The sequence below is a fragment of the Heptranchias perlo genome, chromosome 30 (assembly GCF_035084215.1).
Source record: "Heptranchias perlo isolate sHepPer1 chromosome 30, sHepPer1.hap1, whole genome shotgun sequence".
NCBI lineage: Eukaryota > Metazoa > Chordata > Chondrichthyes > Hexanchiformes > Hexanchidae > Heptranchias > Heptranchias perlo.
Window position 1 is genome coordinate 12,225,295 of NC_090354.1, and position 144,179 is coordinate 12,369,473.

At 41.6% G+C, this 144,179-nt stretch overlaps 4 protein-coding genes across 6 annotated transcripts; 1 reads left to right on the forward strand and 3 right to left on the reverse strand.

Annotated features, from left to right (window-relative positions):
* Positions 1-25,142: 25,142 nt before the first annotated feature.
* aarsd1 (alanyl-tRNA synthetase domain containing 1) lies at positions 25,143-47,821 on the reverse strand. Its single transcript, XM_067968917.1, has 12 exons — positions 47,678-47,821; positions 45,839-45,967; positions 43,536-43,695; positions 42,477-42,534; positions 40,204-40,360; positions 36,046-36,162; positions 34,937-35,067; positions 34,053-34,119; positions 31,296-31,387; positions 27,563-27,617; positions 26,678-26,772; positions 25,143-25,700 (listed from the first exon to the last, which is right to left on the reverse strand). Exons 1-12 carry the CDS (start codon positions 47,714-47,716, stop codon positions 25,562-25,564), a joined length of 1,239 nt encoding a protein of 412 aa, XP_067825018.1. The 5' UTR covers positions 47,717-47,821; the 3' UTR covers positions 25,143-25,561.
* A 7,864-nt stretch (positions 47,822-55,685) lies between these two features.
* On the reverse strand, positions 55,686-79,177 carry ptges3l (prostaglandin E synthase 3 like). The gene is made up of 8 exons (XM_067968918.1): positions 78,974-79,177; positions 67,128-67,241; positions 66,187-66,253; positions 63,986-64,084; positions 62,644-62,730; positions 59,735-59,788; positions 57,494-57,518; positions 55,686-55,988 (listed from the first exon to the last, which is right to left on the reverse strand). Exons 1-8 carry the CDS (start codon positions 79,000-79,002, stop codon positions 55,981-55,983), a joined length of 483 nt encoding a protein of 160 aa, XP_067825019.1. The 5' UTR covers positions 79,003-79,177; the 3' UTR covers positions 55,686-55,980.
* Positions 79,178-85,957: 6,780 nt separating this feature from the next.
* On the reverse strand, positions 85,958-118,057 carry LOC137299921 (ceramide synthase 6-like). 2 transcript variants are annotated; one of them, XM_067968919.1, is made up of 11 exons: positions 118,037-118,057; positions 116,981-117,179; positions 110,285-110,390; positions 108,875-109,005; positions 107,124-107,181; positions 106,046-106,096; positions 104,316-104,408; positions 99,576-99,704; positions 95,495-95,601; positions 89,968-90,124; positions 85,958-86,389 (listed from the first exon to the last, which is right to left on the reverse strand). In XM_067968919.1, the coding sequence occupies exons 2-11, from the start codon at positions 117,169-117,171 to the stop codon at positions 86,303-86,305; spliced, it is 1,110 nt and encodes a 369-aa protein (XP_067825020.1). In that variant the 5' UTR covers positions 117,172-117,179; positions 118,037-118,057; the 3' UTR covers positions 85,958-86,302. The 2 variants fall into 2 exon arrangements, with proteins under 2 accessions (XP_067825020.1, XP_067825021.1); XM_067968920.1 differs by lacking the exon at positions 118,037-118,057 and having other exon boundaries at positions 116,921-116,994.
* Positions 118,058-121,949: 3,892 nt separating this feature from the next.
* rundc1 (RUN domain containing 1) lies at positions 121,950-140,407 on the forward strand. 2 transcript variants are annotated; one of them, XM_067968921.1, is made up of 5 exons: positions 121,950-122,400; positions 126,867-127,025; positions 129,878-130,076; positions 132,512-132,622; positions 133,311-140,407. In XM_067968921.1, exons 1-5 carry the CDS (start codon positions 122,029-122,031, stop codon positions 134,168-134,170), a joined length of 1,701 nt encoding a protein of 566 aa, XP_067825022.1. In that variant the 5' UTR covers positions 121,950-122,028; the 3' UTR covers positions 134,171-140,407. The 2 variants fall into 2 exon arrangements, with proteins under 2 accessions (XP_067825022.1, XP_067825023.1); XM_067968922.1 differs by having other exon boundaries at positions 132,512-132,574.
* The last annotated feature ends 3,772 nt before the right edge of the window (positions 140,408-144,179 follow it).

Here is a 144,179-nt window from a genome sequence, read left to right on the forward strand (position 1 = left end):
ACAGATACTGTATGTGGATTTAACTGAATTCACTGAATATTTTTGAAAACCTACTATTCAGGGATTTGCACTGTTTTCCATACATTCATCTTATCTCCAATAAAGAACCACTGACTGCACAAAAAACATTAAGCAGTTTAAAGTACTTTTATTTGAGATGGAAAGTTACTCATTAAAACGCTGTCCTCCGCTTTTTCCTACTTATCAGGTCATTAATTAAACGAACTTTGGTATGCCTTAGAGTTCCCACATGTATCTCAATGTGATCAGCTTTTAGCCAATGTTAATTTATGCAATAATAATGATTTTTAATGATTTAAGTATTTTGCTAAATAGTTTGTTTTTGTGTCACAAATCAGCAATAATGGCACCTTACATGTTTAAGCAGGAGTATTGGAGGAGATATTGGGGTGTGTACAAGCTTCAGATTGTTAGCTAAACTCCTGTTTTCACACAGCATAGTGCACATTTGGCAAAGCGTGTGTATTTACTGCAATGTTCAGTCAGTCCTCTAATTCTAACACATTGCAGAAATGGAAGGATAAACCACAAAGTAAGTGCACTTAGGCTGGAGTTACATGCCACATGAACCAGTGTGAGGAGGAGGTCGGACACCTCATGTTCTAGCATGCTCAGTAGTCTCCTGACTTATATTACCACTTTTACACTGAGGTGCAGCCAAAACCACTTCACTCATGTGAAAGTGGCAATATACTGCAGTCTTAGAGTTTTACCTCTACAAACTGATAGCGACAGTCAGCTGAAAGTATCTCAGGCACCTTCATGGGTTAAAGATCTGACTTACTAGTTAGCTGTATATCCCGATTTGGCACATGGATCCCACTTCAGCGAGTTCTGTATTTATGCTTTGGGAGGGAGAGCATCCAATCAGCGTAATTCAATGTAATTCATTTCCATCACAATGACGCCACGCACAAGTCACGCAATGACATTTTTGTGATGCAACGATGTATTTGATGTGAGCTGCATCATTGCTTCCAAATTAGCAAACTGGTGGGGAGGGGTTTCCGTAAAGATTCTGGCCCTTTAGGTTAACCAGTACATCACCTTGGCTAGTTTTGCAATCTTTTTTCCAGAACATGCTTTCTGTAATAGAGCTAATCAATTATGATCACTGGTATTTCAAAAGACTGAGTAGCCTTTTATTCAAATTAACTTCTTATGTTAGGAGTTTTAGGGTTTCTAGAATGCCAATGAGGACAATTTTAATCTAACACGCATGTCCGGAAACTGACGTAATCGGGTTCAGCGTTGGTTTTACATCCCGTCCGATTTTACCCTCCATTCCCGGAGATTAATATTAGACGAGGTGTAAAACCAGTGTTCCATCTGATCCCGTGGGTTTCCCGCACAATGGGGTGATTTTAAAACAGAGCCGGGAAGGGGGGCGGGGGGTCAAGTTGAGGTCGGGAAACACATAAGTACAGGTTTCCCGGACGCCCTTACGATCTTGACATAAAGACGTCTTTTATTTTTTTGTCAGTTTCCCATCTGACTGACCGGCTAATTGACAGGCTGGTTTCTGTCGGATGGGAGACCAGCCAGGGAGAGGACATCTTCAGGTAAGTCTGCAGGTAAGTCTTTGTATGGATTGGAGGGAGGCATGGGGCGGCATGGGTGGACACAGGTGGGCACGGGGGCATCAGTGGGTAAGGGGCATCAGTGGACATAGGAGGCATGGGTGGGCATAGGCGGGTGCGGGGGTCACGAGTCATGGGGGTGTCGGGATCGGGGGTCAGTCATGGGGGGTGTCGGGATCGGGGGTCATTGCATGGGTCCACGATCGTTGAGGGGGAGGGTCGGGGTCGGAGGATCACTGATGCCCCCGTGCCCACCTGTGTCCACCCATGCCGCCCCATGCCTCCCTCCAATCCATACAAACACTTACCTGCAGACTTACCTGAAGATGTCCTCTCCCTGGCTGGTCTCCCAGCTGACAGAGACCAGCCTGTCAATTAGCCGGTCAGTCAGATGGGAAACTGACAAAAAAATAAAAGACGTCTTTATGTCAAGATCGTAAGGGCGTCCGGGAAACCTGTACTTATGCGTTTCCCGACCTCAACTTGACCCCCCGCCCCCTTCCCGGCTCTGTTTTAAAATCACCCCATTGTGCGGGAAACCCACGGGATCAGATGGAACACTGGTTTTACACCTCGTCTAATATTAATCTCCGATCTGAGTTTGTACCAGGCCTACAAAAGTGCGTACACCAAGGTTCTCTGCTGATGCACTGGAGGCCTTGGTGCAAGAGGTGGACATCAGGAGGGGCATCCTATATCCACGGTGTGGGGTGGGCATGAAGCCCTCCAGACATATACCTGAAAGGCAGTGGGAGGCAGCGGGGGATGAAGTCAATGCCAGGCGCACAGTATCATGAACATGGATGCAGTGCAGGAAGATGTTCAATGCTTTGACATGAGCGGTCAAGGTGAGTGAGGTCAACTGTCAAGAGGCGTAAAACAGAAGGCCCGGGAATCCCAGCCTCCTGAGGCTGAAATTGGGAATTAGTCAAAAATGGAGGCCTGAAAGTTCGTTGAAAGGTTTTAAGGTCCGACCCACTTCCTAGGAGCGAGTTGGTCGCCCGCCCCTCGTCCTGCCCCAGTAAAAACCGGAAATGGGCGAGTTGGGGGCGCGTCTGAAATGGTGGCAATTTTCAATGCCCCCCCGGCCCCAAACCCACCCATTTTTAAATTTGAAAATTGAACCCAATGAGTTAGGTTAAAATTACCCCCAATTTTTGCAAGCTATATTAATACTTAATTACACAGGTGCTTTTGGGTTGCAAAATGGATTAGGTCCCTTTATCTTGTTTATAGTAGAGCGGACTTTATTTCACAAACTGTCTGATTTTACTGCTGTTAGGGCATTAACGGTTACTGACTAACCGGAGCAAATAGAAATTGATTAACAGGAAATGCAACCTTGTAAAAAGAAACAAATTTATAAATTACAGACAACATCCAAACTATCATAAGTTTTAGTAGCGCTTCTGGATTACAGGGGTGAAAAAATCATCGCTGTTGTCACTATTCAATTCAGTTTGGAGATAGTTTTCTAGCGTTCAGACTACCACTAAAGGTGCCTGAGGGAATTGATCTGGATTTACATGCATTTAATAAAATGTGCGACACTGTTCCCATCGGTGATTCTGTACCATCTGGTATATTACTGAGGAAAATCATAGTTTTGAACCTTGCTTTGTGTTGACTAAGCTGAGGTGACATTGGGGGATTACAGTTGGCTTCAGTGTCCTGGGCTAGAAAGGGGAAAAATTGGCTAGGGTTCCTTTTACTGATCACTGTACCAATAACCGCCTTTTGAAGTAAATGTGTAGTAGATGGGTGCGGACAGGATCAGGCGAATGTGTGATGCTCTCGCCCCCACCCCCTCCCCAGCAGTTATGGTTGAATTTTTAAAAAACTAAAATAAACCAATGTAAAACATGAAGTGAAATGATCTGGACTGGGTAGAGCACTGCCCTTTCAGTTTTGGAATCTGGATTCCAATCCCACTGAGATGGATGGAATGAAGACTCCTCTTGGTGCTGTTCATTGTGGTTTAGCATGAAATGAGTTCAAATAGCTTCATTTTTGAGTTTCTTTAAACCTATCAATAATTTTATCAAAAAGTCCATTTATTTTCCTTTTTCTATTCACATCTTTGGCTACATTTATTGACAGTAGGAATTTCAATGCTTCGCTCCATTTCCAGCGAGCATGAATCCAATGCAAAAGTGCCAACAATTTAGCACTAAACAGACAATCCCATTCAGATAGGCCTCAAAGGTTTCACAAATGACGTACAAGGACAATTCCAAGACTTAAAATAAAAGCTGAGATAAATCAGAAAACAGCGAGTAGGTGGCACCAAGCTTAGGTTCTAAAAATCAGATGATTGCAGAAGGGAGGAATGACTGAGCGAGTTTCACAGTTTTGAGATCCTGGAAAAGAATGAGGTGGATAGGAAGTCATTGCATCGAGTCTTGATTCCAACACAGTGAAGATGCAGGGAGAAGGGAGATAATGTAGCATAGAGAATTTACATCTTAGGAGGAACAAGAGAGGAAAGTTAAGAGAAGCACTGACCATAGTAATATTGATAAATTGGAGAGTGAAAAGAAAGTTTGTAATGGATAGAGAGAAGTTAAAGGCTTCAGGTGAGAGGGAATTGCCTAAAAGGCAACAAGGTTTTTCCTGTATCCAGGCGGTTGCGTGAGAAAGGCATCAGAAGAACCTCCCCAGACAGATAAAGCAGAATGGGAAGTTACTTTAATTGGAAAAAAGAGGATGGTGGTGGTTTTATGTGTGATGGGGAGAGGGGAGGGGAGGGGTGAGAGGAGGGTTAACATAATCCAAGGTTTTTAAAATGCTGAGAAGCATAAATTCTGTCATTGGAATCAGGCTATTGCCTTCGATTCTGAACACAGATTGAGGTTCAAAATTAACATGCGTCATGCAAGACTAAAGATGAGAATTTTTCCAAGATTACATAGAACAGACTCACAGTAACTGTAGCTGTGCTGATTATGCCAGTTATATCTGACCAGACGCAGGGTGTTTAAAGCAATTCTCCTGGACTTTACTAAATTCATTCTTCGGCTTTACTTTCCATCTGTCTTCACTGCCGGTCAGACTTGTGAAGCAAACAGTGGTGCCATGTTTTGCATCCCAAAACGCACAACTTCACTGTCATTTGTTGCTCCACCATGCAGCTTAACTGAGAAATGCTAAAGTTTAACTCAACTAAAGCATGCCAGTTTAAGTGCCAGGTGACACTGGGATTCCATTTTAACCTTCTTGTTGGGAGTTCAATGACTAACCACTTGCGCTAATGGCCGGTTGTTATTTTTTCTTTTCCTTTTCAGGCTTTTTTTTAACATGTCGAGATGCATTAAAAAAAAATGATTGCCTTCAAATTGTGCTGTCTTATTAGCAACAAAGGCATTACTCCATAAAATGACTAGTGCTTTTGTTGAAATAGAGGAATTTCATACAAACATGTTAACATTTTTGTCATATCGCACAACACGACCTTAAGGCTTGTGTTACTAAAACAGATTGTGTTGTGGGTGATAACAGGTTGCCCAAACAATAGGACATTATTGCCTTGCCAAGTTGTTTACAGTTTCTGTTTTGAATCCCCCCTATAAATCCGTAAATTATTTGTTCATTATTTCAATATTAGGTCCTTCAAATCTTTCAAGTAAGCGATTGCTAACTCTTCCAGGCACACTCTGACCTTTTTAAAAGTGTTACAGAACAAGGAATGAACAATAGTAGCTCCATGCACAAATTGTTTCACAATAGGTTACAGGCTGCTAGCTGATCATTCTGTAGCTGCCCCTCTTTGCACATCAGAATGCCATTCATTGATTAAAGATTTACAAGGAAAATAGTTCTTAAAGTGGAATGACACAGGTATCGAAAATAACAATGACCTTCCTGATTGTTAGTTGTTTGTGGCATTGTCATACAAATAAGTTTTTAATGCAATTCAAAGAACAGTTAATTTTATTGAATACTCACTTTAACCGTTTCAATCTTCATGAAGTGCCATGATGATGGACGTCTCGGCACTCTACACCAGTATCCCCCCACGATGACGGCATCGCTGCGACAGCATCAATACTCAACACCAACAACAGCCAATCTCCAGAGGCCATCCTACAACTCATCCGCTTCATCCTGGATCACAATGTCTTCACCTTCAATAACCAGTTCTTTACCCAAACACACGGAACAGCCATGGGGACCAAATTCGCACCCCAATACGCCAACATTTTCATGCACAAGTTCGAGCAGGACTTCTTCACTGCACAGGACCTCCAACCAACACTATACACCAGATACATCGACGACATTTTCTTTCTATGGACCCACGGTGAGGAATCACTAAAGAGACTACACGATAACATCAAAAAGTTCCATCCCACCATCAAGCTCACCATGGACTACTCCTCAGAATCAGTTTCTTTCTTGGACACACGAATCTCCATCAAAGACGGGCACCTCAGCACCTCACTCTACGCCCACTGACAACCTCACGATGCTCCACTTTTCCAGCTTCCACCCTAACCACGTCAAAGAGGCCATCCCCTATGGACAGGCCCTGCGAATACACAGGGTCTGCTCAGATGAGGAGGAACGTGATGGACACCCACAGACGCTGAAAGACGCCCTAGTAAGAACGGGATATGACGCTCGACTCATCGATCGACAGTTCCGACGGGCCACAGCGAAAAATCGCGTAGACCTCCTCAGAAGACTAACACGGGACGCAACCAACAGAGTACCCTTCGTTGTCCAGTACTTCCCCGGAGCGGAAAAACTACGCCATGTTCTCCGCAGCCTTCAACATGTCATCAACGACGACGAACACCTCGCTATGGCCATCCCCACACCTCCACTACTCGCCTTCAAACAGCCACCCAACCTCAAACAAACCATCGTTCGCAGCAAATTACCCAGCCTTCAGGAGAACAGCGTCAACGACGCCACACAACCCTGCCATGGTAACCTCTGCAAGACATGCCAGATCATCGACACAGATACCACCATCACACGAGAGGACACCACCCACCAGGTGCACGGTTCATACTCCTGTGACTCGGCCAACGTTGTCTACCTCATACGTTGCAGGAAAGGATGCCCCAGAGCATGGTACATTGGCGAGACCATGCAGACACTGCGACAACGGATGAACGGACACCGCACAACAATCGCCAGACACGAGGGTTCCCTCCCAGTCGTGGAACACTTCAGCAGTCAAGGACATTCAGCCACCGACCTTCGGGTAAGCGTACTCCAAGGCGGCCTTCGAGACACACGACAACGCAAAATCATCGAGCAAAAATTGATAGCCAAGTTCCGCACCCATGAGGACGGCCTCAACCGGGATCTTGGGTTCATGTCACGCTACACGTAACCCCACCAGCGAACAAATGTTATCTGTTTTTAATATAACGGGTCATTTGCTGTCTTCCTTCTGGATGTCTCTATGTCTCTGCCTATCTCTCTTTTTTTTTTGGGGGGGTTTGTATATTCGGTGGCCTTGTAGGTGACACCTCTCTGTCTGCTCACTGTGATTGCCTTGGCAACGGGCAGTAATCACCAGGCATTGTTCTGTGATTTATAAATGCGTAGGATTCGAAGATTTCATTTCCACAACATTCACCTGAGGAAGGAGGAAGCCTCCGAAAGCTTGTGAAATTTAAAATAAATTTGTTGGACTATAACTTGGTGTTGTAAAATTGTTTACAATTCATGAAGTGCGACAGAGCTTCGAACAAAATGCTCCACAACTACACCGACCTATCTATGGTTTTCCCACCTTCTAAGTGCAATCAACCACATCTTTTAGCATTTTTATAAATTTTGACAAAATAATAAGCAAAACCAAACTTCAAACAATTTTGACCAAACTAGCTCTTTCTTTCTCCCACCCCGGCATATTTTTCACCATGCATATAAAGGATTGTAAGAAAAGGCCCACACTTTCCAACAGACTATGAATTTATATTTTCTCAGGTTGCAGTTAAATGGTCACTTTTGTATTATAGAATCACAGAAAATAGGAGCAAGAGTAGGCCATTCGGCCCTTCGGGCCTGCTCCACCATTCAAAATGATCATGGCTGATCGTCTAACTCAGTACCCTGTTCTCACTTTTTCCCCATATCCCTTGATCCCTTTAGCATTAAGAAATATCTCTATCTCCTTCTTGAATATATTAATGCAAAACAGATTAGGATAAGCATTAACACAAAAAAGTAGCACTATATTTCAGTTGCCAGGTTCTTGTCAGACAGCAGTAAAGCTGAGATGTGTGAGAAACCCCCTCCCAAAGATGGCGTTTCATAGCATTTTGAGTTGGCACAGGCTGCAGCTATTTCCAGCTGGTGTAAAGCTGCATTTCAGAAGTGCTCAGCCAGTCCATTAATCCCCAGGGGAATTTCTCACCCAGTCTCTTGAACATTAAAAATTAGCTGTCCACGCACACAGGGCTACATTATCGCTGGGCCAGGGTTCTGGTCAGACTCAAGTCAGCATACACTATAACCAGAGGGTCTGCTGACTGCACATCGCACTGGTGGATACTGGTCTCAATATAATTGCAGCTATAACTCTGTCCATTTATTTAATCTCCTGAGAAAGACCGAAGGAAAACATCTAAGATAATAATGTGAAATTCCTTACAGGCCTGGAAGATGACTAAATCTCACATGCATGTATTAATCAAAATTTCCCTCTCATGGTACAAAATAAGAGCATGTTAACATTTCACCGACAATGAATGATTTTCCCATACTCAGCTTTTCTTATCTTGTACAGATTGTTTATTTGAAATTCACGGACTTCAGTACGTGAAGTTAATGTGTGACAAGCAAAAAATGTGTAGGGCTAAATAACAATGGGGGGAAAACCTACACAAACCTGTTAAACCTCATATAATATCAGACCTTGTATATACTTTCCTTCTATAGAATGAATCTAACATCTGCATAAGTCTTTACAGGAACACTTGCAGTGATTCTGGGTTTCATGCCTGAATAAATTTGGAGCCAGTGCAATATCAACTAACCATACATTCTGTTCTGAGGCACCCATCGCTGCCTCCTTATGAACAGTGATCCCATTTGCACCATCCTCCTCTTTTCCCGACCTTCCTACCTAGCATATCTACTGGGAGCTAACCCCATCAACCTCCTTCCCATCCCACTCACTCCACCTGCCACTTCTCTCTATCATAGAATCATAGGAATTTATGGTACAGAAGAAGGCCATTCAGACCATTATGTCTGTGCCAGCTCTAGAATGTCTGTTCAAGGCCATTGCCATCCACGATCATACTGACATCCTGGCTTTGACTGAAACTTGGCTCATGGGTAGCAATGCTTTGCATGTTCTCAAAGCCTCTCCACCTGGCTCTACATTGCACCAACTGTCCCGCCCAAACCTCTGAGGTGGTGGTGGGGTCGTTAACTTTTCCCCTTGCTCCTCTAGCATCTTCTCCTCCGTGAGCACATCACCCTGTTCCACCCCTCTTGCCTTTCCTTTAATGACAAAGGTAGAGAATGAGACTGACTATCTCTTCTATGACCTCCTTTGGGAAACTAACAAATGGTGGCAGTGTTTCTGTTCAGTTCAAACTTGGGTTGGCAATCTCCTGCAAGCTAGATGGGAGCTTCCTTTGTACTTGTGTTGTTTTAGCACACTCTCTGTGAAGTGTGTTTGGGATGTTTTTCTCAATTAAAGGTGCTATATAAAATACAAGTTGTTGTTGTTAAATTATTCCATTTTCCCTTACCTGTCAGTCACCATTGTCAGATGTGAGTTATCATCTTTTAGATATGCTCTCACCTTGAAGATTGCCTACATAGCAAAATACACAGTTCACAGTGTATGTGACGTCCTCTACTGCTCAGTCACTAGTAACCTCAGGCAGCTGGTGTGCTTTAGAAATGGAGGTAACGATCAATTAGATGTCGTTACAATCCTGAAAGCACCCATCAAATGGCACAATTCACCATTATTTGATCTGTATCCAAATGTCCTTTCGTTGGTATTTTGAAAGGAATATCAAGCACAAGGTTTGGCTGTGTGATAGGGCTAATTCGAACGGTCTCAAGCAAGAAATTGCTACCTTAAGCTATTAACTAACATCCTGCCACTAGTCAAAGGATTTAGAGTTTAAGGAGGTATCTTCTGTAGTACAGCACTACATCATATCCTTGGAGCCATGCACTGGAATTAGCTCACAGCTGTAATTTAGTGAACAATATGCAAAAAGTAGAAATACTGTGGCAAATGGGGAAGGCAGACAACCAAAAGAAAAGTGAAACACATCTCCATGTTAAATCTCAATATGAAAAGACTCTATCAACTGGTCGACGAAGATACAAGTCTAACATCAACTCCAAATGACCTGATTCTGAGACTGACTCCAAGGGCTAATCAAAGATAATCAATGGCCTGATCTTTGAGTTTCCATGAAAAATACATCATCTTTCCAGTACTTAAGAAAATAAAAATCTTTACATGGGGAAGTTGGCCTTGAAATTTGGACAGGCCTCTTCATGTCATCACATGATATTACAGTACAGAGGGCTCAGCTTGCCACTGCTTATTGCTTTCACCAAAGTAGCGAGGAGTGCTGGGACCCAATAGGCAGTAGTAAAATGCCATGATGTAATGTCCCAGCCTCAGCAATTTCATTAAGAAGTCAAGAACCACAGGAAATAAGAAGAAAAACTTGCCTATTGAACAAATGTAATGTCACACATCCATGGCAGTGATCACAGGCCTGCTATATGGCCAGAACACACAGGTAGTTTCAAGCATTAACTTATAGGAAGTGCTTTGTCTAGTAGAAGTACCATTGGCACCAGTCAGGACTCTGCTAATGCCACTTTCAGCTGACCACTAAGAGGTGTGTGACAGTCGCCCAAATTGGCTGATTCTCCATTCTTCTATTCTTTTCTTCTGATAAAGAGCCAAGTTTGCCCTCAGCGCAGCCTCTGATGCCACCACTGAGTTCAATATCTCGCCATGTGGTAAATGATGAGTGTGAATCTACATTGAACCTAAAGTATAAAACAGACTGCCTTCCCTAAAAGTTATTTTATAGCATGTTAAATTTAACTGATCCAGCAAACTATCTACTGTATATAATACTTAATACTCTGAGGGCTAAAAATATTTTTAGGAGGAGGTAAAGTTTGAATTTTGAATTTTGAATTCTACTAACCACCAGAGCGATATAACATGAGGCGGGGGAGGGGGGGAGAATATATTTCCATCTGTTTGATTCTATGGTCACAGAAGATCATTAAAAAATCCAGCAAACTCACTGGAAGATATGTTGAAGTCTGGCAGTGTTGGGTGTTTACAAAGCAGGAAGACCAAGGCTGTTGATATAGCTGGAGATTAATTTGTGCACATAGTACAAAAGTTACTCATTAACTCAGCCACTTGGTGCATTTTTCTGTGTTTTCTTGTATTTTTTATGTCAACAGCAAGGTCAGGGAGGGTTTCAGAATTGATGTCATGTGGCAGTTACCTGAACAAGGTCACCAGCTTCTCTGCAGGTCCCACATACACAACTTGTTCTAGGAGTCATTCCTCCTCTATAGTTACAAATCTGTTTAAAAAATACACCAACATTATTTGGTCTGTCACATCCACTGATAGGAAATTTATACAGAGCACTGTCTTCATGAAGAAAAGTGTTTGGTAAACTCTTTCTCCACCTGTATGTGGTATTATTGCCACAAAGATGATACTTGATGGTGGATGTGGTCAGTACGGGCATACTATGGACTTTTAATGAGGAACGTGACAAATTCCTAAGGGACTGATGATATTAGCACAACCTGCTTTTCATGTTCACATGACTCTCTTGCAAATAAAAAAAGACTTCACAAACAAGTTTTCATGGAGACAATGCCTCTTTAAAAGTTTGATTGAATATTAGATAGAAGAAAGTTTTTGCCTGCCTGGTTTCGAACAAAATGCACTTTTGCACACACACTCATCCGCCAGGCTGCAACAAATTAGTCCTCGACGCCAACCTAACAATTCAACATTACAGCATTCTGTTATTTTCCTTTTTTTCAGCTGTTCAATATTTTATTAACTGTATCAGATATTTTTTGTGGATTTCCTACAAGCCGTTTACATGATGGAGTGAAAGTATGGCAATGTTAAAATTCTTACTTTGGTTTTGGTGAGGTTTATGGAAGAATTCCCAAGTGGCATCAATGGAAATGAAACTAGTTCCTCTCGGATAGCTTCCCAGTTGCCAATACAACCTGTCTTTTACAGCACAGAAGGAGACTAGTTCTTTGCTAGAATAAAGCATATACATTGTGAAAATCAGGACATGGAGTAAATCAAATGACAAAGTGGGTGGGGGTGGAATCAATTAACCATTTGGAGAGGTAAAAGGGACAATAGGACAGAAATCAGAGAAAGAGCAGCGAGCTCACAAACCGAGATGAGACTTGACTGAGAACAGCGACAAAACAGAAACGATAAAACAGCGTTTAGTGTCTTTCAGTTACTCTTCCATATTCCATGAATCATTGTGGTGAAACAGCATATGTTCTATCACTCTTTGGTACCGAGGGTTGATGCACCAATGCAATTATCTTTTCTTGTGTCTAACCAAGAACTGCAACTTAATCCCAAAACATTTCTCACACAGTCCCCCTCTCCCATACACATAAGGTTGATAAGCAAAAATCTGTTTCGTTTGTATTGCAGTTGAGCTAAGTTTACTTCAGCCCACAGAGAATGCAGGGAAAAAAAGATTAAAAGCTTCAGTTTTTCATTTTTGAGCCAATAAAATTTCAGAAATGCAATGCTGGCAAGTGACTGTCTTATCAATCACATGGCTATCAATTTAGTGGAGTTCCCTTCAGTGCTATATCATCAACTCTGTTGGAATTCTTCCAGATTGTTCCCCATTGATGTCATCAGCACTTACCTTCCAAGTACAAAAAGTATTCCAAACATTTACAGAAACAGACACCAAAAGCAAAGAATGAAACAGATTCCCACTGCTGCTGCTCCCTCGAAGTTGGATTTCCACTATTTCTGTACAGTTGTTGCCATCTGGTGATTCATTCAGCACATTCATTGGTGATTCTTTTTTTAAAAAAAACCTCTCATTGTTGCTGGTTTTCTCTTACTGTTCAGGAAGTCCATCAATAAACTAAACTGTTGATCATGTGAGGCTGATTTTTCAGTAAAATAATAGGGTCAGTATATTAATTACATCAACATAGAATCTGATGCATACACACCATCTTGTATAATGAATTGAATGATGAATATCAGTGTTCCAGTTCCAAATGGGAAAAATGGGAAAAATGAAAATTAGAAACCAATATTGTCACATTATTGTGGACATCTGAAGCACATTCGACACTAAAGTAAAGGGGTTGGAGTGCAAGAGTAAGGAAGTCTTACTACAATTGTACAGGGCTTTGGTGAGACCTCACCTGCAGTACTGTGTACAGTTTTGGTCTCCTTATCTAAGGAAGGATACACTTGCCTTAGAGGCAGTGCAACAAAGGATCTCTAGATTGATTCCTGGGATGAGAGAGTTGTCCGATGTGGAGAGATTGAGTGGAATGGGCCTATATTCTCTGGAGTTTAGAAGAATGAGAGGTGATCTCATTGGAACATACAAGATTCTGAGGGGGCTTGACAGGGTAGATGCTGAGAGGTTGTTTCTCCTGGCTAGAGAGTCTTGTAAATGGGGACATAGTCACAGGATAAGGGGTCGGCCATTTAAGACTGAGATGAGGAGGAATTTCTTCACTGAGAGGGTGAATCTTTGGAATTCTCTACCCCAGAGGCTTGTGGATGCTGAGTCATTGAACATGTTCAAGACTGAGACAGATAGATTTTTGGACTGTAGGATATGGGGATATGGGGATCGGGCAGGAAAGTGGAGTTGAGGTCCAAGATCAGCCATGATCTTAGTGAATGGCAGAGCAGGCTTGAGGGGCTGCATGGCCTACTCCTGCTCCTATTTCTTATGTTCTTATGTTTGATCGCTGTTTTTAAATAAACTATCAGATACACATCCACCACTTTTGTTTATGGTAGATAACATTACATTTGAATGCAAAATATTGCAACACTATTTATAGGAGCCCAATATGTGGCTAAAGTTTATCATTGGTTCTGCTTTTAAAAATCAAATTACAACAAATTTTGATTAGCATCAAAATCCTTTGGGTTTGCTTCCTTTCTCTGCACCAAAGTTCTATTGTTTTTTTAACAATTATTTTTGTTTAAGTTGAAAACTGAGATCAGATATCAGAGGAACTGACGGAGAGGAGTTGCTGAGCTAGACAGTGCAACAGAGCAAAAATGGACATAGTTGAAATGAGAAGACCTCAGAAGCATCACTGGGCTCATTGCTCCATCTCTACTGAGAGATCCCTCACACTGCCAGGCTCGGTAACTCTTCAATGCCAGTTGTGCTGAAAATATCATCAGCACTCGAGACAATCGATTCCACGGTGTTCTCTTTGCTCATCTGTAAAAGCCTGTAAAAATGGATTAATACCAAAGTTACTTGGACAAGAAGGAAACTCCCCCATGGAAATTCACGCCCAGTGTCTTATTACATCTCTTGAGGAATATCTCAAAATGTTCACCTACAATGAATAACTGTGGAGTGCAGTAGCTGTTGTTATTGAGGCAAATGCAGCAAAGTTCCACGACCAACGTGTTATGTAACCAATTAAACTGTCTTTTTGGTGGAGTTGGTTGAAGAAGGAATGTTGGTTTTGGCATGGGAGAATTCCCTGTTCTTCTTCAAATAGTGCCATGGTATCTTTGATGTCCACCCGAACCACTGGAGCAGCCGGATGGGGATTTGGTTTAATATCTCATCCAAACAATTCCCCCACAATTCAGCGCTTTCTCAATACTGCACTGTAGAGTGCACCAGGTTATGTTTTCGAGTCCTGAAATGAGGCTCAAGCTACAACCTTCTGATCGTGAGATGACAGCACTACCAACCGAGTCAAGCGGAACAAAAGAGTGCAAAATAACATGTTAATGATAATTGGAGTTCTACATAACTCTTTCATTTTTTAAGAGTACTACTGACAGTGAAAACATTTGTTTCAAAACCCAAGTTGTGTGACAGTTTTGGCTTGTCTGCTTCACAACACATTCTTCGGTTCTTTGTACTGTAATAGCCTGATCCCAACTTGCTTGGGCTTCCTTCCCAGTAAACAGTGAAGCAAATACTTTCCGTTAAGTAATTGACAGCCCTAAACAAGAAACCAGCAAGGCCTCACAATCGGTCCTGATGAAGGGTCACTCAAAACATTAGCCTGTCGCTCTTTCTTGTTGCTGATCTGCTCTGCACTGCCAATATTTTATTTTTAAAGCCTTAGTCCAAGGGAAGAGAAACCTCCCAACAGGCTGTATTTTTGCCCAATATGTTAAAATCTGGTTCTTACTACATTCTAAATTATGTATGTCAACATTTCAAAAAGCAGTTTAGTTGAGTCTGCCCCACACACCAACCCAGTCAATGGAGCTCCCTGCCCCGTTAACACTGGGAAATACAATTATGCAATCTAAGAGTCTTCTCTTTAATGTCCCCTCACTCCAGTGGGTAGTGGCTGGCCATAATCCTGGAGGTTTCATCACATGACCTCCCACCTCCAACTGCCCCACTCAGTCAAACAGCCTTTTTCCCCCATCTCCAATATTTTTAAAACTAATAAATGAAAGTGGTCAAAGAACATTAAATAAGATGACATTTTTAACGCCCCTATGCTTTTTCTCACGGATTGCTCGCAGCAGTATCCTGAAGATTAATCTTTAATTCCTGGAGACTCCAGGACAATCCTGAAGGGTTGGCAACCCTATTTGTGGGAAAGCGTCTGTCTTCTGCTTGCTGTCTACCTGAGAAGGCCCCTACCATACAGTAGGATTGCAGGCATTATTCTGAATGCTACCAGTCCATGGGACAATTCACTGCTGCTCCAAATCACTGCATCACAGCACAACAAAAAGAATACTATTTATTAAGCATCTCTAACAGAAATATTGTATATGGACAAGTATGCACAACACAAAGTTGAGTCCAGCTATTGTAAGGGTTAAAAACCTCTATTAGATTAAGTGGCTAATTCCAAAAACAAAAATAAATTTGTTTTGTGTTATTCCTACCTTCTGAGGAAATGCAGTTCAGTTTGTTATCTTGAACTCACATTCCTGATAACAACTTGTCCATGCAGCATACTTTCAAAGCAGCAAACTATTAACCTAAGTAGTAAAAACAGAACATGCTGAAAGCACTCAGCAGGTCAGGCAGCATCTGTGGGGAGAGAAACAGAGTTCACATGTCAGGGCGATGACCTTTCATCAGAACTGGCAGATGTTAGAGATTAACAACTTTTAAGAAAGTGCAGAGCCAGGGAAAATGGGGCAGGGAAAGAACAAAAAGGAAAGGTCTGTGATAGGGTAGAGGGTAGGAGTGATCAAATGACAAAAGTGATGATGTTTTTTTTTTATTCATTCATGGGATGTGGGCGTCGCTGGTAAGGCCAGCATTTATTGCCCATCCCTAATTGCCCTTGAGAAGGTGGTGGTGAGCCGCCTTCTTGAACCGCTGCAGTCCGTGTGGTGAAGGTTCTCCCATAGTACTGTTAGGTTAGGGGTTCCAGGATTTTAACCCAGCGATGATGAAGGAACGGCGATATATTTCCAAGTCAGGATGGTGTGTGACTTGGAGGGGAACGTGCAGGTGGTGTTGTTCCCATGCGCCCGCTGCCCTTGTCCTACTAGGTGGTAGAGGGTTTGGGAGGTGCTGTCAAAGAAGCCTTGGCAAGTTGCTGCAGTGCATCTTGTAGATGGTACACACTGTAGCCATGGTACGCCGGTGGTGGAGGGAGTGAATGTTTAAGGTGGTGGATGAGGTGCCAATCAAGCAGGCTGCTTTGTCCTGGATGGTGTCGAGCTTCTTGAGTGTTGTTGGAGCTGCACTCATCCAGGCAAGTGGAGAGTATTCCATCACACTCCTGACTTGTGTTTTGTAGATGATGGAAAGGCTTTGGGAGTCAGGAGGTGAGGCACTTGCCGCAGAATATCCAGCCTCTGTAGCCACAGTATTTATGTGGCTGGTCCAGTTAAGTTCCCGCTCAATGGTGACCACCAGGATGTTAATGGTGGGGGATTTGGCGATGGTAATGCCGTTGAATGTCAAGGGGAGGTGGTTAGACTCTCTCTTGTTGGAGATGGTCATTGCCTGGCACTTGTCTGGTGCAAATATTACTTGCCACGTATCAACCCAAGTCTGGATGTTGTCCAGGTCGTGCTGCATGCGGGCACGGACTGCTTCATTATCTGAGGGTTGCGAATGGAACTGAACACTGCAATCAGCAAACATCCCTACCTCTGACTTTATGATGGAGGGAAGGTCATTGACGAAGCAGCTGAAGATGGCTGGGCCTAGGACACTGCCCTGAGGAACTCCTGCAGCGATGCCCTGGGGCTGAAATAATTGGCCTCCAACAACCACTACCATCTTCCTTTGTGCTAGGTATGACTCCAGCCACTGGAAAGTTTCCTCCCTGATTCCCATTGACTTCAATTTTACTAGGGCTCCTTGATGCCACACTCGGTCAAATGCTGCCTTGATGTCAAGGACAGTCACTTTTACATCACCCCTGGAATTCAGCTCTTATGTCCATGCTTGGACCAAGGCTGTAATAAAGCCTGGAGCCAAGTGGTCCTGGCGGTACCCAAACTGAGCATCGAGAGCATGTTAAGAACATAAGAACATAAGAAATTGGAGCAGGAGTAGGCCAATCGGCCCCTCGAGCCTGCTCCGCCATTCAATAAGATCATGGCTGATCTGATCCCAACCACAAATCTAAAGAACACAAGAAGTCGGAGCAGGACCCGGCCACATAGCCCCTGGGCCCTCTCCGCCACCCACAGGGCATTGACCGATCCGAACTCAGCTTCATGTCCAATTTCCTGCCCGCTCCCCATGTTATTGGTGAGTGAGTGCCGCTTGATAGCACTGTCAACGACACCTTCCGTCACTTTGCTGATGATTGAGAATAGACTGATGGGGCGGTAATTGGCCGGATTGGATTTGTCCTGCTTTTTGTGGACAGGACATACCTGGGCAATTTTCCACTTTATCGGGTAGATGGCAGTGTTGTAGCTGTACTGGAACAGCTTGGCTAGAGGCGCGGCTAGTTCTGGAGTACAAGTCTTCAGCACTACAGCCAGGATGTTGTCGGGGCCCATAGCCTTTGCTGTATTCAGTGCACTCAGCCATTTCTTGATATTACGTGGAGTGAATCCAATTGGCTGAAGACTGGCTTCTGTGATGGTGGGGATCTTGGGAGGAGGCCGAAATGGATCATCCACTCGGCACTTCTGGCTGAAGATGGTTGCAAACGCTTCAGCCTTGTCTTTTGCACTCATGTGCTGGGCTCTGCCATCATTGAGGATGGGGATATTCACGGAGCCTCCTTCTCCCGTTAGTTGTTTAATTGTCCACCACCATTCATGGACTGGATGTGGCAGGACTGCAGAGCTTTGATCTGATCCGTTGGTTGTGGGATCGCTTAGCTCTGTCTATAGCATGCTGCTTTCGCTGTTTAGCATGTATGTAGTCCTGTGTTGTAGCTTCACCAGGTTGGCACCTCATTTATAGGTATACCTGGTGCTGCTCCTGGCATACTTTTCTACACTCCTCATGTGTAGCTGAATCTGAGACACATAGTGGTAGAAATATTTGAAATAACTGAAAATTCTGAAAGTACTCAGGATGAAACGGAAGAGGCAGGTTGACATTTCAGATAGCGATCCTTTGTCAGAAACTGAAACTTTAACCTGTTCTTTCTTTTTCAGATTTGTAAACAATTTTACAACACCAAGTTATAGTCCTCCTTCCTCCTTCCTCAGGTGAATGTTGTGGAAATGAGGATTTCATTTCCACAACATTCACCTGAGGAAGGAGGAAGCCTCCGAAAGCTTGTGAATTTAAAATAAAATTGCTGGACTATAACTTGGTGTTGTAAAATTGTTTACAATTGTCAACCCCAGTCCATCACCGGCATCTCCACATCATTCTTTTTCAGATGCCGACATGCTGTATATTTCTTGCACTTTCAGTTTTTATTTCAGAATTCCAGCATTCATAGTATTTCTTTTTGTCTGCAATTTTTTTTGGTACAAACACAATAGTAGATCACTGTAAGAATTAGTTCTTTGATAAAGTTGCAATTTCTCCAGGGTCATGAGATGTAAACCTCCATACTAAAAATCACGGCTTGGCTGGAGCATGCAGACTGCACGTGCTTAAAGTGCATGCATATTCCGCATGCTTACGGACTGATCACAGCATGTTGTGTTGTCATCTGTTACACAGTACAGGGCTTGATCATTAAGTGATTAGACAAGCTGAACTTGCACAATTAACTGTAGTGAATGATTATACAGGAAATGGTGACGCTGTTGAGATTGTTTCCATACTAGATCGTTCTTTCCAATTTCTTTGCTCTAAATTAGTGTTACTTCAGTTTTTATCTTACGATATGTACAATATGCCACACATCCTACATGTTTCTTCTCCATGCATTCTCACTTTGTTGCAATCACGAATCATTACAAAGTCTCCTACTCCAATTCACTCTTTCAGGAGTTCCTCAGGGCAGTGTCCTAGGCCCAACCATCTTCAGCTGCTTCATCAATGACCTTCCCTCCATCATAAGGTTAGAAATGGGGACGTTCGCTGATGATTGCACAATGTTCAGTTCCAAACGCAACCCCTCAAATAATGAAGCAGTCCGAGCCCGCATGCAGCAAGACCTGGACAACATCCAGGCTTGGGCTGATAAGTGGCAAGTAACATTCGCGCCAGACAATGACCACCTCCCCTTGACATTCAACGGCATTACCATCGCCGAATCTCCCACCATCAACATCCTAGGGGTCACCATTAACCAGAAACTTAACTGGACCAGCCATATAAATACTGTGGCTACGAGAGCAGGTCAGAGGCTGGGTATTCTGTGGCGAGTGACTCACCTCCTGACTCCCCAAAACCTTTCCACCATCTACAAGGCACAAGTCAGGAGTATGATGGAATACTCTCCACTTGCCTGGATGAGTGCAGCTCCAACAACACTCAAGAAGCTCGACACCATCCAGGACAAAGCAGCCCGCTTGTTTGGCACCCCATCCACCACCCTAAACATTCACTCCCTTCACCACCGGTGCACAGTGGCTGCAGTGTGTACCATCCACAGGATGCACTGCAGCAACTCGCCAAGGCTTCTTCAACAGCACCTCCCAAACCCGCGACCTCTACCATTTAGAAGGACAAGAGCAGCAGGTACATGGGAACACCACCACCTGCACGTTCCCCTCCAAGTCACACACCATCCCGACTTGGAAATATATCACCGTTCCTTCATTGTCGCTGGGTCAAAATCCTGGAACTCCCTACTTAACAGCACTGTGGGAGAACTTTCACCACACGGACTGCAGCGGTTCAAGAAGGCGGCTCACCACCACCTTCTCAAGGGCAATTAGGGATGGGCAATAAATGCCGGCCTCGCCAGCGATGCCCACATGAGGTCATGAAAGGCGCCATATAAATACAAATCTTTTCTTTCACCGCAACAAAGAAAATTTTGCACCATCAATACCATCCTGCGTTTTAGTTCACTCATGAGAAACACTACAGTCTTTATAAACCCTATCAGTATTCAAGAATTCTGAATCTTTCACACCTTAAAAAAAACTCAACAATACATAGTAATCAATTCAATAACCTCCACATCTTCATTTTGGTCAAGTTCTGTGATTATGTGTGTAATGTATATATTTTGCAAAGTAAACACATTGATTGACACTATGTCAATAGGGCATTCAAATATAAATGCAAACAGTGCATAATTGAGCCCTGACAACAGGTCCTCCCTCAGCTGGGGAATGGTGTATGCTAGGGTGGTGGGGAAGCTGTAAGGAGAAAAATAAACCAAAAGTTGGGTGGAACGTTAAAGGAATTCTGGAGGTGGATTGCCTCCTGGACGGAGAATTTCAAAGGCAAGAGAACAATGCAATTTAATACCAGCCAGTACTTTTTTGAAGAATGCAAATGTAAATCACTCATTTAACATATCTCTGCTGCTTCCTTTGGAAAATGTAAATGAAACCAATGGCACTACCTCACCCAGCTGACCGAATCCCTCCAGAGTACAGTTTAACAGCATAATGGGATTGCTGCCACCTACAGTTGAAAGGAATTACTGCCCACACAAGCTGTGCATCAATCAACAGTTTTCTTTTGAGAGAATAAATAGACTGCAAAGTAGCACAGGCTATAGTAGAGTTCTGAGGAAGGATGCTACCAGAGTTCTAAACCTGCTGTTCATAGGAGCAAGCCTTTGGCTTAGTTGGTAGCATTCCTGCCTCTGGGTCAGGAGGTGCAGTGTTCGAACCCTGCTCCACAGTCCCAGCAAGTGGAGATGGGAGTTTTGGCTCTGAATTCTGGGTTAATGCCCAGTGGGATACTCGTGCTGGGTGTGGACTAGCTGCCCCTCGCTGTATGGGTTGTGGGAGCCCATTTAAACCCTCTGGCTGCATAGGACTAACCATCCTATCAGCTGGTGTAAAGATGTTTACGACCATTCGCACTGCAACTTGTTAAGATTAATCTTATGCTATCTAAATTTTACATGGAAAAGATGGTAGGATCCAGTTATAATCACTGTTTAAAATTAGCCCGATAGCTGGATGTAAAGCGCTAAATGCAATTTCAGTAGAAGTAATTTCAGTAGAGGTCGCTTGGGTTTAAGACTTCTGTCTTAAGTAAGATTAGTTAAATCCCAAATGTTACTATTAATACAGGTCTTCCTATTCGGTGCTTGCCAAAGTCAATAAAAGCAAGTGGCTTCAATGAGTTACACCATTAAAATGAAATAAAACAATCTTCCACCTCATCTGCTAGCTTGTCACAGAATGACTTGTGTACCATTTGGTGACCAACAGCAGACTGTACACTACTGACCAATTTAGAGGCAAAGGACACAACTGTATGCATTTCTCTGTGCTGAAGTAATCCTCAAACACATTTTGCTGAGCTTGTGCTGGTACTATAATATCTCATTTAATATTTCAATATAAAGCTCAGCACCAGCTTCCCCGATGGCTTAGTGGGTAACTGCACCACATGGTGTGATACAGTCATACAGACCAGAAGGTCCAGGGATCAATTCGCAGTCTGTGTTGAATTAGCTAATCTCAGCTTCAGAGCCCCTGGGCTATGTCAGACTGGGCGGGAGTGCAAATCAGCCAGGACTCCCACCTCTTAATGCTATAGTGTCCCTTGTTGGAGAGAGCATATGTAAATGTTAGGTTAAATCATGGTTGTAATGTTTAACGTGGTCAAATAGCTCACACACAAATGGTTATTTCAGCATTCAGAAGCCTGCTGGAATTGGACTTCAGCAAGAGTTAGAGCTGTCAGAAGAGGAAAAAACTGGCACAAAAAAACCCAGCAAAATGCCAAGCAGATAAAGTGAATGTGCAGCAGATGCAAAGACCATCACTTTCAGAGCAGTGTTACACACACATGTCTCAGATTTCTGCAGATGTTTGGTAGGGTCTTTCTCCTCCTTCACCCCTCCCCAGTTTAAATCATAAGATAGGAAGGCCATTCAGTCCATCCTACCTCTTATGAAAGAGCCTGCAGTTTTCCCATTACAGCTGCTGCTTAAAATGATTTCATAGTTTTTACCTCCGTTACTTACTCAGAAGCCTAACCCAAGTGCCATTTATGTTTTGTGTGAGAAACAGCTTCCCGCCATCAATCCTAAGTTTGCTTTTTGGTAATATGAACCTGCACCCCTACTGACACAATTTAATTTGAAGAATGGTTCTGGACTTGCCTTTTCTAATCCATTTACTATCTCCTATAAGCTGACCTCTAAGTTGCCTCTTTCAAGACTGAAAAGGCCTCCTTTTTCCAGTGTCAAACCGACTCCTCTGATGTCGGGGATCAGGCTTGTGGAAATGCCTCCAGGATTAGAATGTCTGACTGCCCACGCGTCATACGGGCATATTTTAAATTGTAACCTAATGAAGATAATGGATCGGCTCACTAGTTCTAGACGTGATGCATTATTAGCAAAATCTTCCAGAACTTAAGGCAACAGCCCAATCCAATAGCTGGGCCAGGCTGGTCCACAGAACTCAACAGCACTACTGAAGATTGACCGGTGAAGCTTATTAATGAGACCTTGAGGGATAGGTCTATCTCTGGGAGCTGGGATTTCACCTACTCTGGTCCAGATAAACCTGAAAACCAAAGTCCTAACAGTTAGAGTGGACCTGTCAAGCAGTAAGTAGTTTACGAATGTTTCAAGCTGGTACGGTAGGCCATTTTAGCTGATTCAATTCCAGCAGTACCCCCTTGTAAGGTGCCAACCTGTACCTAACTTCTCTGGACTTAAGTAAGTGGGACGTACCCCCCAGGGAGAGTGCGCACTTTATATCTGAAAAACAAACTCTACCTATGAAATTTTCTCAGTAGCTTGGTTTGGAGACTCTTAAACATGACAAATGGTTTTCTATGTCAATTGACTGACCAAAAAAACATTGCAGTTGATTCCCAAGTCACAGTCATTGCTACTCTTCTCCACCAAGCAGGACTGCAAAACGAACTCCATCAAGCAAAAATTCCTTATCCAATTTTCCCTCTCACCCTAAGGGTTTGCTCAGACCCTCCTAACAGCAATATAACTAACAAGCTGAATCCCTCCATCTATGGTGCCAGACATTGGTAGTCCAAGATGCTGCCAGCACTGTCTGTCTACTGTTTTACTATGGAATTAAAACCCTCTCCTTAAAGTTTTTCAAATGTGTTGTTTTTTCTTACAATCTATTGCCAAGAGAACAAATCTTACTATTCAAGTGCTTGAATGCAAATACCAGTTGTTTGCCCCAGGATATATGACCCAATGCTCTAATTGAACATCAGAAAGCAGCAAATTCTATGCAGCATTGACTTTTAAACCGCTTTGTGGAGATGTTATTTGTCAAAGAATTGCAGTCCAGCTAGACTCACTATAAAGTGATTTTCTCGATCTCAAGCCAAAACATCGTGCATTGATTAGAGCAGAAAAAGCAGCTTGACTTGGTGCCAGGTCTGAAAATGTCAAAGGAACAATGGAACTGTAAATCTACAGGAAGCTGTTTTAGACAGTGAGTGCACTGAAAATATTTTTAATCTGGACTATAAAAAGAGCATGAAAAGCTCTTCAACATGAAACAGGCTATTCATCCCAACCAGTCTATGTGTGCGCTTACTCTCCACGCAAGGAAGAGTCCTAATCACATTTGCCTGCCTTGTTCCCATATCTCTTTATCCTTTTTCCTTCATCCATCTATCCAATCTAATCTTGAATGTTGACATAGTTTCTGCCTCAACCACTAACCTTCGAAGTGAATTCCAAAGCCTCACAACTCTCTATTGTAAAGAAGTTTCTCCTGCTCTGTGTTCTAAATCTCTTACATTTAATCTTGTATCTATGACCCCTCAATTTCTGGAAACAGTCTGCTGCTACCTACCTTGTCCCATGCCTTCATAACTTTAAATACTTCTATCTATGTTGTTCTAACAAATAAAGCCCCATGCTTTACTATAAAGTTACCTGAAGGCTTGTGGATACACTATCAGCAATATGTACTGATGTGGAGATGCCGGAGATGGACTGGGGTTGCCGGTGATGGACTGGGAGGAAGCCTCCGAAAGCTTGTAGATTTCAAATAAAAATCGTTGGACTATAACTTGGTGTTGTAAAATTGTTAGCAATATGTACTATCTGTGGTAATCTGAAGAGCTGTGTTTATGCAGCATGTTTAAGCCCAATTCTCCAAATAATTTTACTACAAGCATTGCCAACAATTGCTATGATATTCTGAACTTTAGTGCACATCTATATACCTGTTAAATGGGTATATTTTGTGTACAGTATATTGTCAGTGATCTTTCTATAAACCGCTCAAGAATATTTTTGTGTTATTGGTCCACTGGGTGCTAAATTGAAAGAAACATTGCAAAACAGCAGGACAGACTGAGATGTTACACTGAGTACCGATGCTGCTGCCTCTACGCAGGAGTCCTGACACTCTGTCTCTCTCCACCCACTGAAGCATTGATGGTCTGTTCGTCCCTTTCCCCTCGTTGATTGCCTGAGTTAATCTTCCCTGCCTGCTCATGGGGAAGTCTAAAGCTGGTAAAGCAACTAGTTGGTATCACCGTCAACACACATTCTGCTCATCAGTCCTTTAATTGTGTTCCTGTTTAAATTAGAATTCTAAATGTTTAGAAATACTAATGTGAGCAGCAATTAATGGTAGCAATAAAAAAGTGTTGGACTTGGAATTATAGTTTGGCAGTAGTTAACATATAACAAATAACGACATGCAGAATTATTGGGTGAAACATGCTAAACTATAATACCAATTCTTATTTCAGTGAGTATATTTTTAAAATTTATGCAAAATAGTGAACACAATTCCCTTACATTTACAACTGAAAAACATTCCAACTTCACTTTTAGTGACAGAAATGTTGTATTTATTGTGCTGCAAGCCAAGTACAGAATAGTATAACACTTTGTTTAATGGGGAATTCACATTCTAACTGTAGCATTGATGCAAAGCAGCTTCACTTCACATTTAAAACCTCAGTGACAGTGTAAATGCAGCCTGAATCTGGAGTCAGGGCCCGGCCCGGCCCGACACGACACTACGTCGCAATGAGAGCCCCTGGAGGAGGTAATCTCAGTCCACTTCCCTTCAGAGTCAGTTTGGACCTTGATACCAAAATCACACTCCCAAGTTTAGTTGTGGAGTGTAAATGTACCATAAGACTAAATTTAAATGAACACTTTGCATATGGGTAAGAGGACAAATTTTTCAGACAAGGTAAAGGTACTGTACATGTAGATTTACATCAGTTTTTGTTGTATGTTCATTCCTCTTTTGTGTCCAGTGCGCTCACGTATTGCTGCAGGAGCGCTTCCACCTCTGGCCGTTTGCTCATCTTGTTTGCTTTACCCTGATAACGTCCCCGTTTTCCAGCACCTTTTCCATCAAGGATTTGAGCAACCCTGCATTCAAAAACCAAACCAAAACATCCATTAAATAGTCAGCTGGTGAATTACTTTCTCCTGCCAAGTCTATTGAAACTGTGCTATTTTCTAGTAACTGCTTTTGCTGAATAAACAGTATGTGTTGCATCTCTGATTTCACTACTTATTACGACAGACAGTGTCTGATGACATTTTTGGTTTGCATTAACAATCTTTCCCTACCTTCCCTCAGCTCCATTCCCTTTCTCACAGTTGCTAACCTGATTGGATGAGGCAGAAATTCAACCCTCTTCCCAGGAGTTGGGTATCTACTATAATGGAACGTCACTTTCTATCTTCCAACCCTTAAAAGGAGAATTAGAATTCTCATACTAAAGTAACGCAGCAGAGAACTGACAAACCTCATTCACATTTCTTATCAGTAACTGCCAACTTTGTGTGGAATTGAAACCCAGGCCACAAAAAGAAAGCAACTTTTTTTTTTAACAGTAGCACCTTAGATGGTAGAAATGGGATTATTCTATTAAAAACATAATTAGATGTCCTCTATTGTTTCCTTGGTTCTCACTAACCCCCCAGCTTCCTGCACCTAGGAGGATGAACCAGCAAAATCCACTACAACCATAACATCAGCATTGTTACATACTTAGTCAAAAGTACGTTGCGGGGGAAAAAGGAGTAAGTCAGATTTCTGCTCTATGAAGGGAGATACTACTATTACCAAGTTTCCGACCTCCAAACCAGGGAGGATTTGATAGAAGTCATTATGAGTATTGGATTTGAGTGTTAAGACCGACTAGTGCTGAAATCTAAATGCCCATAGTGTCACAGTAGTGACAGTTACAGAATGTTCACTCTGAAGAGACTTAAAGTATAATTACATAGACTATCAATACTGTGAGAAAAAATACACTTCTAAAATATACGGTGCAATAAAGTAGCCATTTCGCAAGTTGCCTCAACAGAGTTACAAAAACCAGGCAATATAATCTTACTTTGATCCTATTGCTTCAACAGCATCCACTTGACCTGCTAACAGGAATAATCCTGCTCCTTTCTCATCACCAACTGTTAGGAACAGAAGCACTACCTGAGGATGAAACACAATAAACAGCAGCTGATCTTTAAGGTGTTTTACATTTTTTTGTGTTTACCAAAGTGATATGCATCATTACTGGGGAATGTAACTATGCTCTGCTTTTGCATTTGACCGAACAGTCAGAGGTCAGATAGGTTTAGTACAGATTGGATTAGATGAAAAGTTCCGCAAGTTTGATCCAACAATGCTCTATGATCTCAACTACACAAGAGTAGCACTAGTTTCCAAACCAGCTATCCTGTGGCCTTACTGAATGCGACTGCCAATTTAGTACCAATTATTGACAAATTACTGCTAGTTTTGGGCTGTAGACTTGTGAAAATAACAAACGAATCGAGACCGCCAAACTCATTTCACTCCTGACCCTTGATGCCATTAGAAGAGGGGTACAATGAACTAGATTAGCACTTGTCACACAGGAAACTGTAGACCACTAGTTAACAAGACCCAGAAGGAACGACTCCACAGTAGCAAGAGAGCGAGAACACCCACATTCGGGTAGGGTGGGAATTATTCATTGAAGAAGAGTAAAAGAAATTGCAGAGGATTTGAATGGGTAGAAACACAATAAGAAAGAAAGGGGCAAAAACAAAACAAACTGGCTGAGAGCCCAGCAATACAATATGAAGAGAATGGTAAACATTAGTGGGAGTAAGAGACAGGTAATGAACCAGGATGACGGACTAATGAAAACATCAGTAAGAATCTGTTGAATGAACAAAAATGGATTTCATAATCTCCATTTTACATTGACTTAGTTAATAAAGATAGCCCACCTTACCTCAGCACTAATTTCATTTGCTATACTGTTCATAAATTCATTGTCGCCATCTTTTCTGAAACAAGATGAATAGAAATATGCATAACATTAAAAGGTCAATTCATAATACATAATATATTTCCCATGGAAAACAATGGCAGTATGAGAAGATGGACAGCTGGCCACACTTATTGTAAATACTGTAGTACTCCCACTAAGTTTTATTAAACTTTCTGTGTGTGTGAATTTTTGTGCTCACCAAATTTAGGGATGTTAGTGCTGGGAACAAAACATTACATCAGGCACCAATATCAGTGTCAAACACTCCTGGTCAGGTACAGCACACAAAGTAAAGCTCTGTCTACACCACACTAACAATGTGTATCTACCCCAACCTCAGAACAGGACACCCAGTATGACTTTTCCATTTTCCACACCAGTCATCTTGGGAGATTTCACCTATGCGTTATGTGAAATGAAATTGTAAACACATTTCTAAAGAAAGGGTTGTTATATGTAATAGAGTGGAAATCCCCCTTCTACAACTTCTCTGAGTGACTCAGTTAATTTAGTGCCAAATTAGGGAAATTGTGCGCTATGGGCCCATGCTCACTAAGAACTAGATTGAAGCTATTCAAACTCATTTAACACCGGACCCTCAGAGCTAACAGACAGAAGGACTTCTAGTCCATCAACAAACCTGCTTGCAAAGTATTTAGTTAAAAATCTCTTAATAAATTTTATTAGGAAAAAAACTTCAATATAATGTAGAATTTGTGAAACCTCTCTGTGATCCTGTCGGAGTGCTCTGTACTCAATTTTTAAATCCATAATTCCACAGACTGTAATAACCAGTTAAGAAACAAGTTTCAGTTCCTGACTTGCTGACGTACTCAAGATCCTCCAGACGTATGCCACTCACAACTTACTTATAACGAAACAAACGTTAACTCTGTTTCTCTCTCCACAGATGCTGCCTGACTTGCTGATTGTTTCCAGCTTTTTCTGTTTTTATAACTTATATAACAAACCTAGTTTCATTTGTTCAATGCCTGAGCCCACAACGCAGAATTACATTAATGAGCACTTGACAAAAAGGGATTTAAGAGGTTCAGACAAAAATCCTGAAAAAGAGAGGAAGGGAAGGCAAAAGAAAGGGAAGACTGAAAAGAGGGTGAATTGAAAGAAGGAAAAAAGGAGGAAAGTTTTTTTTTACAAAACAATCTATGCTACTTAGTTATGCCCTCCCATCTTGCCTACCATTTGAGTCATATGGAGAGAGATAGAGATAGAGGTAGAGGTAGAAAGACTTGCATTTATATAATGCTTTACACATCAGGGCATCCCAAAGTGCTTTACATCCAATGAAGTATTTTTGAAGTGTAGCCACTGTTGTAATGTAGAAAACACGGCAGCCAGTTTGCACATAGCAAGATCCCACAAACAGCAATATGATAATGACCAGATAATCTGTTTTAGTAATATTGGTTGAGGGATAAACGTTGACCAGAAAACCAGGGAGAACTCCCCTGCTGTTCTTCGAAATAGTGGCATGGGATCTTTTACGTCAACCTAAGAGGGCAAATGGGGCCTCGGTTTAACGAAAAACAGCACTCACTCAGTACTGCACTGGAATGTTAACCTAGATTTTGTGCTCAAGTCTCTGGAATGGGCCTTGAACCCATGACCTTCTGACTCAGAGGCGCAAGTGCTACCCACTGAGCCACGGCTGACACACAGTTTAAGCCGAACATAGTTGGTGTGAAAGTTTACCCAACTCCACCCCACAAATTGCCTTAAGGAAACCCTGCTTATTTAAATACAAGAAGCAATCAGTGAGCCAGGCCACAGATTCAGACCTCCAGCCAGCCGACCACAAAATCCAGCTAACTGGACCTTTGCCCAGACCTCCAGCCAATCAGCCAGTCAGGCCCTAAATCTGACTTCAAACCAACCAGCCAGCTGAGCTCTGGACATTCCTTGATGTCCATCAGGCCCTGGACTCTCAACAACCATCTTTAAGCTTGGACTCACTTCAACCACAACCAGACCACAGATTCTTTTCCTCTCTCCACCACCAGGCTCAGATTTCCTCAACCACCACCTGTCCATTTTGCTTTGATCACCAGCAGGCCGTAGACTTTTGAGCACCTGCGATGCACTCTATCACAGAATTGCATTTTCATGCATAAATCACCCAGTTTGTACGCGTAGCCCATAGCCATTTCAGTGTCCACTGTGTGCACACTTTGGCTGCCACCCTGGAATTGTTTCTTCTTCAATTTTCTTGTTGACTGCTCTGTTCCCTCCTCCTCTTCTTATGCCACGGCTTATTTTCTTGAATCCTGTTATCACTCACTTCCTACTCTCGTCCTACTGCCTCATACCTCAATCCACTCATCATTCCTTCTCTGCTGACCTCTTCTACCTCTGTCACCATAGGATTGAGTCCTTCCTTGATAGAACCATGGTTTCCTTTTGCTCTGCTCTTGGCATCCTCTGCCACACCCTTCAGTCCCTGCTGCTGGCTCTACCAAAGCAGAAATCTCCTCTGCCCCATTCTTCTTTCTCAAGCCTGTCCGCCAGAGCATCTCAACCTCCCCAGTATGCTCAATGTTCCCCTCTCTTCTGCCCTGACCCTCCTTCCACAGGACTCCTATTACCCATCCACTCTATATCAGCCTTCAAAATGCATGCTTTCATCATCCACAATATTATCGTAGAGGAGTCCACGAAAAGCTTTTGCTGAAATTTGGCTCGCAGATAGTGACTCCTTTCCTCTTACTAAGGTCATCCTGCCCTGCTATATATTCCACCACATCACTCAGCCTAAACTTTCATTGCCAAGTCACATCTTGAACTTTATTCTTCTGACACATTCTCCTTCTTCAGCACCTAAGCTGCCACCAGCCTTTCCATTTCTCCTTTAAAATCCTTCTTATCTACTACCTTTCCTAAGCTCCCTGGAAACATTCTAACCAATATTTCTTCGCTACTCTTCTCACTTAGCGTTATATTAAATGACTCCTCAATCTCTGATTTTAACCTTCACTTCCCTTACTCCCTCTCTGCACTCCTGTCGTTCACTCAACATTACCCTCCATGTAAAGTTCTCCATCCACGCCCACTCCTTGCACTTATCGTCTCAAGAGGTCTGCTTGAGATCGTACCACCTCTGGAGATCACCACATTCAGCAAAACCATCTCTGATCACTTTCTCATTTCCCTTAACATCTATGTTCCTTGCCTCCTTCAACCCCCTCTACAATTACCCTCTGCCCCTGGAAAAAGTATCCGTAACTCCCAACTTCCTCTCCTCTGGCCTTCCACCCTTCTGCCAACCTGTTCAACAACTCCCTTGCCTCTGCCTTCAATGCTCTCCAAATCCCACACTATCTCTAATTGCTACCATTCCTGAATCTGACTTGTTTCCCAAAAGGCAGCCTGGCAACTATTTCCACTTTTGATGTTATTTCAAAATGATCTAACAAAGTGCAAAAATACTCCCTATTTGCACAGCATGTAAACTCTGCCTTCCCCACACCTGCATCCTCCAATTGCAAGTAAGGATGTGCATGTTATGTGACCTGCATCCCTTTTAGTACATGGTACATGGCATACTAAAAAAAAAGCAAGATTGTGACCTGCATAAGCTGCCATTGTATTCAATGAAAGAACTCATGAGCTGCGTTCTAAACAACAATCATCTTTACTGTATATGCAAACAATATTGGCAGAATATCAAGTTACTCACCTATGCAAGACAAATATCTTGCCCTTGTTTGGATCACTCTTAAAGCTTTTTGCTGTCAACAGAGCCAAATCCCTGAGCAAGTTTAGATTGTTCTTTAGAGCACAGAGAGAAAAAAAAATATTGTGTGAAAGTTCCTCCCAAGGTTTGAATTTCTCCCAACAAAATAAAATAGATATATACAGCAGTGGTGACAGCTTTAGAAAGTCCAATCTAAAACCCTAAATATGATTTTAGGGTAGATTTACAAATTCATGCACCTGGTGCAGTCACATGTGCAGGGAGCGTACGTTGGGATTTCCGCAGCAGAAGACAGCAGGCCTCTTGATATACCTGTCCATTAATTGTAAATGGCTGCAAAATCCTGAAGGTCCTATTGACCTCTGCTCCCAAATTCCCAATATACTCTCAGCATGTGAATCTCACACCAGGAGTATGAATTTGTTAAATCTTAAGCATATGTGTTAAAATTGTTTGTAACAGAACAGAAAAAGGTGGAAATGATGGCATAAACTTTAATAATCATTCATCATTTGCAAATCAATCAGTCGCCCGTAACTCTGCTACCAAAGATTTAGTGTTTGAAAACAAAATGTATGACACTTCCACAGAAATGGATGGAAATGGGATATTGTTTGCAGTTGAAACAGAAGGGCTCAGATGTGACGTTAACAAGGGCAAAGGCAATGTTTTCACAGAACAATACATCTTTCCAAGCAACAGGGTGGTTGTAGAGGGTTGTTTTTCAAACTGGATGCCTGTGTCCAGCGGTGTGCCTCAGGGATCGGTGCTGGGTCCGCTGTTATTTGTTATTTATATTAATGATTTGGATGAGAATTTAGGAGGCATGGTTAGTAAGTTTGCAGATGACACCAAGATTGGTGGCATTGTGGACAGTGAAGAAGGTTATCTAGGATTGCAACGGGATCTTGATCAATTGGGCCAGTGGGCCGATGAATGGCAGATGGAGTTTAATTTAGATAAATGTGAGGTGATGCATTTTGGTAGATCGAATCGGGCCAGGACCTACTCCGTTAATGGTAGGGCGTTGGGGAGAGTTATAGAACAAAGAGATCTAGGAGTACAGATTCATAGCTCCTTGAAAGTGGAGTCACAGGTGGATAGGGTGGTGAAGAAGGCATTCGGCATGCTTGGTTTCATTGGTCAGAACATTGAATGCAGGAGTTGGGATGTCTTGTTGAAGTTGTACAGGGCATTGGTGAGGCCACACTTGGAGTACTGTGTACAGTTCTGGTCACCCTATTATAGAAAGGATATTATTAAACTAGAAAGAGTGCAGAAAAGATTTACTAGGATGCTACCGGGACTTGATGGTTTGACTTACAGGGAGAGGTTAGACAGACTGGGACTTTTTTCCCTGGAGAGTAGGAGGTTTCGGGGTGATCTTATAGAAGTCTATAAAATAATGAGGGGCATAGATAAGGTCGATAGTCAAAATCTTTTCCCAAAGGTAGGGGAGTCTATAACGAGGGGGCATAGATTTAAGGTGAGAGGGGAGAGATACAAAAGGGTCCAGAGGGGCAATTTTTTCACTCAAAGGGTGGTGAGTGTCTGGAACGAGCTGCCAGAGGCAGTAGTAGAGGCGGGTACAATTTTGTCTTTTAAAAAGCATTTGGACAGTTACATGGGTAAGATGGGTATAGAGGGATATGGGCCAAGTGCAGGCAACTGGGACTAGCTTAGTGGTATAAACTGGGCGACATGGACATGTTGGGCCGAAGGGCCTGTTTCCATGTTGTAACTTCTATAATTCCCTTTTCAATAAATCTTCTCAATCTATTCAAAACTGGTGCTAATTCAGTCATAACCAACTGAAAAAGTACATTTGGGGGAAGCTTTCTTTTGTGCACCATGAGGAACAAAATCGTAAACCCATTCATTATGTTGCAGTAACATAAGAAGCATTTCCACTCACTCAGTGAATCCCTTTACTGCTGAACTCACTGTATATGTGAAATTTGAAGTATTAGCCTGGAAGTTACTGTTGGCGATATTAGCATACAAATGCTTAAAGTGTTCATGTAATATTCTTCTGTCCACTATTTTAATGCAGGCATTAACCACTCTGCTAAAATAACAGATAAAGAAATGCTAATCTTCAGCCTGTTGTCTTTTGCAATCGGATTCTCATATAAAAAAGGACTTGCATTTATACGGCGCCTTTCACGACCTCAGGACGTCCCAAAGTGCTTTACAGCCAATGAAGTACTCTTGAAGTGTAGTCACTGTTGTAATGTAGGAAAAGCAGCAGCCAACTTGCCAACAAGAACCCACAAACAGCATTGAGGTAATGACCAGATCATCTGTTTTTGATGTTGATTGAGGGAGAAATATTGACCAGGACACCAGGAAGAACTCCAATGCTCTTCATTGAAATAGTGCCATGGGATCTTTTACGTCCACATGAGAGGGCAGACGGGGCCTCAGTTTAACATCTCCCGACAGTGCAGCTCTCCCTCGGTACTGCACTGTCAGCCGAGATTTTTGTGCTCAAGTCTCTGTACTTTACACATCTTAAAATTCTAGATGTAAACTATTCCTACAGTTCAAAAATGGATTCAATGTAATTTTCTGACAGAGCACTACTGCTAATCTCTCTTATCAGGCTATTTTTTTCTCCCCAACAGGTTCCTTAAAGAACATTTGCACTGTAGTTATCTCGACATTATTTATATTATATAGTAATAAACTAATGTTCTTAATTGGCAACGTACAATCAGACTGAATTTTTGGTAATACCTTCTGTAGCAATTTGACTGACTTTTGTAGCTTGTCCACAACTTCAACATGTTCCTCTGGCCCATTCCTGTAAAATTAAGTGAACACAATTCAAAGCTCATTTATAAACAGGCATCAATCTACAGAAATTTTTTTTTAAAATCTATTCAACGTTATACATCAATATTTTGAACAGCATAAGACATTCTTGCTACATTCTGTCAAGACAGAGAAGAGTTGACCATAGTTGGATTGAATTTCTGCAGCCCCCCCCCCGCAACAGTCCTTAGAAAAAATACTACTTAAGATACTTTTGTAAAGTGGATCTTGAGCCTGTTCCAGCATTGTACTGCTTTTGTTCCAACAATTCCTGACACGCAGGTTTCCTGGGTTTTGCAGTCAATGCCAACTGCTACCTAACTTGGCAGCTTTGTAAGGACCTACGGCCTGGAAGACCCCGTTCATAAAAAAAAGTCTTCCTGACTGCTGCTGCTTGGCCAAAACATCACGGCCAGGCTGTGCATGCTTTACACGCTGCAATCCACGTTACTGGAACGTAAACACCAAAGAGCTACCCACCTAGATCGCTCTCCTGAGACCTACCCAGTGATATAAAAGCAGCTCTAGATATCCTCAGAACTTAAGACTGCCCCAGCTTTCTCACCTTCAGCAAAATGAATCAAAGCTGCTCAGCCTGGTTATCTGTCCTCATTAATAAGCCATAAGCTACAGCCATAGATTCACACCCCAATACTGTAATGTTAGTATATAAATTGTCGAGGGTTTATTAAAGTTTAACATTATTATATTTCAGAGACAATGTATTTTTATCCCATTGATGTTTAATAATTGTATTAATTTCCTTAGAAATGGGTACGATTCCATAAATAGACCAGTCCACTTACTTGAGAAGCGACGTTAGAGCCTTTTCCACTGTATAGCTTTTCTCTGCATATTTTAGTACTCTGTTCCCAGCCAGGAAAATCAAGTTTGTTTTGCTCTTCTTCCCTTTTTCTGTCCCTAAAATTTTAATGGCCTGAATAATAAACCAAGACACACAGATTATCAGGGCTACAATCAGATCCACAGCAAAAAACTATTCTGCCGATCTTCATATGTTGAAAGTATCACTGACTCTGGAGGGAGGGTGATTGAGGATTATGTAACAACGCTGTGGTGTTACGCTAAACTTAGTCATAAGCAATATGGGAAAGGCCTAAATAAATAGCTCAGCATCTAGTAAACAAAAAAAATTGTTATATATCTATAATATATTGAAAATTTTGCAATTGTCTAGTTTGTGCTCAAATTAGCTTATAGGTTTGTAGATAAAATAACATTTATTTCATTTAATATGAGGGGAAATTAAACATATTTTGAGGAGAAAAAGGATGTGTCAGAATGAGAAGCTTTGGCTCACTGGATGGCAAGTTAAATTCAAGTTATTGAGTTGTTATTCAGGCTGCCCACTCGAGGCTTGAGTGTTGAGCAATTAGTGTAGTTGGAACGTGGCATTGTCAGTATATACAGAAAATCAGTAATGATTTTAGAAAAGAACAGTGAACAAGTGATCATTGGTATTATGGGATCAGTAGTGTACTGGTCCTAAATCAGAGCCAAGTCCCAGTACATAGTTTCACAGAGCTGAGGTGCAGAAGTCACAGAAACATCAATGTGCCACTGACCACCTGTGAAGGTAAACCCCTGGTACTAAAATTTGTAGCTGGGTTACTAGGCTGTTCATGAAAGTTACATTTTCTGTTGATAAGATAGCACAACGGTAGTAAGTTGCGAATCCCTGACACTAGAACCATGCATCTTACTGTGAAGAAAATTTCTCATTACCCAGTGTGAAATTACATCAAAGTAACTGAACTTTAAAGGCACAAGCACATCCACATTAATTTGCTCCTTCCTGTCTCCAAGAAATAAAGTAAATTGCTACTCCATAATTTACTGAGAGCAAATGGAAACTTTCGGCACTGCTCTTTAATGGACGTTGACATACTCTTACCTGGAGGTGACTGAGATTCGATACGTGTGTTCCACAACACATATTTGCATCAATTCCTACAATGTCGATAATTCGGACTGGGCCCGCATGATCATCTGGTAAACCCCGACTTCTCACCTACGGAGCAAACATTTACTACTGGCAGCAATAAAAAATACCAATGAAATGTTCTGCATCATTTTTAATACAATAGATCTCCTATAGCATTGCACACTGGTATAGTGGAACTTGGAGCACAGTTTCTGATGTTTGATATGCAGCCAAAGTACGAAAGCATTTCAGTTTTTTCTGTAGTACCGAAAATTTACTGAAGCAACATTTCACATGACTGACAAAAGGTAAAAATATTATCCAACTTATTGAAACTGAAAGATACATGCCTCACAGATATTTTATAATACTATTTATCTACTACTTCACAAAACCCGCTTAAGATACAAGTAACTGTGCTCTTTCATCTTATTTACATTATAAAAAATGTTTTATCTCCCACTGTGAATTTGCAGTACTTGCTTAAGCTGCAAATAATTTGTTTATTAAAAGAGACTGTTAGCTAAAGTCGAAGCTCATGGAATTGAGGGCAAATTGACACGGTCAGGAAACTGACTGAGCGGCAGGAGACGGCAAGTAGGGATAATGGGCAGATACACCAATTGGCAGGATATGACTAGTGATGTCCCACAGTGATGTGTCCTGGGGACTCAACTATTCACTGCATTTATTAACGACTTAGATGACGGGATAGGGAGCCACATATCCAAGTTTGCTGATGACACAAAGATAGGTAGCATTGTAAGCAGTGTAGATGGAAGCATAAAATTATAGAGAGATATTAATAGATTAAGTGAATGAACAAAACTGTGGCAAATGGATTTCAATGTAGGCAAGTGAGGTCATCCACTTTGGACCTAAAAAGGATAGATTAAAGTACTTTCTAAATGGTGAAAAGCTCGAAACAGTGGAGGTCCAGAGACTTAGGGGTCCATGTACATAGATCGTTAAAATGTCAGGGACAGGTACAGTAAATAATCAAAAAGACTAATGGAATGCAGGCCTTTATATCTAAAAGGACTAGAATACAAGGGGGTAGAAGTTATGCTACAGCTATACAAAGCCCTGGTTAGTCCACATCTGGAGTACTATGTTCAGTTCTGGGTACTGCACCTTAGGAAGGATATACTGGCCTTGGAGGGAGTGCAGCATAGATTTACTAGAATGATACTTGGACTCCAAGGGTTAAATTACGAGGAGAGATTACACAAACTAGGGCTGTATTCCCTGGAATTTGGAAAATTAAGGGGTGATTTGATTGAAATTTTCAAGATATTAAGGGGAACTGATAGGGTAGATAGAGAGAATCAGATCCACTGGTTGGGGAGTCTAGGACTAGGGGATATAGCCTAAGAATTAGAGCCAGGAATTTCAGGAGTGAAGTTAGGAAACACTTCTACACAAAAAGGGTGTTAGAGGTTTGGAACTCTTCTGCAAATGACAGTTGATACTAGCTCAATTGTTAATTTTATATCTGAGATTGATAGATTTTGGTTAACCAAAGGTATTAAGGGATATGGAGTTAGGTCACAGATCAGCCATGATCTCACTGAATGGCAGAACAGGCTCGAGGGTCTAAATGGCCTACATTCCTATGTTATCCTTACCTCCTTTTTCTGTTATTTATGACTACAAAAAATTATTTTGTCTCCCCTTAACTTCCCACTGTAGATTTGTAATTCCTGCTGTAGCTATAATTGGCGCAGCACTGCCCAGGAAAGTTTTCCCCTCACTGTCCAGTCTCCAATGACGAGCACCTAGAACAGGCGGTCATTTGCCATGGTCTGGGCCTGGCTGTATTAGTGACTCCAGCCACAATATCCAAGCTCATTATCATAAACATCCCCCTCCAGCCCTGCCGCAAACACCAGTCTCCTTTAGAAATGCAAGGAAAAAAAACTCATCCCAAACTACTCCTTTAGCTTAGGACGGCTTCAGATTTATAAAACGCTGAAAAAAACTGAAAGCTTTCAACTTTTGATGTTTTCTCTCCCCATCGCTCACACATCATTGTTATTAGGTTGTTCTGTGAGAGGGTTGTCATAGTGCACTCTGGTGTATCGCAGCAACACAAGAGCAGGGTGAAAATTGCAACTCCGAAGATGCATTTCACTCACACAAATAAAATTTGTCCACAGTAACTGGGAATCCTCAACATCCAAGGCCCAGGTGAAATTTCCAGTTCGCAGTATTTGTAACATTACCATCTTCACAACACTGAGAATGATTCTGCTACAGCTGTAGCAACTGCAGCAAAACAATGTTACAGTACAGAGGCCTTCCTCTTTATAACTTCCTAGTCTCACTGCAGTAAAACCTTACTTTATTACTGACCCTTCCAGACACAAGTTAATCGAGTTACATCGAAACTGCAGCACAGAAACAGGCCATTCGGCCCAACTGGTCTATGCCGACATTTATGTGCCACACGAGCCTCCTCCCTCCCTGTTTCGTCCATCGCTATCAGGATACCCTTCGATTCCTTTCTCCCACATGTGTTTCCCCTTAAATGCATCTATGCTATTTGCCTCAACTACTCTTTGTGGTACCACGTTCCACATTCTTACCACTCTTTGGGTAAAGAAGTTTCTCCTGAATCCCCTACTGGATTTATTAACAACTATTTTATATTTATGACTTCTAGTTTTGGACGCCCCTACAAGTGGAAATTTTTCTCCACATCTACCCTTTCATTATCGTAAAGACCCCTCAGTCTTCTCCTTTCTAGAGAAAAAAAAAGAATCCCAGCCTGTTCAGCCTTTACTGATAAGTATATCCTCTCAGTTCTGGTATCATTCTTGTGAATCTTATTTGCACCCTCTCCAATGCCTCTATATCCTTTCTATAATATGGAGACCAGAACTATGTTCTATACAAGTTTAACATAACTTCTTTGCGTTTCAATCCTATCCCTCTAGAAATGAACCCCACGGCGTGATTTGCCTTTTTTACGGCCTTATTAACGCACGATGCTACATTTAATGATTTGTGCACCAGTACCTCTAGATCCCTTTGCTCCTCTATCCAAGTGAAGAACTGTATCAGAACCAGTGCTGTATCCCTAAATCTGTCATCCGACATAGTAACTAGCAACATCTCAGCAAGATGATAACAGACTCTGCTGCACAGTATCTCATGTTAGTACAAAAAAATAAACTAATCTTAAAAGAACAACCAAGCTGGAGTCAGTGAAGAGCTGTAATACAATCTTGGGTTTCAGGTGGTGTGCGTAAGTTCCTTGGACTTGGTCCCCCAGTTTAAGATGTAACCTGAGCCTGCATTACACACTCTAACGCAACCGTTAATCTAGATTTAATTGACTAAAGTTGTCTTCTGCCATTGTGCTTCTCAATAGTGAACTTTCCTTTTAGGAACGCTACTTAAATTCTAAAAGTACTGCGGATTTACACCACCTTCCTGATTCTAAATGACATGGTGCATTGAGTAGTGCAGCTCATTGTGTTTTAATGACAAATGCTATTTAATATGGGTGTGCCCTGACCAATAATAAATTCAATCATTCATTGACCATAGCTGCTCGTTATTCATTTACACTTCCAAATCGATCTAGTTTTAGTTAGTACCATATACACTGTATACACTTTAGTCACCAAGGATCTTCTCAAGAAAAGTAAATCTTCCTTAATTGTTACTGACCTGAAGCTCCTCTAAAGTAGCACTAAGCCATACAGACCAGAAGGTCGCAGGTTCAATTTCCACTCTGTGGTGAGATTGCAATTCTGAGCCAGGGCAATAATTGAGGCACTGCGGTTGGCTGCAGCATCCATGGGCTAGGCAAGGGGAAGAGAAAAATCAGCCAAGGTTTCTATTCCTGATTGTCAGCTAGTGACCTTTGTTGAAAAGTCCAGGTGAGGACAGGATTGAGCTTGGCTGTGATGCTCTAAACAATAGCCTGCCAACACTCAGTGCCTAGGCTCGCATTGCACATAAAGGATGCCACTTAGGCTAGGTACTAGCATCCCATGGAACCAAAACCCAGTTATGAGTCAGTGCACTCAGGACAGCAGGGACAAAACTGGAGGGGGTGTGGGGCAGGCAAGCTAAGTATCAATTCTGAAAACAAAATCTTTCTCGATCATCATTTACCTTTTCTACCTCTGGATCATCCACAGATACAACTCGTACATTGACAGGAATGTGCTCCCTGATTTTCTCATTTATTGCTATCTCCAGAGCTTTAACCTGCTCACCAGTCATAGAAGGCGTGTCCAGTTCAATGAAACTACGCTGCCGACCCAGCTCCCTGCAAAACAACATTAATGGTCCCAAATTACAGATCTGTTCCAGCACGGCTTCCAACATTAGAAAATGAATTACATTTTGTTGTCTTCCCCTAAGCTACTGGGGTATTTTATTTTGCTAAATAAATTTATATTACCATGGAGAACCTGGACCAGTTCTTGACTGGGGCAGAGGATGCATCATTTGGAGGTATGTGGATTAACAGATAACGAACGCATGGTCCATGTGATCTCCTGAACTGGTTTTGATCATCTGAGGGAATTGGAGAGGAATTTTCCAGATTTTTTTCCCCCCCTTATTGGCCCTGAGTTTTTCCCCATCCCAGGAGATTACATGGCTGCAGGAGTGGGAATTATATAGTCATGATGCTCCAGCTATCATGAGCGTTGGGGCAGGCTTGATGGACCAGCCTGTCTTGCCTGTCACTTTTCTTGCCTGTCATTTTCGTATGTACAATATTTGTGAACACATCGGCAAGACAAAACTCATCCTTAATCAGTAAATATTCTGGAAAACAGATGGCTGTAACATCTTCAAGGATGCAGATTAACACCATACACCATGAACGTTTAAGACAAGTCTTTTGGTTGTTGTTCATTGATAAGCCTTCCCATTTGAGATCTTATCTTCCTTTACCAAAGTCATTTTTTCCCTTACAGCCATCAGTACAGCTGACAGGTTTTACCATGCAGCTCTGTACTGCATAACAGGAAGAGCCTTTTTTGGGATGGGTGGGGAAGGGAAGGTTTTAAAAACAAGGTTACGGCATAAGGCCAGGGCTATATCAACTCAGCTGAAAGAATGAGAATATTGTAAATATTATGACAGTATCACACTTATTTCCATTTGTGATTTTGGTATTACTGTTAATTCACAATACATTGCAGAATTATATCACTTGTAGAATAGTGGGGATTCTATCCCAAAGCAAAAACCAACCCTTTTTATTTTAAATTGCAAATTTCAATAGCTTTCTCAAAGAAAAAAAAATTTCCTGGTGCTTTGAACCATGTGCTGGCTAGTTTGTGGGGAGTTTCTCTTTTAAAAAAAATACTCCAGTGAATTTGTTCTCATCAAGCTGATGAATATCAGTGGTGGGAAATGGGACAATTTCTCCTTTTGAACCTGGTGTCCACATCCAGCACTTGCAGATTGGGTATTCTGCTGGTGAGGTGAAAAGCCCTTCCAGTCTCATCTCAACCAGCACCCTAATAACCAATAGAGAGAGAAACCTTTGATCCCATCAGTCTGAGCTGGATTCAAGCCCGGAAATTTAAGGTTTGTTTTCCTAAGCCCTTCTACCACCAGCCTCTCAAAATAGAGCTCCCTTTATCTGTACCTTTGCTGCACTATGGGAGGCTGGGACAGTATTACCACTAGAAAACAGATGGGATTTTGTTTTATATCCCACAAAACATAACATTGCTCACAATTTCAGCAAGACTGGTAAACAAAAAATTCATGTTCTGAAAAGACTGACTAGGATGGTTCCAGTCCTTAGGGTACTAGGCTGTGGAAAATAGCTTGAATGATTAAAGTTATTTTTCTCAGGAGAGGGGAGGCATGATTCAGGTCCATAAATAATGAAAGGTATCAATAAGGTTGAAGTAAATAAGCTATTTAGCTTGGACATTGAGCACAAGACTGGAGGACACAATTCATAACCAAGATTGGAGAATAGAAAAAAAAAATAACCACTCCTAGAATAGTGGACATTTGAGTCAAAGTTATTGAGGAGGGAGTTGGTTCAAAAATCAACTTGACACCTTTAAAAGGGGAGCTGGATTGATATCTGTTGAAAGTGGGGGGGGGGGGGGGGGGGGGGGGAGGGAAATTGAGGTTTATAAAGATATTAACGGCATGGTTTGATTTTATCCAGGAGAGGTGGAGAGGGAACATAGTGTTCCTTAAAATAGGGGATCAACAAGTGACGTGGGAGGGCAGCCCATGATAGAATAATCAGACATTGGCTCTGGATAGAGTAGGCTTAATGGCCTTTCCTCATTAAATGAACATATGTTACATGATTATTCAACAATATAAACTGGAGGAAAAAATTAAGTATAATCAGGAAATGGTTCTGTATATATTCGCAACTTTACTTATTCTATGCTTACCATGAGGCAGTTTTGAAACCAAACATCAAATCTGCTATGGCTGTAATTAAATGTTGTCCTGAAACAAAATGCAACAAAAGATGCACATTTATTCTAAAAATAAAAAATGTGCTAATCATAATTTAATGCAAAAGTGATAAACCCAAAATTTTAAAACATTTTGGAAAGTGAAAAGCTTGTTCAGTAATCAAAAGGTATCAGGCATTTAATAATACTCAAAAAGAAACAGGCCCCAAAATCCGCAGGGTAAAAGCTTCTTGGCATAACTGCTGAGACGTGCCTGCACCAGACCTCCACTGCAGACTATGTCAAAGTTCACAGGGTCGGTGGGTGGTTCTGTGATTTCAATGCCCTTAGCAAGCTGGAGGCTACTTTAAAGAAAAAAACCTAGCTGGCCAAATCTTTAGGGGTCATAGCCATGATCCCGGCCTCCACCCTTGATGGGCCCCACAACCGTCGGTGGGTACCTAAGCCAAACAAACAGGCGGGGTCCCAAAGGTAGCTTGAGACTCGGGAACTCCAATGTTTGCAGTCTCCACCACCCCTTTACATTGACGGTGTCTTAAAGGGGTGGGCAGAGGCTCTGCCCACACAGGCCATCCCAGAAACCTCAACACAAGCCCGGACTCAGCATAGCTAGAGCCATTCCTGCAGATTCCTCCTGAAGTTATGGCAGGAGTCAGCCTGAACAGTGGCAAATTTTCAGGGTCATGCACTTTTTCATTCGGCCAAAATAATGCACATCAAAAATGCTACTTTTCTCAGTAAGTCATTTGAGCAGACAAATTTCTACATTTGTGTGTCCTAGGCAGCGCAGTGTATCTAGCAGTGGAGTGTCAGACTAGAATTGGACTGTAAATTCCCTGTTGAAGGTTCAGTATTTGATGCTTTATCACTATGGTCATTACGGATTAGTGCAAATGAACTTCTCTTTTGGGGAAAAAAGCAATCTGTGTAGCGGGGAGATGCTCCTCTCTGCTTAGAAGTGATCAAATGAAAGGTTTATTTTCGAAAGCCTAGCGCACCTAAAAGGCTGCACTGAAAGGGTTAACTGAGTACCTGAATGCTGCTGCATGTGATCAAATCGTCTTTCCCAGTCAATCTTCAGCTGAACCTTAGACAAAGGCTCCAAGGGTGACTGCACAAAGTGAATCGCCTCGGGGCCCTGTCGTGTCACTCTTATCACAGCGATGTCATTTATGAACCCACGGTCATCTGGCTTTAAGAAATAAATTGTATGAAGCTTTCAAAAAAATGTTTTCATTGTTTTCTGAGCACAAGCAAAGCTTCAATTCCACCAATAATAAAATTGAAAATGCTTCAAACACCAAATACAAGTTAAAGTTTTATCAAGCTATTCTATCTACATCATTAGAAGTTGTGTTAATACTGTAGTGAACTCTAGCATTGTCAATTGGTCCATGTGGCATCAATAAAAGGCAAAATTGGTTCATGCTAGATCAATCAGATCCTCACAACAGCTCGTGGTAGCCAGTTTTTCTGTTGCTGCTTTTATGATTACTTTTTTCCCCCTTAAATAAAATTCACCTCTACACCAGGTTCCAAACCAATTACTACCCAAGCTGAATATCTGCTCGAGAGTGGCGCCATGTCAAATTCCTGGCCCACTTAGCCTCAATATCTGACTTAGCCTCTCTGCCACTTTATTTTAAGACTTTAATTAACACTGCACGTACTGATCTGAGACTGGTCTATATTCAAGACCGCAGTAGTCATGTAGACCCTTTTAATTTTTCAGCAATTACAAAGTTAGTTCAAGGTGCCAGGAGGTGCGTATACTGTGGACATCAAAGTGATGACACAAGCACGTTTGTATGCCCATCATTCAAAGGGAATTACTAAAAGTGAAAATGAAAACACAAGGACAAACATTTACTGAACAAACAGGGTCATAGGTACAAAAAGTGTTTAAGATAATTTGTTGCTAAGCTACAACATTGAGCATTCATCCAACACCCTCTATAAGAACGTAAGAAATAGGAACAGGAGTAGGCCATACAGCCCCTTGAGCTTGCTCCGCCATTCAATAAGATCATAGCTGGTCTTCTACCTCAAGTCCACTTTCCCACCCTATCCCAATATCCCTTGATTCCCTTAGTGTCCAAAAATCTATCGATCTCAGTCTTGAATATACTCAATGACTGAGCATCCACAGCCCTCTGGGGTAGAGAATTCCAAAGATTCACAACCCTTTGAGGGAAGAAATTTTTCCTCATCACGGTCCTAAATGGCCGACCCCTTATCTTGAGACTATGACCCCTAGTTTTAGACCCTACAGCCAGGGGAAACAGTCTCTCAGCATCTACCCTGTCAAACCCTTTAAGAATTTTGTACATTTCAATGAGATCACCTTTCATTCTTTTAAACTCCAGAGAATATAGGGTCATTCTACACAATCTCTCCTCATAGGACAACCCTCTCATCCCAGGAATCAATCCAGTGAACCTTTGTTGCACCACCTCTAAGGCAAGTATGTCCTTCCTTTAGGCAAGGACACCAAAGCGGTACTCCAGGTGTTGTCTCACCAGAGCCCTATATAATTGCAGCAAGACCTCCTTACTCTTCTACTCCAACCCCTTTGCCTTCCAAACTGCTTGCTGTACCTGTATGTTAACTTTTTGTGATTCGTGTACAGGGACACCCAAACTCCTCTGACTGCCAACATTTCTTAGTCTCTCACCTTTCAAAAAATATTCTGCTTTTCTATTCTTCCTACCAAAGTGGATAATTTCACATTTCCCCACATTATACTCCATCTACCTTCTCGCCCACTCTCTTAACCCGTCTATATCCCTTTGCAGCCTCTTTGCGTCCTCCTCAGTTAACTTTCCCATCTAGCTTTGTATCATCACGCAAACATGATGAGACTGGAGTCACACTGCTGCACTGTAGACTTCAAAATGAGTTTGAGCCCTCCCCAACCGCAGGCAGGCAGGTAGCAGTAGCTCTTGCTACTTTAAAATCACTGATCTGACTCGTTAAACTGCCATTTTCACATTGTACAAAAGGTAGGCACTGCGTGACATTATCAGGGCCAGAGAGTGATCTCCTGGACTAGTTTTGATCACCTAAGTGGGGGGGTCAAAGAGGAATTTCCCAGATTTTTTCTCCCAAAATGGCCTGGGTTTTTAATCTGGTTTCTCGCCTCTCCCAGGAGAGGGAGTTGGGGGCCCAGAGTCTATATATTATGATGTACAATTTATAGTTGCACACTTGTGTGGGATAGGCTGGATGGACCAGAGAGTCTTTTTCTGTTCGTCATTGTTTGTATGTTCATATACATCACTACGCAGTCAATTCACCTTAAACCATCAGCTCTTTGAGAAACAAACCATTCTGACCTGTCCACCTCCCTCTGGAAACAGTAAGGTGTCCTCAAGGATCACGTTGAAACCTTTCAGAACTTCCTTTTTCCCATTAACAGCGACTTTTAACTCTGCTGGAATACATGATACCACCGAGGTCTCAAACTGGAATGAAAAGCATTGTGAAAATAAAACACAAACAGCAAGAAATACAGAGAAGTAACAGCGAGAGTATGTCACCATATCAGAATACGAAAACACACATTAAAAAGTTATTAATGAAATAAAAAAGGAAAAAACTGCACATGCTAGAAATCTGAAATAAATATGAAAAATTCACCATCTGTAAAAAGACAGGTTATGACATTTCGGGTGAGTACAGTTCATCGGACTATCGACTAAGAGATAAACAGGCATTTTAGTAAGGTTGGAAAAAGAGAGAGAAAAACAAGGATGAGGAGAGGGAGGCGGAGAGAACCACCAGATGCACCATTCACAGAGAGGAAGTTAATATGGTAAATGGTCTGCAAGCTGATATGAGATTGTCAGTGAGATAATACAGTAAGAACAAAAAAGTATAGAGTTCTGATGAAAGGTCATTGACCTGAAACATTAACTCTGTTTCTCTCTCTCCACAGATGTTACCTTCTACTGAATGTTTTCCAGCTTTTTCTATTTTAATTACAAAAAAAGGTGTAAATGGGCAGTGAGGGGGTGAAAAGACACAGGAGAAGTCCATGTACAGCAAAAGCATAAGTAATAAAGTAACAAAGAGGAGAAAAGCTTCAGAAGCAGCAGATCTGAAATTAAAAATAGAAAATGAAAACGAAACACGATGGGTCCACCAAACATGAAAGGAGAAAAAGAACAAGACCACAATATGGGCTCAGACCCCACCAGTACTGTGGTCTGATGAAGGTTCTATGACCCAAATATCAACCTGCCTCTTCCCCCCCCCCCCTTCAAGAGACCAACAGGTATGGCAACACTTTAAAGAGGGAGTTCCATCAGTGGCATGATGGGGGAGTTTTTCAAGTCGGCCCTAAAATGGACCTGATATTGGCAGCGCGCCCAAGGCCACAGTCGGGAGACCTGAATCATTATGTTTGGTGCAGCGGAAAATCGGCCAGTTTCTGCACAGTACCAGCCAGCCGGTACGGCCTATGGGGCCAACAAAATAAAATACACTCACGTGTATACCAGCTGCTCTAACTTGCAAAGACACATACTATGTTTCACTGGTACTGGAGAGTGAAAATAGCATCTTAGAATAAACATTTATGCTGATCTCAGTGCCCTTGAGCTAGGAAAGGAGAAACAAAAAAATCAGCTAGGGTTCCTTTACCTGACCGTTATCCAATGACCCCTGCTAGAAATGTGAGAGCATCAAGTAGGGGCAGAATCATGGTCATCTGTGAAACCCACCACAGTCAAATAGCCTACCAACACTCTCAGTCTTTCCGATGCAGAATGGCTAGATGGACAAGGTGGCATTGTTACTGGATTAGTAATCTGGAGAATGCGAGTTCAAATCCCACCATGGCAGTTTTTGAATTTAGATTTTTTTTTAAAAAAACCTGGAAATAAATAGCTAGGATCAGTAAAAGTGACAAGGTGACATCTGTGGAAACAGCCTTGGGGGAAGAGAGAGAGAAGGCGAGCAAATTACAGGAAGGAAAGACAATAACTGAGCTACTGCATGCACTTGCTGTACAAAAGGCACACGACTCCCCCCAGACCTGTGCTCTCCCATTCTAGTTAAATACTCCATGTCTCTGAAATGATTAAGATCCCCTTCCAGGTAAGAAACACGTCTTTAAATGGCCATTTACTTCCCCAGTGCTGGCCCTCTCTGGTTTGTTTCCGTATTCCTACCTCCTTCATGTAGCATTGCTTTTGACACTGAAACGCCATTGCGCCGAAGCGTTAAATTAAATATTAAAGAAAACAAATTTATAAAGTTGACACTTTCCTCCTTCACTCTGGAGCTGCTTCCTCCCGGCGCATGCGCAGATCTTAGTAGGGAGCGGCGCGTGGGACAGACGCAAACGCGCACGCGCTCCAGTGACTGGTTGCATCATTCGTTTTTGTAACATTCAGTGAGGGCAGAATACGTGGAGTTTTAACAATTGTTTTTGTGCTGTATTAAACGGGATAACTATTTTTAAAAAGTAATATATAATCCACATATGTCCTACTGGAAAAACATTATCTGTGAAATGCCCATAATGAATTAGTCAATTTTCTTTGGTTCAGTGTATTCTTCCTTATTTTTTCTTTCTTTTCCCCCTGATTTTGTATTCTGTACTTTTGTTATTCATCGATCATATTGTGCAAGACCATTTAATTTTCACCCCAATCACATTCCACCAAAACAAAAATTCTACTCAATCACATTTCAAGGAAAAATATTCTCAAGAGTTGCAGCTACCATTACAATTCCTCACCCAACTCATTGTATATTCTTAAAAATAACAATTTCGCCCTCCTACAAATATAAGCAATAAAAACTTGTATTTATATAGCAATTTTAGTGAAAAATCCCACAGCATTTCAACATCAACAACTTGCATTTATATCGCTCCTTTAATGTAGAAAAACACCCCAAGGTGCTGCACAGAAATGTAATCTGACAAAAATGGTTGCAAAGGAGGCATTAAGAGGGTGGTTTGTCAAAGAGGTGGGTTTTAAATAGGGTCTTAAAAGAAGTGAGGGAGATGGACAGGCAGATAGGTTGAGGAAGGAAATTGCAAAGAGTCAGGTTGAGGCAGCCGTAAGCTCTAGTAACAGTTATGGTGCAAAGGAAGGGTGGATGCACAAAAGGCCAGAGTCTGAAGACCAAAATGTACAAGGGGGAATGTGGGACTCAAGAAGAGCATGTGAAGAGCTTCTGGACATCAGACAGAAGCGTGCTTTTTCACGGTTTGAACCCGTGCCTCCTTGCCCTAGTGCCATTGTTTAGTTTGAAGTACAAGTCCACATTTACTTTTTCTGTACAGTTTACTATCTTATATTCCTCTTGTCTCCTCTCAAGGTTGAAAAGCTCAAGTTTCTCCAATCTTTCACCAAAAGAAAAGTACAGATGAGGGAAGCCATTCATAGCTCATCCTTCTGTAGAAACCTATGCCCCCAATCAAGCATCCAACCATCACTTGAATGAGTCCAGTGTTTGCCTCCACCACCATACTCAGTTTTAGCCATCTTGTGGGAAGAAGTACTTTCTCACATCATTTCTGAGTATGTCATTTAACATGTTGTTCCAATGTTCCCTTCTCCTGCAACTGTGATTTAACTTGAAATAATGCTTTAAATTAACCTTTTCAATTCTAATTTTTATCTTATATAAGGTCTCCTCTCATTCACCTTATTTCTAGTTTGAAGAATCCCAAGTTTTTCTATCCTCACCTCATAACTCAATTCTCTGACACTAAGGATCAGTCTTATGGTCCTCTCTGCAGCACTTCTGGAGCTTGATGTTTTTCTTCTGTATCAATGGCTAGAACTGAATGCAGTAGTCAAAGAGCAGCCTGGGCAGAACACTACACAATTTCAGCATGACAGCCTGAAACTGAATGTAATGGCTTCAGGCGCCAGGGCCCCATGTTTTCAGAGAGAAAGGCCTGGGGTTTCTTCAATGCAATATGCGTTTAGTGCGTTATGATTCTGGCAGGAAGCATCTAGCATGCTTGGAGCCTGCACAATGGCTGTATGCAAGTCTCATTAAAACCAAGAGTTGTATTTAAATTTGGAGTCCAACCCATGACTGCCTGAGCAGCTCTCCAGAGACTCAACACCCGTTAACAATGGGCATTGATGAAGGGGTCAGATGTGAAAAGTTACATTTTTCTAAAATGGGGGGCTCTCTCCTTGCAATAAGGCCAACCAGGTTCTATGTCCCTTCATTTGCTTGGCCTCCAGTGGCCAATTTTTGAAAAGGGCCTTTGTGCCTAATGGACTAAAAGAATAATGGCTGCTGACTGCCCTTAAGGGGTGCTATTTTTCCTTTAGGTATGCTCTGACCAGGGAACTGTACAGTTGCAGTGTCCTCTGACTTGTACTGATTTGATTATATAATTAAACATTCTATTTGTTTTGTTTGCTGCTCCATAGTGACTGGACAGCAAATCTACTAGCATCACTAAAAGGGTAAATTGTCTACAGAACGGAAATCAGCTTGAGAACCTGACAAGGACAATGCTGACTATCTCCTTAAGCTCTGTTATGACTGCGAAGTGGATTGTGCAGAATTTTAAAAAATCATAGCCACACAAAACATATATAAGAAACTGTATTGTTTAGGTGTCTGTAGTGACTCAGTGGTAGCAGTGTCACCTCTGAGTCAGAAGGTTGTGGGTTCAAGTCCCATTCCAGAGACTTGAGCACAAAATCTAGGCTGCCACCTCGGAGGTGCCGTCTTTCAGGTGAGACATTAAACCGAAGCCCTGTCTGCCCTTTCAGGTGGACGTAAAAGATCCCATGGCACTATTTCGAAGAAGAGCAGGGGAGTTATCCCTGGTGTCCTGGCCAATATTTATCCCTCAACCAACATCACTAAAAACAGATTATCTGGTCATCATCACATTGCTGTTTGTGGTACCTTGCTGTGTGCAAATTGGCTGCCGCGTTTCCTCTGTGACTACACTTCACAAAGTACATAATTGGTACTTTGGTACGTCCCGAGGTTGTGAAAGGCACTATATAAATGCAAGTCTTTTTTCTTTTTAAAAAATTGTATATGTTTTTTATAAACACAATACAGTTTGGAGAGGTTTTTGTTTCTTTAGTTGAAGAGTAAAATCTACAATTTTGCTTTGTGTATAGATACATGCATTAAAAAATGGATGTCTGCATTCTGCCCATTTGAGGACCTTTACATCATTTAGAAAACAAACAATATTTCCAACAGAGGCTATGTTTCAAACAAGAATGCTAGTAACTTACTTGCCTCAGTCGGTACCTTTATAGCTTGAACAATGAGTCAGCTCAGCTGTTGAATTTCTTGGCTAGGTCTCGTTAGCTCAGACCCAGGGGAATCATTATTCCTCAGGGAATGGTGCAAGGCTCAGATAGTGCACGAATCATTCCAGCTGCAACCTCAATTACATTCTACCTTAAGTGATGTACACTAATGGTTATCATTAGCACCACGCCAGGAGAATTTTGAAATCTCCTTGTTATGGAAGGTGATGGCACGGACATGTACATTTGTGTTTATTCCTTTCACAACCGTGTCAACAACACTGACGAAACGCATGGTTGTTAGCAGAGGTTCAAATGTGAGCCATGGCAGTTCCCCACATGCGTCAACAAGGGGTATGTGTGCAACTGGTGTTTTGAAATAAATTGCTGCAAATATGAAGTGATAACAACTGGATAGTTTTTCCACCTTCTGTGAGGAATATGTATATGCAGTTATCAAAATGTTTTCAGCTTACAATCACAAGCTCACCACACTTACTGAAAACATTGCTGTCCTCAGTGAACAATATGTAACATACTACTTAGTCAGGATGGTATGAAATGGAGCAAGTACTGCACATTCTCTTACTGGCACCAAATGAGCGTACCGATTGATTACTGTGTAAAGAGGGTCTGAATTTTACTTGACACAGCCAATAAATTAAACACTAGTATTGCCGGGCCCTAACTGGGTTCTAAGTTTTGCAGAGACAGATTTCTGCTATAGATAAGTAAGGATTTTTCACTTGTATGGTATAGCGCTGCCTGCAATTGACGTTCCCCTGCTTTCTCTAGTTTGTGGGAGCAGCATTGAATTTGCTGCTGAGAAATGCAGTCAGCAAGCTGGATTATCAGGGAAATAGAGGAGTCTCAGAAGATAATTGGGGCAGGTTGAGGAACAGAAAAGGTGGCTGACAGTTATCAAGGCCGCTATCTCCATTATATCTGATGTAATGTCCTCAAACTCATGCTACGTTGTTAGCCATCCAGTGAAAGTCTGGGACAGAGACAGATTTCAAACATGTTCACTAAGAACACAAACGCAGAATTGGGGAAGCTTGTTCCAACTGTCTTAGCTTGCATTCAAGTCTCTTGGTCATTTTCACAGAAACAAACAAAAAACACAGGCCGCATACACTACAGCTGTAGCTGTGGTGCAAAGAGGTTTTGGTTCACACTGACACTTTAGTAATAGTGTAAATGAAGCTTGAATCCTGAGTCAGGGTCCAACTGGACACCTGAGTGATCCTTTGTTTTGGAGTCAGTTCAGCCTTAACACCCAATTTACACTATGTAACCACATCACTAAAATCACACTGTAAGTCCCCCGTCAGTCAAGAGAGAAATTCTCCAGATTAAGGAAATTTCAAGATTGATTTTCATGTGGAATTTATTCCCTTCAGTTTCTGATTTTTAGGCTATAGTGAATTCCAAGCACACATGAACATGAGCATTGCTCTGTCATGTAGTATCACAGTTAATCTTAGAAGACTATTGGTGGAATTCTGTTTTTCAAGCCACTGTCTTTACTGTCTTCTTTGGTTCAGCATTGCTATTCACAAACAAAAAAAGCCTCATGACCAATACCTTTCATTGCAGGAAAACCGTACCCCTAAACAATTGGGATCTCTGTGATGCACAAAGGTGCTGTGAAAGGTGCTTCAGATTGTCCCAACATTGCACAAAAATAAGTGCACACTTTCTGCTTCTCCCAACCAGGCACAAGGTCAAGGGTCCAGAACAAAGGGATCAGCGTGGAAACCACACAAATGGGCTTCACTTCTCTCATAAACCTCAGCTGGGCAATCATTCACCAGAGAGCTGTCAAAGATCTTCAACAGAAAACACTTCTTTAGTTAACATCAAATCTGTTTGATGCCTCCCGAATTCTATATGGGAAATAATAGCTAACTGTAAAACAAATACACTGGTGCAACAGGGAAGTCTGTTAAGCTATAAAAGGTGCACAACTCTTTCATATTTATGGCCAGAATGTATCCTCCTCAGGATTATGAGGCTCAGAGTACAAAAGGAGATAAAGATCTGAGAACAGAAAAGATTATAGAATGTAATCTTAAATTACTTGTTAAAAATAAAGTAGGAGTGATGTAAAAAATATATTAAATTGCCTTATAGAAATGTGCAGAGCATGAGCAACCAAACAAGTGATAGGTCAAAAATGTGAGAAATACACCATAAAAGCAAATAGGTAGAGCAGGGTCAGTTACTAAAATAAGAGTTATGTACATGAATGTATATAGCAGAAGAAATAAGACAAATGAGTTAGAAGCACAAATTCAGCTTAAAGGATATGATGTAGCAGCCATTACAGAGACCCAGCGACAATCTAGGCATGATTGGGAGCTAAATATTCCAGGCTATAGGATCTCCAGAAAGGACAGGGAAATTGGAAAAGGAGGAGTAGCAATATTGATAAAAGACAAAATCACAGGAGTGGAAGAAATGGACATCAGTAAGGGTGGTCAAGGCAGTGGAAACAGTATGGATAGAACTAAGGAACAGTAAAAGATGCAAGACTCTGGTGGGAGTTGTCGACAGACTTCCTGCCAGTTGTGGTGTAGTGGGAGAATGTATAAATGTGGAGAATAGGGAAACATGCAGCAGAAATAATGTGGTTATGATTGGAGATTTTAATTTTTACATAGACAAATAGTAAAGTCAATGAATTTCTGGAAGGTATTCAACTCACTATGCGCAATTTTTTGTGGCTATAAGAACATAAGAACAAAAGAAATAGGAGCAGGAGTAGGCCAATCGGCCCCTCGAGCCTGCTCCGCCATTCAATAAGATCATGGCTGCCTGATCCTAACCTCAAATCTAAATTCATGTCCAATTTCCTGCCCGCTCCCCGAAACCCCTAATTCCCTTTACTTCTAGGAAACTGTCCATTTCTGTTTTAAATTTATTTAATGATGTAGCTTCCACAGCTTCCTGGGTCAGCAAATTCCACAGACCTACTACCCTCTGAGTGAAGAAGTTTCTCCTCATCTCAGTTTTGAAAGAGCAGCCCCTTATTCTAAGATTATGCCCCCTCGTTCTAGTTTCACCCATCCTTGGGAACATCCTTACCGCATCCACCCGATCAAGCCCCTTCACAATCTTATATGTTTCAATAAGATCGCCTCTCATTCTTCTGAACTCCAATGAGTAGAGTCCCAATCTACTCAACCTCTCCTCATATGTCCGCCCCCTCATCCCCGGGATTAACCGAGTGAACCTTCTTTGTACTGCCTCGAGAGCAAGTATGTCTTTTCTTAAGTATGGAGACCAAAACTGTATGCAGTATTCCAGGTGCGGTCTCACCAATACCTTATATAACTGCAGCAATACCTCCCTGTTTTTATATTCTATCCCCCGAGCAATAAAAGCCAACATTCCATTGGCCTTCTTGATCACCTGCTGCACCTGCATACTAACTTTTTGATTTTCTTGCTCCAGGACCCCCAGATCCCTTTGTACTGCAGTACTTTCCAGTTTCTCGCCATTAAGATAATAACTTGCTCTCTGATTTTTCCTGCCAAAGTGCATGACCTCACATTTTCCAATATTGTATTGCATCTGCCAAATCTCCGCCCACTCACCCAGCCTGTCTATATCCCCTTGCAGGTTTTTTATGTCCTCCTCACTCTCTACTTTCCCTCCCATCTTTGTATCATCTGCAAACTTTGATACGGTACACTCGGTCCCCTCCTCCAAATCGTTAATATAGATTGTAAAGAGTTGGGGACCCAGCACCGACCCCTGCGGAACACCACTGGCTACTGGTTGCCAGTCCGAGAATGAACCATTTATCCCCACTCTCTGCTTCCTGTTAGATAACCAATCCTCCACCCATGCCAGAATATTACCCCCAATCCAATGATTCTTTATCTTGAGCAATAATCTTTTATGTGGCACCTTGTCGAATGCCTTCTGGAAGTCTAAATACACTACGTCCACTGGTTCCCCTTTATCCACCCTGTACGTTATGTCCTCAAAGAACTCAAGCAAATTTGTCAGACATGACTTCCCCTTCGTAAAGCCATGCTGACTTTGTCCTATTAAATTATGTTTATCCAAATGTTCCGCTACTGTCTCCTTAATAATAGACTCCAAAATTTTACCCACCACAGCTGTTAGGCTAACTGGTCTATAATTTCCAGCCTTCTGCCTACTACCCTTTTTAAATAAGGGTGTTACATTAGCAGTTTTCCAATCTGCCGGGACCTTTGCCGAGTCCAGAGAATTTTGGAAAATTATTACCAAAGCATTCACAATCCCTACTGCCACTTCCCTCAAGACCCTGGGATGTAAGCCATCAGGTCCAGGGGATTTATCCGCCTTGAGACCCATTAATTTACTGAGTACCAATTCCTTAGTGATTTTAATCGTATTTAGCTCCTCCCCCGCAAGAGCCCCCTGTTTGTCCAGTGTTGGGATATTCTTAGTGTCCTCTACCATAAAGACTGAAACAAAATATTTGTTCAGCATTTTTGCCATCTCCATGTTTCCCACCATTAATTTCCCGGTCTCATCCTCTAAGGGACCTACGTTTGCCTTAGCCACCCTTTTTCTTTTTATAAATCTGTAGAAACTCTTGCTATCTGTTTTTATATTTTTTGCTAATTTATTTTCATAATCTATCTTCCCTTTCTTAATCAATCCTTTAGTTACTTTTTGCTGTCTTTTGAAGACTTCCCAATCTTCTATCCTCCCACTAAGTTTGGCTACCTTATATGTCCTTGTTTTTAGTCGGATACTATCCTTAATAGTCTATAATCAGCTTTCAGTCCTCAAACTGAATCTTGTCAATCGAGTACTAAAAAGATCAGCTCCCAAGAATTAACAGTCTAAATGTTTCCTAGTCCTTTTTTTTTTGCATTGGAATAGCCTTTCAAAAAAAAGTTGCCTGCGACCAAATGGGTTTCTTTCATAAGTTCCTTTATTAGACTAGTGTAATACAATCCAGGTCACAAATACAGGAGCCGTTTCAAGACATGAACTGAACAGTTTGGATTTAACAGTCTTCTCTTACACCTGAAATCCAATAATCAGACAATCTTCCAACCTTCAGCAATTGCAATTGAGAGAAAGCCTCTTCAAGAATAGATTTAAAAGTTCAATACATAAACTGATTGTATTCACACTGTTTGTTCTGCCAGGGTCTTGGAATCCTTTGTAGATTCTTCCAGTTTTGTGCTGTTGCCATCCTTCTCTGGCTACAACTCTGGAGGTGGTAGTTGAAAATTAAAATAGTTTTCAGAATGATTTTGTCTTTTAACTAACCCAGTTAAATTCTTGGTAGATTAATAAGATAACTAATTTTTAATGTTATTAGTAGATACATATAAACAATCATACATTATGGTTAGTCTCTTAATTTGGAAAAAGAACTAAGATTTCTACAGTTTAAGTAGGGAAGCATAACAAGTTTGAGCCAATATGTTAGCATTTCTCAAAATCACCTTTATCTCTACTTCTTCACAATTGGGCTTATTGGGGGAAAGTGGTGTGAGAGTTAGTTAAGTTTATTTCCTGGTGATTCACAGATAACTGTGATAGAGAGGAATTTCCCAAAGCGTTTCTGCCTCCCCCAGGATCTGGTTACGGTGAGCTCGGATGGGCATGAGAGTCCTTTCTCAGCTTACTTTTTGTATTTTGAAGCCAAGCACTACTCACTGGCTACAAGTGTCTAGGTGTTTTGCTAACCTGTGCGTCACCCTTTCTTCCCCCAAATAAATCCTTCCAGGCTTTATTTTTTCATAGAAGAAACAAAACCAATTCTTAAATTTCAGATCTGTACATTGAGTATATACCTTTCTTTTGAATGGAACAGACATGCAAATTGTTCAGGACAATATCAGTCTTGCATCAGAGTTTATTCAAAAAGCCTCTATCAGCGATAATAATATCCACCCCCCATTCATACATGGGCTTCCTCTATAATTCAAGTTCCTAGCTTTTTTCTTCTCCCCATCAGATTATTAGGAAGAGGTCTACCCAACACAGTATAGATGAATCAAGATTGGTGTTAACTTCAACTATTATGAGTTAAAAACAGAAAATGCTGGAAAAGCTCAATAAGTCAGGCAGCATCTGTGAAGAAAGAAACAGAGTTAACATTTCAGGTCGAAGACCTTTCATCAGAACTGGCTGCCTGACTTGCTGAGCTTTTCCAACATTTTCTGTTTTTATTTCAGGTTTCCAGTATCCACAGTATTTTGCTTCTGTTATGAGTTAGCCTTTACAGTCAGTATATTCAGTCAGAGATACATGTATATAAATTTCAGCCAAGTGTTCTATACTTGCTGTTTTGGAGGAGTCCAATTTATGACATTGCATTTCCTTTTTGTCCACTTTTACGCAAGCTTTAACTTCCGAAAGTTTAAATGAAGCGATAAGCTTGTTTTGTGATAAAATCTAAAACCTCTTGCACAACTAAGTACCAAACCAAATCCAAAATAGCAGTTTCTACTGCAAAACTTTTTTCTCTAGATTGATCTTATCTATCTCTATATATTAAAAAACTTATGTCTGTATGTGCTTCCTGTCAACTTTTTCCTTTATAAATTCCTATGCCTACATTTATAATGGAATCTGCCCATGTAAACTTGTCTTGCTGTAATTACACTCTCCCCCCAGTGGAGGTGTTGCAGCAACATCACAGGCAATCGACTGGCATTCACACCAGCAATAGTGTTATAATTTACAGAGTGTTTTTCTTGAGCTTACCTTCAACACTGTCCAGAGGCTCATCCTAGAAAGAGAGAAGTTATGTAAAATGAATATGTAAAAACCAGAAAATGCTGCACATGCAAATGAAAGCCAAAGTACAACTGCCTGTGGGGAATTTCAACTCCCCCCACCCAGTGGAAACTGGGTGTGGAGGGCAGGGACAGTTAAAATGGAGTGGTGTTACCCACTCTGTCCCCCAACTGTCGTGATTTTAAATAGCCTGATTTTTCAGGCGTATGAGGTGCCCACCTGAGTCAGGCTGGAGCCTTATACATTTATGCAAATTGAAGTCCTATTATGTCAACAGGACTCTGAGGCCACCTTAACCAGGTAGTCAGCGGGCACCTCGACAGGAAGAACCTGGTCGAACCACCAGAGATGCCCATAAGATAAGTTTAAAACTTTCCTTTGTGGGGCCAGGATGAGCAGGAAGTCGGCCGGTGACATGTTAATGAGGCCCAACCTTTAAAATTGGCTGGGCCTCTTGCTGCCATTCCCAGACAGGCCAGCCACTCACTAAGCCGCTTTCCAGCCTGGGAGTAAAATTTCCCACCCCTGACATTAGGATAACTGTTCAAATTATAATTATTTCAAAATAAAGGTTTGATTCTAACACATTGCCTATATTTTATAATAGCCTACAGTCAACAACTGACTTTTGCAAAGTATGACGGTCATGGGTTTTACAAAATAAGAACGGTAGAACATTCGGTTTATTTCACAGTAAAGGAAAAAGACATCTGAAAATTCACAAAGGACAAAGTCATAGGTAAGTTGTGAATGCTTTCCTGCCTCATGATGGAAACTGGGTATTCTCATAGTTTATTAGTTTGCACAATTTTTATAATAGATTTCTTTTAATAGGGAAGTACTGAAAGTGCAAAGGAGCTGAGATGTTCAAATTGCGGTATGGGATGCTTTGTCTTTCAGATGACTGGCCAACATGTTGAAAATTCCTTCCTAAGTACTTGGATCAGATATGGCTGGGAAGCCAACTCCTCCCACATGGAGCTGTAATGAATATTTAGCAATATTTATCTAGCAATTTTATCGGGCCTGCAGAAAATTACAATTGTTTATTAAATCTGTTGACACGTACAGAAAGACATGTCACAGGGATAAGTGGAGCACAATTGTTGTAAAACATCTAAATATGGCAAATTTATAGCAGTAGTCAGAGAGGCATCAAAGTAATTACAGTACAATTAATGGAATACTCCAGGAAATGTTCATTAAGAAAAACGATACTCTATTTTCAGTGTCAAATACAAATGCCCTCTCAGTAGCTGATGTTGTTTTATTTTGCCTCAATTTAAAAAAAAAAATGTTCTCAGGATATGGGCAATACTGGTGAAGCCACTTTTATTACCCATCCATAGTTGCCCTGGGACAGTGATGGTCAGCCATCTTTTATATAAATAGTTGTAAGTGGCTTGCTAGGGCACTACAGAAGACATTTAAAGAGTCTACCACATATAGGTCCGACCAGGTACATTGATGAAACAGTTGGGTTTTTACAACATTTTTTTATTCAGGTGCCAGCTACAAATGATCAGAATTATTGAATTCAACTTCACAACCAGTCATGGTGGGATTTGAACTCCAGTACCACAACCACCGCACTAATGTGCCCATTCCTCTCCCAAGAGAATGCTGTTCCCTTTTAATGTAACTAAGATAAACAACCAAAGAAAACACTGGAAAATAAATTCAAAATTATCAATCCTTTGCCCTGCAGCACAAGACAAATGGTCTTGGTGACATTTCAACTCATCACTTGGTGCACACACACCACTCCCAGACATATGGGGTACATCATTCTCGGGCTTTTGTTGTCCGAGCCATTTTTGAAGAGGTGCATATCAGTTGTTGCATTACTGAGTTACTCTCCATAAAGGAGTTTCGCATTTCTCATAACTGAGCTCCACACTAATGGAAGTCACTATGTGAGGGTAGCTGTTCCAATTCTTACACCTGGAGCGATTGGCAGGCTCTCTTACGAGCGTAAAATTCCTCCCCGCCCATTTTTCTGTTTGCGTTGGGCCAAAGTGATCCAACAGCCCCAGGAACGGGTAGTCTGCCCTGTGATCTCCACTGTTGGGAATGTACTACAGACATTTTCTACTTTTTACCACAATGCGTCATTTTGGTCAGATAACAAAACTACAATAAATTGAAAGAAATTTGATTCCGTGTTTCTGTTAACTAAGAACCCATTCAGCATGGTTGAATATTTACATCTAAATCATCCATTGCAGGAGGTGGCCCAGTATCATTCAGATCTTTCATCATCTGAAAAAAAAAATTTAAGTTGAGAAAAAAAAATATGGTTCCATGCCAGAGTTTTATTTACTCATCAGTTTTAACTTCCAATTTCCAACTTAAAAAAGTGCAAACAATGAAGACCAGCTTTAAGAATATATTTCATAAATCACATTTTAAAGGGACTGTAGAGATATACCTTAAAACAAATGTAACTCCAACAGTTTCACATGCAGATGAGAGCAGCTAGGATCTTAAAACTTTCATTCATCAAATAAAATGGACAGCCATCAAAACTTATTCTTAACCATCTGGGACCACAGGTGAAATGTTGCCACATTTCAGACACTGCCAACAGGCATTCGCATTAGATGTTGGGAGGGACTGTATTATTGGTACGCAGCATCAGGTAGTCTCACTATGTCCAACATCCAGGAGGCCAGTTGCTGGTTGATTGGACAGGTGAGCTATCCAGTCCCCAGAGAGCTAGCAGAAGTCAAGCCCTTGATTTCCTGTCGATGGAGAGAACAAAAGAACAGAGAAACATATGTTCTGGGTCGGTTGGGACGAACTGCTGAGATGGGACAAATAAAGGACAGTCAACCTTAAGAACTAACCGTGGGCTGATTCAGTGAAAAGGCTGGCCAAAAGAAAGTATTACTTAGCCCACTAACAGAGGCAAGGTGGCATATTTTTATTATTTTATTTATTACATGGAGGGGCAGAGATCAAGTTAACGGTGAAATTTGCTGTAATGGTTAATCACTTACTGACTGTAAAATAAAGCAATTTAACAATTTGTATCTGGCTGTGTCTCGCTAAAGTGTTAATCAGTCCAGCTTTTGGACTGCAATATGCAAGAATTACAATATCCAATTTCTATTACAAGGGGATTTCAGTGTTTGGCTTCAAGGTCAGACTATCGTATAACTAGATTTTGGGTAGTATGGGTGAACTCCTAATTGTAAGGGACGCAAGGCCTGCTTATGGGAGAGACCAGTGCTGAACCTAAGAGACAATCTAAGATACATCCAAAATTCTTAACAATTGGTGACTGCTACCTGGGATATTGATTTACACTGGTGAGGAAGACAACCTAAAATGTCTCAAATTTAAAAGTGAACGGAACAGAAAACAGTGATATTTTAAAATATCAACCAAAGAGGAAAAAATTGAATTAGCATGATTAGTGGCTGATGAAAAAACAGCATGGAGGCAGGGATAGAAGGAAGCTGATTAGTGGACAACACCTGGATTGAGTGGCATGAGGGGCAGTTCATATCAAAAGGGAAAGCAACAGGAGCAGGGCTCATATGCAAAGCAAAAAAGGAAAGAGTTGGGTGAGTATATCAGGAAATTGGGCTTAGTAGAGGGTCAGCTGGGAGCAGTAAAGTGCAGGAGTTGGGGGTGCTGAGGGAGGGAGGGAATGGGAAATCCAGGAACTAGGGCCATTGGATGGCTTCTAGTAGTTTATACATGATGCATCAAGTGGCAATAAAATTGCACTCTATGCATAGGTTGTAATGGAGACTGGACCCCAAAGAGGCTTGTGGAGTTGTATTGAGGTTGTTTGGGTTAGAACATCAACTGGGCATATAGGGCTGTGAAGTATCAGTGGAAAGTATACCTGAGCTCAGGCAGGTCTGAGGCACAGCTGGGAGCATGCTTGGATGGGTAGAACTGATAAATTATTTATGTTTATTATCTTTTGAATGTTATTGTTGAGGGTATACAATGAGAAGGACAGAAAACTGTCATGGCAACTGCACCTCGAAGAAGTTTTTTTTGTTGAAATGCAATTGAGGGAAAAGTGAAATTAGGAAGAAATATTATAGATTTTCTTTAATCAAACTAATGAATAGTTAAATGAAAATAGAAAATAACCAATTTGAAATGAGAAAAAAAAAGGCTTAAGCATTTAGAATCATAGAATCATAGAATGATACAGCAAAGAAGGGGGCCATTTGGCCCATCATGCCTGTGACAGCGCTTTGCAAGAGCTATCCAATTAGTCCTACTCCCCTGCGCTATCCCCATAGCCCAGCAAATTTTTCCCCTTCAAGTATTTATCCAATTGCCTTTTGAAAGTTATTATTGAATCTGCTTCCACCGCCCTTTCACGTAGTGCATTCCAGATCATAACAACTCGCTGTGTAAAATAATTTCCCCTCATCTCGCCTCTGGTTCTTTTACCAATTACCTTAAATCTGTGTCCTATGGTTACCGACCTTCTGCCACTTGAAACAGTTTCTCCATATTTGCTCTGTCAAAACCCTTCATGATTTTGAACACCTCTATTAAATCTCCCCTTAACCTCCTCTGCTCTAAGGAGAACAACCAGAAAGAATGAAGAAAAGTTGGTTTGACGGTGATGATGTGCACAAATGTTTGTTATACTGATTGTTTTAATAATATAACCTACCATGAACACAATCAGGGGGCAAGAAGAAGGGAGGGTTCACAGAGTTTAGAGCTTTTGTTACATGCCACAACATTCCGACATGTATTTATAGTTATTTTTGCACAGCATATTTGTTATGGTGATAAGTTTGTGTTGCTTGCCATGAGTTATGTCACATGACTGGATATACATTTAAGTGATAGGAGGCCCAATGATAAAGAATATTTAGAAGCACCTCAACGAAGAGGAAAACAGCAACGATATGATGAAAATAGAAAAACAGCAAGTCAAATAGTTAGAGTGCCATGAAGTAAAATTAGCTTTGCACATTTAGAATATTACACTTATACAAATGAAGCAGTCTCCATGTTTTAAGATAATGTGCAGAATAGCACATTTGTTTTTTTAGTTGTCATTTGCAACTGAGGTGAGTTGCGGGTTTGTTTAACAGCAACTGGTCATACTCCACAGAAGTCCAACGTACATTTGTATAGCGTTCCAAGTCAATCATCTGATCATCATCGTCATGCCAATCCCTCCAGTTATCAAAGTCCACAACTAACCAGGCATGCTGTGGAAGAAAAACACACAGGAGTTTATATAAGACTCACAAGGGATTAAGCTTCCAGCCGATTCTGTAAACAGTAGAGGAACAAGTCATCCAGTGCATGGAGATGTCATTTTGCCTTTGGAACATGGGTATACACCCAATTCAGGCAGGATTACAAAAACAACTGAAGTCCACGGCAAAATCATATTTTGCAACTAAAATTCAGTAGAACTGGTACTTGTTAGTCAGTCAATCTCATTTAAAGATCATGGGGGCGCAATTTTTGTTTGCCCACCATTCCGTTGATGCTGAAATATAGGGCGGTCGGCAGACAAAGATTGCAAACAAAAAATCTGCCCCCCCGATGGTCAACCGACTTGATTTTCGTGTTGGCCTTGAAATGGGCGGTCAGCACTCCTGTCTGAAACAGATGGGAGCCTTAATTCAATATTTAAATGAGGTTTCTATGCCAAAGTAGGACTCAGACTCAATTTTCAGGTATCAGGGGGGAGACCGTTCACCATATATGTTTCGCTCATTGGTACTGAATGTGAAGCAGCCTAACTAGCAGACATTAAAGCAACCACTGGAGGCCAGCCTGGAAAAAGTACAGATAACATTTTCTAAATGATTTTTGTGGGGCTAGGAGCAGCACAAATGCTGGCAGCTCGCCGATATTTTGTAGATGAGGCCAAACCATGAAGATACTTTGTGTCTCATGCTGGTGCTCTCAGGCAGTCGTAGTGGACGCCTTGCCCACTTAATTTGCACCATAGTTGAAAAATCACCCTCTCCCCATAAGGCCAGATAGTGCAAGAAGTGGAAGTATCATATTAATGCTGAGCTAAAGTACACTAATCACACTGATATGCCTAAAACGACCGATCAAAGTGCATAAAAGACAGCAACTTGCCTTTATCATTACAAGGCAACAGTTTACCTTTGCCCTTTTTCCATTATGAAGTGAGCAAAACCACATAACTGTAGTGTTCCAAATCGAAAACCAGGAAATGTTTCCAGGCCTCTGCGAGTGCTTCTTCCAGGCACTTGGTGGTGCACAATAGTTGGCTATGTTGAAACCTGTATTCATCTCCACGTTTTTAACCCATGGGGGGGGGGGGGGGGGGGTGGGGGGAGGAGGAAGGGGAAAGGAAACCACATTCTCCATGTACACTGCAATACCCACAAATAGAATCTTCCATTGTTATAATTATGTCACTAAAATACTCCCAGTCATAGCCAATTTACCAATTCAAGTATTAGCCTGAAACCACACCTTGGTTTTGTCTTTTGTCAATCTTGGCCATGCTTTTTTACCATCAATTTTCCTCATGAACAGAGTTATCGACCTATCTGAACGCTTGTGCCTCGAATCCTGTCAATTGAAGGAAAAATAAAAGTGACTAAACCACAATAAAAAAATCATGTCTAAATTCCTATAACACATCATTACAGAATACCGTGCTGCTTTATTACAAGTTATGGAGTGTTTAATGATCACATTATACACTATTTATGGCCAAAACAACCTACATAGGAATCCATGTTCAGCTATATCCACTGTTCCACTGTCTGGACATATACAGCCTAAAAATTAGTCTGGGCCAGATTTGGGCCCAGGCTCGGTGCTACGCAACCAGCGTGTGCCCGAACCGAGAGGCCTGCGGATTGATGGGAATTTGTCCTCAGGCTTCATGAACACACTCAGCGTGAGCTACCAGTGCTGGTTGCACCTCCGCAGGTCACTCGTCTGAGTGAAGAGATCAATATTAGGCCATCTGCCTCACCAATAGTGGCACTCAGGTAAGTCCTGGGAGGGGGGATTAGAGCAGGCTACGGTGGTGGGGGGCGGGGGGGAAAGGTGATTGTGATTCCTGTGGGCTCCTGCTCCTCCTGGATCCACAGAATGGTTTTTTTTCAATAGCGGGGGCCACTGTAGAATCTAACACCTGCCCCGCTCATTGCCAACTAATTTCTCGATGGGGTCCTGCAAGAGACCTTAAGCCCCTAATTAACATATTCAAGGGGCCTAAGGTCTGTTTTAGGCATCTGGCTGGGACGCCTAAAAAAGGTACCAATGAATTTAACAGTGGGAACAACACTTGCTAAACTGATATGTTTCCACCAATTTCTATCCCATATTTCAGCTGGTCTTTAAGACTAACGAAAAGTACTGTTTTCAATTTAATGACAATGAGTGTTAATTGTATCCATATGCTTTATATCAATGAGTGTTAATTGTATTCAGGTGGTGCGTATCAATTGGGGATGCTCTTGTATCCATTTATATGAGACCCTATCTCGGGTCTGGTGTGGGTAATGTGGATCTCTGAGAATAAAGGCTTGGAAGCAACTGAAGACCAGGCTCTAGTATTCGATCCTTCACCAGCTAGCTATCCAATTTATTACAATGAAGTCTAATGGAACTTCCAAAGTTAACAACTGGATCATTCAGTGTACTTATCTTACCCATATTTAGATATGCTCAAGTCTGCGCCCCTTGGACTTGAAGGAGTGAAGATGGGAGCCATGCCAGGGAAATGATAGGGTTGAGAAACAGTGAGGGGTTTGCTGGGGATGAAAGCCTTGAAATTGTTGGTGAGGCAGAGGTTGAGCAAATCAACAGCGGTAGGGGTATTGTGATAAATGGAGGGCCAAAGGGAGCTTGAGAGTGTAAGCGACTTGGGGGGGAAGTTTTTTGGGAGCAGATGCAGAAGAAAGTGGGATTGAAGAGGTAGGGGGACATGGGTGGTAAGAGATAGAAGAAAGTGATTGAAGATAGTTTTGACGGTGAAACCACTGGAGTAGAGAGGCCACGGGGGATAGCATAGTTGAGGGGGATGGCCTTGAATATGGGTAGGAAAGTTTATGCGGAGGGAGAAATTTAGGGAGAATGGAGGACAGTGAAATTTGGAAGACAGCAGGCAAGGGGAGCTGAGGAGAAGATTGAAGTTGCCAAGGGGAAGGAATTGCTCAGTGCTGAAACAAGAATGAAAGGAGAATATCTCATGAAAAACTCAGGTGGGTACAAAATTCCCACTCCTAAAACATGCAAATCTAAAAGGCTATTCCCAGATGTTGACACATACACACTTTCTAGCAAGGATTATTGGAAAGAAACAAGAACATGAAAGCGAGCTAATTTTTCTCCTTAGCCCACTGGAACTAAAGTCAAATGTACTAGCTCAACTGCTGCTCTGGCTTTAAATCAACTAACAAGGAATTAAAGTTGGATCTTCTGGTTAGTGTAGCTTAGTACTACACAAGACTGTGCCTTCAGTCACTAGGCCATTAGTGGAAATGACTTTGATCTATTTTAAAACAATCTGGATTTAAATATTGAGTCAAAGCAATAAACTTCACATCACTCAGAATTGTAGTGCCAGGTTTTTCACTGAACACATGGCCAATGGACATGCCTTAGACTATCAATTTATCCAGGTAATATTGATGTTTCTCCACAAGGCACCTACTTACATTTGGATCCACTTTGGAATACAGTTCAATGTTATTGTAGAGTTCTGTGTTATCTGCTGATTTGCAACTGTCAAAGTTAAAATGGAAAAAAATGCCAACAATTATATTAATTCACATTCTCTCATATAAATATGTAAATGATTACCTGCAGTTACAAGCTACATATTTTATTTCCCACAAATAAAGTTGATTTAGTAGTTTCCTAGTCATCAGTCATGCACAACTACAAGGAGTTAATTCAGGTTACAGTCACAATCTTGGGTGAGATGCATAACAGAAACAAAATGTCTCACTTCAGAAATCAAAATGAGCACAATTAATTTTAACTCATCCTCCTTACCCTGCATCACAATCTTTGGAAATTTAGGCTCATCTAGCCAGTGTCCCCGTGCCAAACTTTTTTCCCACCTCAACTATACAGATGGCCAATGAGCTAGGTGAAAGCAGTACAAAGCAACTAGTTCAAATTTCTCTCTCTATGAGTAGCATCTCACATCTGCTCCTCACAATGGTATGATTGAAATTGAGAATCCACTGAGCTGAGAATAAGTCTTCCTACTCCATGACACAGAAGATTGGAACTCCAGAACACTGTGCCATCTGGCTGCAGTTAAAATATTTAGTCTTAATCAACATTCAAGCTTTCTTATAGGTAGAGTTTTAGGCAATATCCATGGGGTAAGATAAGCAGCTTTTTTGGCAGATCGATTAAGGAACTGCTCTAAAAGGTCTGTCTACTAATTGTGGATCCTTCTACCCCCCTCTCCCAATGACAGCAGGCATACTAGGACAGGGAGTAGGACATTCGATGGCAGCTTAGTATCATATGTTGTCTGTTCACCATTACACCGTGTGAGTTCAAATTATCATTTAAATATACATGTACCAGTGATTAATGACTACAAAATAAATGAGTCACAGTAAACACAATGGTTTCCTACCTGAAGATCAGTCTGAATTTTTCAATTTGAACATCAACCTCCTTGCTATCTTCTACACAGAACTCAACAAAGACATAGTTCTTACGGTCATACCACTGTGTCTTTGCTGACTGTCTGAAGAAATAAAATATAAGTTAATCAGACGGCAGTCAGTCATTCTCTAAATCATTAAACTGTTAGCTTTTAAAAGTAGAACCATAAAGAAGCAAGTGTTTATTTTGAAGTTTTGGATGGTTACTTAAAAACTAAGTTAGGAGAGAAATTGATGAGAAATAGGTGTTGACCCCTTTATTTTAAATGAGTGTACTTCAATAATTGGACTTTCTACCCTACAAACGCATGAGTACCAATGGGCAGAGCGTGCTTCATGTATGCTCCACCCATTGGTATCGGACGTGGAGTGGCCAGTGATCCTTAACGTGGCTATGGGATGCCACTCTGGAATCAACACAGGTAAATGAGGACCGATCACGAACTTTCAATTTGTTAGAGTAAGATTTTGTTAGGTCCTTAATTAAAGAGGAAAACAAACAACTTGCATTTATATAGCACCTTTAACCTGGAAAAACATCCCAAGGCATAAATCAAAAAAATGGACGCTGAGACAAAGAAGCAGATATTAGGTGGGGTGATAAATGGCTTGGTCAAAGAGGTTGGTTTTAAGGAGGGTCTTAAAGGAGGGGAGGGAGATGGACAATTTGAATGGTTTGGGGTGGGAGTTCCAGACCTAGGCAGCTGAAAGTGCGGCCAATAGTGAAGTGAAGGGAGGGGAGGAATGCACATGAAGCCAGAATCGGAGGACTGGACAGTTGTGGTGGGGGGGGGGGGGGTGGCGGTGGTTGTATGGCTGGTAATAGTAACCTTCTCCAGCCCTACAACCCCCTCTGAATTCTCTGTCCCTCTATGCATCCCTCCCCTGCCCCTTTTGCCCCACCCTTGGAGGCCTTTCCTTCAGCCATCTAGGCCCCACACTCTGGAATTTCCCCCCTAAACTCCTCCGCCTCTTCACCTCCCTTTCTTCCTTTAAGGACCTCCTAACTTTTGGTCACTCCTCCTAATATCCCCTTCTTTGTCTTAGTGTCCATTTTTGTCTGATTTCGCTCCTGTGAAGCACCTTGGGTGGTTTTTCCACATTAAAGGGGATATATAAATACATGTTGTTGTCACTGGTGAAGGTTACAGAGATAGGGTGGGGCAAGGCCATGAAAAAATGTAAACATGGGCTTGAAAATTTTAAATTTGAGGTTTTAGGGATATGGAGCCAATGTTGACCAGCGAGGACATGGGGCGATGGGTTAGCGAGACTCGGTGCTGGATAGGCTACGGGCAGCAGAGTTTTGGATGAACTGAAGTTTAGAGAGAGTGGAGGATGGGAGGCCAGCCAGGAGAGCATTGGAATAGTCAAGTCTGGACAAAGGCATGGATGGGGGTTTCACCAGCAGGTGAGCTGAGATGTGGCAGAGATGGAAGCAGGCAATCTTTGTGATGGAAAGGATATGAGGTTGGAAGCTCAACTCAGGGTTGCAAACAGTCTGGTTCAGCCTGAGAGGGTGGCCAGTGGCAATGATATGAACTGTTTAACTGGAGGAACTTGCAGCTCATCCAAGACTGGATGTTGGACATGCAGTCTGACAGCTCAGCGACTGTGTCGATAGAGGTGATGAAGAGTTACAGCTGGGTGTTATCAGCGAACATGCGGAAGCTGACCTCACATCTGCGGATGAGGTTGGCAAGGTGTAGCATGTAGTTGAGGAAGAGCAACGGGCCAACAGGTAGATCTTTGGGGACTCCGGAGGTAACAGTCAAGGGGCAGGAAGAGAAGCCATTGCTGGAGCTGCTCTGACTATGACTGAATAGGTAAGATTTGAACCAAGGGAGGACAGTCCCAATGAGCAGGACAACAGAGATGAGATGTTGAATTTACTACGGTCACTGTCAGAGATATTCTCCTTTATGTCATTAAAAGAATTTCAGTCCCTATGCTCCAAACATTCCAACTGGTAGTTGCAACATGAAGAAAAAGACTTGCATTTATATAGTGCCTTTCACAATCTCAGGACATCCCAAAGCACTTTACAGCCATTGAAGTACTTTTTGAAGTGTAGTCACTGTTGTACTGTAGGAAATGCGGCAGCGAGTTTGCACATAGCAAGCTCCCACAAACAGCAATATGATAATGATCAGATAATCTGTTTTAGTGATGTTGCTTGAGGGATAAATGTTGACCAGGAAACTGGGGAGAACTCCCCTGCTCTTCTTCAAAATAGTGCCATGGGATCGTTTATATCCACTTGAGAGGGTAGAAGGAGCCTCAGTTTAACATCTTACATAAGAGAGGGCACCTCCAACAGTACAGTGCTCTGTCAGTACTACACTAGATTATCAGGCTGGATTTTGTGCTCAAGTTCCTGGAGTGGGATGTGAACCCACAGCCTTCTAACTCAGAGACAAGAGTGCTACAAACTGAGCAACAACTGGCATGTATGCAAGTTTGCACACAAGTTTCTGTAATTCTTGAGCTAACCATTAGTAGGCCTATGAGTAGGTAGCATACCCTTCATTCATTTCCCTCCTTGCGAGGAATAGTATGTTCTCAGCTAAGCCTCCACGCATGTTTGCAAGCACCCACATTCAGATATCTGTTTTCCCTGGCTAAAGAGCGATGTGAAGCCGGCAGCATAACTTAGTGTAATTGCCCTTGATTTTGAACAGCCTAGAGCTACAAAAATCCAGATTCTTACAAAAGGTCACAAAGTACAAGTTGGTGCTATAAAACTGGAATTATGAATAAAATTAACAGGTTATGTCTCTTGCCTAGGCATGTTTTAGTAATGTAGGCACTAAAATTTGTTATGATAGTTTTATTGTACATTATGAAGTCCCTCCAATTTCAGATTTTATTATGAATTTAATCAAGACCCTAACAAGACATGAACTGTGCACTTACATTGTTTTGACACAATTACCTTACAATGGCAAAACAAATGTCAGGCATCACATTATAAAAGACACTGCTCCATTACACCATGGTGCTGTGATATGAACTGGTCAGCATGTGCATCGCAGATAATATCAACATACCAAACACCCCTTTGTGGTGTGTATTGTGCGGCTGCATTATTGATGTTACTAAGCTTGAATGAGGAAATCCTGACCTAAAAATGTATATATAGTGTGTAGAGTAAGACTGAGTTCAGTTACTATTTAGTGCAGGAAGAAAATTTCGACATGTCACCAGAGCTGTGAACTCTTACAGCCACAAGTTAAATTTCAAAATCTAAAATCAGAACCAGGAAAATGTTACAAGATAAATTCGTAAACAGCAAATACATAAAGTGAACCCATTTAAACCAATGGAGCTGGGTTTACTTTTTAGAGTAACAAAGTTCATTACGAATGACAGTCACTTATTTGGGCATACAAATCTGATGTGACAACTCAAAAGTCATATATAGGTACCACAGTCTACACCTATGTGGAACTTTATTTTAACATTAGCAGATTTCCTGTTGCACTGCTCTGAAATCTGGACCATGCGTGTAAAGTTTAGCTGCTAACCTGCCCTTTAAGGACACTACTCAAGCATTCCCTATGGAAATCCAGATAATTGAACTTGGTCAATTGAAGGTCGGTAAAATACTAGTAAATTTCAAGTTCCAGCTCAATTACTGGTTTTCTCTTCTTCAAAAATATATCAATAAAATAGATTGATGTGCACTGCATCTTGAATTCTGTATGATAAATGTGACAAAATGTAATTAAAGAACTATCACAAATAATACAAAACTATCAAGTTGCTCCTCCAATATGGCATTATAAAGTCACACCTACAAGGGACCATATGTGAGTGACTCTAACGTTTTTCTTAAAAAGAATGCAAACTTTCCAATTTACCAGAGTGTTCTGGAAAGATTTGTGCACGTGGAACTGCTCGAGCACAGCGGAGGCAGGGAAAATGACAATGAAAATCCAGAGTGAAGGAGAGCTTCTTTTTTTTTGATCCGCCAAAGCTCTTGATATGCATAGGATTCTGCAAATCAAATTACTGTGAAATCCATCTGAGTAGAATTTTTGTTTGCCTTAAATGGATTACACATTCTCTCCATGTAGCGATAAACACCATTTACTCAAGCTCAGAGAATTTAGACACAGGTTGGCTCGAATTCAGGTTGAGGAATCCCAAGTGCATATAGGCTGCTGGGGTTTAACCAGCTAAAACAATGCAGCTTGTCACCACAAAGCACTGGTATGATTCATGCTGCCTCTCCAGTTAGGACTGTACAAACATTATCTGAAGCTGAATGGGAAGAATTCCAGCCCCCATTGTCAAGTCTACCCCTCCACATCCCTTTAGTTAATTAGGCTGAATCAGCAATCTAAATAAAATAGACCTGTTTGGTGCAGGTGTTGGATTACTGAATCTGCCATGAGGATCGACTTGGTTCCAATCTCCCATGCAGTCATCTATCCTCACGTATATCTTGGATTTGGAGTACACAACCCAGATAAAAATCAAGATTCAGCCATTTATAACCCCTCCCTCAGCTTCCAGCATCTTCATGAAGACTACATAGAGAACTTCCAGCATCTTCATGAAGACTACATGGAGAACTTCCAGCATCTACAGGTAGGCCAAATAAAGAACTTCAAATGGCAGCCATTCAGATTCCATAAGAACATAAGAAATAGGAGCAGGAGTAGGCCATACGGCCCCTCAAGCCTGCTCCGCCATTCAATCAGATCATGGCTGATCTTTGACCTCAACTCCACTTTCCCGCCTTGATTCCCCTAGAGTCCAAAAATCTATCCATCTCAGCCTTGGATATACTCAATGACTCAGCATCCACAGCCCTCTGGGGTAGAGAATTCCAAAGATTCACAACCCTCTGCGTGAAGAAATTCCTCCTCATCTCAGTCTTGAATGGCCGACCCCTTATTCTGCGACTATGCCCCTTAGTTCTAGACTCTCTAGCCAGGAGAAATAATCTCTCAGCATCTACCCTGTCAAGCCCCCTTATAATCTTATATGTTTCAATTAGATCACCTCTCATTCTTCTAAACTCCAGAGAGTACAGGCCCATTCTATTCAACCTCTCTTCATAGGGCAACCCTCTCATCCCAGGAATTAATCTAGTGAACCTTTGTTGCACCGCCTCTAAGGCAAGTATATCCTTCCTTAGATAAGGAGACTAAAATTGTATGCAGTACTCCAGGTGAGGTCTCACTAAAGCCCTGTACAACTGTAATAAGACTTCCCTACTCTTATACTCCAGCCCTCTTGCAATGAAGGCCAACATGCCATTTGCCTTTCTAATTGCCTGCTGTACCTGCATACTAACTTTTTGTGTTTCTTGTACGAGGACACCCAAGTCTCTCTGAACACCAACATTTAATAGTTTCTCACCATTTAAAAAATATTCTGTTTTTCTATTCTTCCTACCAAACTGAATAACCTCATATTTCCCCACATTATACTCCATCTGCCACCTTCTTGCCCACTCATTTAATCTATCTATATTGTGTTGCAGACTCTTTGTGTCCTCCTCACAGCTTACTTTCCCACCTAGTTTTGTATCATCAGCAAACTTGGATACATTACACTCGGTCCCTTCATCTAAGTCATTAATATAGATTGTAAATAGCTGAGGCCCAAGCACCAATCCTTGCGGCACCCCACTAGTTACAGCCTGCCAACCTGAGAATGACCCATTTATCCCTACTCTCTGTTTTCTGTCCTTTAACCAATCCTCTATCCATGCTAATATATTACCTCCAACCCCATGAGCCCTTACCTGTGTAACAACCTTTTATGTGGCACCTTATCGAAAGCCTTTTGCAAATCCAAATATACAACATCTACTAGTTCACCTTTATCTACCCTGCTAGATACATCCTCAAAAAACTCTAATAAATTTGTCAAATATAAGTTCCCTTTCATAAAACCATGTTGATTCTGCCTAATCATATTATGATTTTCTAAGTGCCCTGTTACCAGTTCCTTAGTTATGCATTCCAGCATTTTCCCGACGACCTGTAGTTCCCTGTTTTCCCTCTCCCTCCCTTCTAGAATAGTGGGGTAACATTTTCTACCTTCCAGTCCACTGGGACCGTTCCAGAATCTAGAGAATTTTGGAAGATCATAACCAATGCATCCACTATCTCTGCAGCCACCTCTTTTAGAACCCTAGGATATAGGCCATCAGGTCCAGGGGATTTGTTGGCTTTTAGTCCCATTAGTTTGTCCAGTACTTTTTCTCTAGTGATAGTAAATGTTTTAAGTTCCTCACTCTCATTTACTCCTTGGTTCCCCACTATTTTTGGTATGCTTTTTGTGTCTTCTACTGTGAAGACAGATACAAAATATTTGTTTAACACATCTGCCATTTCCTAAGGGTACGGTAGCATAGTGGTTATGTTACTAGGCTAGTAATCCGGAGGCCTGGACTAAAAATCCAGAGTCATGAGTTCAAATCCCGCCATGGCAGCTGGCGAATTTAAATTCAATGAATTTAATTAAATTCAATTAATTAAATAAAAATCTGGAATTAAAATACTAGTATCAGTAATGATGGCCATGAAACTACCGGATTGTCGTAAAAACCCATCTGGTTCACTAATGTCCTTTAGGGAAGGAAGCCTGCCGCCCTTACCCGGTCTGGCCTATATGTGACTCCAGACCCACAGCAATGTGGTTGATTCTTAATTGCCCTCTGAAATGGCCTAGCAAGCCACTCAGTTGTAAAATCTCGCTACGAAAAGTCATAACAAGAATAAAACCGGACGGACCACCCGGCATCGGACCACTAGGCACCGGACACGACAACGGCAAATCACCAAGCCCAGTCGACCCTGCAAGGTCCTCCTTACTAACATCTGGGGACTTGTGCCAAAATTGGGAGAGCTGTCCCACAGACTAGTCAAGCAACAGCCTGACATAGCCATACTCACAGAATCATATCTTTCAGCCAACGTCCCAGACTCTTCCATCACCATCCCTGGGTATGTCCTGTCCCACCGGCAGGACAGGCCTACCAGAGGTGGCGGTACAGTGATATACAGTCAGGAGGGAGTGGCCCTGGGAGTCCTCAACATTGACTCTGGACCCCATGAAATCTCATGGCATCAGGTCAAACATGGGCAAGGAAACCTCCTGCTGATTACCACCTACCGTCCTCCCTCAGCTGATGAATCAGTCCTCCTCCATGTTGAACACCACTTGGAGGAAGCACTGAGGGTAGCAAGGGCACAAAATGTACTCTGGGTGGGGGACTTCAATGTCCATCACCAAGAGTGGCTCGGTAGCACCACTACTGACCGAGCTGGCCGAGTCCTGAAGGACATAGCTGCTAGACTGGACCTGCGGCAGGTGGTGAGCGAACCAACACGAGGGAAAAACTTACTTGACCTCGTCCTCACCAATCTACCTGTCGCAAATGCATCTGTCCATGACAGTATTGGTAGGAGTGACCACCGCACAGTCCTCGTGGAGATGAAATCCCGTCTTCGCACTGAGGACACCATCCAACGTGTTGTGTGGCACTACCACCGTGCTAAATGGGATAGATTCAGAACAGATCTAGCAGCTCAAAACTGGGCATCCATGAGGCGCTGTGGGCCATCAGCAGCAGCAGAATTGTATTCCAGCACAATCTGTAACCTCATGGCCCGGCATATTCCTCACTCTACCATTACCAACAAGCCAGGGGATCAACCCTGGTTCAATGAGGAGTGTAGAAGAGCATGCCAGGAGCAGCACCAGGCGTACCTAAAAATGAGGTGCCAACCTGGTGAAGCTACAACTCAGGACTACATGCATGCTAAACAGCGGAAGCAACATGCTATAGACAGAGTTAAGCGACTCCACAACCAACGGATCAGATCAAAGCTCTGCAGTCCTGCCACATCCAGTCGTGAATGGTGGTGGACAATTAAACAACTAACGGGAGGAGGAGGCTCTGCAAACATCCCCATCCTCAATGATGGCGGAGTCCAGCACGTGAGTGCAAAAGACAAGGCTGAAGCGTTTGCAACCATCTTCAGCCAGAAGTGCCGAGTGGATAATCCATCTCAGCCTCCTCCCGATATCCCCACCATCACGGAAGCCAGTCTTCGGCCAATTCGATTCACTCCACGTGATATCAAGAAACGGCTGAGTGCACTGGATACAGCAAAGGCTATGGGCCCTGACAACATCCCAGCTGTAGTGCTGAAGACTTGTGCTCCAGAACTAGCTGCGCCTCTAGCCAAGCTGTTCCAGTACAGCTACAACACTGGCATCCACCCGACAATGTGGAAAATTGCCCAGGTATGTCCTGTCCACAAAAAGCAGGACAAATCCAATCCGGCCAATTACCGCCCCATCAGTCTACTCTCAATCATCAGCAAAGTGATGGAAGGTGTCGTCGACAGTGCTATCAAGCGGCACTTACTCACCAATAACCTGCTCACCGATGCTCAGTTTGGGTTCCGCCAGGACCACTCGGCTCCAGACCTCATTACAGCCTTGGTCCAAACATGGACAAAAGAGCTGAATTCCAGAGGTGAGGTGAGAGTGACTGCCCTTGACATCAAGGCAGCATTTGACCGAGTGTGGCACCAAGGAGCCCTACAAAAATTGAAGTCAATCGGAATCAGGGGGAAAACTCTCCAGTGGCTGGAGTCATACCTAGCACAAAGGAAGATGGTTGTAGTTGTTGGAGGCCAATCATCTCAGCCCCAGGGCATTGCTGCAGGAGTTCCTCAGGGCAGTGTCCTAGGCTCAACCATCTTCAGCTGCTTCATCAATGACCTTCCCTCCATCATAAGGTCAGAAATGGGATGTTCGCTGATGACTGCACAGTGTTCAGTTCCATTCGCAACCCCTCAGATAATGAAGCAGTCCGAGCCTGCATGCAGCAAGACCTGGACAACATCCAGGCTTGGGCTGATAAGTGGCAAGTAACATTCGCGCCAGATAAGTGCCAGGCAATGACCATCTCCAACAAGAGAGAGTCTAACCACCTCCCCTTGACATTCAACGGCATTACCATCGCCGAATCCCCCACCATCAACATCCTGGGGGTCACCATTGACCAGAAACTTAACTGGACCAGCCATATAAATACTGTGGCTACGAGAGCAGGTCAGAGGCTGGGTATTCTGTGGCGAGTGACTCACCTCCTGACTCCCCAAAGCCTTTCCACCATCTACAAGGCACAAGTCAGGAGTGTGATGGAATACTCTCCACTTGCCTGGATGAGTGCAGCTCCAACAACACTCAAGAAGCTCGACACCATCCAGGACAAAGCAGCCCGCTTGATTGGCACCCCATCCACCACCCTAAACATTCACTCCCTTCACCACCGGCGCACTGTGGCTGCAGTGTGTACCATCCACAGGAAGCACTGCAGCAACTCGCCAAGGCTTCTTCGACAGCACCTCCCAAACCCGCAACCTCTACCACCTAGAAGGACAAGGGCAGCAGGCGCATGGGAACAACACCACCTGCACGTTCCCCTCCAAGTCACACACCATCCCGACTTGGAAATATATCGCCGTTCCTTCATTGTCGCTGGGTCAAAATCCTGGAACTCCCTTCCTAACAGCACTGTGGGAGAACCGTCACCACACGGACTGCAGCGGTTCAAGAAGGCGGCTCACCACCACCTTCTCGAGGGCAACTAGGGATGGGCAATAAATGCCAGCCTTGCCAGCGACGCCCACATCCCGTGAACGAATAAAAAAAAATTAAAAAAAATAATTCCCCATTATAATTTCTCCTGTCTCAGCCTCTAAGGGACCAATGTTTACTTTTGCTACTCTCTTCCTTTTTACATACTTGTAGAAGCTCTTACAATACGTTTTTATATTTCTTGCCAGTTTACTTTCATATTCTATTTTCATCCTTTTTATCAATTTTTTGGTTGTCCTCTGTTGATTTCTAAAATTCTCCCCATCCCCAGGCTTATTACTCTTCTTGGCAACATTACAGGCCTCTTCTTTCAACCTAATACTCTCCTTAACTTCTTTAGTTAACCACGGGTGGATCATTTTTCCTGTGGAGTTTTTATTTCTCAATGGAATATATATTTGTTGAGAATATTGAAATATTTCTTTAAATGTTTGTCATTGCTTTTCAACTGTCAAACCCTTTAATTTAATTTCCCAATCTACCTTTGACAACTCGACCCTCATACCTTTGTAATTGGCTTGATTTAAGTTTAGGACTGTAGTTTCTGACTTAAGTTATTTTCAAACTCAATGTGAAATTCTATCATATTATGATCACTCTTCCTCACACGTTCTTTTACTGTGCGATTACTAATGAATCCTATCTCATTACATAATACAAGATCTAAAATAGCCTGTTCCCTGGTTAGTTCCATGACGTATTGCTCCAGGAAACCGTCTTGAATACTTTCCATGAACTCATCTTCCAAACTACCTTTGCCAATTTGATTTGCCCAGTCTATATGCAGATTAAAATCCCCCATGATGACTGCATTTCCTTTGTTACAAGTTCCTTTTATTTCATGATTAATACTCTGTCCAACAGTATTGCTACTATTAGGGGGCCTATAAACTACTCCCACCAATGTTTTCTTCCCTTTGTTATTTCTAATTTCCACCCATACTGATTCTATTTCCTGATCTTTCAAGCCAAGGTCCTTTCTCACCACTGTCCTTATGTCATCTTTTATTATTAGGGCTACACTCCCTCCTTTTCCATTCTGCCTGTCTTTTCTAAATGTCATGTACCCTGGAATATTTAGTTCCCAACCTTGGTCATTTTGCAACCATGGGGGTGATTTTAAACCTCAAGAACGGGTGGGTTGGGGGCAGGTGGGAGTTGAAAATAGTTGTTTTTTGGGTCGCGACCGCAACCCGGCTTTATTTCCGGGTGCTTAAAAGTACAGGCTTCCCACTGGGAATGCAAAGTCTGAAAATTTTGTGGTTGCAACCCAAAAACACAACTATTTTCAACTCCCACCTGCCCTGACTCTCTATCCCTTCTCTGCTTATCTTTACCCAAGTCATTACACTGTTCTATTGTTTTAACTTTTCTCATTAGATTTCTAAATTTCCCCTCACCTGACTCATCCCCCACCCCCCTTTTTAGTTTAAAGCACTATCTACAGCCCTAGTTATTCAATTCGCCAGGATGCTGGTCCCAGCCTGGTTTAAGTGGAGCCCGTCCCATCGGAACAGCTCCCTCTTTCCCCAGTACTGGTGCCAGTGCCCCATGAATTGAAACCCCTTCCTCCCACGCCACTCTTTGAGCCGCGCATTTAACTCTCTGATCGGTTTGTCTCTATGCCAAATTGCATGTGGCTCAGGTAGTAATCCAGAGATTATTACCTTTGAGGTTCTGCTTATTAATTTAGACCCCAGCTCCTCAAACTGTCTCAGCAGAACCACATTCTTAGTTGTACCCATGTCGTTGGTTCCTACGTGGACCACGACAACTGGATCCTCCCCCTCATGCTCCAAGTTCTTTTCCAGCCGCGAGGAGATGTCCTTAACCCTAGCACTGGGCAGGCAGCACAGCCTTCGGGACTCTCGGTCATGGCTGCAGAGAATAGTGTTGGTCCCCCTGACTATATTATCCCCTACGATTACCACATTCCTTTTTACTACCCACCCCGCACATTAACTTCCCCAGCACTTACATTAGATGAAGTGGCACCTTACAACCAAGTCAATAAAATTGTTAAGATTTTTGGTGGGTTTAGCCATTTCTAGTGAATATCAAGTCACTTGATTTTGATAGTTCGTGTAAGTTTAAAATAACAATATTCTTTGTTCCAAATCACTGTTAGCATTTCTGGGAGGTACATTCTTCATACATTATCATTACCGTTACATACCTGTAATCAATTCCTTCTGATATAGACATAGTCACCTCACCAAATTCCTACCAAAACTTCCAAAGAAAAAAAAAGTATAAAATTTCAGTCGCAGATTAAACGGTTGGAAAAGTTTGCTGAGAGTGTGTCTCATTCCAGTGTGTGAAGCAGAAACAGCTGCTGCTATTTTTGGTTGATCCCTCCCTTCGAGAATGCTTCTGCTTTCCCGATGTTTCTCCTGCTCCGCCTCCAACAACTGCCTTTCAGCTCGCTGGTTTATTGGGCTCCTGGCAAAAGTCAAAAAGCTCTTGGTTGTTTGGGATATGTAGTCATCGACTGTGCAATGTCGGGAAGAATCGAGATTGACCAAGGGAAATGTAGAGCTTTCTGTCATTGAAAGAGATGTTTATTTAGCAAGGACTGTTGGAAGGCTAAATATAGCAGTGAAGTTACCATGCGCCTTAATGGGGATAATACAGTCTGCACTGCCACTAGCACTCATAAACTACAAATTCATGTTATCCTGTACAAAACTTACCATTAATTATTATTTATCATAAGCATTTGCATATTTATTTTTGCCCACGGGGGTTTCATGCTGAGAACAGCCCCTTGTGATTGAACCATATAACGAGGAACTATGTTGACCAAGTTATTTGAACAGAAGTGATCCCAGAATTTAATTTATGCATATATTGTGACGTAGTTACATTAAAAAAGTCCTTGTATATAATTAGTGACACTTTTTCGTGTCAAAGTTGTATCTCAGCTAGAACTCAAAAATTCATGCTTTCCTTTTATTTGGTGTTTTTGTACAAGAAAATTCATGGCTATCTTCAAAGGGAATCGGTCTTTTTCAATTCCCGGGCAGACAGTCTTAGTATGTTCTGTGAATAGCCAATCTTGTTGTTAATCATAAACATTGTTATATGCCTCTCGGCTCCAATTTTTGGTGATGTTCAATAGACGCAGAGAGTAGGCAGCCTTAAGTTGACAGTTACATTCTGGAAGTAGTCTCTTACCCAGCCCTCTTCATTCAGCTACCAATGTTGATAGCTGTGGGAAACCCCAGGAATTTAAGCCCCAGGTGCCTAAAGGAGGGTCAGGTATCAGAGAACAGACACAATTGGAGAAATTAAAACACCGAAAAGTAAGTTAAATGATTTTGTTGTGAATTATGTAATTTTTTTGTGTTTATTATGTTAGAAACCATATTTTTAGTAATGTGTATCTAAGGTAACACAGGATAGCAGCTGAAAGGGTTTTCAAAAAATATCTTGAATGATTTCATTGGTTTCTATTCTTCTCCCTGCTGGTTGTTTTATTGGTTGCCTTTTGCTGACTGCTCTTACATATGAACAAATGGAAAGGACAGGATAAAACCATCAGGCCCATCAATGCTCCCCTATCTCTATTCTTGACTGTCGGGGTTTTTTTGCTCTGGTTTTTCATTGGCACATTTTTTTGCCGCTACAATTGTGAGTTTTATGAATATGAAATTTAAGCCAATCAGTTGCCAATGTGGCACAATAGTTTGCATGTGTGACACCTGAAGTGTGACAGATGCAGATACTTGCTATATGCAAGGCTTGTATATATAGATTTTATCCAGTCTAAGATTATAACAGTGTAAATAGTTTGATTGGTACTCCATTAGTTACGTATACCCCTAGCTACATGGGCCACATTATAATCAGGTTTATACAATATGTGTGATCAATATCACAATGTGATATATAGCTATTGCACACTTTACATACACCTTTTATTCCACTTAGGCACATAGGAATTGCTAGACAAAAAAAGGCCGCAGTCCATCTAGTTCGCCTTCTACCAGCCTGCTAGTCGCATGATACACTGATAATGGACTTGTTGACTAATCATAGCAATCAATCTCCATCAATTAGTCTACAACAGACCCAGCCATGACGTGAGGAAAACCCCAGTGCTATAGTTACCACATATCATGTCTCAAATTACTCATGTACTGTATCCCAAATTGTCACTTGTGCCTATTTTAATTACATTTTAATTTTTATTCTACTTGTGTGAGATAACTCGAATGGAAACCATTTACCTGTGAGGCACCAACAATTGGAAAAAAATATAAACAGCTGTGCTCTGGTGCTCTGCAGTTATAACCATAGCAACCCATGCAGTCTACTCCTCTTGATTCAAAGTTACTTAATTCAAATTATCTGATAATTCAATTTTTTTGTAGCACTGAATTCTGACTTTGCAATATTATAGCGATTGCTTAATTCAAATGATTGGATAATTACATTTTTAGCACAAAATGACTGGTATCCGGAGTAGACTGTAACCATTCTGTTCAAATCATTTTTTGTTATTTGTTCATGGGATGTGGGCGTCGCTGGCAAGGCCAGCATTTATTATCCATCCCTTGTGTTCAAATCTCTCCATGGCCTCCCCCCCCCCACCTCTGTATCCTCCTATAGCCCTACAGTCCTCTGAGAACTCTTTGTTCCTCCAATTCTGGCCTCTTGTGCATCTCTTATTTTCTTCGCCCCACCATTGGTAGCCATGATTTCAGCTATCTAGACCCTAAGCTCTGGAATTCCCTCCCTAAACCTCTTTGCCTCTCTACTACTCTCTCCTCCTTTAAGGCGCACCTTAAAACCTACCTCTTTGACCAAGTCACCTGTCCTATTATCTCATGTGATACGGTATCAATCTTTTTGTCTGATAACGCTCCTGTGAAGCGCTTTGGGATGTTTTGCTTTGTTAAAGGTGCTATATAAATGCAAATAGTTGTTGTTGCTGTAAAACATCCCAAGCACCTTTAACAAAGCAAAACATCCCAAAGCCCTTCACAGGAGCGTTATCAAACAAAATTTGACACCGAGCCACATAAAGAGGATGGAGCGGATATGTGGTCGGGAGCTCATCTCGGGGTCAAATAAGATGCCAAGGTTGCAAAGGGTCTGGTTCAGCCTCAGACAGTGATGGGAGAGGGATGGAGTCAGTGACTAGGGAACAGAGTTCGCAGCGGGGACCAAAGGCAATGGCTTCGGTCTTCCCAATATTTAGTTGGAGGAAATTTTTGCTCGTCCAGTACTGGATGTCGGACAAGCAGTGTGACAAATGAGAGACATTGGTGGGATCTACGTTAAAGATGCTTTATAAATGCAAGTTATTGTTGTTGTCAGTATCAGGCATCTATCAAAATCCCATCACCATAGTAGTACTGCTTCAAAGTACCCTGCTCCACACAAGAGTGGAGGACCATCCAAACTCCATTTCGATAAAGTATGTTTACTTTAAACGGTGAACATCAGCAGTTCTTCAGTCTCGGCAATATCCCTCCAAAACAAAAGACTTATGTGTTATGAAGCTAATATACATTTTTAACCTATAAATTCTCTCCAATACTTGCTGCCCTGTATCTTGCAGCTAATTAGAGGTCTCTCAGTGAAAGGTGTATATGTACACAGTAGCATTCATTGAGATGCAGCACAGAACCAGAGCACTATTGGGATCTTTAACTCTTTATACATTTATTTAGTGTGAAATTTAAACTAGCTCCTTGATTTAGATAGCTGGAGTGGTACTGATGAGCATGATTTTGGAAGCTGTCCTTTAAATAATAATTAGAAGTTAATGAATGGTGGAACAAACATTGAAACTGACAGAATTTTAAAATGTTATACCACCTCCCCAAAGATATGCTGCCACTACTATTCATCACTTTTAAACTCCTTCCCCAACCAGCAAGACAAATTGTAATATTTTCTTAATGGTGAGAGATTAGAAGCTGTGGAGAAGCGAAGAGATTTAGGTATCCATGTACACAAATCACTAAAAGCTTGTGCACAGGCACAAAAAGTAATCAATAAGGCTAATGGAATGTTAACCCTTATCTCAAGTGATGCTTCAGTTGTACAGAGCCTTGGCCAGGTCCCGTCTGAAGCACTGCAATCAGTTTTGGGCACCACACCTCAGGAAAGATATATTGGCCTTGGAGGGGGTACAGTGCAGATTCACCAGAGTGATACCAGGGCTTAAAGGGTTAAAGTATGAGGAAAGATTGCAGAAACTTGGTTTGTATTTTCTTGAGTTTAGAAGGTTGAGGGGTGATCTAATCGAGGTGTTTAAAATGTTAAAGTGTTTCGATAGGGTAGATACAACTTCCTCTGGTGAGGGAATCCAGAACAAGTGGGCATACTCTTAAAATTAGTGCAATGCCATTTAGGGGTAAAATCAGGAAGCACATTTTCACACAAAGGGTAGTGGAAATCTGGAATTCTCTTCCCCAAAAGGCTATCGATGTTGGGTCAATTGAAATTTTCTTGACTAAGATTGATATTTGTTAAGTAAGGGTACAAAGGGATATGGAACAAATGCGGGTAAATGAATTGAGGCACAGAGCAGCTGTGATCTAATTGAATGGCAAAACAGGCTTTAGGGGCTGAATGGCCAATTCCTGTTCCCATGATTTTCAAGATGGCAGCCAAACATCTCTGAAGAGATAGTGTCCTAAAATTAAATCATAGGTTTTAAGGTGTTTTCTGTGTTCAAATAGTCCCCATTTAAAAACAGAAACTAATTTAAGATTTCAGACCACACCTATGATATTACCAAAATACTGTATGTGGGATGTAACATGCAAAATGCATCCGTGTTGACTCTTTTAACTCATTTGAAACATTGCCTTTGGTGAATTATTGGTGTAGTTGTAGATTTATTTTTCTGATATTTCCTCTTCTCTGCTGAAAGCTGCACTCCAGTATCGTCCCAGAGGTGCCATCAGACCTCCAGTAAGCAGCCATTCATCATATTGACAAAGGGGAGGCAACTTTTGTCACGCACACTAATCGGACGGCTGTGGGCCATATGCGGTGGCTACCCAGAGGAGTCAGTGTGGGACCCGATCGATTTTCTAGCTGGGCCCTCATTTATAATCCGGTCGGTGAGTTACCAGCCCCTCAGTAGACAGCTCATGAATTTGGAGGCGGGAAATCGCGCAAAGTGACCATTTGTGAAGGTCCTGCAGCAGCAGCTTAAAGGGAGGTTAGCGACCTAAAAGATAAGCCCTACCTCCCTCTTTCCACAGATGCTGCTTGACCTGCTGAGTGTTTCCAGCATTTTCTGTTTTTATTCTAACAATTTCAAGTTTTGCACAGAAAACAAAGAATTTTGATGTATTTTTATAACCCAATAACCTATTGGTTCTTTATAGTCTCAGGACTTTTTTATGCTAGTATTTACCCACATAAATGTTACAAATATCAAGAGTGCAAAATACTGGAGGATTTCCCCCCACGTTATATCCTTTAAATCCATGTGGAGAATGAGATTCGCCTGACAGCACAGGCAGATAAGACTTTGGGGAGATTTCCATGCGCACTGAATCACCTGGGCGCAGAGAATTTCAGAAAATCGGGCAGGTCAAGGTGCCCACCTGTAAAGGAACATGCCTGCTTTGCCAATACTTGCTGCACTCAGGTGATCCAGCGCATCTGGGTAGACCCAGGAAGATCTCCCTTCTTATTTTGTCCTGTGGGAAGGAATTTCTGAAAAAATAATTCTGATAAATTACTTATCATAAATGTAGAATAATATTTCCTTCTTTCTTCCTTATTCTTCTGGAGGCTCTGAGGCATGCTGGGATACAGTTCCACAGGCACTGATCACCCTTTGGTTCGTTTCCCACGCCTGCGCAGTTACCTCTGGAGTCCCCCAAGGATCTATCCTTGGCCCCCTCCTATTTCTCATCTACATGCTGCCCCTTGGCGACATCATCCGAAAACACAAAGGTCAGATTCTACATGTACGCTAAGGACACCCAGCTCTACCTCACAATCACCTCCCTTGACCCATCCGCTGTCTCTCATTTGTCACATTGCTTGTCTGACATCCAGTACTGGATGAGCAACAATTTCCTCCAACTAAATATTGGGAAGACTGAAGCCATTGTCTTTGGTCCCTGCCACAAACTCCATTCCCTAGCCACCCATTCCATCCCTCTCCCTGGCCTTTGGCTGAGGCTGAACCAGACTGTTTGCAACCTTGGCATCCTATCTGACCCTGAGATGAGCTTCCACCTCAGTAATATCGCCTCAGCTCATCTGCTGCTGAAACCCTCATACATGCCTTTGTTACCACCACACTGGACTATTCCAATGATCTCCTGGCTGACTTCCCATCTTCCACCCTCCATAAACTTGAGCTCATCCAAAACTCTGCTACCCGTATCCTAACTGGCACTAAGTCCCGTTCACCCATCACCCCTGTGCTTGCTGACCTACATTGGCTCATTGTCTGGGAACATCTCGATTTTCAAATTCTCGTCCTTATTTTCAAATCTCTCCATAGTCTTGCCCCTCCCCAGCTCTGTAACCTCCTCCAGCCCTACAACCCTCCCAGATCTCTGCGCTCCTCCAATTCTTGCCTCTTGCGCATCCCAGATTCTAATTGCTTCACCATTGGCGGCCATGCCTTCAGCTGCCTGGGCCCTAACCTCTGGAAATTCCCTCCCTAAACCTCTCTGTCTCTCTCTCTCCTCCTTTAAGACGCTCCTTAAAACCTACCTCTTTGACCAAGCTTTTGATCACCTGTCCTAATACCTCCTTGTGTGGCATGGTGTCAAATTTTGTTTGATAACGCTCCTGTGAAGTGCCTTACGACGTTTTACTATGTCAAAGGTGCTATATAAATGAAAGTTGTTGTTGTTGTTGTTCATCCAAGTGACCACTCTTTATTAATAAGTCTAGATGATTGAGTGCCAGCTGTCTATTCAACGACTGGCAGGAGAGCACCTCACATCCTTCTCATCCGTCTACACAAATACACTGGAGTCAGAGGATAGTGATCAGGAGCAGGAACTTCAGCTGTATCACCCCCTCCCACCCCCGCCCCTCACTCCCCCAGCACGGTATGCCACTGAGACCATTTGTACTGAATCGAAACGATTTCTTTCTGATGTAAAAATTCAAATTCAAAAGATCGTTTTACCTTACTCATTAGGCAACTGAGAAAGCTCTGTTGTGTTGTTTAGAAAGGCATGCCTACAAAGTTTATTTTAGAAATGAAGTCAAAAGAGTACCACTTCTGCTAAAATATCCTCATTATTATTACTATCGTAGTTTGGACCGTAATAGCGCAGTGTAATACTCTGAACTAGCAAACATCATCATACTTAATATATTTTTGATAAGTTTATGTAAACAGTCCACAATGTATTTTTTTCAGCCAATTATGTCACAAATGCACATTTCATGTAGCAAAGAACAGTTTTTCTTTAAATAAAAAGCCTCCTGTTTCTTTTGCCGTTTGGACTTGCATCCTGAGAAACTGTGGAATTTCTTGGTCAGTCACTTCAAAAGGCTGTTACGACGTTTTTGCATGGGCATTTTGTTCTGATTGATCCTCATCCTCTGAGCTGCTGTCTACATCACTTCGATCATCTTTAGACACCTAAACATTAAGAGAAAAAAAAAATCACATTTTAGATGGTCAACTGGGAGTGTTCACATTTTTTTCCTGTGGTTCAGAAATGGATGTTCTGAAATCAAAATCCCATTATTTGACCCTATCAGAGATATTCTGCACCACTTTCCATCTATCTGAGGATATAGAGAAGGTAGCATAGTGGTTATGTTACTAGACTAGTAATCTGGAGACATGAGTTCAAATCTTGCTATGGCAGCTGGGGAATTTAAATTCAGTTAATTAAACAAAATCTGGAATAAAAAGTTAGTATCAGAAATGGTAACCATGAAACTACCGGATTGTGGTAAAAAACCCATCTGGTTCATCAATATCCTTTAGGGAAAGAAACCTGCCGTCCTTACCCAGTCTGGCCTATATGTGACCCACAGCAATGTGGTTGATTCTTAACTGCCCTCTGAAATGGCCTAGCAAGACACTCAGTTGTCAAGAAGGCAGCTGACCACCACCTTCTCAAGGGTAATTGGGGATGGACAATAAATGCTGGCCTTGCTAGCAACACCCACATCCCATGAATGAATAAAAAAAAATATGGTGGTATTATACTATTGCTTTTGTGTTGATGCACTGCAGTTTTGAATGTGCATCAAAGCAAAACTGGTAATGCAACTTTGAAGTCATAAAAGAGATCCAACTCCCAAACATACTACGGGTAAGAAGTGCTACAGCACCTCTAGGAGGTCATCTCACACCATCTGAGCTTTGCAGTGGATGCAGTATAACTTCAGTCTAATGTGAAACTAGGTTTAAAAAAATGACCAGGCATTCCATTAGATGTCCTGTGAACTTTTAAACTGAAATTGGATTGATTTTAACATTAGGAGAAAGTCAGTAGGAGCACCTCTCCTAACATTAAGATTTAGGTATCTGGAGAGACAATGGAGGAGGATGGCATAGTTGGCCTTGTTAAATATTGCAGAGAGGTCAAGGAGGACAAATCACGTACCACACATGCTGTCACAGAGGATTTCATTTGTGACTTTGGTTCAGGGCAGTCTTGGTACTAGTAGCAGGGCAGGAACCAGACTAGAGGGATTCTAAACAGTGAGTTTTGGAACAGATGGGCTTGAAGCTAGGAGGTGATGACACGTTCAAGGGCGTTCGAGAGGAAAGGTAGGTTAGAACTGGGCAGTAGCTGGAGAGGACAGATGGGCAGTTGGTCATTAAAGAAGAGGAGTCTTGTGTTCTCCTTGCCTTCCAGGATAATCCTGGAGTGGCAGGCAGTTATGGCTGAGGAACGCGAAGCACAGTAATGTTTGTCATTGGAACCAGATCTGGCAATAAATGACTAGACTGATTGTGTGCCAGGTATGCTCAAGTTTATGGCCCTCTGACCTGAATGAGAACTATACTGGGAGAACAGTGGGGGTGTGATAGCAACTGCAACAATGCAGCACTCCTTAAGTACTGAGCTGAAGCGTCAGCCTAGATTATGAGCTCACATCTTGCAGTGGGGCTTCAACTCAATCATCTGACTCAGAGGTGGGAGTTCCACCACTGAGCCAAGTTTATCCATGAAATGAGTTTGGATGTCGCATAATGGACCTGACGGCCTAAAGGGGGTTCTAAAAGAGGTGGCTGCAGAGATAGTGGATGCATTGGTTATGATCTTCTAAAATTCTGGAATGGTCCCAGTGGATTGGAAGGTAGCAAATGTTACCCCGCTATTCAAGAAGGGAGAAAACAGGGAACTACAGGCCAGTTAGCCTAACATCGGTCATCAGGAAAATGCTAGTATCCATTATTAAGGAAGTGGTAAAAGGGCATTTAGAAAATCATACAATTAGGCAAAGTCCACAAGGTTTTATGAAAGGGAAATCATGTTTGACAAATTTATTAGAGTTTTTTGATGATGTAATTAGCAGGGTAGATAAGGAAAAACCAGTGGATATAGTATATTTGGATTTTCAAAAGGCATTTGATAAGGTGCCACATAAAAAGGGTATTACACAAGGTAAGGGCTCATGTGGTTGGGGGTAATATATTAGCATGGATAGAGGATTGGTTAAAGAACAGAAAACAGAGAGTAGGGATAAACGGATCATTCTCAGGTTGGCAGGCTGTAACTAGTGGGGTGCCGCAAGGATCGGTGCTTGGGCCTCAGCTATTTACAATCTATATTAATGACTTAGATGAAGGGACCGAGTGTAATGTATCCAAGTTTGCTAATGAAACAAAGCTAGGTGGGAAAGTAAGCTGTGAGGAGGACACAGAGTCTGCAAAGGGATATAGACAGATTAAATGAGTGGGCAAGAAGGTGGCAGATGGAGTATAATGTGGGGAAATGTGAAGTTATTCTCTTTGGTAGGAAGAATAGAAAAACAGAATATTTTTTAAATGGTGAGAAACTAATAAATGCTGGTGTTCAGAGTGACTCGGGTGTCCTCGTACAAGAAACACAAAAAGTTAGAATGCAGGTACAACAAGCAATTAGGAAGGCAAAAGGCATGTTGGCCTTTATTGCAAGGGGGTTGGAGTACAAGGGTAAGGAAGTCTTACTACAGTTGTACAGGGCATTGGTGAGACCCCAACTGGAGTACTGCGTACAGTTTTGGTCTCCTTATCTAAGGAAGCCATGATGTGGAGATGCCGGTGATGGACTGGGGTGGACAAATGTAAGGAATCTTAAAACACCAGGTTATAGTCCAACTGTTGGACTATAACCTGGTGTTGTAAGATTCCTTATCTAAGGAAAGACATACTTGCCTTAGAGGCGGTGTAACAAAGGTTCACTAGATTAATTCCTGGGATGAGAGGGTTGTCCTCTGAAGAGAGGTTGAGTAGAATAGGCCTATACTCTCTGGAATTTAGAAGAATGAGAGGTGATCTTGGGAGCACAATTGCAGGATATGGGGTCGGCCATTCAAGACTGAGATGAGGAGGAATTTCTTCACGCAGAGGGTTGTGAATCTTTGGAATTCTCTACCCAAGAGGGCTGTGGATGCTGAGTCATCGGCTATATTCAAAGCTGAGATGGATAGTTTTTTGGACTCTAGAGGCATCAAGGGATATGGGGATTGGGCGGGAAATTGGAGTTGAGAGCGAAGATCAGCCATGATCTGATTGAATGGTGGAGCAGGCTCGAGGGGCCATATGACCTACTCCTGCTCCTATATCTTATGTTCTTACATCTCAACCAAGTTCCTAGTGTATGTGGTCCTCAACGTTACTTGGCAATCTCACTGAGAGGCCTGGTGTGGGAGGTTGAAAGACTTCACACTGGTACAGTTGAGTGTGGTCTTTTGAGGATGAGGGTAAGGTACATCATTGGGGCAAAGTAAAGGGATTTTGCTTTAATCCAGCCTGAGTATTCCAATGACAATAGGAGACAAAAATGGGGAAAAAAGTCTTCCATTCCCCAATACAGTCATTACTTGTCATTGTGAGCACATATTTTTACTCCCCCTCAAAAATGAACAATGACAAGTTCAGAGGTTCAGTGAAGTCATGTTTGTATTGTTGCTTTCACAACTGTCTGTCTGGCTCCCTAATGGTAATCTAATGATACCACTGAGATAATCATTTTCAAGAGAAGTCAGGTTTACCTTTCCTTTGTGAAATGCTTTAAACACCATACGGATGATTAGATAGGACCAGTAGATGTGCATAATCTGAAGTGTGATGAGAAGAAGATTTATGAAGCCCCAGACTTTGAATGGTCCTATGATCTCCCAGCTTTCAAAAAACACAGACCTGATACTTCTGTAAAATAAACATAAACACATCACTGGGTTAAAGAGCATAGGGGCAATATTCAAAAATATAATCAAATTTGAATCCATTTTTGCCTATCTTTGCATAATGCAGCCTTTACAAAACACTTTTAGTTCCTTTGAAATTTCTGTTTGAAAGTTGACATCTGAACAAACAAAATCAAAATGGAACCATCAAACAACATGAAATGGATAGCTGCAAGGGTCAATCATCCTTTGTCTCAAAACTGCTCGATTCAGATACTTGATAATTAATGTATAATTAATTAATGTTGTTTAAAAACAGAAAACTGAGAGTAGCCATAAATGGAAGCTCTTCCAACTGGAAAGAGGTCACCCAAAAGGTCTTGGGATGTTTGCTATTTTATGTATAACATTAATGATATTGCCAGGGTATTGCAATCAAAATTTCTAACTCTGGAGATAATGGGGTCTATTTTACAATTTAATGTTCCCGGCACAGAATTTCGCTTGACAGGTGTAGAGGTCAACGTGCCTATATTGTGGCACACATTATTTTCTGTCCATTATGGAAGGAAAATTGTACAGGCTGCGTGGATAAGATCATCAAAATCCCTGACATGCAGTCCTACCATGCATAACTGTGCTGGGAGCACTAAATTGTAAATTTCCAGAAAATCATGTGGGCCAGAGATTGGGGGGTGCTGACCTATGTGCCCAAAATTCCTTATGAGGTCCTGTCACACTGAGCTCTGCACCAGGAATGCTAAATTGTAAAATTTACTCCAATGTCAAAAATAGGAAGCAAGAAAATAATGAGCAGCAATGTAATCAGATTCAGAAGTAATTAAACCTTTTAGCTACCTGGACCACTAAGGGATAGATGCAATTCAAGGTGCGTAAGTGTAAAGTAGTTTGTGTGGAAGCAAGGAAGCTGTGAGGGCACAAGGGCAAGCAAGAACGATGACTCCAGTATCAGGAAGATAAGTTATCAGGAAAGGTTAAGAAAGTTGGGCTTGTTTACTCTGGACTTGAGGTGGCCTCATTGAAATTTTCGAGATTATGAAGCGAATTGACAAAATTTACCCAAATAAGTTCTTTACTATGGCAAAGGTTTCAAATAGCCAGGGACATATTTTAAAATGAAGAAGTTATAAGTAAGACAGGAAATCAAGTGAATATTTTCAATCCAAAAGTTAAAACAGAGTTGTGGAATAGGTTACCAAGGAAGTGCATTGAAACATACAGTGTAAATGGGATAGATTTTTGTCTTCACCACTTGTGCAATAAACTAGCGGGATGGATCACTCGTCCTTTATAGATTTATTGAAATCAGTGGAATAAAAATCAGGCACGTTCTGTAAAGAGTGGGCAAGTTGCCCCGCCAGATTACCGTCCAGGTAGTGAGAATGAAAATCTACCACAATTATTTGGTCCAAATTCCAATCCTCACCAATTACAGAAAAAAAGTGGACATGGCTAAAATCCGTATTCAGTCCAGTGAGACTGCTGAATCCAAATGTGGCTCACTTACCAATGACCCCTGGAAAGAATTATGCATTAAATTATTTAAAATGAACTTTAATACATTCTATATTTTTGCTAAAATTAGCAAAGACAGAAATTATCCCCCTCCTCCACCACCGCCTCCTTACCCCCGATGCATTTTTTGGAGAAAGATAAGAGTTTGGCAGATATGGTTAGGAAGAAAGTTATGTGGTTTTATGGCTTAGCAGCTTTTTGCTGCTTCTGAGGAATGGTTATTTTTTTTAAGTGTAAGGACAGGTGCTATGCATTCCATTTCCACCCCTTTACAGAACTCTTAACACCTCAGCTGCTGGGAACATGGAATAGCTTGCCACAGACATCACCACAACAGTTGCTCAAAGACATGCAACTTAAGCAAGAAATGGCAGAAGCCTTGTGAAATGGAGCAACCAGCAGTACCGCTGAGAACCAGTGAAACTCAGCCAGTTGAGGCAAGTGAGTTCATGTGATAGGCAGTCCTGGAATTTGAACTTCTGAATTTCGGTTTTGGAATCAAAACCTTCAAGTTACAGGGCCATTCTTAAATTTTTAAACTTTTAAATTTCACTCCCTCCACATGAAAACTAAAAGTCTGTCAGGGCACAAGACAAGCAAATCAATTTGAACCTTTTCCTCTTCAATGATTTGGAAAAACACACCAGTCATACATAGTGGGCTCTCCTCCTAGCCCCAGGGATATTTAATCCACTGCAGCTTCCTTTCCCAAAAGGGTGGCTTACTTGCTATAGGGGAAAGTTTCCTCTGTTTGTTATTTGTAATGAAATTGTAAACCTGTTCTTTATACTCAAGATTATGAATCGATACAAACAGCAAATAGAGGAAATCTGTTCCTATATGGAACTTCAAACATTTTTAATGTGTTGTTACTTTTTCTCAATCCAAAATAGATTTGCAACAATGTCCCCATTGCAATGGTATATGATGACTTTTTTTTGGTATTGTTAGATTTTTTTTTTAAATGGATATGTCCCAATTGTTTATGAATATCAGCTTCACTGACAAAAAGCAATTTTTGCAAACTAGTTAAAAATAGAACAATTTATTTTTTGCTATTTCTGACAGTGGTACATTCCTTCATCGAAATTATTTAACAAACTTTGGCCATAATATTAGGCTTTGGGATATTAGTGGACAAAGGCTCGCCTGAAGTTCCTCTCTCCGCTATCATAGTGGAGGTGTGAACTCATTTAATTTTTATTGTTAATGCCTCCATCAATATAACAAAGAGAGGAATTTCAGATTAATCCATTGAGCATTTAATTGCAAAATTTGGATATTTAAAGTGGAATATTTAGTATTTTGGACATCTCAAATTCAATGGGCTCGAATTTAGCAGGCCTGCGGGTTCCCAGCGGGTGGTCCTCCGGGAGCGTCGAAAACGCGAACGGCGAAATTAGTGGGTTGCCCACGCGATCGTAGCAGGCAACCCACTAATAGGAATCAATTACCTGCTCCTCCGAGGTCCACGGCGCTGGCCTGCGCGTCGGTCGGGCTGCGCATGCGCAGTACGATCTGTCAGCTGGAGGCTCTCTAGTTAAAGGGGCAGTCCTCCACTGACAGATGCTGCAACCAATAGAACAAATTGCAGCATGGAGCAGCCCAGGGGGAAGGCTGCTCCCAGTTTAATGATGCCTCACCCCAGGTATCATCAGATGGGGTGAGGAGGAGGGGGAGGACACAGATCTTCCCCCCGGCGGGCGGGAGGAAGCGGCCTGCCTCTGCCACCAAGAAGGCCTGGCTCGAGGTGGCAGAGGGGGTCACCTGCGCCACCAACATATGGCCCACCTGCATACAGTGCAGGAGGCGCTGCAATGACCGCAGTAGGTCCGCCACAGTGAGAACACGAAGTCTTTCCCCTACACTCCGTCTGCCACAACACTGCCCCCACCCCAAATCTCCTTCGGCACCGCCAACACTATTCTGTCACATCACCCTTCATACCCACTCACACCCCATCCTCATCTTACCTCCACCTACTCACCTCGCCAGTACTCATCCTGCCACTAACACGCGACCCAATCCTCATACAATCTCATGGCTCCATCCCATACTCACCCTCTCGTGCATCTCCCTCACGGCCAGCCTCACTCAACCTGCCACCACCTGTGCTGCAGCCACAGGGCATGCATCACATATGTGCAGTAGGCAGGGTAAGGCAAACGTCTCGTCAGCATGAAGGGGGTGCACAAGGGTGTCTGAGGGTTTGTCATGGGTGTTACCCATATTGAATTTCAGAGCAACAAACAGCACACATTATATTGACACCACCACTGCCATGTCTCCGCGAATCCTGTCCGTTGTGTCCAATAATGCCCGCTCCTGGGTATCACTATGAGGACCCACTACTGATGCCACCCATCGTGTTACTGCAGAGTAGGTGCAGGTGTATTTGCAGGGCTCATCCGCGCAGACGACTGAGAGACATCGGCGGTGTAGCCGGCTGCACCCTGGAAGGATGCGGAGGAGAAGGTGTGGAGGGCAGTGGTGACTTTGCCAGAGACAGGTAAGCAGTTGGTGCTGGGGCCAGCCAGGAGCAGCTCGGCATGAAAGAGGCTGCAGATCTCCACGACTACATGTCGAGCGAATCTGCGCCTCCCTGTGCACTGCTGCTCGGAGAGGTCCGGGGAGCTGCGCCTCGGTCTGTGGACCCTGTGGCGAGGGTAGTGCCCTCTGCGACGCGTCTCTCTCTGCGGTAGCCCTCCCTCCTGCTGTGCAGGTGGGCGTGCAACAACACCGTGTTGGGGGGATCCACGTCTCTGCGGCGGACGGCGTGGACTGCGAGGCTGCTGGTGCTGGTCATGCTCTTCGTCCTCTGAGGGTGTCCACACACCACCCAACTGGCAGGTGTTGGTCTGAGGGGTTGTGCAGGGTAGGTGTGTGGGTCCTCGGACTGGGGCTGCGGTTTCGTGTCGGTCTGTCCTCTGGCTTGGCGGGGGGTGGTGGAGGGCAGGGGTTGCCCTATGTGACGCGGTGGCCTCCTGCGTGGGTGAGGGCTCTCCCCCGTGGAGCGCACCTTGGCACCTGCCACAGGCTGCTGGCTGCAACACGCCTGGTTTGAAAGGTACTGTTTCCCCCAGTGTGGGAAACTCACTGCCTTGAACCTAAAATCCCACACTTCCTCTTTTGACAGCTGCTTCAGCTCATTAACTGACCACAACGAGCAAGTTAAGTACTCTCAAGTGGAACCCCGCTGGCTTTAATTGCCTGCGGGATTCCCACCAGCGGGGCTTGCGCGCGCAGCCCCGCACGTCAGCGCGGTACCCGGAAGTGGCCGGGATTTCGTCGCGATCCGGTCACGTGATCGGAGATCGGGATTTTCAGGGCCACCCCGCTGGTAACCCGCCGGAAACCCGACCCTAAAATCGAGCCCAATGTGTTTAAATACAATGAAAATTTGTTGTCATTTGTAACCTTTCTCCCCTTCTACAAGACCATTTTAACCAAAACTGCAACCCCTTGCTCCCACTAAGTTGGTAATAGTGACACGTAACTGAGCTGTACTAACCAGAATGTCTCAGGTTTAATTCCCGGTCTGATCGCTGAAAAGTGGATGTGTGTGCACATTGGGTAAGAACTGGTGCAGGCCCATCTGTGATATGCTCCCGGGTCAAATAATCTGCCAACATTCACAGTCCAGGCTCACACATGAATAATGAACATTTGGTTGAGATACCATAGAGTATCTGGAGTTTATGGAACCGCATCCCAACACTCTCAAAAGAGGAGGAGGAGGAGAAAAAAATTATATAAACAGAAAAAAAGGCAACCACTTCATTGGAAAATCTTACCGCTTCTTGGTGACCATAGAAATGTAGCTTATCTGTGAAAAATTTAGGAGGATGTTACTTACATGATGGGAAATATTACCAGACGGGTCACGATGAAGACCACAGCAAACATTAAGAAGAAGATGTTACAGAGATTTTGCCATTTAGCATAGTTTGCCATTTTAGCAAGCTAGATTAAAAGAAAACAGTAATTAGTGCCTTTTTTGTCCTGAACATATCAATAAAAATTTATAGAAAAGTAAATTGTCCATGGCACACATATAAATATGCAACTTGTAGTAGCTTTCAAAGAGCATGTTATCCACATTCTTAATATAAATAATCAAATGGTGTTCCCAGAGTAGCTAGGAGTTGCCACTGTTTCTAGCCAGATGACATTTACACAGTTAAACCCAATGAGTAGCTAAGTCAATTGACTAAATGGTTTTCAGTGTTGTGCACTGGTAGAGGCAGAACTCAACACGACAATCTGCTTACCAGAAACGTAAGGAGTTTTCTCACTTTTTAAGTTTAGTGAGGCATTCACTCTCACTTAAAGATGTAAATGATATACTCACAGGCGGAGACGGTTAGGTTTTGCACCTTATCTATAAACCACTCAATGGTGCCATTTCTCAGTGACCAAAACAGCTACACCACTTTCTATTGGACCACTTATATTACACTTTTTGGGTTGATACAACACAAATGCAAAAGTTGCAGTTATACTGCTGACTGAAGTTGCTGATCTAACATTGCACTGAATTTTAGCAAGCAATGTGAGAACAACTTGAGAAAGTAGTTTTATATCAATTAGATATCACATCAGCTGCAGCATAACTGGAATCTATCTAAGGTTCAAAAAATGCTACCTTCCCAAGACTAAATGAATTGACAGAAAAATAAAACAAAAATGAATTGATGTTCAGCAAATTTAGTTACATACAGAACTGGATGAATCTTAGGTACGCTCTCAGAATCCTCCTAAAGTTATGTTCGCAGCTGTCTAGTTTTCTTTCTATATTGTAGTTGATAGATTATTCTCTTGACTCTTTCTCCATTAACTCAGAGGTTCCCCAGAGCTTCGTACACCCACTTTGTTCCCTCTTCATGTCAATAACCCCTCCACTTATCATCCAACCTATCCACTGTTTTGCTGATGTTTACAGTCTACATTCACTAATTTCCTTCAGAATGCTTGTCGTTAGTGCGGAAAACCGTTAGCCTTCTTGAGGTGCGATTGTTGAATCTCTACAACTTGATCCCTTTCAAGCCTTTCAAGGGTCACTAGAAGTCTTGTTTCTTTCAATTCTTCCACAGTTTCTTCTTGCCTGTCTAATCAGCAGCTATGAGCTCTTTTGATGTTTTCATCCACATTTTGTTCTTCATTTATTGACATTTCTTCGAACCTTAAGTGAAACTTCCACATGTCCTCCATTGTGAAACATGCCTCCAAGAAGCTTGGTTTAATCTTTCTTCATAAATTCTTCTTTTCCTCTCAACAATTCTCTAGACTCTCTTGAATGCCCAACTCCATCTAAGGTTTGAATACTTCTATCTGGGGAGAAGTATTCAAACTTTCTAGCACTCCTGGACAGCATTCAAGAAAAAGCTTCTCAGTAAATAGGTAATCCCACTGTGTCTTTTAGCCTCTAATCCACCCCCTCCCCACTCTCTCTCAATATTTCTTGTCTTTCTCTATCAATTATCTTTATCAATACTACCATGACTAGTTCTCCTCTGAAGTTTCTTTTCTTGTTGTTGCTAAGCTGCAAACAAGCCGTTCTAAATGCTCTTCTTCCATCCCACTGAGTTAAAATCAAACATTCACTCCTCCAACCCCGACTCTTAAATAATTTATAGAGTAGTAACACAATTGTAATTATGGGTAATTTTAATTATTTGAAGGTGGACTAGTATAAGGCAAAAATTTGTGGTAAAAATGAGGCAGGGTTCCTAGAATACATCCAGGATAACTTCCTTAAGTAGTATGTTGTTTGGCCATCAAGGAAGAATGAATGCTAAATCTCATTCTGCGTAACGAAGCAAGACATATAAATGACCTGATGGTTAGAGAACACCTGTGAAATGGTGGCCAAAACTTAATAAGGTTCACATTAAAAAGATATAAAGAAAAAGAGGAGTCAAAGATAAAAGAGTTTGACAAGAAATTAACTAATTTTGGTGGAATGAAAAGAGTCCTAGCCCAGACTAATTGGTTGGAAACAATGGCAGATCAAACAATGGACCAACAGTGGCAGATATTTAGAAATGGGTTGGACAAGGGGCAGCTTAAATATATTCTTACCAAACGTAAAAGATGGTTTATCAAAGACAGAGATGTAAGAGCAAAAGTGAAGTTTAAGAAAAGAGACATATGATAAATATAAGGAGGACGATACAAAAGAAAAGTTTAAGAAATATAAAAAGTATAGAAGGGAAACAAAACGGGAGATTAGGGAGGCTAAGAGAGTATGAAAGAAGATTGGCAGTCAACATAAAGGGAAACAGCAAGGGCCTTTATAAGCAGATAAGAAGTAAAAGGATAGTAAAAGATGAGATGAGGCCACTTAGAGACAAAAGGGCCATCATGTACTTGAGAGTGATGGAATGGCAGAAATGTTTAATAAATATTTTGCCGTGACTTTTACAGCGAAGTTGAAAGTGGAACTATAGGAATATCTGAGGACGATGTGGAAGAGCAACTACCGGAGATAAATATTCAAAGGGAAACTGTATTTAAAAAAAAGGTTAATAGAACTAAAAGTAGAAAAGCTGCCAAGCCCAAACAGTATGCAACCCAGAATGCTGAAGTAGGTTGGGGAAGAGGTAGCAGAAGCACCAACCATATATTTTTCAAAAGTCTTTGGAAACTGAAATTCTTTCAAAGGACTGGACAGTGGCAAGAAAAGAGACAAGGATAAGGCTGAAAATTACAATGCAATTAGTCTTACCTCAGTTATGTGTGGGTAAACTTCTAGGGGTAGATCTTGACTTTGTGCAATAGTATAAAACAGATGATTGTAAGTTGGCAGCCCATTTCACACCTCTCCTGATTTTTATGACTTCAATTGAAATAAAAATCGGGAGAGATGTAAAGCGGGCTGCTGATTTGCTATCTCCCGTTTTACACTATCGAACATAGTCAAGACCTATTCCCACGAGTCCATAATATGGGATGAAATTGGTGAACACTTAGAAATGTATGGCTAACCAGGGACAGTCAGATGGATTTATAAAGGCAGGTCCTTTTTAATTAATTTAATTGACTGTTTTGGGGAAATCAGTGTACATTAAAGTGAATGTGGTAGACGTAGTATATATGGATTTTCAGAGTGCGTTTGCATAATTTGTCATGAAAATTATCCTGAGGATCGATTATCTTAACATTACGGTCCACATTTCTCTTTGGGGAATTATAAAAAATGGTATTCTCTATTCAGCACTATAAGTGCCTCTCACTCTGCCATCGGAGTGGCACCTCCAGCTGGCATTTGCACCCATACAGGCCACAAACCCCAACTATTTAAATGACACCATCCCACAATTTGGGACAAGATCCATGTCTTCCACTAATAGACTTTTAAAGGTGGGAGTGCAGGTAGAAAAAGCCATAAAAAGGAAGAATCAAGGAGTGAGGTAGAAGTACTTTTTCCACACAAAGTGTTGTTAGAACATAGTCTGCTTTACCACGGGTGGCTTTGGGACAGAAACTATCACCTCATTTAAAAGGGTATTGGATAAGTATTTGAATAGATAGAATAGAAAGAAAATAGGGAAAGGGATAAGAGGAGATAGCTCCAGTTAAAAAGCAAATATCGGCACAGGCGGATGAGCCAAATGACCTTCTTCTATGTTGTAATTTGTAATGATTTTTTAAAAAATACAATACTTCAATTTAGCTGAATGAAATCAGATACCTGGGACCTGGTTACAGTAATTTAACTATTGATCCAGATACATTTGAATCTGTCGTTTTTAACAACAGTTTTGAAGAACTGTTTTCATCACTCCATTAGACTGTAAGTGATATGCATAATTGTGTGTGTAATGTATACCTTCGTGGGAGTATCTGTCGTGTAACTATGGAAAACTGTAGCTAAGCAGAAATATATTAAATGAATAGAAAATGTTCTATTTTCAATGCGTGTTTCTTACACCTACCTCTAAAACAATGTCAGCTGCATCATGCAAGAGGAGAACAATGGTCCCTGCTCGTGTCATGTTGGCAATATAAGCGATTGTAAGCAGCAGAATGGTGACGTGATGATGGACACACATGACAACAAAATCCTAAAAACAAAGAAGTGAAAGGTAATCCAGATTATTTGGATCTTGACTCGTTTCAGTGCACTCATGGGATAGTCGGTTGGCTTAGTTAGTGATGTTCTCACTAATAATGTAATAGGCTGCAGATTCCAGTCCCAGCTAAGGGACCTGAGCTTTCGCCTAATACTCTTGCTCTCAGGTTAGATGGGTCTGAGCCCCGTACCAAGAGTTTGAGCACATTATCTAGATTGTGACTCCAGTGCAGTTCTGAGGGAGTGCTGCAATGTCCGAGGTGCCGACTTGTCGAAATTCCTTAGAATTGTACTGAAAATTGCAATCAATAGAATCGAAAGCAAAATCTCCTCAGATTGCTGTTGATGTTCATTAGATCACTAGTTACCTGCACTACCCCTCCCAATTTTTCCTATCCCTCAGTTTACAGTATATCATTCAGAGAGAGAGAGTCTAACCACCTCCCCTTGACATTCAACGGCATTACCATCGCCGAATCCCCCACCATCAACATCCTGGGGGTCACCATTGACCAGAAACTTAACTGGACCAGCCATATAAATACTGTGGCTACGAGAGCAGGTCAGAGGCTGGGTATTCTGCGGCGAGTGACTCACCTCCCGACTCCCCAAAGCCTTTCCACCATCTACAAGGCACAAGTCAGGAGTGTGATGGAATACTCTCCACTTGCCTGGATGAGTGCAGCTCCAACAACACTCAAGAAGCTCGACACCATCCAAGATAAAGCAGCCCCCTTGATTGGCACCCCATCCACCACCCTAAACATTCACTCCCTTCACCACCGGCGCACTGTGGCTGCAGTGTGCACCATCCACAGGATGCACTGCAGCAACTCGCCAAGGCTTCTTCGACAGCACCTCCCAAACCCGCGACCTCTACCACCTAGAAGGACAAGGGCAGCAGGCGCATGGGAACAACACCACCTGCACGTTCCCCTCCAAGTCACACACCATCCCGACTTGGAAATATATCGCCGTTCCTTCATTGTCGCTGGGTCAAAATCCTGGAACTCCCTTCCTAACAGCACTGTGGGAGAACCGTCACCACACGTACTGCAGCGGTTCAAGAAGGCGGCTCACCACCACCTTCTCAAGGGCAATTAGGGATGGGCAATAAATGCCGGCCTTGCCAGCGACGCCCACATCCCGTGAATGAATAAAAAAAAAGAATAGTACACTGAACTAGAACCAGAGGGCAGCATTCCACATTGAGTGGTGGGGATGTTAAAAGGAAGGGAAGAATTAGCACCAAGGTTAAAAGTAAAGCATTTGTTTAAAAAGTCACAAAGCTTAAGAGGTTTTTGTTTGATATTCTAGGGACAAAATTTGTTTTTTGCTTCTTCTTTCCCCGCCCCCCCCCCACCCCTTCCCCTCTGTCCTGCAGGTGGTGACATGGTCGGATATGGTTTGACAGGCACCACACTTGTCCAGTAATTTGCTCAAGTGTGAGCCTGATCAGTGAAGTCTGGATTGTCCAATTGGGGCGTATTTCAAGTGGGGCAGGACTTTCACTTGCCACGGAGATACCCCTGACTCCAATCGAATCGCTGGCCCCAGGATTATTAACATACTGGAGGCATAAAATAGTCGTGTCAGGCCTGCTGCAGGCTAAAGTTGTCTGCAGTCTCAGAGATCCCAGCAAAATTAGAAAAATCCCCACCCCCCACCCCTCACAATTTGTCTAGAACATAAGAAATAGGAGCAGGAGCTGACCATACGGCCCCTCAAGCCTGCTCTGCCATTCAATAAGATCATGGCTGATCTTCTACCTCAACTCCAATTTCCTGCCCAATCCCCATATCCCTTGATTCCCTTAGTGTCCAAAAATCTATTGCTCTCAGTCTTGAATATACTCAATGACTGAGCATCCACAGCCCTCCAGGGTAGAGAATTCCAAAGATTCACAACCCTTTGAGGGAAGAAATTTTTCCTCATCTCAGTCATAAATGGCCGACCCCTTATCTTGAGACTATGACCTCTAGTTCTAGACTCTCCAGCCAGGGGAAACAGCCTCTCAGCATCTACCCCATCAAGCCCTCTAAGAATTTTATATGTTTCAATGAGATCACCTCTCATTCTTCTAAATTCTAGAGAATATGGGCCATTCTACTCAATCTCTCCTCATTGGACAACCGTCTCACCCCAGGACTCAATCTAATGAACCTTCGTTGCACCGCCTCTAAGGCAAGTATATCCTTCCTTAGGTAAGGAAACCAAAACTGTAAACAATACTCCAGGCTAGCCAAAGCACATGCCCTTGCTGCCAGCATCAGTTTTCTGCCCCCTCCTCCTACCCGCTAAATGTTGGATCCTTGGCCCTAACAGGCGGCCTTTTGCATCCAGTTGACACAAATGACAGAAATACCTTGGAGAACATATTTATCTCATTTGTGCACCACCTACATGCACCCACTTACATATGGTTGGGCACATGTTTTGTTGCTAGGCCTGCCCACTGGAAAATAGGGGGAAGGGGGGAAATGGGACACGCCATAGTTTGCCCCCAAGCAATTTGTCAGCCCCATCCACTGAAAAACTGGCGGGATGCGGCCAGAAAATCGAACCTTGAGTTCCAGTGCATTACTCGACCATGTTGGAACATCACGGCAAACTATAATCCTGTCTTCACCTGATGTCTGTACCCATGTAGTTTCCTACAAGGGTCACCAGATAATGATCAGCAGCAGGAATCCTGCCTGCCTTTTCTCCTCCCAAACTGAGAGGCATTGAGGTGAAGTGTTGTTACCCCTGCTGAGATTAGCAAATTCAGAACAGGCCAGGGATCAGACCATGACACTCCTGGCCTGTACTGCTCAGCACCACACTGGAATATAGTTCAACACACTTATAGAAATAGAATCATAGCAAACAAATTTATTTTGCTGCCCAAAGACATTATGCCAGTCTGGGCCATCTGTGTGGAGATTGAACTTAGTGTGCGATAATTTGTAGCAAAATCCAAATCTGTAGTTTAGGTTCTCCATTAAATTGCTGCAGAGGGCTCTGAATGCATTACAGGGCCTGTCCATGTGTCACACTAGTCTGAATGGTGTCGAGGGAGGAGCTTGTAAGCCTGTGGCGTGTAGCCTACAGAGAGGAACCTTGGACTATGATACACACAGTGAGGTATGTAGGTAAGAGGGCAAATGCTGCAAAAATCAGAAGCTGTGCTTGTAGTTTGATCCTTCTTTCGAAGTGGAGAGTATGCTTTATGATCCATTAGTGACTTTTATTTTATATTTTCATTATTTTGTTCAATTCCATGAGGTTCCACTTGTGTGGTCAATGAAGAGAAAAGCTTGAACACCCCGATACTACATTGTTCAGCCTGGAAGATAATATCTATCATAAACAACTTTCATTACTTATTAGCGCTTAACAGAAAGCAATGACTGTTTAAACTCCCAACTATAACAGAAACACAACACAGGGAAACAATCAGAAACACCCAAAATAATTCCTCTGATTAAAATTAAACAATGGTAGAGACTAAATTTTTAATAAGGGTCTCTTTTGCCTCCGATGTTTATGTCTACCATCAAATTAAGATTTGAGGAACGGAACATGAGGAATTACTAGGAATACATCCCACTTGTAGACACAACAACCACATTACTGAGAGTGTCCCTTCTGCAAGACTAAAAAAAGTTGAAAAATTAAAACTAGTTAGCCCACAACACAACTAAATAATGGCGTTATGTTAATTCATTGAAAAGAATTTCCACTGCAGGCATTGCACCCGTTTCTCAGGCGTAAAACGGATGCAAAGCATTCTAATTTAGCAGTGGTTCAGCCTGCACCCGACCTGTGAAGGCATTAGTCTCTCTGCTAAATTTGTGAGGCACCTTTTTTTTAGGAGTCTTAAGCGGTTGCCTAAAACAGGCATTAGGCCTCATGCATATGTCAATGAGGGGCCCAACGCCTGTTAAAGGATCCCTTTACAAAATTAGTTATCGATAAGCTTGGTAGGTGTTGGGCCTGCCCCACTCAGGATTTTTCAGTGGCTCCCAACTACAGGTATGTTTAAAACAATTTGTTTTTTAAAAAAAAACCTTCATGAGGAGTCAGGAGAAGCAGGAGTGCTCCCCTGATTCCACAGGCATTGCAATTATACCCCCCAGACTCCGTTCCTACACACCTTCTGCCTGGGACCCATTGGATAAAATACGACATCATAATGCATAACTTACTCCACTGTTATTCAGTGCAATCTGCCAATTCAATAAATATGGTATTGATCCCTGCTGCACAGTCTCAATTTTAGCTACCCACATGTTTTCCTTTCTAGACTATGGTTTCATACCAATGATTTCAACTGGGCATACAGCCAGATGAGTGAGCTATACATTTCTCTGCGATTTTGATACCAACCTTGCTCCAAACGCAACCAACAAGGAGGTACTGTAGTGAGCTGGACAAGGCATCCCATCGAGTGACCCTACTAAGTATTGGAAAAACTCAGCACGTGTGTTAGATTCAAGCAGCCATTGAAAACCAGACACCATCCCTGTAACGTCATTATTTTGACTGCTATTTTAAAGAGCCACTAATAGAAGGTGTGTGTGCATCATCATATGACCAGTGAGGTCAATTTCAGGCTTACCTTTCTTTTAACATCAAAAAACTGTGAAAATATCAGTGACCCATAGAAAGCAAATTCCATCATGTAATGTATGTAGACTTCAAGTGAAAGTTCCTTCAAAAGAAAATAAAAACAGGATATAACTTTCAGTTCTCAAACAATTTTCTTTTTTTTTGAGTGGTGCCAATATTTTCTTAAAGACTGCACTTCAAAATGATAATTCATTGTATATGAAGTGTTTTGGAATGTCCTGACTATGTGACAAAATGCTATAATAATGCAAGTTTTTTCTTCTTTCTAACCTCAGGAAAACATACTTCTTACTTCATCAGGATAGCTTTTGTTTTCCATGTCATCCAACCGTGTGGCTCTCTTTGCCAATTATCAGTGGTTTTGTGCCTTACACTCACTAGGATCTAGATTGAAAATGTCCAAGCTTGTTTTATCTAGAACCATAATGGTTGGTAAAATGAGGACTCTTTCACCACATCAGCCTGGCTTGACACAAACCCACTTTTAGGACAACACACGGATACCCAGTCTTTTGCATGTCTGGTCATCGAAGTGAACAAAGCCTGATAAATGGAATGCTCTTCAATTCTGCAAGTGTATTGGCAGACACATACCATGGGATACACATTTATTCTGTGGTGGGGGTCCTTAACACAACCAAATAAAACCAGATGTTCCATTTGGCTAAGATTTTGTAGAGAAGTTCTTCCTACTGCACATCAGCATTTAAATAATGTGCTAACCTAAAAGTAACATATACTCTACTTTATCCTGAAGATAACTTAGAAAGTTTAATAACTTACGGCTGCCATCTTAAAAGTTTTTGGATGTATTCTTATTAAAATAATTTATGAATTTGTTTTCACAGTTGGATGGGGTCGGAACTGAATGAGTCTTAGTTTATTTTTCCAGATGAGAACACGAAGTAGTTCCCTTACTGGCAGTGAAAGAATCTAGCTTGACCTGAAAAAATGTTGGAAGGTTGGACCTGGTCAAACTTGTCAGATAGGCAGACTCGTCAACAGCAAGATCAGCAATTAACATGTTTCTCTGTATGGAGATGGCTTGGGCAAGAAAGTAGATGTAGGTTGACAGTAATTTCATACAAAGAAAAGTTATGAGTTCAAAAATTTTTTAGTTTCAGTTAAGTATAATAAAGCATGCAACAGACCTAAATATCAGAAAGGAAAATCAACAAATTACCAATAAATATGAAAAGTAATTTCTATAACATATTAGTTCAATGCATGCAAATATAGAAAAATGCAATTCCTACTTTTTGGGTTGAGATGAAAAAAACTGTTGTTTAGACTTTTGTAGGCAACCAGGGGAGGCCACTGGGATTACTTCAAATGAAGTATAATCTGCACATTGGACTGAAAAGGTGAAGTGGGGATTGAGCTGCAGTAAGTGTGAAGCAAACCAGAAGTGTGATACAGCCCAGACTCTTGGTATTAACAATGATAAAACAATGGCTTTTAGAATAACAAAGGAATCCTTTCGCAGGGCCAAGCCTCTGGTCCCCAACTACAGAGGGGACTGATAAATGAATATGCTTCTCTGAATGAATCACTGCGTGGTGCGTGACCAATGATGACCCTCCCAATGTTTATCTTTTCCCCTTTACGATGACATGGCCACGACCAGGAACTTATTCTTTTCTGGGATCACAGATGCAAAAGGCATTCTTGTGCCACCGCACACTAACGTTAATCAATGTATAATAAAATAATTCTCACATGAAAGGGGTAGTTGTACCAACACTCTCTGCTATCCCACAGCCAGGGACTCTGTGAGGAAAGAAAAGTATACACTAATTTAAAAAATCATTATACTTGCAGGATAAAACACAACTTTAAAAAAAACTTTTTATGGAGAACTTGTTTTAAACACATACATGAATTCCGACACAAGGTTAGTGCCTAGCAAGAAAAACAAGTACAATACCAACTTTAAAACTGATCAGCAGATAAAGCATTAAGCCGAGCAAAGAAAAAAAAATACAAAAGAAAATGAGTTACACTTCAGACACTGACCTCTGAAAATCCTACTGATGCTCACCCTGTTTGCACCAGTCGAGCCTTAAGCACTGGCACAATAATATCTGGCAGAATCCCAGCTGAGCTGTTTCCCTCCGGAATGCTAGTCCGCCAGAAAACGTGTTTGTGCTGGAGTTGTAGACTGGGTACCGATTATAGATTAACAAATCTGTAAATTTGTGCAATAGCACTGGGCAAATAAAGGTTGAGCTTTCAAAAACAAAGATCCTCTGAGAGCTCAAGTGAATTTATCCAACAAGTTTGCTGAGCTATACAGCCCAACGCAATCCCAGGTTTGATTCCTGGTCTGTATTGAGTTAGCTGATCTCAGTCAGGGAGGCAGAAGGGGGAAAGGCTACACCTGGCTTCAATTGGGATGAATGGGGGGGGTTAGGAACCAACCATGGTTCTCACTTCTCATCGCTATCCAACAAGTCTTGCTGTGAATGTGAAGCCTGAGTGAAATATGATCAGGCTCAGCTGTGATACCCCTGGCAGTCAAATGGCTCGCTGACAGTCACTGCCAAGGTTCAGACTTCAATAATGGCCACTTGAGTGAGGTACCAGATGGCAACCAGTGCCCGTGGAACCATACCCCTGCAAGGGGTGAACGCCATCAAGAGAAGAGAGGTCAATAGTGGAGAAAATAGATACGGAAATTTTAAAAAAATCAAATTCTACGTGACCCAGAAAAATCTATTCTCCACACATGTGGCAAATGATTGCCGATACATGTTTCAAGCTAAATAACTGGAATTAAACTGATTTGTTCCCTTACCTTTGACAGGTAATAAAAACTGAATGAAAAGGCCCATAGATAGAAACTGAACTTCCACCTATAGGAGAAAATCAAAGCTTTACTAACACAATGAAACATTTGTAATACAGAAACATTTTTCTTTAAATACATGCCTTTGAGTTTGTTATTTCCAAACTGCTCACTGTTGTTTATTCCCTATTTGGGGTACTGCATGCTACTAATCATGATATACTACCATAGAAAAGACCTGTAGCTCCGGAAATTAATTGCATATTCACTCAGTATCCTATGGAGCAACCTGCATTGCACAGATTCTCAGTATTGCCCAGTCTCAGTGGTACTACCATTCTTATAACTGAAGATTCTGACAGTATTGGAAGCTTCAGCTTTTCCAGCCTACTTAATTTTTAGCTTGACTAAGTTTGAACTAATATTGGACGAGTAATTCTTCATAAATACATTGGAGTGCTTTTGGACCCAGAATCGGTGCTGCACAGGGACCAAGTGGTCCAATGCCAGCCCAAAATTGAGCCTCAAGCCTCATCTAAATAATAGGGGCGAGCAGTGGGTGCGTGTCATGCCTCCACAGGCAGCTCGCTCTTTTGCAGCAACTAATTTCAGGCCACCAGCCTCACCGGCAGCGGCCTCAGGAAAGTGCCGGGGGGGAAGGGGGCGCAGAATAACGGGAGAGGGGCCGATCGCTGCTGGCACTCCTGCTCCTCCTGGCTCCACAAGAAGGTTTTAAAAACGTTATTATTTTTTAAAAACTTACCCTCAGTTGGCAGCTGCTGCTTAGGCCACAGAAAAACCCTGAGCGGGGTAGGCCTGACACCAGTCCCGCTCATCGCAACCCAATTTCTGTGAAGGGACCTAAAACAGGCATTAAGCCCCGCATTTACTGTAAGGGACCTAATGCCAGGGCCGCGTGAAAAATGGCCCGACACAATTTCAGGTTGGACGTTTTTCAGGCGTCCTTGGGGCGTAGGAGTATGGTCCCTGAAATTGGACCGTGTTGCATCCATTTTACGCCCATAAAACGGGCACAATGAGGTCTAATTTTTTTGATTTTGCTACACCTACAGATAGAGAAAATCTTTCCACACTGTCATCACACAAAGGCTATTTACTGTCTTATTAAAAACTTTTTCAAATTTTTAACTCATTAATTTCCTCCACCTCGACCCAACCCCACAATTTTACTTTCACTTTTCGCCTCCTTGACCATGGACTTCCCACTGGAAAGATGACCAGCTCCCAGGCTTTCGTCAGTACCACTTGTGTCAGCTGCTAGGAGGCGTGTGAGCAGAGCCTATTGAGGACTCTTCCCTGAGGTCCCTGGCTGCTACATGGCTGAGATCAAGAAGTGCAGAGAGCGAGGGATCAAATCTGCACTATATGTTAGTGCTTGGACATGCTTGTCTCCACCATGCCATCTGCATATGAAAAACAATCTATGTCATTGCAAATCCTAGCCCAATCTGTGCAAATTCTAATCACCAAAAGACACCAAATGAAGCACAGATGCTTTGCTATTGGGAGCAAAGGAAATCAGCAGTGGAAACATGGCAGCCCCCGACTTGAGCAGCTCCTGGGGATTGCTTGCAGAGTGGCATTGGCAGGGAGGTCGTTCACCCACCCACTCAGCCATCAGCGGGTATGAAATGGGGAAACCACTGGAGGAAACAACTTGCTACAGGTGAAGGAAACAGAATTTTTTTTGAATTCTCAGAATGCTACATTGGAAAATGTGGTAAGGCAAGATTCCTTACATGCTCTCGCAGAACTTTGTCAGAAGACTTGGTCTGTCCTGATGTCGCCGCAGTTTGAACCATTGTACCACTTTCTTTGTATCCCAATCCAGCTGCTTTGCCAAACGAGTCAGATGATTTTTACCAGGTTCCTACAGGATGATTAAAAAGACCACATAAAATAGATTAAATATCAGAAATTATTTCTCTGGGTTACTAGTCCAAGTTCCCAATAGGCATCATAATCTATTGGTATTCCACCCTTTGATATAATAATTATCTTTTGTTATACCCAAAGTTTTGTGACCATCCCACAGCAGCCTCATGGAGACATAACAGTTTTTATACAACGATAGGCTGTTTAGTGAGCAGCTCCATAGAATCAGCTAGGATCTTCTCCTAGATGTCAATTCAGTCCATTCGTGGTTTTGAAATTCATTACCACGGTGTTCAGCAAGGTAAAAGTGCACTCAAAACAAGGAGGTAAAAATCTGGATTGACCTGAAAGTATCAAAGTGTAGATTTGAAGTGTAGAATCCATTAATAAAGTCAATCATTTTGGATAAGGAAAATAAATCACTGTGTACGAATTTGAACCTCACTATATAAAATATACTGGGTGATTTCACCAGAAGCTCCCATAACATTGCCACCTTAAACCCTGCCTTAGCCCAGCTGCTGTTCAAACACTAAGCCATGCCTTTGTCACCTCCATGCTTGATTATTTTAATGCTATCCCACCTGGCCTCCCATCCTCCACAATCTGTAAACTTCAGCTCATCCAAAACTCTACCCTCCATATCCTGTCTACACCAAGTCCTGATCACCCGTCACTCCTATCCTTGCTGACCTACATTGGCTTCCAGTCCCCCAACGCCTCAAATTTAAAATTCGCATCCTCGTGTTTAAATCCCTTCATGGACTTGCCCCTTCCTACTTCTGTAATCTTCTCCAGCCCTACTACCCCCCTCGGTCCCAGAACTCTCCATTTTTCTGACTGGCCTCTTGTGTACCGTTCCCTCTTTCCTCCCCACCACTGGTGGCCAAGCCTTCAGCCATCTAGGCCTCACATTCTAGAATTCCCTCCCTAAACCCCTCCACCTCCCTCCTCCTTTAAAAGCTTCCTTAAAATCCACCTCTTTGCCCAAACTTTATGGTCACCCCTTCTAATATCTCCTTCTTTGGCCTGATGTCCATATTTTGTCTGATTACATCTCTCTGAAGCGCCTTGGGATGTTTTTCCACCCTAAAGGAGCTATATAAATGCAAGTTGCTGTTGATGAGTGTTATGAGACACTTAATTTTAGAAACGAACAGTTCATTTTCTATATTTGTAAATATTTGGTGCAAATATATTTATTTAACGTATGTTCTTCTAAAACTTATCCTCTTGTAATAATTATTTCCAAGACTTAGTCAATATAATCTCACCGTAGTTATATCTTTGAACACTTTTTCCAGAACAATGTTTTGCTGAGCCTTCTGGACTGGCCTACAGTCTACTCCAAGGAACTTAGCAAATGGTGTTGCAATAAACCTAAAACCATAAAAACAGAAATTTTGAGAATACGTCAATAAGCACAGGTAACACAGCATACCACCAGTGTGCAGTTATTTTAATAGAGTGAAAATGACCCTGTGACTGTGTGATTTCACATCTTATGGGACTGCAGTCAATCCTACCAAAATGTGACTACAGCATTTGTCAAACTCCATCGTGGATTGTGTCAGATATTGCTACACCTCGGTGAAACTTACACTAAACCCTTTGAACTAAAATAACATTCATACATTGTTGAGATTTCTCAGCAATTTTAAAATATATTCATACATGACACCACATGTATAAATGGGATGCCCGTTGAACAATAATACATGCACAATTCTATGGTATCCAGTGTATAGTGCATATTTATGTTATACATATTTATATTATACATTCTATGGTATCCAGTGTATAGTACATATTTATATTATTATGTTATTGTGTGATAAAGACCATCTGGCACAAAAAAAAACACAACATTGAAACAACAAGCAGAGGTAACGTAGTTATAACATCAAAATCTAATACATGCTCTCAATTATAAGAATTTTTAGAAACAGGAAAAGGCAATCAGGCCTAAAAGTCCTGTCTGCCATTGATAGAATTTTAGAACTATTTAGAAAAAGAGAATTTTGTGTCATTGGTTGATGCCACGAAGTGGCAGGACACAACTTGCCAACACATCTGAAGTACTGAGTGAAGGCCAAGTGCTTTCTCACCGGGAGGAAAAGATTGGACAGCCAGTCACCCCAGACTGTTCCAAGATTCCTCTCATAGTAGGTAACTAGAGTGCCATTGGTAGAGCCAGCTTGAAAGCACATTTCCAGACCATTCTGTCACCCACAGAGAGGAGATGCTTGAAGAGATTTAGGGAAGGGGAAAAAGAAAATTAATTGCAAACAGACAAGTGATCTGCTGCCAAAAATCTGTTAGTAGTGCTCTATATTCTACAACTAGTATTTGTCAATGGTGCTCTGTGGTCTGCCACGGTATTTGTCTATAGTGCTCTATAGTCTGCCACGGTATTTGTCTATAGTGCTCTATAGTCTGCCACGGTATTTGTCTATAGTGCTCTATAGTCTGCCACTAGTATTTGTCAATAGTGCTCTATAGTCTGCCACTAGTATTTGTCAATAGTGCTCTATAGTCTGCCACTAGTATTTGTCTATAGTGCTCTATAGTCTGCCACTAGTATTTGTCTATAGTGCTCTATAGTCTGCCACTAGTATTTGTCAGTGCTCTATAGTCTACGACTAGAATGGCAATACTGCTCTATAATCTGCCAGTTGTATTTGATTGGAAGAAATTTCTGCTCATCCAATACCGGATGTCGGACAAGCAGTATGACAAGTCAGAGGCAGTGGAGAGGTCGAGAGAGGCGCTGGTGAGGTAGGGCTGGGTGTCGTCAGCGTACATGTGGAATCTGACATTGTGTTTTCAGATGATGTTACTAAGGGGCAGCAAGTAAATGAGAAATAGGAGGGGGCCACAGATAGATCCTTGAGGGACTCCGGAGGTAACGGTGTGGGAGCGGGAAGAGAACCCATTGCAGGAGGTTGTCTGGTTATGACTGGATAGAAAGGAATAGAACCAGGCTAGTCCCGCCCAGCTTGACAACAAGGAGAAGCATTGGAGGCGGATAGTGTGGACAATCGTGTCAACAGCTGCAGACAGGTCGGGAAGAATGAGGATGGATAGTTCACCACAGTCACAGTCACAAAGGATGTGATTTGTTACTTTGATAAGGGCCGATTCAGTGCTGTGGCAGGGGTGGAAACCTGATTGGAGGGGTTCAAACATGGAGTTGCGGGAAAGAGGGGCACGGATTTGGGAGGCGACAACACGTTCAAGAACTTGACAGGAAAGGAAGGTTGGAGATGGGGGCGATAGTTTGCAATATAGTAGTACATAGACTACCACTAGAATTTGTCAATAGTTCTCTACATTCTGCCACTAGTACTCTATAGTCTGCCACTAGTATTTGTCAATAGCACTATAGAGTCTGCCACTAGTATTTATCAAGAATGCTCTGGTCTGCTACAGCGACTCTGTGGTAGCTCTCTCGCCTCTGAGTCAGAAAGTCGTGGGTGCAAATCCCACTTCAGAGATCTAAGCACAAAATCTAGGTTGACACTCCAGTGCTGTACTGAGTGCTGCACTGTCGGAGGTGCCGTCTTTTGCATGAGGTGTTAAACCAAGGCCCTGTCTCCCCTCTCGGTTGGATGTAAAATATCCCATGGCACTATTTTGAAGAAAGGCAGGGGAGTTCTCCCCGGTGTCCTGCCAAATATTTATATCTCAACTAACATCACTAAAACAGATTATCTGGTCATTATCACATTGCTGTTTGTGGGATCTTGCTGTGCGTAAATTGACTGCCACGCTTCCTACATTACAACAGCGACTAAACCTCAAAAGTACCTCATTGGTTGTAAGCGCTTTGGGCCATCCTGAGGTCATGAAAGGCACTATATAAATGCATGCCTTTCTTTCTTTAACTAGTATTTGTCAGTAGTACTCTACAATCTGCCACTAGTATTTGTTAACAGTGCTCTATAGTCTGCCACTAGTATTTGTCAGGAGTGCTCTACAATCTGCCACTAGTATTTGTTAATGGTGCTGCATAGTCTGCCACTAGAATTTGTCAATAGCTCTATATAGTCTGCCATTGGTATTTGTCAGTATTGCTATATATTCTGCCACTAGTATTTGTCAATTGTACCATATAGTCTGCCATTAGTATTTGTGAGATTTGCCTTCCAGTTTTCTCTCTTTCCCTAATGCCTCAGCCCAGCAGCTCCCTTTGACAGCACAGTATAGATTGAAACTTTCCAAATGGGGAATATGAGTTTGATCCTACATCTTGGCATTGCATGGCACAACAAGGAGCTAGGAGATAATGCTAAACTGATAGGCTCCAGTTAGAAATTATTTCCAGTTTTGAATCCTCTACTTTAGAAAGGATGTCAAAACCATGGAGAAGGTACAGGAGTGATTCCTTAAAATGATACGTGGATGAGGGACTTTAGTTACGTACAGAGACTAGAGAAATTGGGGCTCTTCATTTGAGCAGAGAAGGTAAAGAGGCGATCTGATAAAGATGTTCAAAATTATAAAGTGTTTTGATAAACTAAATAAGGAAAAACTATTTCCAGTAGATGGTGAGTTTGTAACTAGAGGGAATAAATTTAAGGTCCTCACCAAAAGAACAATGGGAGAAGTTAAGAGATTTTTATTTAAACTTAAAGGAATGCTGGGACATGAAATGCCATACCGGAAACAGTGGTGGAAGCTTTTAAAAGGAAAATGACTAAATATTTGAAAAAAAGAAATTTAAAAGGGTATGGGGAAAGTGTAAGGAATTGGATGAATTGCATTGGTCTTTCAGAGATTTGGCATAGTTGTGATGGGCTGGGTGGCCTCCTTCTGTGCTGTAAAATTCTATGTTGGCAAAAATCATTGGGTTGTGAGATGTAAAAGGTGCTATTCAGAATCCTTATCATTGGTTCAATTACTGAGTATGTAATGGTTTTTACAGGGAGTGGGGATAAGGGAGAAACCAGAATTCTTTACATATTTGGGCTGAGTTGGTCCTGCAAATTTAATACACAACTTCATTTTCAAGAAGGGGTAAGTCACCACTGGACACAGGCAAGAGACATCTCACAGAAGAGGTTCTGTTTGCTCTTAGTCTCCTAGTAGCTGATCATAGAACGTTGTTGACAAGGGTCTCCCATGGCTGAGTGAGTTTGAACGATGAGTATCTAAGCCATCTAGACCGGGAAGATCCCACGTTTTATCTCCAGTCCATGCAGTGTTAGCTGATCTCAGCCAGGCCAGCAATATAATTGGCCTCAGCACCCATTGATTAGGGAGGGAAAAGTCAGCTGGGATCCCATCCATTCTTCAGTACCTCACCCAAATAGCCATTACTCATGTCTGAACTGTGACAGTAGGGGTAATTTTGACTTTGTGCAATAGTATAAAATGGGTGATAGCAAATCAGCAGCCCGTTTTACATCTCTCCCCATTTTTATTTCTACTGAAATCGGGAGAGATGTAAAATGGGCTGCCGATTCGCTATAACCCATTTTACAGTATCACACAAAGTCAAGATTACTCCCAGTGAGTCTTAGTAGGCTATTTGCTCCTGGGACATCACAATCGAACTGCTCACTCGATGCCCATGCACATGCACATTTTCCAGTAGGAACCACTGGATAATAACCAGGAGCACGAACCTTGCTCATATTTTCCTTTCTCCAACCCAGTGAAAACTGAGTCCATTTGTAGAATCATAGAAAATTTACGGCACAGAAGGAGGCCATTCGGCCCATCGTGTTCGCACTGGCCGAAAATGAGCCACCCAGCCTAATCCCACTTTCCAGCACTTGGTCTGTAACCTTGTAGGTCACGGCATTTCAAGTGCACATCCAGGTACTTTTTAAATGAGTTGAGGTTTCTGCCTCTACCACCCTTTCAGGCAGTGAGTTCCAGACCCCCACCACCCACTGGGTGAAAAATTTTTTCCTCAGCTCCCCTCTAATCCTTCTACCAATCACTTTAAATCTATGCCCCCTGGTTATTGACCTCTCTGCTAAGGGAAACAGGTCCTTCCTATCCACTCTATCTAGGCCCCTCATAATTTTATACTCCTCAATTAAATAACCCCTCAGCCTCCTCTGTTCCAAAGAGAACAACCCCAGCCTATCCAATCTTTCCTCATAGCTAAAATTCTCCAGTCCTGGCAACATTCTCATAAATCTCCTCTGTTCTCTCTAGTGCAATTATATCCTTCCTTTAATGTGGTGACCAGAACTGTACACAGTACTCAAGCTGTGGCCTAACCAGTGTTTTATTTCCTAAAGCTAAATCCAGAACTGCCCCCTCTCTTGTTGGGCTTGCTACGTACCAGCTAAAAAAATTCTCCTGAATGCAATTTAAGAATTTTGCACCCTCTATACCCTTCACACTGTTTCTCAGTTAATATTAGGGTAGTTGAAATCCCCTACTATTACTGCCCTACTGTTTTTTCACCGTAGAGTCTCTACTGCTGCCCCAGCTAAGATCAGCTAACTCAGCACACAACGGGAATTGAACTTGTGCCCTTCCTGACACCAAAATAAACCTGAAACTCCCTCTCCCTTGTCCATGCCCAGCAACCAGTGTCCCAAGTCCGCCATCTCTGTGTGTTGCCACCCAAGTAATAGTTTCACTCCTGATTATATGTAGTGCTCCCTAAATGTATGCAACCATCCAGACATGCCTCATATACTTTCTAAAGTTAAAGAAGATTATTTGCTGTTATACAGACCCTGACTCATCCGGATAAGTAAACCGTATGTCTTTGAGAGTGTAATGTTACCCTGCATGTACCTTGACTTTACCAGCTATGCAAACTTCACAGATTGCTCCCAATGTCTGAACAAGTTTACCCAGGAGGTAGCTGAGCCCTAGAAGGACCCAGGTTTGATTTCTGGTCTGTTCTGAGTCAGCTGATCTCAACCAGGGCAGCAGTTGAGGTGCTAAAATTGACCTCAATGCTCCGGTTAGGAAGGGAAAATGGCACTATATTCCTGCTGCTGATTGCGATCCAGGGACCACTGCTGCTAAAACATGTGTATGGAGGTTGGGTGATGGGATTGGGTTTGGTTGTGATGCCCCAACATTCAAATAAGCAATTGGCACAAGGGTTACACCTGAATAATGGGCATTTGGGTGAGGTACACTACAGAGCATTTAGCTATACCCCAAAGAGTTAATGCCTTTAGATGAGGTGGGCAGCAGAGAAAATTAGCAAAAAAATGGGGGGGAAAACTTTGCAGTTGACAATAATACCCTTTAATAATAAACAGGAGTTAACAACAAGTATCACCTATTGTTATTAGATATTCATTAGTTTGAGTACAGATACAATCCAAACCATGTTTTAACATTTTTCATCAAAACTTATCAACATAATGGAAGGACACTATGTGCTTGGAGCTTAGTGATGTATTATACATTAGCAAATATCAACTGTTACAGAAATCAATCGCACCCTTTGTTATTGTTAAAAAATGAAACCAACTTCAGAAGTTCAAAAGGGAATCGGATATATACTTGAAAAGGAAAAAATTGCAAGGCTATGAGGAAAGAACAGGCGAGTGGGACTAATGGGACAGCTCTTTCAAAGAGTCAGCACAGGCACACACGATGGGCCGAACGGCCTCCTTCTGTGCTGGATGATTCCATGATTTCCATGTGTCAGACGCCTGTTTATGCGTGGACACTGCCTATAAACTGCAATTGCCTGGCGACGTCTGTCGGCAGAACATTGCCAGAACATCTACTTGTAAAGTTGGGAGTTCCGAGCTGAGCTGACACAACCTCTCTTTTTTAATTATGAGGATGATTGTCTTTTTGGGGGGGTGGTTTAAAGTAAAATTCCCAAATAAAGTACTTTCAAAACATAATTCATTCGAAGTTTACAACATATATAAAGAGTAGTGCTAGTTTGCCAAAAAAAAAAATCCACGTACACAAGATTGCATTTGCCATACTCTCTTCTCATGGGTATATTTTTTTTCCTCTCCCTTTACCTTTCGAAGAGAAGCCGCAACACGTAGATCGCCCAGGTCCAGGGCAGAAGAAAGTACAGATCCTTGAGCCGGGGGTAGACCGGGTTCTGCGAATTTTCCAGCTGTGCCCTGCTGACGTTGTGAGGAAGCCAGAAGTTCTCGTCCCAGACTGAAATGGAAAGCCACAGCGGCAGCCAAGCGCTGCCCTCCATCGTCGGAGCTGCCAAATACACACAAGACTGCAAGTCTGAGCCTTGCAACGAACGTGACCCCTGCCGTTCTGTCTCATCGATTGGTTAAACATATTCGAAAACAAATTCCTGCCTCGAGTTCCACAAACCAGCGCTCCATTTTGTATCAAAACACTCTGGGACCGTACTTCTCTTAAATTAAATACATAAATGATATGTGCAAAAGCAGATTAGATATCCATGCACAAAGTTAGATAAGATTAAAATCAAGCAGGTAAGATGCATCTATTATATTTGCAAAAGGCGTTTGTCAAAAGGAATTACATAGTTTTTTTTCGATCTTAAAATTAAAACTGTTGAAAAGAAGTTTTAATACCTTGTGTTGATTCAAAAAAATAAAATAACGTTTTTCCCAAAATGACATAATGGAGGAGTTACCGAAACCGACAGTAGGAGGGCTCTGAATTAACATACCCAAGAGTAAAGCTACAACAAACCTCTCGATATATAAAAAAAACACGGAAGCACATCTCTTGTCCGCACTGGTGATGATTCATTCACCAGGCCTAGTAAATTCTCAACTGTTCAAACAACTTTTTAAAGCAAAATAAAGGAACTGTTCTGAATATGGTAATTTCTAAGTAAATTTTATTTTAAAAATTGAACCAATGAAACTGTATTAGAGATATGATTAGATATTCTTCACAAAAAGAACATTTTATAAAATAATGCAAAACATTGCTTGAGAAGCATCGTCGTAATAAGAACAGGAGACAAGCAGACAAAATTACAGGAAGAAGGACCATGTTTTAAGTCCATGAGTAAGATGTTATAGTAAAAATAAAGCACGAGATAAAACAGAATATTTTGTGAATTGTCTGCTAACCTTCCGTTTCATAAACTGACACTTAGCTTCCAACCCATGTGTCAGTTTGATAACCGTTCACAAAAAAAACTTTTTCATTGGGATTGATAGTTGTCAACTGAACCAATTAGATCAGTTGGAAGTCACAATGAAAACTGTCAGGACCAATCAAATCAGTTAGTAGGTGGTATTGAAGGCTGTTAAATCATATTATTTTCTCCCACTGTTACAAGTTGTACACAAACTTGGGGCAGAATAGGTTTAAATGAGCTGATGGTTTGAGAAAGCTGAAGTTGTAACAGTTCTATTCACTGTTTGCAAAGAAGTTGTATATAACAAACAAGCTGCTAAAATGCAGCTTTTAAAATTTTCTTCAAAGGTACTTTCTGGGACATGCCCAACTGTTGTTTTAGGTGATGGTTTATTTTTTTCAAGACTAGGTGCAGCTACTTTTTGAAATAAGGAGGATGTTCCCTGGCAAAAAGTATTAGTTGGCTTTATTGAGCGTTCCTGTCATTGCACTTACAGAATTTCCAGAGTTTGGAAATAGAGTGGGGCAGAAGTGGTGTTGAGTTTTATTTAATTTAAACAAATTACACTGTTTCTCATTTAGGATTTTACTACAGCGCACTGCGAATCATTGGGTTATTTGTGTGAGTCATAGTGCCTGATTATATTCTGTAACTTACCTGTTTCTGGTTTGTTTGCGCACACATGGGTGAGGTCTCTTTGTTACCAAGCAGTAAGCAGGGAGGGAGCTCGCATATTAGTCTATATTAGAGTACTCAATGTGCATGGAAAAATGTGAGGCGTAACATTGATAAGAGATAGCAATTCTCAGCCTGGAGCCAGTCAGGTCCACCTGAAAGCCCAAAGTGCTGCTGCACATGCCTGTTCTTACAAACCACATTTATGTGCATTTTACTTTTTTAAAAAAACAATTGTAGCATTTTTTATTTCCAGGGCAAGAATATGAACCTTTCTAACAGGGTCAAAAGAGGAACAATTACTGCTGAAGATAACAGCGAACAAATGTTTAACATGTCTGTTTGATATTTCTCTGTGCATTAGCAGTGGGTAGTAATAGTTATTTTAATTTTACTCTATAAAGTTCTATGGCAATTCCTACAACTACTTTTATTTTCATACTTAATACATCAGTAAACCTTTTTGGCTTGAAAGGAAGAATTATGGTAACCTCCAAAGTGCACAAAATAAAGTGTCAAAAATTTGGAAATCACCTCTTATGTACATGTGCAATGTTTTAGTGCATGCACAGTGTTTTGGTGCATGCACAGAAGTGAGCCACAATACATTATGGAGCAAGTTCAATCCCAGATCAGCTGTTTTTCCACAGTGCTGAAAAGGATTAGCAGGAACGTTAAAAAAACTATATATTTTTGAGAGATGCAATCTGAGCAACGCTTACACCAGATCATAAAACTTAAGCAGATTATCGCATTCAGAAATACTTTCAAAGGTACAAGTACAGTGTCAGCAGTGGCTCAGTAATAGCACTCTCGCCTCTGAGTCAAAAGGTTGTGGGTACAGTCCCACTCCAGGACTTGAGCACAAAATCTAGGCTGACATTCCAGTGCAGTATTGAGGGAGTGCTGCATTGTCAGAGGTGCCGTCTTTCAGATGAGACGTTAAACAAAGGCCCTGCCTGCCGTCTCAGATGGATATAAAAGATCCCATAGCATTATTTTGAAGAAGAGCAGGGAAGTTTTCCCTGGTGTCCTGGTCAACATTTATCCCTCAACCAACATCACTAAAACATTATCTGGTCATTATCACATTGGTATTTATAGGATGTGTGCAAATTGACTGCTGCGTTTCCTACATTACAACAGTGACTACACTTCAAAATTACTTAATTGGCTGTAAAGTACTTTGGGACATCCACAGGTCGTGAATATATAAATATATAAACGCGAGTCTTTCAAGTAAACAGTCCATGAGAATACCAAGTTTGATCTCTGAACTGTGCTGAGGCCAGGTACCACTGTAGTTGGCCTCTGCTCCCATGTCTTGTAAAGGGGGAAAATATTAGACAAGGTTTCCATTCCTGATTGCTATCCAGGGACCTTGCTGATTAAAGGCTTGTGTGTGGATGTTGTGTGACAACAGGATTGGGCTTGGGTTTGTTGCTGTCCTGTGATTATATAGCCTTGCTGTAAGAAAGGGGGAAAAGTGCTTCTTAAACCTCTAAGAAACTTAAGCTTCCCTGTGCAAGAGCACAACCCTATGCCCACATCAAACTGAAGGCAGGGCAAAGAAGAACCATAAAGATGATTCCCAATCTTAAAGGTCTCAGTTATGAGTAAAGACTGGAGAAACATGGGCTTTCCAGCCTTAAAGGAGATATCCGAGAGATGTTACAGAGATGGACAAGATTGTAAACGATATGGAAAAGATAAACCCAGAAGATTTGCTTTAAATTAGGACAATGGGGGTTACAGGTTTAAACTAATACAAAGCAAATTTAGGACGGATTAAGACTGTGGTGAACTATCCCTCCTTATCCTTCTCGGCCTGGCTGCAGCCTTTGACACGGTTGACCACACAATTCTCCAATGCCTCTCTCCTTTGTTGTCTAGCTGGGTGGGGCTGCCCTAGCCTGGTTCCATTTCTATCTATCCATCCAGTCATAGCTAGAAAATCTCCTGCAATGGCTTCACTTCCTGCTCCCGCACCGTTACCTCATGGGTGTCTCCTTGGCCCCCTCCTATTTCTCATCTACATGCTGCTCCTCGGCAACATCATCCGAAAACACGTCAGGTTCCACATGTACACTGATGATGCCCAGCTCTACCTCACCACCACTTCTCTTGACCCCTCCTCTCCCTCTGATTTGTCACGCTGCTTATCCGAGATGAGCAAAAATTTCCTCCAATTAAATATTGGGAAGACCAAAGCCATTATTTTCGGTCCCAGCTACAAACTCCGTTCCCCTAGCCATCGACTCCATCCCTCTCCCTGATCACTGTCTGAGGCTGAACCAGACTGTTCACAACCTTGATGTCCTATTTGACCCTGAGATGAGCTTCTGACCCCATATCCTCTACATCACCAAGACCACCTACTTCCATTGCCGTAACATCGCCTATCTCCACCTCTACCTCAGCCCATCTGAAATCCTCATCCATGCTTTTGGTACCTCTACACTCAACTATTCCAATGCTCTCCTCGCCGGCCTCCCTTGAACTCTCTGTAAACTTGAGCTCATCCAAAACCCTGCTGCCCATATCCTAACTCGCACCAAGTCTCGTTCACCTACCACCCCTGTGATCACTGGCCTACAGTGGCTCCTAATCCGGCAATGCCTTGATTTTAAAATTCTCATCTTTATTTTCAAATTCCTCCATGGCTTCGCCCCTCCCTATCTCTGTAACCTCCTACAGCCCTCCAAGATCTCTGCGCTCCTCCAATTCTGGCCTCTTGCGCATCCCTGATTTTCATTGCCCCACCATTGGCAGCCATGCCTTCAGCTGCCTAGGCCCTAAGCTCTGGAATTCCCTCCCTAAACCTCTCCGCATCTCTACCTCGCCTCCTTTAAGCCGCTCCTTAAAGCCTACCTCTTTGACCAAGCTTTTGGTTACCTGTCCGAACAGCTCCCTATGTGGTTCAGTGCCACATTTTGTTTGATAACGCTCCTGTGAAGCGCCTTGGGGATGTTTTACGAACTTAAAGGCGCTATATAAATGCAAGCTGTTGTTATCAGCCAAAGAGTGATCAAAACATGGAGTCTCAGATAGAGCAAGTGGAGGCTGCCTTTAAAAAAAAAACAATTGGGTGCTGAAATGGGGGTCATTCTGAACAGTTTAACCAGGAAGGGCCGAATGTTCTGCCACACCTGTAATTACCTGGTGACCCCCAAAGTTTGGTTGCTACTGAGTGATGTCATTCCACTGACGTAACGGTGTGACATCAGACGCACTCTCCGCAAAATGGCGGCCGGGCTTTGGCTTGTTTGAAGCTGCTGAAGGAGCCGCTACTATCAACGGGGAAGGATGGACGACATGTCTCTGTCGGATTCTGAGAGGCTATCCGGGGAGCGATGGGCCCCGGTCGGAGCGGTGGCGAGCCCCGAAGAGGAGAGGGAGAGAGCCGGGCCGCCCGAAGTGGGCCCGGCGAGCGGAGCGGTGGTGACGGTGATGGCGGAGAAGATGCAGCGGCTGGAGGAGGAGCAGGAGCTGCTGAACTCGTCGCTGCTCGCCCTCACCTCGCACTTCGCCCAGGTCCAGTTCCGGCTCAAGCAGATCGTCAACGCTCAGAGCGACGAGAAGGAGCGGCTGCTGAAGGAGCTGGAGGACTTCGCGTTCATAGGCTGCCCGCAACCCTTCGTTACCCGGGCTCTGGATGGACAACACCTGGACAATGCGGTAAGGATGTGCCCATGTACCTGGGACATCATCTTCACCAAACCAGCTGCAGGAGCTTGATCTGGAAAGTCCACGTTTAAAGACGTCTGGCCAAATTTGAATGCAACTCAGTTTTTTTTTAAATATAAAAGCCCAACTTTTTCTGGAATAAAAAGTATTGGAAAGTTCTCAATATTACATAATGCACAACAAACTAATTACATGAGATACATTATAAATCTGACGTGCAAAACCCCTTCATTCCATAACCCCATTATTGCAAGGACCTGTTCCATCCCCCACTTTCACCTCTCCATCCGTGTTTTTTTTGGTCAACAGCTGTTTGCCAATTTGTAACTTGAGAGTACATTAAAATACCTAGATCTGTCAAACTAATGTACTTCTAATTGTACATTCTTAATTGAAAACTCGCTGTAATAAAATGTACAGCTCAATTTTTAAAATTACTTTTGTTATCTATCACCTGCGTTATACAAAACTCCTTCTTAGCTAGGCAATTGTTGACTGAGGTAATTTGGGAGATTTTAACTTGTTTGTATCATGTACCTGCCAGTCATTATAGTGGACTGAATTTCAGAGACACTGCCTAACTATAAGTTTCACCTGGCTATATGATCTGGGTTCAGTGTATCAGAATGCCCCTGTATAAAATTCTGTAGTCACTAGCTATTCTATTACCTGTCACCAGTTACTTGTGTAAAATTACCTGTCATTACCACTTGTATATCGAATGTGATTCTGGATAATTAGATGCACTTTTACTAATGTATTGAAGGATCTACAGATATTTGCATTATAACCATCACCTAATTTAATTTTATTGTCTACACATGTTATTGAAGACATTGTGCAAATATTGTAGCACAAACATTTATTTGAGGCATTTGGCCCAAACTATTTTACTAGTTACAATTCATGAACTTAGCAGAATTGTCACTAATTCATGTGACCATATGTGATTCTGGGTATCTTAAAGGAATTTATAAAATCAGATTCCGAAATGTAAGAATTCTACTGGAAAGCACATTATATGCTATACTCACATTTGTATTTTCCAATTATTTTTCTCCCCTCATTAGGTCCCCCAATGCAATACACTGTTCCCCAGTTGAAAGGTTGGCAAGTGACTCTGCTAACACAGTTCTGAAAGTAGTCAGTGGCACTGAGTCACTGTTCCTCCATGTAGGAAAGCTACTTGTGATTAGTGCCTCTTGTTGATGGCCCTGTTGAGATCCAGAATACATCATGAATTGTGGATCTTAAGTAGAATTTTAGTAATCTGTGATACAGCTTGTTAATACACCAGTGAGCTGCTGAATACTCATCAGCAACTTAACAAAAAATGTTAACTGCAGAACACATTTCTTTTCTGTATGTTTAACAGCTGTCAACAAATAATTGTCCTATCTCAGATTGTGTTGTGCATGTTCAGCACATTGCCATTGTGAGAATAATCCCAAGTGTCACAGAAGTTGTGTTTGTACAGATGTTCTGTATTCCAAAAATGAAAGAATCTGGATACTGCCTCCACAATTTGCAGTTTGAAGTTTTTGAAGACAGATAATTGAGAGATTGCATTAGATGATCCTAAATAAACCCACAGAGCAGTCCTCTCTGTGTAATTAAACTGTTCTGAATGTAAGGTTGCACTGATTGGAATTCTCATGGGAGTTATTACCATACTTATTATTGGATTTTCTGAATGGTTAGATTTAAGTCACTTAGAATGAAAATATATCAACAAGATAATCAAGGTTAATCTTTTTAAAGTCATACTATTCAGAGAATTAGACTTGAGAATCAAGTGTATTTTGAATGCTTATTTGCATTTTCAAAAGTAACATTTATTAAGATTGTAACTGCGAATCAAATATTCAGAATATTGCTGTTGCTGGATGTTTGAAGCAACAGCCCACGTTACTACGGTAAAATAAAAAACTGAAAATGTTGGAAATCCGACCTAAAAATAGAAAAAGCTGGAAATACACACCAGATCAGTCGGCATCTGTAAAGAGAAAAGGCAGGTTATGACGATTCAGGCAAGTATTCTGCATTTAACATTTAAACAAAAAATGCTGATAAGTATTAACAAGTTTTTTTTCTGTTTTGTCTGCTGTGCACCCCCCCCCCCAAAAAAAAAGATCTTTTCACTCAAATTTCTAAAAACAAAGGCCTCAATGCTAATAGCAATCCAACCTGCCTAATTTAGTGGAATTGCTGCCATGTATTGTACATACAGGTGTGATATTAAGGGGTAGCATCATAAGTGATATCTGAACAGTAATACTCAGAAAAGTGACCTAGACAAAGCTACATAATTTTCATTTTTACATGTTAAATTTTGAACAATAATATTAGGTCTTTCACAAAGACTCATTGAATTATAATTTTAATGGTGAATGATTTTTTTATATATGTCAATTCAAGGAGCCATAAATTACAAAGTTCTTTGGATCAAAGAAAAGTAAGTACTACAGATGTGAGATACAGTAACATTTATAAACTTAATCAGCAGCAATCTTAAAGAGTAATCAAAATCAGCAACTGGCCAAAATTGCAAATGGCAAAGTTTTCCATTTTGATTTGTGTTCAGACACAGGATTGAAAATTTTACTCATGTTGCATGGTTTAATAAATAAACTGAAACATAAAATTCAAAGAAGCATGTGACTAAAAACACCTGAAATTTGAAACAAATTAAGTAATTGTAATATATTAAATGAATGTAATTTTCTGTTTTTTTTATTGATCCTGCCTAAACTACAGGAAGGTTTGGTAAGTTAACATTCAAAGTTTCATTTTTTTGCATAACAAATGAAAATGTTGTGAACATAGACTACTGATAATTCATTCATTTTTTGCACTAAAAATTGAATTATCCAGTAATTTGAATTAAATAATACACAAAAGTAGAAATTTAGTGCTAAAAAGACTGAATTAATTGAGAAATAAGTGACTTTGATTCAAAAGTAGTAGACTACAGTGTGTGCATGGTTCAGGAACTGTCAAATGTAATTTGCATGTACATATGGTCCTTGTGTGCTTTAAACACATAGCCTGAATTGCTTGCCCTGCATGTTCATGTTCTCCATGCTCTAGGACTTTTGAGCTTATGTCTGACAACAATTTTTTTAAAACATTATTTATTTAAGTTAATTTAGTTTTATTTCACCCCCCAAAGACCTCACAACTGTTGGAACTCCCTTTCCTTCTACAATCTGCAGGCTTGTTTTTAGCAACAGGTTTTTATTTGTCTGAAATAAATCTTGCAGGTTGTATCAGGGGTGCAGGAAAAGTGTACATTGACTGTTCTGTCTCAAAATGTGAGGTTGGACATAGCAGGATTCATATCAATGTTGAGTTGGGGACTGCAGGTGGCTGACTGGACCACTGGGGCTGCAGCTGTTGCGATCAGGGCGGGGGGTTGGGGGGAAGGTTCGTCACAGGGCTGGGGAGTGGGACTGTTGGGGTTGAAGCTAGCATGGTTGGGAAGTGAAATGCTGCGGAGAGAGTGCCATATGTTGGGTAGGTGTGGGGTAGGAGTTTTGGTCTGCCATGCATATATTCATGTTGGGCCTCAGCTAGCTAGTACAGGGATTAAAGTGGATCTAGTGCTGTGTGCTAGTAGAGGAGGCCATCAGTGAGGTCTGGTGCTGTCTGTTGGCCTGTGTCTGTAGGAACAGGAGAGAAAGAGAGTTCGTGACAGCAATTAGAAGATGGATTGGGTAAGTTCACAGGTGAGGGAGAGGAACAAGGTACCCAATTGTAGGTGGGAGAGTGCCAGCGTGAATTGGAGGGGAAGGGCAGCAGAGTTCCAGCATGAAGTTGGAGAAGGAGAGAAACACATGCCGGCATAAAATTGGAACACAGCAGATTTGTCCTGGCTTGAAATTGGAACGTAGGTGGGAGTGTGCCGGTTTGAACGGGGGGGTAAGGGAGCGGTCTTGTCCATTATTTCTAGTTTTACCATATTCCATGTTTGAAAATTGCAAAATTATGGTATTTTTGTAAATGTTAAAATAAAAATGAAGTTGATATTTTTAAAGTTACTAGAATATTCAGTATTGAAAGGGTTAAGTGCAACAAAGCTGTGGTCACAAATCAAAGAGTTCAACTGATAACCTTTCTATTGCTTTAGACCATTGCTTTATCCTGTCCCAACAGTTTGAATTTATCGGGGTTTCTCTGTAGGAAGTAGCTGCATTTGTGGTATTTTGTTAACTTTCGCTCAGCATTTTCCAGTTTGGTTCACTTAATCTAATTCAGTGTCAATGTTCAGACTTCGATTTTTTTTTTCAAGAGTTCTGGGTTCACTGAAAAGCTATATTTTCAAATGGTTTCTATGCATACTATGGCTATGTATTTGTTTTTGGACGTTAAGTGCAGTTTTCCCAATGCTTGGACAGCTTTGGTCATTTGAAAACACACTGAGGATGTCAGTTTCATCTTTTATGTTTGCCTTTCAGAGTGAAAAGGAGAAACTTGAGCGACTTGAGGCCCAGCGTCAGAAACAGAGGGAGCTGATTATACAGCTAAAGACACAGTTGGATGACTTGGAGACATTTGCTTACCAGGAGGGCAGCTATGATTCCCTCCCACAGTCAATAGTCCTGGAGCGCCAGCGGGTAAGGCTTGTAACTATGTACTATTGAAAGTCATCGTGTACTGCAGATGTATTTTCTCATTTTATCTAGAGGCATAATCAACCAATAATAACTGTGCTAAAATTCCAACAGCCTCAAAGTGTTTAGACTTGGGCCTCCCCAAGCTTCAAGACAACCAACCAATAATATAAAGGGTAGTTTAATTATTTTTTGAGATGCATCAGCAGGTTAAACCCAAGTTTAACCTGTTGATGCACCTCAAAAACTAATTAAACTACCAGGGTAGTGGAAATCTGGAATTCTTCCTCCAAAAAGCTGTTACGGTTATGTCAACTGAAAATTTCAAAACTGAGATTGATAGATTATTGTTAGGCAAGGGTATTAAGGATTACGGAACCAAGGCAGGTAGATGGAGTTAAGATACAAATCAGCCATGATCTAAATGAATGGCAGAACAGGTTTGAGGGGCTGAATGGCTTACTTCTGTTCCGATGTTCCTAAGTAACATCAGCTAAGAAAGAAAAAAAAGACTTTGCATTTATATAGCGCCTTTCACAACCTCAGGAATTTCCACAGCACTTTGCAGCCAAGTGTACTTTTGAAGTGTAGTCACTATTCTGATGTAGGAAGCACAGTAGCCATTTTGTGCACAGCAAGCTCCCACAAATAGCAGTGGAATAAATGGAAAAGATTATCTGGTTTTAGTGATATTGGTTGAGGAATAAATTTTGGCCAAGACACCGGGAGAACTCACCTGTTTTTCTTCAAATAGTGCTGAGGGATCTTTTATGTACACCTGAAAGGTAGACTGGGCCTCAGTTTAACGTCTCATCTGAAAAACAGCACCTCTGCTAGTGCAGCACTCCCTCGGTTCTGCACAGAAGTGCCAGTTTAGATTATGTGCTCACAACTTTCCGACTCAGAGGCAAGAGCGTTAGGTGCTGGGCTGTGTAATGGCAAGACATCAGTTTTTCGTAATTCGCCACATATCAGATATACCAGCCGTAATTTGCCACATATCAGATATACAGTGGGGTGGAAAGAGAGCAGAGACTTTGCACACAGACCCCCTGGGCGCTAAATTGGGCTGTGTAGCACCCGTCGTTTCGGCGCAACACGGCCTCTCCGACATCAAAGATGGCGTCTTGGATGCACACACACATTTCCAGCGTGACGTGCACCAGACGCCATTTTGGTATAGGAGTTAGCACAGGTGCAGATAACGAACGCTGGAATCATGTAAAGTAAGGAGAAAATGGCTTCAATCAGTGTACAACGCTGATTTAAAGTGATACATGCCATTTTATGTTAACGCTCAACTGAGTGCACATTCTTAATCCCAACCATCTGAACGTGTCTTAGAGTGCCTGGAGGACCCCCCCCCACTGGCGCTATTTAAAGGGACCATGCAGGATTTACAGGTTAGTGGCTGGATTATTGCTTCTGGCTGCCGAGACATTTGTAACTGTTTTTGGAGGTCAGCTACACTTGAATACTAGGACGTGGGGACATAGCCTAACATTTAGAGCTAGGACGTGCAGGAGTGAAGTTAGGAAATGCTTCTACGTGCAAAGGGTGGGAGAAGTTTGGAACGCTCTTCTGCAATCGGCAGTTAATGCTAGCTCAATTGAGAATTCTGAATCTGAGATTGATAGATTTCTGTGAACCAAGGATATTAAGGGTTATGGGGCTAAGGCGGATATATGGAGTTAGGTCACAGGTCCACCCTGATCTGATCAAATGGTGGAACAGGCTCGAGGGGCAAAATGTGACCGCCACTTGTTGCCTCCTGATATGTGCCAGCTTCTCCCGCAAGAAAGCGGGACGTGTGTCTGGGTGATGTGCCTATCATGGTTGAATAGCTGCCAGTGTGTGTGGCCTGTGATGGAAAGAGTTTGTTGGTATGTGGGTGATGGGGGGGTGTAGTGCATGGAGCAATGGGTGCGGCTAGTGGTGTAGTTGGTAGGAGACGCCACTTGACAGTTGACCTCACTCATCTTGACCACTCATGTCAAAGCATTGAACTTCTTCCTGTTCTGCATCCATGTTCATGATGCTGTGTGCCTGGCACATTGACTTAATCCCCTACTGCCTGTCACTACCTTTTGGGTGTATGTCTGGAGGGCCTCTTGCTTTCTCCCCCCCCCCCCCCCCCCCCCCCTGCGGATAGAGGATGTCCCTCCTTCTGTCTACCTCTTGCACCAAGGCCTCTGGTGCATCAGCAGAGAACCTTGGTGCACGGAGTCTCATATCAGCAGATTGGTGCAGTCTGGCATGCAGATTGGAGGATGTGGGATTTAGTGGTGCGCAACCTTTATTCATTGTTTTAACATAACTCATCAGCATGTAAAAATAGGGATGGGACCTGCATCTGTGCTTTATGTGTGCGATGTCTGATCTCAGTTCAGACTCCGTGCAGCAGGCTGTTATATTCAGCAAAAAACAGGTACCCGCTACTTTTAAGAGATTTCTAACAGACTGCCTGCCTTTAAGAGATTGGTGCTTCCCCCTGCTGGTGGAAAGTGCAAATTGCATGGAATCCTCGTTCAATGCAGATTGCAGGTAAGTCCTCAGGCCTGAAAAAAATCCTGCCCTGCCTGTGCATTGGGCGCGGGGTAATAGCGGATTGTGCTACTCCCGCCCAAAAACAGGCCCTATCCAATTCCACCCCCCCCCCCCGTCTCTGCCCAGAGGAGAAGGGATAATTAGAAGTAGTGTTGACTAAACCTCACAGTGGCTATTTACATTGATAGAACCCTGGAAGCTGAATGCTTGCCTGTCCTCTTAGGTGGGAGTTATACATGGGACCCAAAAATATGGTGGGAAGTTAGAGGTTACAGAAGAAATGTGCATTGATGTGTGTTTTTTTTCAGGTAATCATAGACGAATTGATTAAGAAGCTAGATGTGAATCTAAATGAAGATTTTAGCAATTTGTCACCAGAAGAACTCCGACAACGTGTTGATGCAGCGATTGCCCAAATTGTGAATCCAGCGAGAGTGAAAGAACAGCTGGTAGACCAGCTTAAAACACAAATCCGTGACCTCGAAATGTTCATTAACTTTCTCCAGGGTATGTGGAACTATTGTGTTGCTGTCTGGGGTTTATTACACTCATTGATCCGAAGATCAATTAGCTTAGGATTAAAGTGGGAATTATATACTTTTAAAGTTTCAATTCTCCTAATTCATTTGGTATAAAAGTAAAATTAGATGAATAGATTCTGTGTTCTTATGCTCTGTGAAGCAGAGCCATTCTGAAACCATCTATTTTGAAGTCATGGAAACAGGAATCCAGAACCCCGCAAATTAGACAGATTGGGCATTTCCTTGCCATACTGGGTTAGGAACATCTAAAACAACTGAATTCACCTGAATTTCCATGTAATTGTAAATATTATATAGGGTGATGTTGCACATTTACCAGTTTCTGTTAAGCGCACCTTGTTCTCAAGTTTTTATGTATTATAATTACTGATCAGGAGTAGTCTGGAAATGGATATGTTGTAATTTTGCACTGCTGACATTACTGGGAGTAGAACTTACCCAGTTGACTGGTCAGAACTTCTACTGACAGTATCTCCAAAAAAATTCATAGTCAATTCATAGTGGTTTCACAGTATTCGCACACGACTGGAATTCAAGTCACTAAATTTAAATGTTCTCCTCTGTGAACGCCATTAACAAAATACTTTTAAAGAAAAATTGCATGCCTTTAATAAGTTCTGAATTCCTGACTTTTTTTGAGTACGGGAAATTAGCTGCCAACATTTTTAAGAGATCAAACTGAATCTTTACAGGTTAAAGATTTATTTTGTTAGGATGGCGTGGAGTTGCCGTATTTTAGAGCCACAAGGCACTATACCAAGCAGCAGGACATTCGTATGGAATTCTCAATCCCAACGATACTGTTGTGGGGAATTGCTGAGCAGAAGCCAACCGGATTTACTGGTGGAAGAGTGAATCCGGTTGCTCTCATGCACTAAGTTGGTGTGCAGCTAAGGGCAGATCACTGGTCTCTTAGCCTGGAATTGTACATGCTGAGAAACCTGGGAAAGGGAACAAAATATCCAAAAAGGGAGTGTATGATCTATTATTTAAAGTATTTTGTTAGTGGTTTTGAGAGAGTTTAAATTTACTGACTTTAATTCCAGTAGTGTGCCAATATTCTGAAACCCCGAATTTGATTGAGTCTGCTGCAGTATCTAAAATGAGTTGGATGTACACTTTTATTTTCACAAGTTACTACTTTCTAGCAAGGTGAAAGTACTAATTCCTTCAGATGATTCGTTAAATCAAGGCCCCATCTGCCTCTTTATAGAATCATAGAAAGGTTACAGCACTGAAGGAGGCCATTCGGCCCATCGAGTCTGTGCCGGCTCTATGCAAGAGCAATCCAGCTAGTCCCACTCCCCCGCCCTATCCCTTTAGGTGGATGTTAAAGATTTCATGGCCCTATTCAGAGAACAGGGAATTCTTCCAATCTCTGGCTGAACTTTCCTCAACCAACACTACCAAAAATAGGCTAACTGGTCGCCTATCTCATTGCTGTTTTTGCGCAAAGATACCTGCTGTCTTTGCCTACATACCATGCCATTGCACTTCAAAGTAATTCACACGAAACATTTGAGAGACATGTTGTACTGGAGCTAATGTATCTGGCAGGGAAGACCAAAATCTGTTAGAGCCTTCGACTGGTCAATATCCCATTGGATAACAGGCTGAGCAACACATCAAAGAAAATTTTGTAACTAAAATCTTAAGAAATTTTGTGTTGCATATGCAAAGAATTAGTGGCTGACAGCAGACAATTTTGTGGCTGGCAACACCCCTCCTTGCCTCCTTACCCCCCCTCCCCCATCAACAAAAATCTCCAATGTCTTTTGTGTGATTTGATAAACAATGAGCTGTGCACCAGAAAGTGTATGCCAATCAAAACCAAGCATGTGAAATTAAACTATCCAAAATGCAACTAACAATAGAATTTTCAATTGTGAAATGTCATAACACTTGTTCTTGATCTTTTCTTTTCCCCCAAAAAGTATCTGAGTCGTCAGAACCTATAATCTGTTACCATCTGAACTATAACTTCAGAAAAGGACTCTGTTCAGCATCATACGTTTTATATTGCTGTTTGTCTGTTTAACTTGACTGGGAAGGGAGAGGGAACTGACGTTGTCCATTCTAGGTTATCAGGTCATGTCAACACAAACTACCAGAAGCCATTTTATTATTGAGTCTCAAAGGTCATAAATGATAAGTGATTTGTAACTTTGATTCTAATCTTAAATCAACATGAGCCCTGTTAATATATTAATTTGCTTTACTGATACCCTGGAATGAAAATCTTAGTTCTCTCCCCAGTCAGTAAAATAATATACATGTCCCAACACCAGGCTCATGAAATTAGTTTTAAAAAAGCTCTGAAAACTTTACGTAAATGCCTACCTAAAAAAAGAAATTTTACCAAAGTAATGTAGTCTTTGCACTTCTGTTTTTATTACACAGATGAAGTTGGAAGCCCTCCACAGACTGAGAATGGAAGGTGTACGTGCTCTGTGCATGGAGCGAGTGAGTCTAAAGCATCAAGTGCAAAATTGTCAAGTGGAAGCCATCATGGTGACGTCTACTTTTTGTAATGTATTTTATATCTGGGTGTGAGGGGCTCTTGTCATATTCCAGATAAACTATCTTTTCATAGTCATCTTCCCACAGAGCCTTCAGGCTTTAAATAGCACATTATATGGATATTCCAAAAATGCCAACAGCGTAATCGGAACAATTTATCAAAGTGTTAATTATTGGCCTTTGTCTTGTATACAGAACTCGGTGCCATTCAACTGTGATGATTGAGTCATCTTCTGTTTTTTAGCACTTTATTGCCAAAGGAGCTGTTGTCTATCGCCAAATCAATGTTTATGCAAAAACATTTTTCTTCTTCCCACCCCACCCCCTCCCCCAATGTTTGTGTGGATAAAAACAACCTCATCTTGTTTAAATAACCTGATTTTGGAAGTAAAATGTAATGCTTATGGAAAATCATTTTAAAATCCGGGAAATATTTTCACCTTATTTACAACAACAACTCTGTAAACTCTTCAAGGCTACATTTTGGGACCCATAAGTAATATATGATTACAATATATCTATGTTGGTGTGAAGGACTATTGTGATTGTCACTGCACTTCGGAAATAATTTGTTCGGTGAGACAGAGAGTTATTTTGACAGGAGGAGGCATTATATATGTGTAAGTATTATCCAGTATATTTTGTTTTTTAAAAAGCGGACTTTTCTGTTGTTTTACAGTGGATCCAGAAACAGCCAGAAAGATGAGGGAGAGTGGGTTGAACCTTATGCGCAGAGCACTGGCAGTACTGCAGATATTTGCTGTTAGTCAATTTGGGTGTGCAACTGGTCAAATCCCACGTGGACTGTGGCAGCCTGATGAGACAAACAAGAACTACAGTCCACTGCTACAGAAACTAGAAGATGCTGTGGATAAAGTAAAGCAGCTGGCATTAAGCCGTCAACAGGCTGTAGAGCATGTGATCAGTAGCCGTAACATTTGTCTTGGTGGGAAGGATGAACTTACAACAGCTGTACGAAAAGAGTTGTCAATAGCTCTCAGAGACCTGATGGGCCATGGTTTGTATGCCTCCTCTCAAGGAATGAGTTTGGTCCTAGCACCAATTGCATGTCTCCTTCCCTCGTTCACAGCCTCTCCACAAACCATGCACCCCTGGCAACTTTTTGTGAAGTACTACAATACCAGAAATGGTAGAGCCTTTGTGGAGTCTCCTGCTCGCAAGCTCTCTCAATCCTTTGCCTTGCCAGTGACTGGAAGTGGTGTTGTGACTCCTAAACAAAGTTTACTTTCCGCAGTTCACACTGTGCTTACCGAACATGACCCTTACAAGCGCAGTGCGGATTCAGAATTTAAGGCCTTGGTATGCATGGCACTGAACGAGCAGCGTTTGGTTTCCTGGGTAAACCTGATTTGTAAGTCAGGGACACTTATCCAGAGTCACTACCAGCCATGGAGCTACATGGCTTCTACTGGGTTTGAGAGTACACTCAACATACTCAGTCATCTTAGCAAACTGGACTTCAATCTTCCAGTCGACACTGCTGTTCGACAGTTAAAAAACATCAAAGATGCTTTTTAGTGTTTCATGATGTGTATATTTTATTCAAGACATTCTATTTTGTCCTATAAAAGATTGATTTAAATGTTCAAATCCATTGCAAATTAAACCTATGCTGCTCTTTTTGAATATCACAGCCTCAAATGAAAGTTTGAGGTATGTTAAATTGATGACTGGATTTTTTTTTCCTACAGGTCAGTTACAATTGTATTTTAATTCAAATTTATAAGTGACTACAAAGAAGTTTTTTTTAAAAAGACTGGAATTTAATATTTACAAAATATGACTGACCATGGCGCTGCTCATGTTGAATCTTAGAATATGCTGCTTTATAATAATAAAGTTATCAACAAAGTGTGATGGGAAAACTGTTACAGGAAGCAAGTGTGACATTTGCAAGAAGTGCACACTATATTGTAAGACTTTTAATATATTACAGATAGATGGTTTAAATAAGCTTTCTATAAAAGGGACACTGTAGTTCATTGTTATTGAGGGAGTTGGTTTTTTTTGTTCTACTCATTTTCCATGAATACTTGCAGCTAGGTGAGAAATGACCACTGAATCTCTCATGATCCTCGTCATAATTTCGAATAGTCAGCTAGCCAGAGGAATGTCTGCTATAATAAGACAGGTTATCGGTGTTGCAGCCTGGCTAAGAAGCATAAGCACTTCTCCCACATTTCTCAGTGCATTCTGAAATGCAGACTCAAAATCGTTTTTAATGAGGCCCCTCTGTCAGACTATCTTGCAATTCTCGGGCAAACATTTTCCTGTCCCAATATTTATTAAGTTCAATAGCAAGTTTTTTTTTCTCCTTAACCTTTGGATTTCATTTTAAATGTTAATGTTTGCCATTTTTAATTGTTACCCTGTCCACACACCATTCCTCAGCCAAAGTGGGCAAGTAGCCTACCTTTGAGCCTGTGCAAGGTTGCTTGTGACCCAGCTGCTAGGAGGAATGTAAGAGCAGCTCAGGGTGGTGTGTATCTTTTTATCCTTATGAAGGAACCTGGCTTCAAGCTTCAAGCCCGCTGTTTCAGCTCAGATAACTTAACATGTGGGGAATTGCTGCACAGACCCACATCCTACCACTCCATGGCATTGTGCATTGGAACATCAAACTAGCTGTGCAGCCTGTGTACCAATGACCTTGGTGATATGTCTGTATTCCTGTCATGCATATTGGTTTTGTACTTTCTGGGCTTTGAGTATGACCTGAACAGAGTACAGTAAGTGCCCTGCCTTTGATTAGGGGAGTGTCATTTTCTTTCAGACACTTGGGATCAGTAATATTTCTCAAGGATCAGTCACTCTTGGCAGTAAAAGCCAACTGTAACTTGATGATTGCAATCATGCAATTATCTAAAATGTCTTGGTTACAAAGATCTTATACATAGATTTATTTAAAATTTATACATGTACTGATATATTCAGTTATGGTGTAAAGTTCAATGTGACTAGGATGTCCTGAGATAAAATTAGGAATTCCGTTTTCTCTTGTCTGCTTCTCCCCACCCTGTTTCCTAGCTCTGTACTCCGTTGAGAAGTCATTCTGTTTAATGTTATACAGCATATGGTCAGTCCTGCTGCCTGGTCTGTAGGTTACAAATCGTACATGTTGGAAGAAGAATTTTGATATCTAAATCATTTTCTTTCCTATAATCCCATTTTTGCACTATTTTAAATTAATATGCAAACCATACATGTCTTAACCATTAAATGTAATTAATTAATCACTTCATTGTGAGGTCATTGAAAACAGTATCAACTGACTTTAGACACAAAGTTCATGCTATAATTTGAGCTGAGGCACTCAATGCTTTACAGAATCCAGACTGAAAACTTGGAGGGAAGTCCAGTCATTTAGATACGATTGTGCAATGTCCTTGGTTACTATATTTATTTAGCAAAACATGGATCAGAAATTTTGCATTCCTCTGGAACATTTAGAGTACACACTACAGTAGAGCATAGGAATGCAAAAGTTCTTTGTAATATAGATGTGAAAATTATTCTGTACAGCATTATCTCCATTTTGAAATGGAAGGAAATTTTAGGAACAGAATGAAAGATGTCCATTTCTGTGCATAGTTCTAAGTTATTTTCTTGTCCCATAAATTAAAAAGCAGAAAGAACGAATTCTATAATTATTTTTTGTCTTGCATATTTGTTAATTTGGATCGCATGTATAAATTTACTTTCCATTGTGCTAAAGATCTAAGCAAAACAAAAACAGCTAATTTGTTACTGGTTCTCACAATCAAACCAAATTTGAGATCTTTACTTTAAATTTGTAATACTGTTTAGCATTGATGTTACAACTGCTGTTAGTTTGATAAGAATTTATTTTGTCTTTTCCAAAGATAAAGCTGACCAACTCAGAATGTATAGCCAAGCCCAAAAAAGGGCCCGGCTGCATGCTCTTGTATGCTTTTAAGGTATTTATAACACAAACGTCTTGCAGTGTATATTTGTTAACTTGCATTTCTTTCCAGCGCAAACTGCCTCATGCTATTTTGTATTGCTTAATTCACATTACTGGATTTTTTTTTCGAGCAAAAGCGACTTTGAGTTAATAAGAATAGTCTGTATTTATAACTTTACCTGGTTTTATTCTTAGGAGATTGAAACTTCAATTCTCAAAGTTCATTGGTTTATAAATGTACTTGTTCTGAGTTGTTGGGTTAAAGGTTTTTTTTTAAAATCCTTCAATTTACTCACACTTTCCATTATGTTTATGCTGTCTCTCACTGAAAACTGTGGGATTTTGACTGTACAGGTAATATAGTGCCTGGAGCAGTGCTACTGCTTACAGTGTACGGTACACTGATTAGATGCACACTGGAATTAAGGGGGAAATTACAGGATGTTTCCACTATAGCAAAGTCTCTTCCAAATATTAAATTGGCAAACTAGTTATGCCTTTGTCACAATTCAACCATATTCCCATTTAGAAGATTCTATACAGAATAATGTGCCTTTAATGATGCATTCATGCTACACTGTACCAGTATTACATAGAATTTACAGCACAGAAACAGGCCATTCGGCCTGTGTTTATGCTCCTCACAAGCCTCCTCCCACTCTAATTACTTCATCTCACCTTATCAACATAACTTTCTGTTCCTTTGTCCCTCATGTACTTATCTAGTTTCCCCTTAAATGCATCTATGCTATTCGCCTAAACCATTTTGTGTGGTAGCGTGTTCTACATTCTCACCACTCTGAGTAAAGCAGTTACTCCTGAATTCCTTATTGGATTTATTAGTGACTATCTTATATTTATGGCCTCTAGTTTTGGACTCACCCACAAGTGGAAACATCTCTACTTCCACCCTATCGAACCTCTTTGTAATTTTAAAGATCTCTATCAGGTCACCTCTCGGTCTTCTCTTTTCTAGAGAGAAGAGCTCCAGCCTGTTCAGTCTTTCCTGATAGGTATATCCTTTCAGTTCTGGTATCATCCTTGTAAATCTCTTTTGCACTTTCTCAAGAGCTTTGATATCCTTTTTGTAATATGGAGACCTGAACTGAACACACTACTAAGTATGGTCTAACCAAGGTTCTATATAAATTTAAAATAGCTTCTCTGCTTTTGAATTCTTTTCCTCTAGAAATGAACCCCAGTGCTTTGTTTGCACTTTTTATGGCTTTGTTAACCTGCATTACTACTTTTAATGATTTGTGTATCTGTACCTCGAGATCCCTTTGAGCCTCTACCCCATTTAGACTTTTATTTTCCAAGGATTATGTGGCCTCATTATTCCCTCTACCAAAACGCAGCACCACACACTTACTTATATTTAAATTAATTTGCCATTTACACACCCATTCTGCAAGTTTGTTAACATCTTGTATTTTGTCAAAGTCCTCTGTTAATTATACCTCCCATTTTGGTGTCATCCGCAAATGAAAGTACTTTCCCTTTACAACAACACTTAAGTATAGTGTAAATGCAGCCTGAATCTGGCATCAGGCCCTTCCTCCCCACCCCACCCCACCCGGCACCAGAAGAAGCAGTCTGAGAATCCTGGAAGGAGGAAGTCTTGTTCTGCTTCACTTCAGAGTGAGTCTAGGCCTTGGGACTTAATTTACACTTCACAAGCTCAAACCAGTTCAGGGCTTCAGATGATGTTATACTGCTTGAATATCTGGTTTAAGTTGATAGTACTTTTGCCACTCCAGGACTTGACACATAATCTAGGCTTACACTTCAGTGATGTACTGAGGGAATGCTGTCTTTTGGATGAGATGTAATAGCAAGCCTTCATCTGCCTGTTCAGGTAAATGTTAAAGATCCCTGGTGTTCCCAACATTTTTCCCCAACTAATACCACCAAAAACAGATTAACTGGTTATTCGTCTCATGTGGTGTTTGAGAGAACTTGCTGCGTACAAATTTGGTGCTGCATTTATTTACCCACATAACAGTTACTGCACTTGAAAAATAATTCATGGTTGTAAAATGCTTTGGGGCGTGATCTGGTACTATACAAATGCAAGTTTTCTTTCTAAAGATGACTGGATTCTTAGGAAGTTATCGAGGTCATTCGAGAAAGATTGCTGGCCTCTGATTAACGTCAGGACAGACACCTGTGGGCTCTGACCTCAGTGGAAACTAATGCCTTCTGAACTGACTTAGTTAACGTGACTATAAATCCTACAATGCTCGGGTAGAGAAATATCCTATAATCTGCATTAAATCCTCAGCATACAGCTGTCTGGTCCAACATACCATTTGTTATATTTCGCTCTGCAATCCACGGTGGTAAATTTGATATGTTTTGAGACTGAGCATTGCCCCGAAACTTGCTACTCTCCATTGCCCAGAAGGGAATAGAAAGTTCATGTTTACTGTGGGCTAATTACAAACACATGCTCTATTTTGTTTGGTGGGGGAGGGGAAGCTAACAGCAGCTCCTGTGGTAGGCCAGGTTGGGCAATGTTGTTATGTGACATTTGGACCAGTGGATCAGATGGAAGAAAGATGCCTCCTCTGATAGATACAATATTCAGGTTTTCAATTTTCCTCCTAAAATAAATTCCCAGGTTTTAAAATCATTCCTAGTTTTTAAACTGACTTTTAACCCTGAAATTGACACTTACCAACTCATGTTTTATGTGAGTTTCATGGTGTTTGTTTTAGAAGCTGCTTTTAGCTGCATATCAAGATAGTATCGAGTGATACCTATAGCATTTCTCTCATCACCACCAAATGGTAAGTCTCACAACTGACAATTAGGACTGGACAGACCAGATGCAGGGAGGATGTTCCCGATGGCTGGGGAATCCAGAACCAGGGGTCAAAGTCTCAGGATACGGGGTATGCCATTTAGAACCGAGATGAGAAATTTCTTTTCTCAGAGGGTGGTGAACCTGTGGAATTCTCTACCACAGAAGGCAGTGGAGGCCAAGTCATTAGATGTATTCAAGAAGGAGATAGATATATTTCTTAATGCTAAAGGGATCAAGGGATATGGGGAAAAAGCGGGAACAGGGGACTGTGTTAGATGATCAGCCGTGATCATTTTGAATGGCTGAGCAGGCCCGAAGGGCCGAATAGCCTATTCTTGCTCCTATTTTCTATGTTTCTATTACAACAAAATATGCAACAGAATCTTTACAAATATATTTAAATTGAACTATACAACTAATAATACAGGCTAATTTGGAAAATTTTTCATCCAGAAACTATGGCCTTAATCTCTAATTGTTCTTAAAATGAAAACAAAAATTCTTGTGATAGTGTTTTTTTAAAGAAACTAAGTGATGAGAGGAGTATGGCTAAACTATAGTTGATGGAGAGTGGGCTGCAGCGCAAGATCGCCATGTTATACTGAATAAATATATATATTAAATTATCAATATCCTTATTTTTAAAGTGCTGCTCTAAGTACAAAAATTCATCCAATTCACTGATGAAAATAATTCAATCACCTTTCCAGGAAATGCACTATTATGGCACAAGATTGAAACAGACCATTATGTTGTACATATACATGATTAAACTTAATTTCTTTGTCCCACAGATCTTTATACTGAAACACATTGTGTCATATCTTATCATTTATGAACTTCAGAATGAAGGTGAAAGTCGTATAATTTAATAGTTTCATGTGTACGTATGATTGTGAGGTAAATGTATATTTTGGGATTTATTGTAAAATCATGTAGTATAAATTTGTGGCATGAATTGCTGTATTTGAAATTCTGTCCAAGTACCAAAGTGTACACATAGAAACAATAAAATTCTAAGTATCCAATATGTGCAGTCATTTTAAATAATTCCTCTCCAGTCAGAATGTATAATAGTTACAATTTTTAGCTATCTAATCAGTTCCTATTTCCAAAAATGTATTCAGCAATGGATGAGTGTCAGTTTGGCTCAGTTGATAGTACTCACCTTTGAGTCAGAAGATTGTGAGCTCAAGTCCCGTAACACTTTTCCACTCATTAGAAATATGCCAGATGCAAAACTTAATTATGCAAAGAACAGTAATGATCCCACGGACAAAGAGATAGGAAAAAACAGCAAAGGGATACAAAGTAAGTAGTAAGAGCTGCAAAAAGGAATATGAGAAAAACCTTGTGAGATATATCCAGGAAAACACTAAAGGTTTTTACAAATATTAAGAGAGGGTGGTTAAGAGTAATGTGGGCCCCTTAATGACTGATGCAGGTGATACTGTAATTGGAAATCGGGAAATGGCAAACTTACTAAATAACTACTTTGTATCAGTCTTAACAGCAGAGGATGAGGATAAAATACCAGAGCTACAAGGAAAATTAAAAATAAATCAAGGGGAGGAACTAACTAGATTCAATATACATTTTTTTGAAATGGTGATTGAGAAACTAATGTTATTAAAGATCGACAAATCTCCAGTACCTGATGGTTTCCACCCCAGGGTATTAAAAGATGTAGGTGAGGAAATTGTTGATGTGTTAGTCATGATCTTCCAAAACTCTTAAGGAATTGTCCCCTTAGATTGGAAAATTGTCAATGCCACTCCACTATTTAAGAAGGGTAAGAGAGATAAACTAGGACATTATAGGCCTATTAGTCTAATATCAGTTGTGGGGAAATTACTAGAATCTGTTATTAGGAACAGAGTGACTGAACATTTGGACAAACAATAGCTGATCAGAGAGAGCCAGCATGGATATAACAGGTAAGTCATGCCTAACGAACCTAGTTGAATTTTTTGAGGGGGTGACATAGATGAAGGGGGTGGCTATGGATGTTCTTTATATGGACTTCCAGAAAACATTCAACAAGGTTCCACATTAAAGACTGTTAACAAAAATGAGTGCATGGAATTGGAGGCAACCTATTGGCTTGGATAGGGAATTGGTTTGAAGGTAGGAAGAGTGAGTTGGGATAATGGGTATGTACTCAAATTGGCAGGATATGGCTAGTGGTGTGTTCCCTGGGATCTGCACTGGGGCTGCAGCTTTTCACTATTTATAAATGGCTTGGATGAAGGAATAAATCTAATATATCTAATTTTGCAGACTGCACTCAATTAGGTGGCACAGTAAATAGTGTAGCTGGGAGCAGAATGTTGCATGGGGACATTAATAGATTAAGTGAATGGGCAAAACACAGATGGAGTTCAATGTGGGAAAGTGTGAGGTCATCCACTTTGGACCTAAGAAATAGATCAAAGTATTTTCTAAATAGCGAGAAGCTACAAACTGTGGATGAGCAGAAGGATTTAGGGGTCCAAGCATGGAAATGACAAAGCTGTGGACAGGTACAAAAAATAATTTTAAAAGGCTAATGTAATGTTGGCCTTTATCTCGAGGGCTGGAATACAAAGGGATGGAAGTTATGTTACAGCTGTACAGAGCTTTGGTTAGACCCCTTCTGGAGTACTGCATTCAGTTCTGGGCACCCCACCTCAGGAAGGATATATTGGCCTTGGAGGGGATGCAGCGCAGATCACCAGAATGATACCGAGGCTAAAAGGGTTAAATTATGAGGACAGGTTGCATAGACTAGGCTTGTATTCCCTTGAATATAGAAGATTAAGAGGTGATCTAATTGAAGTGTTTAAGATGATTAAAGGATTCGGTAGGGTAGATAGAAACTATTTCCTCTGGTGGGAGAGTCCAGAACAAGTGCATAACCTTAAAATGAGAGCTGTGCCGTTCAGGGGTGATGTCAGAAAGCACTTCTTCATACATACAGTAGTGGAAATTGGAACTCTTCCCCAAAAAGCTGATGAGGCTGGGTCAACTGAAAATTTCAAAACTGAGATTGATGGATTTTGTTAGGCAAGGGTATTAAGGGTAACGGAACCAAGGCGGGTAGATGGAGTTAAGATACAGATCAGCCATGATCTAATTAAATGGTGGAACAGGCTGGAAGGGCTGAGTGGCTTAATCCTGTTCCTATGTTCCTTTATTGACTGTAGTTGACTGAGCTTTGCTGACCAAATAATTTCAAAAGGGACAGAAAATGTGTTACAATCAGGGCAACTGACTTGTTATCACTCAGATCTGTTTTTTCACTGGCATTTTCACTGCCTCAAGGACTTTCCCCGTAAAATTGCAATATGTGGACAGAAAATCCCGCTACACATAGGTTGAGAAATTAACGATTTGTCAGGAGATGTCTTAGTTATAACGTCTGAACCTGAAGGACAGTCATTTGCTTTAAGTCTGATAGTTGCAGTCATTTTTGTTTAAGAAACAAAAGACCCTTTAAAAAAAAAAGTTATTGCATTTCCCATAGGCTGAGCCTTGTTCAGGTGAACAATCGTGCTTCATGTCTGTCTTTTTAACTTCACTCACTTGAAGATGATTTCTTGCTGATGTCCACTATATTTAAGTTTTGTGGCGTAAACCTAGGTTATAATTAAACAAAATGTTCTCCGGGCAGCATTAATCCAAGCACAGATTTAAGTATTTGCTTATAATGTGTATTTTCATAACTATTCCTAAACCAGGATGATTGTAAACAATTTTACAACACCAAGTTATAGTCCAGCAATTTTATTTTAAATTTTTAAGTGAATTTAAAATAAAATTGCTGGACTATAACTTGGTGTTGTAAAATTGTTTACAATTGTCAACCCCAGTCCATCACCGGCATCTCCACATCATGTAAACCAGGATGTTCTGCTTAGCAAAAGTATCACTCTGTAGTCACCCTGTTCTGTTTAGCAAAAGTATCACTGTAGTCACCCACCTTGAGAATGTCATTCATAAACAGGAGGGCACCGCCATCTGCCTGATGTTCGTGGTATGACGCTGTTGCAGCTCATGTGAAAACCCAGCGAAGAGGTCAGTTGGGTTAATCTTTGGTCTTGGTGGACATCAGGGAGGCGGAGCACATCCACTGACCGCCCGGTGACCGGCGAGAAGCCTTGATCAGTTTTCAAGATCGGGCTTCGTTACTATTCCATCGGCAAGCTGCCGATCAGAGGAGCCCGAATGACCAGCAGTTCCAGTGTGGAGCCTGGCAGGTACAGGTGGGTTAAAGTGGGGGGCCAGGAGGAGCATTGATATCCGAAAATTGCATTGGCGTCCTATTGATATAGCACCCCGATTAGCGTGGGTTAATGAGCCGCCCGTCTTTTGGTGGGTTCCTATGCTGCTTATTTCAAGAGATCCACCAGAATGGCGATGGACCAGACATCAGTGTGGGGCAGTGAGTGATGCTTTGTGATTTGTGTCATGGTACCTCCCCATTCTTGCCTGAAAACGGGGACCAAAATTAGCCTTGATATCTTCACAAGTAAGTTGAGAAAATGAGAGAGAAAACTGCTGCAAGGTGAATGATTTCCCAGGTTGCAGCCTTTTTTAACTAAACCAATAAGGAGGCACTGAGTTGCCCCAGTGTCATCAAACAAAAACCAAAAAGTGCCCCCTTTTTAGAGGGGCACAACTATAAGGAACTAAAACATAAAACAAAGGAAACTGATAAAATTAAATAATATTATTCCCAGTGTCCATGATGCACTCTAGTCCCTGCGGTGCCCACCGGTCGCGGAAGGCCTCAAGTGTACTGATAGAATTTA

Excerpts from the sequence above, each read along its gene's own strand:
- aarsd1 (XM_067968917.1), bottom strand. The coding sequence starts at position 47,716 with ATGGCGTTTCAGTGTCAAAAGCAATGCTACATGAAGGAG. Across the intron at positions 45,968-47,677 it reads AGCAATGCTACATGAAGGAG|TTTGAGACCTCGGTGGTATC; the intron begins GTAGGAATACGG and ends TTTTCATTCCAG. Across the intron at positions 26,773-27,562 it reads CAAATGAAATTAGTGCTGAG|GTAGTGCTTCTGTTCCTAAC; the intron begins GTAAGGTGGGCT and ends TTTCATCCTCAG.
- ptges3l (XM_067968918.1), bottom strand. The coding sequence starts at position 79,002 with ATGTCTATATCAGAAGGAATTGATTACAG. Across the intron at positions 67,242-78,973 it reads TCAGAAGGAATTGATTACAG|ACAGTCAGCAAAGACACAGT; the intron begins GTATGTAACGGT and ends TTATTTCTTCAG. Across the intron at positions 66,254-67,127 it reads AAATTCAGACTGATCTTCAG|TTGCAAATCAGCAGATAACA; the intron begins GTAGGAAACCAT and ends TAACTTTGACAG.
- LOC137299921 (XM_067968919.1), bottom strand. The coding sequence starts at position 117,171 with ATGGAGGGCAGCGCTTGGCTGCCGCTGTGGCTTTCCATTTCAGTCTGG. Across the intron at positions 109,006-110,284 it reads TGTTCAAAGATATAACTACG|GAACCTGGTAAAAATCATCT; the intron begins GTGAGATTATAT and ends ATCATCCTGTAG. Across the intron at positions 99,705-104,315 it reads TTTTTGATGTTAAAAGAAAG|GATTTTGTTGTCATGTGTGT; the intron begins GTAAGCCTGAAA and ends CTTTGTTTTTAG.
- rundc1 (XM_067968921.1), top strand. The coding sequence starts at position 122,029 with ATGGACGACATGTCTCTGTCGGATTCTGAGAGGCTATCCGGGGAGCGA. Across the intron at positions 122,401-126,866 it reads GACAACACCTGGACAATGCG|AGTGAAAAGGAGAAACTTGA; the intron begins GTAAGGATGTGC and ends TTTGCCTTTCAG. Across the intron at positions 130,077-132,511 it reads GTTCATTAACTTTCTCCAGG|ATGAAGTTGGAAGCCCTCCA; the intron begins GTATGTGGAACT and ends TTTATTACACAG.